This window comes from Heterodontus francisci, chromosome 3, assembly GCF_036365525.1.
Source record: "Heterodontus francisci isolate sHetFra1 chromosome 3, sHetFra1.hap1, whole genome shotgun sequence".
Lineage (NCBI taxonomy): Eukaryota > Metazoa > Chordata > Chondrichthyes > Heterodontiformes > Heterodontidae > Heterodontus > Heterodontus francisci.
In genome coordinates, this window is record NC_090373.1 from 96,573,054 (window position 1) to 96,717,232 (window position 144,179).

A 144,179-nucleotide genomic window follows, 5' to 3' on the forward strand; every position below is an offset into this window, starting at 1 on the left:
CAATCCTTCCAAAATCGTATCAGCTGATGGTGCGAGGTCAGCACCCAGATTTGATCCCGATGTCCCAGAAGGAAAATCCTCCCCTGTGCTTATATTAAAGGCCAGCCTTTGGATCACTAACAAGGTGTCCTCATGTACTTGTGAACTCTTTCCAATGCTCGTACTAGAGATCTGAAAGCTTGCCTTTAAAGCAAACATGGGATTTCAACAAGGGGAGATGTTGGCATAGTGGTAATGTCACTGAATTAGTAATCCAGAGGCCCATGCTAATGCCCTTGGGACACGGGTTCAAATCCCACCATGGCAGCTGGTGGAATTTAAATACAATTAATTAATAAAAATCTGGAATTGAAGACTAGTCTCAGTTTCATGGCACCATTACTATCATTGATTGTCGTAAAAACCCATCTGGTTCACTAATGTCCTTTAGGGAAGGAAATCTGCCGTCCTTACTTGGATGGCCTACATGTGACTCCAGACCCACAGCAATGTGGTTGACTCTTAACAGCCCTCTGAAATGGCCTAGCAAGCCACTCAGTTTTCAAGGGCAGTTAGGGATGGGCACCAAATGCTGGCCTGGCCAGCAATGCCCACATCTTATGAAAGAATTTAAAAAAAAATTACTTTGGCACCCTTGTCCCTCAATATCATGGATCATCATGCAAAGATACAAAAAAGACCAACTCGTTCATCTGGCCCAGCCCATTCCCATCCAGACATGGTACAGCCCATGGGTAGTACATTTCCAACTTCTCCTTCCTTTCTATGGTCCTTAAATGCATTACTGGCACCTAACTTTGGCGTTTCTCATCATTTCCTATTCAAGTCCTTCTAGTCAGGTTTCTGTTCTGCCAACAGCATCAAGTTTGCAGTGGTAACTCTCGCCAACATAATTCCATTGTATATGAATGCAGCAGTCTATCTTTCCTTGTCCTCACTTCTTTGCCATTGCCTTTCTTCTGTGATCCACCTCAGCAGAACTGTTTCTCTGCCACTACACTTGATTCCAAAGTTGTTACTGTGCTGTCCAATTTTTTGTGTGATATCCAATTCTAGATGAACCATGACCTGTTCTTGGGGCCTGTGGGGTAATCCTGGCAAATAATGACAGGTGGGGGAAAGAAATGGGGCTGGATTTTACATCAGGCAGACGGGAGCTGGTCACCGACTTAAATGTCAGTGGCGAACCCGCTTCGCCTAGCCCGGAGATCTGTCCAGTATTTTCTGGGTCCCCGGGCTTTAATTGATCTGAGGCAGGACTTCCACCCGCTTGAGGGAGGAAGTCCCACCTCTTTGAGCTGGGAGCAGTGGCCACTGCTAGGACTGCAGCCCAGCCGAGGACATGGAGCCAGGAGTGCAGGTATGTTTGGGTTGCCTCACCGGGGGTAATCGGTTGGGCCCCAGCGAGGCAAGGGTGGTCTTTGGGGGGAAGTGGGGCGGGCGTCTTGGGTTCTGGGGGGTGTTTGGGGAAGTGGGCCCCCACCACCCACCCCACCCCCCTACCCAGGGCTCTGAGAGGCCGTCAACTTTCACCAGGCAGCCTTTCCTGGCCCCAGGATGCCCACTTGCCATGGGTAAAATCCCCGCGGACGCGGGTGAATGCCCTTAAGTGGCCGTTAATTGGCAACCTAAGGGCCTTAATAGGCCTGGGGCGGGTGGCCCATTTTTCGCACCCCCCCCCCCCACCGCCCAACGTAAAGTGGGGTGGAGATGTGAGCGGGTCAGGAAGGCCTCCCAGAGCTTCCTACTCCATTTTACGCCACCCCCTAGCTCGCTGGGGTGGCATAAATGTCCGGCCATGGTGTTGGGCCAATAATGTTGGTTCCCTGCCCCGAGGGCCAGGTATTTGCTCTGCGGATGAGTGCCCCTGAAAGTCTGACTTTTGAAAAGGAGACAGGGCTGGCAGGCTGCCATCAGCAGTTGGAATTCCCATTGCTCCCATTTCCTCTGCTCGAAGTAAAGTCGATGCTAGCAAGATACTGGGTTCAGTACAGTGCAGCAGTACAACGGATGGGAATGCTCCAGGCCTTGAACACCCTAGAAAAGAAAATGCTGCCCTAGTTAAATCTGCTGTCTTTTAATTGTGCAGATTTCTACTTTAAACAGATGCTGCAATTAAACCTTCCAACTTCCTTGAACAGTAGTTGGTCCAAACACATAGCCCCCAGCAGCCACCCAAAATGGGTCTATACTGCCACAGGTATCTGAGAATATTTAAATTGCCTGACCTCAGAAACTCCAACAGGATCAGGATTGGAGTGTGCTAGTGGAACTCAATTTCCATGGCTATGGTCATAGAGTGGGATCGCTATATTCAACCCCAACATTTCCAAGGAAGCTAATAATAAAAAAAATGGAGAGATAAATTACACCGTTATTGTTATTGACTTAACATTGGTGAAATAGTTGAGCTGCAGCTCTTGATGGCAAACAATTTGCAGTTTTGAACAGTAGTTTGTTCCTCATATAAGATAGCCAACAGCAGAAGAGCACGTAATGCCCAAAGACACACACATCATTCAGGTAGAAATAAAATCAAAACATATAATAAAGCTGTCCCTGAATAGAAATAGAAACTGGCACATTGTACTTGAGGATGTGCATTTTTGTAATGCTTATTGCTGAGAAAAGAGACATGCTATTGAAACTTTTCATCTTGCACTCATCAGGATAGATGCAAGAATGCCAAATTTCAAAGGGAGCAACAATTTATACTGCATGAGAAAAGGGTGCTGATTTCTCATGCAGTATAAATTGCAACTCCTTTGACATTTGGCATTCTTGCGTCTGTCCTGATGAGTGCAAGACAAAACGCTTCAACAGCAAATCTCTTTTTTCAGCAATACTCAAGTTCCGTACTACCAAGCGACTATTTTGTACTGTTATCTTATTTTAGAATGTTTGTTTCAGTGCAATTATAGAAGTTCTCTTGGGATTAAATGCCTTCTGCCATAAAAGCAAGGTTCTATATTAACAACTACCTGCTTATCTGGGGCAGGTAAGTATAATTCCCTAATAAGTAAGCTTTGTCCTCAACTTAAAGCAAACTGGCATCTTTCCATTTGTTAAATCAAACATATACACCAGGAAAATCAGGATTGAAGTATAAAATAGTTACAAATTGATTCTGAATAAACTGCCATATTTTCCCCAAAGGACTCTTCCTTTGTCAATGAAGTTTATAAATAAAAGCATTGCATATTCTCTGACTCATTTTGGCATATGTTTTGAATCTTTGGGATAACACTGCAAAATCTTAAGCTATCTTAAACCAATAGGAGTGTGACTAATCAAATATTTAACTTTGATCATATACACTAGGGTGAATAATGTCAGAGTTTGGTTTCTACTTTTGGGGACCAATGTCAGATATAATTTCAGAATAGGTACAGAGTAATGTTCCCTCAACTCTGCTCCCACAAAACATCTCACTCCAAGCTCCAACTACCTCAAATAAAACCAAAATGACTTTTCCAAAAGTATATTCCTGTGAAGCCTTTTGGAAACAAATAGTTGTCTTTTTGCATAACCATTTTAAAAGACACAACCTTGTCCAATTAATCCTGAATAGTGTGGTCCTGTTCAAGTTGCATACAAATAGCATTGTGCGCATCTGTTTGCAAATTATGCCACATTTTCATTTCTTTCATCAAGTAAAAATTATTTTTAGACTAATGATTTCTCTATATGCAGCATAATTATGAAAATTAGTATAGAATACTGAAACAGCTAGCAAACTATAATCAAATCTTTGCATAACTGAAAAGATCATTTACCATCACAATCAGTTTTTGCTTGTCGTCTGTTGATCAGTAAAGATGGTGCTGAAAATCATTTTGTTCAGAGGACCTGTGGAGCTTTAAGTTGCTATGTTTACTTCTGAGCAGAAAAAATCTTCTTTGCTAAGGATAGGCAGTGATATTTTCATGTTTATAATGTGTGTCTTCACTGAACAGTTGAACAAATAAAGCTCATTAGGAAGATGGGAATAGTTTGAAAGACCTAGTCATCTACATTTAGACAGTTTAAAATGTCGCAATTTAACATACCGATTTGAACTACTTAAACGTAATTTGATTGTTTTGTGCTTTTTTTAAAAATGCGGACCATGGAAACACACTTTTACATTTTGGGCATCCAGTGTCAATCTCTTTGGCCTCCTTATCTCAAGAGACAATGGGTAAGCGCCTGGAGGTGGTCAGTGGTGTGTGGAGCAGCGCCTGGAGTGGCTATAAAGGCCAATTCTAGAGTGACAGGCTCTTCCACAGGTGCTGCAGAAAAATTTGATTGTCGGGGCTGTTACACAGTTGGCTCTTCCCTTGTGCCTCTGTCTTTTTTCCTGCCAACTGCTAAGTCTCTTCGAGTCGCCACACTTTAGCCCCGCCTTTATGGCTGTCCGCCAGCTCTGGCGAACGCTGGCAACTGACTCCCACGACTTGTGATCAATGTCACAGGATTTCATGTTGCGTTTGCAGACATCTTTAAAGCGGAGACATGGACAGCCGATGGGTCTGATACCAGTGGCGAGCTCGCTGTACAATGTGTCTTTGGGGATCCTGCCATCTTCCATGCGGCTCACATGGCCAAGCCATCTCAAGCGCCGCTGACTCAGTAGTGTGTATAAGCTGGGGATGTTGGCCGCCTCGAGGACTTCCGTGTTGGAGATACGGTCCTGCCACCTGATGCCAAGTATTCTCCGGAGGCAGCGAAGATGGAATGAATTGAGACGTCGCTCTTGGCTGACATACGTTGTCCAGGCCTCGCTGCCATAGAGCAAGGTACTGAGGACACAGGCTTGATACACTTGGACTTTTGTGTTCCGTGTCAGTGCGCCATTTTCCCACACTCTCTTGGCCAGTCTGGACATCGCAGTGGAAGCCTTTCCCATGCGCTTGTTGATTTCTGCATCTAGAGACAGGTTACTGGTGATAGTTGAGCCTAGGTCGGTGAAATCCAGTGTCAATCACGCACTGGCCAATGACAGTACTGTTAGGATTCATTTACACTGCATTGAGTGAGTTAAGAGCAAATCACCTCCGAGGTCACTTTGGATTTGGAAAGCCAGTTTACAGCAGCTCTACCAAAACGTACCTTTACTTCCTGGCTTTTAAAACTATTTTCATGTTCTGACATCATGATTTCATCATTAATTTTGTAATTAACTGTTGAAGTATAAGATATTATGTGGAACAGATAGAGAGTAGGAGAAAATATTTCCGTTAGTTGGGGAGTCTAGGACAAGGGGGCATAGTCTAAAAATTAAAGCCAGGCCTTTCAGCAGCGAAACTAGAAAACACTTCTTCACACAAAAGATGGCAGAAGTTTGGGACTCTCTTCCACAGCTGGTAATTGGTGCTAGATCAATTGTTAATTTTAAATCTGAGATTTATAGATTTTTAGCACAAACACAGAAAATGTTGAAATACTGAACAGGTCAGGCAGCATCTGTAGAGAGTTAATGTTTCTTGCCTGTGCCCTGCTCAGTATCTCCAGCATTTTCTGTTTTTGTTTCAGATTTCCAGGATCTGCTGTACTTTGCTTTTGTATTGATAGACTTTTGTTAGCCAAAGGTATTAAGGGTTATGGGGCAAAGGTGGGTACATGGAGTTAGGTTGCAGAACATGATCTCACTGAATGGCAGTGAGCTCAAAGGACTAAACAGCTTACTCCTGTTCCTATGTACAATAAAATGTTGTATTATGTAAAAAGAAGTTGCTAATTTGCCATTACTCAAATTGTTAAGTACTTGAGAGGCCATGCAGGGCCTCAGTTTAACGTCTCATTCAGAAGACTACACCTACAATGGTGCAGCACTGAATTGTCAGCCTAGATTATGTGCTAAAGTCTCTGGATTGTGGCTTGAACCTATGATGACCTTCTAACGCAGGTGAGTTTTCCCACTGAGCCAAACTAACAATGATTTACATGTACGATTCCACCAATTTTGGCCATGTTACCTTTGAGGAAATATTTTGAGGTTTAGGAAAATCATCAAGCTACGTCAAGCATGTTGGTGCAATTAAGTGTATTCAGGGAACTGTGTGCATTCTTATCCATCCAACCATCACTGCAGAATCATCTGCAACAGCTTCTCTTCCTGCTCCAGCACCAGTACCTCTGGTGAGTCTCAAGGAGCTATCCTTGACCCCTCCTCCTGTTTCTTATCTATATGCATCCTTGGTGACAACATCCAAAAATACAGTGTCACTTTCCACATGTACATTGAAGACATGCAACTGTGCCTCACCACCATCTCTCTTGACCACTCTATTGTCTCTAAAATTGTCTGACTGCTTGGCCGACATCTGGTACTGGATGAGCAGAAATTTCTTAAATATTGGGAGGACCGATGCCATTGTCTTCAGACCTCACCACAAGCTCCCTTCCCTTGCTACCAACTCCATTCCTTCTCCCTGGCAACTGTCTGAGGCTGAACCAGCCTGTTCGCAAAGTTAGTGTCATATTTGTCAATGAGATGAGCTACCAACCACACATCCACGCCATCACTAAGACCATCTATTTTTACCTCTAACATCGCATGACTCCACCCCTATCTCAGCTCAACTGTTCCTGAAACCCTCATTCATGTATTTGTTACCTCCAGTCTTGACTATTCCAATGCACACCTGCCCACCCCGCCCCATGTTCTAACTTCTGTAAACTTGAGGCCAGCCAAAACTCGGCTGCCCATATCCTAATTCACACTAAGTCCCTTTCACCCATCACCTGCACTGGCTCCCAGTAAAGCAACACCTCGACTTTAAAATTCTCATCCAGGTTTTCAAATCTCTCATGGCCTCACCCCTCCCTATCTCTCATCTCCTCCAGCCCCACGACCCTTCAAGAAACCTGTGGTGCTCCAATTCTGGCCTCCTGCACATCCTCAATGTTAATCACTCCACCACTGGCAGCATGCCTTCAGCTGCCAAGACCCTAAGCTCTGGAATTCTCTCCCGAAAGGTAGATAGAGACAGGGCGCAGAGTCTAAAAATTAAAGCCAGACTTTTCAGGAGTGAACTTAGGGACTGCTTCAACACACAAAGGATGGTAGAAGTTTGGAACAATCTTCTGCAAACAGCAATTGATGCTAGATCAATTGTTAATTTTAAGTATGAGATTAATAGTTTTTTTTTATCCAACCCCATTAAGGAATATGGGGCAAAGGTGGTTATATGGAGTTAGGTCACAGATCAATCATGATATCATTGAATGGCGGACCAGGCTTGAGGGACTGAATGGCCAACTCCTCTTCCTATGTTCCTAAACCTCTCTGCCTCTCGTTCCTTCTTTAAAACATTTCTTAAAACCTAACTCTTTAATCAAGTTTTTGGTCATCTGCCTTAATAGCTCCTTATGCGGCTCAGTGTCAAATTTTGTTTGATAATGTTCCTGTGAAGCACCTTGGAACATTTTGTTATGTCAAAGGTAGAAATAAATCCTTGATTGCTTGTGACTGTGTTCAGTATAAATTCATTCTTTTCTTCCTGGGAGCAGCTAGGTTGTGTGAACAGGAATGTCTGGCAGGTTCTGTATATATCCATTCTGACACATGTATGTCTCAAGCGTTTCATCCATACATTTATTGTGGGGAGGGTTGCAATTTATCATAACTTGCGGCTAGCAGTGACAGCTGCACTAGCTTGCATATTTCCAGTGACTCATTATCCAATGGTTGGTTCAAAGGTATAAGCTGGTGTCTACAGGTACATCATTGTAGTCGCAAGTTAAGAATGAATCAATACTGAACACAGTCACAAGCTATCAAGGATTTGTTTCTATTTGATCGATTGGGCCACTAAAACCCCAAAAACTCCACATGGAGTAATGACCCAGTCCTAAGAGCCCCTTCCCAAACTGCTGCCAGAATGGCTGAATGCAGGGACCCAGTCATAGCATGTGTAACAATGCACTTTTTGAAATGCAGCCCTCTCATCAGCCAGGAGGGGTAGAATTTGTAAAGATATTGTAGGGCATTACACTCCATGTACTAGCTTTAGCTGACCCTTTCACATACTGCAGTAGATGGTAGTTGAGAGGGGCTGCATTCATATCCCTATTTATTCTTCTGTTGCTATCTAGTGGCTTACCTCTCAATCCTCAGTTCTCATGTGCTATAACTTGATCTGGAAGCACACATTGAGCCCAAGGTAGCGATATGTTGCATACACTTCTGTAATCACAGAATTTTACAGTACAAGACCACCTGTCCATCTTGTTCCCACCAGTTCTCTGAATAAGGAATCGATTTGGTCCCATTTCCCGAACCTCTCTCCACTCTATTTTAATTCTCTTTGCGTTTGGGTAATTTTAAAAAACATTTACAACCACTCCTTGATACAGTTCCCCAATCAAAACCAATTCTCTTGATCTCTGCTCCTCCCTTATTCTACTCTCATTCTTAACCTACTCTAAATTCTCTAATTTCAACATACTCACTACATGCCTGCTTCTGTTAGAGAACAGAGATGCAACTTTTTTTGATATAAATCTTTTGTGATTTTTGTTTTGTAAATTTTATTCTCTTTGGCCTTGGCTCTGTCGATGACATCATCAGTTTAGGGACATGACTCCAGTCACCAGCAGGCCTCCTAGAACCAAATGGAATGCTTCATCTTTGAGCCCATATAATGAGGCTGAAAGTTTCATGTCTCACTCTGCCATCTTAAGTGCAGAAGTGCACCACTGACCTCTGCTTCTGACCCAATCAAAATACCTGGGGTCAGGGCAGGGTCGAAAAAAAAGACTTGCATTTATATAGCGCTTTTCACTACCACTGGATATCTCAAAGCATTTTACAGCCAATGAAGTACTTTTTGAAGTGCAGTCACTGTTGTAATGCAGGAAACACAGCAGCCAGTATGCACACAGCAAACTCCCATAAACTGCAATGTGATAACAACCAGATAATCTGTTTTTGTGATGTTGATTGAGGGATAAATATTGGCCAAGACACCAGGGATAACTCCCCTGCTCTTCTTCGGAATAGTGCTATGGGATCTTTTACATCTACCTAAGTAAGCAGATGGGACCTCGGTTTAACGTTTCATTTGAAAGACAGCACCCCTGACTGTGCAGTGCTCCCTCAGTACTGCATTGGAATGTCAGCCTCAATTTTTGTGCCGAAGCCCTGGAGTGGGACTTGAACCTGGGACCTTGTGACTCAGAGGCGAGATTTAAATATTGCCAGTGGGGGCCTCTGCCAGTAATGGGCCCAGCTTCAGTGTCATTTAGAGGGGTTGGGGGAGGAAGACGCAATGCTGAAAGGTCACACGGAGATGCTGCTGAATGGCCTCCACCAAAATCGCTGCTGTGCACTTAATTGGTCCCCTTTGTAAGAGACGGTGGATGGGAAAAAACTAAACACTGAATCTGGGGTTTTCCAGGCCACAGCCCCAGCCTAGAGATGCCAGTGGGCCCCACTTGCATTCAGTCCATGGGCTTCAATGCTGTGATCTTGCTAACGTCCAAATGGCTGAGAACACAAGAGGTATGGGATGTGAGGGAGCCAGACTGCCAGCCACCTCCTGAAGTCACATGCCTCGTTTGAGGTGGACTTAACTTTCACCCACATCTGACCCCCTCAGAAAATTTCCCATGGTAGCTTTTCTGGTGAGTGACCAGGAGTGCCCAGGTCCTGCTGGAAATTCTGTCCTCTCCACTGCACTCCCAGTCATTTTACATTGGGAATGAAGCTTGAAATTTGGAACTAATGAAATTTGGAGTCATTTGCTCATTGAAAAGCTTTGATGCCAAACTCAATCCTGCCCTCACTCAATGCCCATAAACATGCACTTTCCAGCAAGGGTAACTGGAAAGCTATCAATAGAAGGATTAAGTAGTAAAAGAAAAGAAAATTCTCTCACCTGTTTTAAACAATCCTCATAATGAATTTAATATATTCCATCCATTATATAATTGAGATCATTTACTCTTATTTATAAAATCTGTATTACATACAAGGGCAAATGAAAAGATAGGAATACAGATAAAATACAAAAAGATTGGTAAAATCTCGTGGAACTATACAACATTTTAGATGATTAGTTATAAACCAACACGCTGTTGGAAATACTGTAGTTACTGTACAAAAAAAAGACCCTGCCGATTGGGTTAAACCACTCATGCAAAGAGAGAGAGTGAGAGACGGAACTCAGTGATTTCTCCATAATTTGATTCCTCGATAACCGTTGCAGGGTCCCAGTGATGACAATCAGAAGGTGTTTCATTTTCTATCGGTTTTAAAGACTCACTTTTGAATACAAATCCAGACAACGAACAAGACTTCGCTGGGCCCGGGGAGGTGGTGCGGGGGGGGGGGGGGTTGGTGGCGGTGCAGAAACAAAAATTGCAACTTGTGCAATTTTAAAGCAGAAGCCGATCATTCCGAGTTTAGTACATTTCAGCAAAATCCTCCTGGGGATTTGAAGGATTCTAGTTCAGTGCCTGTTCTCCCCATTCAATCGAAATCCAGCGTTGTGTGGAAGACTCTAAAAATAGACATTCGGCGTCCTCCCCCATTCAGAACCACACACTTGGTTCCAGTAGGTCGATAAATTAGAGTACGCCTATAAAGCACTTCCAACAGTCCTGTACTGCTCCCGAATGCACACATGCATGGAGGGCGATGCGGTGAAAAGAATACAACTATTACCGCTCAATGGCGAAACGGGGGCTGGCCTTTAACAACAAGAAAAAAAAAGCTCTGAGTGATCAATAGTTGGCGGTCTGCTACGAATTGCTGCAGTGTTTCCAGAGTAATACCCAAAAGGGATTGGTTTGGATTAACATGTAAAAGGAGCAAAGCCAGATGTCAGATGAGCTTTACAGGAAGATCCAGGGCTGGGGGATCTGCAAGAGCTGGAGGAGGATGCTGCGACAAGTCGTGCACTCAGGGCTGAAGGGATGTTTCTACTGGTTGGGATTATTCGTGAGCAGGCATCCCGTCTTTTTCCTGACAATCCCCTCCATCCTGTCCATTCTGTTCGGGGCGACCTTCCTGAATAAATTTCAGCGGGAAACTGACCTGGAGCTGCTGGTGGCGCCCAAGCACAGCCTGGCCAAGATCGAGAGGACCCTGGTGAACAGCCTTTTCTCGATCAACCAGTCCAAGAACAACCTATACTCGGACCTGCATACCCCGGGCAGATACGGCAGGGTGGTACTTACCTCCCTTTCGGGGGCTGATATCCTGGAGAGAGCCGATCAGATTTTGCAGATGCACAAAGCCGTGCTGGAGATGCGAGTCAACGGTTCGGGATTCAGTTATTCTTTCTCTCATATCTGTATGTTGCGGAACAGCGACAAGAGGTGCGTGCTTGACGATATCATCGAAGTGTTGGAGGATCTTAGTCAAGCCGCACTGTCTAATAATACCGCACCGAGGAAGTCACTGCGCTACCCAAACACTAAATTAAAGGTGAAACCTAACGTTCATTGTTTTGAAGATTGTAGTTCCAAGCAGCGATTTAGTTAATACATTAACTTGCCACATTTCGATGGTGCTGCTTTATGTTGAACCCGGCTGGATTGGCCAGATTGTTTTGAACCCTGCACACAACCACACCGCGGGGCTTTTCACTTTGCTTCATTTGTAACCAGGGTTAGGGATGTCTGGGTTTACTTTTCAGTCTCTCATTAGCAAAAAAAAACTCTGTAATCGATTGCAAAACAATCCTCAAGTAATTCAGATCACAGTAAAATATGTTAATTATAAAACTGAACGAGAAGTTTGTGTACTTTTAAGAATCCAAGTCTCACAGGTACAATTTTGGACACCAAGCTAACCAACAGTACGTAAGAGGAAATTAGACCACTGAAGAAGCTGGTAGTTAGAGGTGCATCTTAGAACGCATCCTTGCAGCTTAATGATGTGTTGCAGAAACTAAATGGCCTTATCAGTCAGGATAAAACAATAGCAGATAATATTTTTTTAAATGACTAAGTTCAAACCCATGTTTATTGAACACCAAATTGGGAATGAAACTCTATAATCTAAGTATTATTTCCTTAAAATTCAGACGCTAGTGTTTATGTTGGGGAGTGCAAATAAATTATTTTCTTTCATTCGCTAGAACTCAAATAGCTCCGAACTTTATGTGCCAGACTTAAACAACTCCCCTTGTTCCTGGTAGAGTGGTACTGAGAACAGTACCCGACCAGCATGTTGGAAGGATGATCAGGGCAGCTATAAGGCTCTGATGCAGCTGAAATGCATGAAGTTTTAACCGAGCCTTTTAAAGTATTTGTGCTAATTGTTCGGACAACCTTCCTAATATGTTAATGTTGTATTTATCAGAACATGATCAAAAAAGGATTAATTTAAAATGTTTTTGCAGTGATTTATCTGCACTGTCATGTGAGGATAGTGATAAGAAACAGCTAATCAGAGACTCTGTCTACACGCAGGCCTTAGGTTGGATGAGTAGAATTTTAGTTTAGTAGTGCAATGAAATGGGCATCCTTCCGACTGTTGCCTTGTATTCGTGTAAAAGATGAAAGAATGAAAATCAGTTAGGAAAAGTGTGTGAAAAGTTTACAAGTTTAGTGATAGTGTTTAATGAAATAGAGAAACCTACACTTTGAGAGTTACACTGTTTACATGCCTTTAGTTATTCAATTATATTTCACATTCAGTATGGTTATGTGTGTGTTAAATAATTCCCTTATCCTATCAGATTGCAGGTTGTGTATTTAGTGGAGAAATTTGTTATCATTTTGTTGCATTAGGAAATAATGTTTGGAACTGCTGCTCATATGTTTAATCATATGCCGCACACAACAGTGAAATGACTTCATATCAACATTGCTCACATTGAGACAGCATCTCAAATTCTTGTAAGAAAGCTCCTCAGTGTGAGTTTTTCCACTCAGGATGTTAAAACTGTTCTTATGCTGTGAGTGTCCTGGGGAAATAAGCCTGCAAATCAATAGAAAATCAGAAGTGACAGCCATAATTTGTTTGAGCAAATGGTGCTTTGGACAACATAACACTAGGAACTAACTCACTAGAAATGTACATTAATTTCAACAATTGCAGTGCAAGCAGAAGTTGCGGGGAAAAAAACCCAAATTAAATGAAAGGGCTAGTGCCATCCTGCAATGCTTGAAGGGGCTATCAAGAGTTTCTTTGTGCTGCATGCATGAAATCATTATTGCACATGTTGGTGGTGGGTGAATGTATATTGGCAAGTTTTAGTGTTATGTGAGGTGCTATCAGAAACATTTTTTCAGTGCTTGAATTACCAGTTGGCAGTTTTGGGTTACATGCCCATGTACAGGATTGCTTGTCAATTTAAATATACTGCTACCTGAAACTAATAGGTAAAAGTGTTACTGTAATTCAGCTTGAAAGAGCTTAATTACCACTAATAGTGCGGGATGAGGGATTTACATATGTTGGAGTGAATCGAATTAATACAATTCCAGTAAGTTAAAGGCAACAACAACTTGTATTTATATAGCACCTTTAACTTAATAAAACATCCCAAGATGCTCCAGAGAACTATTATAAAACAAAATTTGACACCGAGCTACATAAAGAGATATTAAGTAGTTGGTCAAAGAGGTAAGTTTTAAAGAACATCTTAGAGAAGAATAGAGGAAAAGCGGTTTAGGAAGGGAATTTCAGGGTTTAAGGCCTTGGCAGTTGAAGACAGCACCAATGATGGGACGATTAAAATCAGGTTGGTGAAGAAGTTAGAATTGGCAGTGTACAAATACCTTGGAGGGTTGTGTGACTGGATGACTTACAGGAGGTAGGGAAGGGCGAGGACATGGAGAGACTTGAAAACAAGGGTGAGAATTTTTAAATTGTCTAACTGGCAGCTAGTGTAGGTGAGCAAGCACAGGGGTGATAGGTGAATGGGACTTGGTACGAGTTAGGATACGGGCAGTAAAGTTTTGGATAACGTCATGTTTACAGAGGATAGGTGTGGCAGGCCAGCCAGGAGTGCATTGGAATAGGCAAGTTGAGAGGTAACAAAGGCATGAATGAGGAAGTAAAATATTAGTATCATATATCATAATACCATATCAAAAAAATAAAGGCATTGTACTGTACGCAGGAAACATTGCCCGAGTTGTGCAAATCACCAAGGCTCCTGCAGCAGCACCTTGCAAACCCGCAACTTCTACTACTTAGAAGGGAACACCACCACCTGCAAGATCCCCTTCAAGTCACACACCATCTTGACATGGTCATTCCTTCACTGTTGCTGGGTCAAAATCCAGGAACGCCCTCCCTAACAGCACTGGGGGTGTACTGACATTAAATGGACTGCAACGGTTCAAGAAGGTGGCTCACCACCATCTTTTCAAGGGAAATTAGGAATGGGCAACAAATGCTGGCCTTGTCAGCAATGCTCACATCCCATGAAATGAACAAAAATTTCTTCTAGGCAGGGTGTGGAGGTGAAAAATTACACCAAGTAACAGAACAGCATACCTGGTTTGCAGAATCAGTGGTTTTATTCAAAAAGCAGATGAGTTGTATCTCAGGATCCTTTTCAATAGCAATAGTTTTAAACAGTGAATGAAAATGCTAATTAGCTACATATGACCACAAATAACTCATTACATTTTCTACCAAAAAACTGCATTTAAACAGTGATTGGGATGATCGCAATGATGCACTGGCTTATAGGGGATTCTGAGCCCATCGGCATGAGAGAGGTGAATTAATATGAGTGGAGATACAGATATATATCAAGAGCAATTCAGAAATCTTATCTTTCCAATTGAGTACTTTCAAACATTTTTTTCTCAGTACCTCCAAGCCAGCTAGCCTAACTATAGATATTAAACATCAGTGTTTAAACCAAGGGAACAAGAAAAATAGGAATGAACTGAAGAATATTAGGGATCCGACAGCATCGTCTTTGACCACTTTCAATATGGTCAACCATACCATCCTTTCTCTTGAGTTTTTCTCTGACTGCCCTCTTTCCTATCCAATCATAACCAAAGCAGTGGCTTTTTCTCCCTTCCCTGCACTGTCAGCTTCAAAATCTCCCAAGGATCCATCTTTAGCCTGCAACTCCTCTTCATCTAATTCTGTCGCCTAACAAAATTATCTATAGATATGGGGTTAGGTCCTACATGTATGCTGATGACACCCATCTCTACCTCTCCACCACCTCTCTCAACTCCTTCACAACTTTATGCTGCAAGACAGCTGGTCAGACATCCAGTCTTGGATAAGCTGCAATTTCCTTCAAGTTACACATTTGGAAGACAGAAGTAATTGCCTTTGGGCCCTACTATTAAGCTCCATGTAATCATAACCTGCATGAAACATATTTGTGATAGGTTTGCAACTCAGAACCTTCATCATGCAAGTGAACACTAGGTACATTATTATTCTAATACTAGTCAGTCAATCTCCCATGATCTTGCACACAGTAAGACAGAATACTGTCACTCTCTTGCTCCTCTCTGAAGTCTTCACTTTGCTGATTCTCTCTCCTCTTGTGTTTCTGTTTAATTTTTTCTTTCTCTTTGCTCATTTTTCCTTAACACTCATTTTGCTTCTCTATCCTTTTATTCTTTTACTCACCTTTCCTTTCAGAGGAGAGGTGGTGGATGGTGTAGTAGGGAAAGGAGACAGTAAAGGCTGCAGGCTGTATTTGGAGTGGAGTGGGGTGAATTCTGATTACCTTAAGAGGAATGTCAAAGAGTGTTTCAAATGTGCTTTCATTTGTACTTTATATTGCCTCTCAGATTCATGTGATCCTATTGAACTAATTGAAGGATGCTAATTATAGATGTCACTCTTTTGACTAACCATTTGAACAAATTAATTTTTATTTTTCACATATTTAAATCACTGCCAGGCAGGGAAAATATAGTTGCTTCCATGTCACAAAATTGGGAACATATGACTTCATTTCCATCCCCTTCCCCAATCATTTGTTCTTCTACCTCACCTCCTTGCTCCCATCATGTTGACTGCCCCTTCACCTTCCCAATACAAATCCTCTTTGTTTTTGCTTTCTCACTTTTATTACTACTCCACCTCTTCCTCTTTCAAGGACCCACTCAACCTTTGAAACCTCCCCACCCCACTCCTCTGCAGCCACTTCGCCATTAATCCTTTTCTGCACCCAGTTGCTTCTTCCAAGAAGCCAAAGGCCCTTATCCTAAACCTGTTTTGCTCCTTTTTTCCCCTCATATATTTCTCTCTACAAAATTTAGTCTACGCTTGAAATGCTGATTTTCTATTCATTGTGAACTGAAATCTTTTTCCAGCAAAACATCCTAAATGGCAATGCATATTCTCCTCTCCCAAGCCCAAAGGCAGAGGGGGTGTTGCCTGGATTGAGAATATACTAATTTAACAACTTCAAATTAACATTAGCACACCTTTTCTCATACATATGAGAATCAACATGTTGTGCATTTCAAATGTTTTCTATGTTAAATACCTTGCAAAATTCATCACATTGTTTAACTTAAAATACATGGATCTAGAACTAGATTTTTGGGGGTTCAGTCATCAGTCCCTCCCATAAGTGAACCCTACAGTCAGCAGTTTACCTTTACTGTTCATTGTCTAGTCACATGATGTTATTACCTTCTGAGTCGTACTAAGAATTTATCGATGGTTATGTGAAACAGATATTTTCCTCTCACATGCTTCCTCACATGCAACAAACAGAGAAACAGTAAATTTCAATAAAAGCAAAATACTGTAGCTGCTGGCAATCTGAAATAAATCTGATGAAAGGTCACAGACCTGAAACATTAACTCTGCTTCTTTCTCCACAGATGCTGCCAGACCAGCACAGTAAATTTCAACTTGCTTTGTAACAGTCCTCTTAACATAGAAAATAACAAATGGTGCCACATTAACCCTATCAGTGAGTTAATTCGACTTACAGACCAATGTTCTTCCTGAACCCATTGCAAGAACTTTCTTTCTCTAAGTATGAATTCTTTCCCAGCTCTCATAGTCTGTTCTTGAAGAGCACAATTTTTTTTCCTTAACTGAATACCAAGGCCAGTGCTTGACCTCTAATCTCCACCCACCGCCCCCCCCCCCCCCACCCCCAAACTCACTATATTCTCGGATTGGCCAGTTGAACTGCCAATCAAAGCAGCAGCCACCCTACTGGGAGTGGACACCCTACTGGGAGTCACCTGCTGAGCTCAGATGACTATAACTATTCAAACATACCATGTATGAATTATTATTGTAATTGATGGAATGTATTAATGACATACCCATTGTCTCAAAGTGATAACAATAACAATTTTGATGGCAGGCTCATTACAATTTGGAAGACATTATGACAGCTGGTCCCCTTTTGTTCCAGCAGCTCCAGCATTTAAATACTCTGCTAAAATCCAGTTTTACAAAGCTTTTTCATTTTCCTGAGGATTTTTCTCAGGCATGCCCAGCTGTTGTCTAATAAAAAAATTGCATTGCTGTAGCATTTTCACGACTTCAGCATGTCCCAAAGGACATCACAGCCAATTTTGAAGCGTGGTCACTGTTGTAATAGGGAAATACTCAACCAATTTGCACACAGCAAGGTCCGTTAAACAGCAAGTAATGAGATGAATGGTAACATAATGGGGTAGAAATTGGTGCTCATTGCATCTGTTTTACATGTGTAAAGCAAGTGCAAATAGGAGCAATTTTGTGTCGTAACATCCTAAGCTGCAAAAATGCCTGAAAAATGTCAGACCAAAAATTGGGTTTGGTAACTTTTCAGGCATCCGGATTGGCTTTTTAAAACTGGTGTTAGATAACTTGCATATACTTATAAGGGCCCTAATGCCTGTCAAAAGACCAGTACCAGAAACTGGACTGGCTCAAGGCCTGACTCACTCAGGTTTTCTGGACATGGCTGTGGCCTAGCCCACGGCTGCCACTGAAAAGTATGTAAATTTCTTTTTTTTTTATCTTACTGTGACTCCAGGGCAAATGCTCCTCCTGGCTCCACAGTTCTTCCATCAGTCTCCCTCCCTCTGGGATTTAGCCTTGGGCCATTGACGGCAAAGCCAAAATTGTATGTTTCTGTTGGACAAACTGCTTGTGGTGATGCAACAGGCACCTGCAGCTTGCCAAGCTATTCTTGGGCCTTCATCATTTGGCGCTTCTGTTTTTAGTGATTTTGGAGAAGTAGCAGAAGTCTGATGAGGGTAGAACAGTTGTATATATTGACTTTCGAAAGGCAATTGAGAAAGTACCACAAAATAGACTTATTAGCAAAATTAAAGCTCAGGATTAAACAGACAGCAAGCAGAGATTTGTGGCGAATCGTTGTTTTTCCAATCGGAAGGAAATATACAGTGGTGTTCCCCAGAGATCGATATTCGGACCATTGCTCTTTTTGATATTTATGACCTGGACTTGGGAATAGGACATAATCAAGGTTTTCAGCTGATGCAGAACTTGGAAATGTAGTAAGCAATGAGGTGGTTACCAACGAACCTCAGAAGGACATAAACTGGTGAAATGGGCAGACAATGGCGGATGCAATTTAATGCAGAAAAGTGATACATTTGATAGGAAGAATGAGAGGAGGCAATATGAACTAAATGGTACCATTTTAAAAATGCAGGAATGCAGAAACTTGGGGGTGTATGCACACAAATCTTTAGAGGTGGCAGAACAAATTGAGAAGGTTGTTCAAAAAGCATATGGGATCTTTGGTTTTATTAGTAGAAGAATATAGTATAAGAGCAAAGAAGTTATGCTAAATCTTCACAAAACACTGGTTAGGCCTCAGCTGGAGTATTGTGTTCAACTCTGGGGGAACCACACATCTGGAAGGATGTTAAGGCCTTGGAGAGGGTACTGAGGAGATTTACTGGAATGGTACTAAGGATGAGGGTCTTCAGTTATGTGGCGAGACTGGAGAAGATGGGTCATTCTCCTTAGAGCAGAGAAGGTTAAGAGGTGATTTGATAGAGGTGTTCAAAATCATGAACGGTTTTGGTAGAGTAAATGAAGAGAAACTTTTTCCAGTTGCGGTAGGGTCAAAAACCAGAGGACACAAATTTAAAGCGATTGGCAAAAGAACAAGAGCGAAACTGATGAAACATTTTTGTACAGTGAGTTATGATGATCTGGAATGCACAGCATGAAAGGGTGTTGGATACAGATTCAATAGTAACATTTAAAAGGGAATTGGACAAATAGTTGCAGGGCAAAAAATTACAGGGCTGTGAAGAAACAGCAGGAGAGTGTGATTAGTTGGATAGCTCTACCAAAGAACCAGCACAGCCAGGATGAGCCATCTGGGCTATTTCTGTGCAGTATCATTCTATGATTCAATAATTCTATGGATTAAAGTTGTCCAGGACATTGGGAGAAGTCTGTTCCTCTTCTATAAATAGTACCATGGGATCGTTTACATTCATGTAGAGGGAAAGCAGAGCCCTGGGTTAACACCTTATCTGAAAGATGGCACCTCAATCGTGCAACACTCACTCTGTTCTGCATGGAATCATTATCCTAGATTATATGCTCACATCTTTAGAGTGGGGCTTAAACCTTCTGACTGAGAGGAAAGAGTACGACACTGAGCCAAGGCTGACAGATATGACATTGCAATATCCTTTCTTGAGATGAGCAGGTGTTCCCTAGTGTTGGACATTTGGGAATTAATCATTGGAATATTAAATTTAACTTAATATCAAAACCATACTGTAGCTTAAACCAAAAATCTCTCCTAGCTAAATAGTTAAAAATCCTGAAACACAACAATGCCTCTATTAAAATAATGGGCAGGGGAATATAATATAAATGTGTTAAATGTTAACCACTATATTGCAACTTAAGCTTGCCAATTTGTTGATATTTCAATGTAAGCACCATTATTATCATAGAAAATTTCCAGCACCGAGAGAGGCCACTTGGCCCATCATTTCTGTGCTGGTCGAAAAACAATCCACCCATTCTAATCCCACCTTCCAGCATTTGGTCAGTAGCCCTGCAGATTACAGCACTTGAGGTGCATGTCCAGATTCCTTTTGAATGAGTTGAAGGTTTCTGCCTCAACTACCCTATCAGGCAGTGAGTTCCAGACCCCCACCACCCTCTGGGTGAAAAAATATTTCCTCATCTCCCCTCTAATTTGATTTGATTTAGAAATACAGCACTGAAACAGGCCCTTCGGCCCACCGAGTCTGTGCTGACCATTAACCACCCATTTATACTAATCCTACACTAATCCCATATTCCTACCACCTCCTCACCTGTCCCTATATTCCCCTACCTATACTAGGGGCAATTTATAATGGGCAATTTACCTATCAACCTGCAAGTCTTTTGGCTGTGGGAGGAAACTGGAGCACCTGGAGGAAACCCATGCAGACACAGGGAGAACTTGCAAACTCCACACAGGCAGTACCCAGAATTGAACCCGGGTCACTGGAGCTATGAGGCTGCGGTGCTAGCCACTGTGCCGCCTAATCTTTCTACCAATTATTTTAAATCTACACCCCCTAGTCACTGACCTCTCTGCAAAAGTAAATAGGCCCTTCATCTCCACTATATCCAGGCCCCTCAAAATTTTGCACATTTCAATCAGATCTCCCCTCAGCCTTCTCTGTTCCAAGGAGAACAACCCCAGGCTTTCCAATCTTTCCTCATAGCTGCATTTTTCCAGTCCTGGCAACATCCTTGTATATCTCCTCTGTATCCTCTCCAGGGCAATTACATCCTTTCTGTAATGAGGTGACCAATGGCCTAACCAATGAGTTATACAGTTCCAGCATAACCTCCCTGCTCTTATATTCTATACCTCGGCTAATAAAGGAAAGGATTTCATATGCCTTCTTAACCACCTTATCGATCTGTCCTGCTACCTTCAGGGATCTGTGGACATTCACTCCAAGATCTCGCACTTCCTCTACACTTCAGTATTTTCCCATTAATCATGTATTCCTTTGCCTTGTTTGACCTCCCCAAATGCATCATCTCACACACTTCTCCAGGTTGAATTCCATTTGCCACTTTTCTGCCTACCTGACCAGACCATCAATATCTTCTTACAGCCTACAGTTACCCTCCTCGCTATCTAACACACGGGCAATCTTTGTGTCATCTGCAAACTTCTTGATCATGCCCCCTACATTTATGTCCAAGTCGGTAATATATATACCACAAAAAGCAGGAGACCCAGTACTGAGCCCTGCAGAACGCCACTGGAAACAGCCTTCCAGTCACAAAAACACCAGTCAACAATTACCCTTTGTTTCCTGCCACTGAGCCAATTTTGTATCCACCTTGCTACATTGGGATTTTATATTTTAACCAGTCTGCCATGTGGGATCTTGTCAAAGGCCTTGCTAAAATCCATGTAGACCACATCAACTGCACTATCCTCATCTATCTTCCTTGTTACTTCAAAAAATTCAATCAAGCCTATCAGACAAGATCTTTCCTTAACAAATCCATGCTGACTATCCTTGATTATTTTGTTCCTTTCTAAGTGACAGTTTATCCTGTCTCTCAGAATTGATTCCAATATTTGCCCACTACTGAGATTAGACTGACTGGCCTGTAATTATTCGGTCTATTCCTCGCTCCCTTTTTAAACAGAGGTACAACGTTAGCAGTTCTCCAATCCTCCGGCACCACACCTGTATTCAGTGAGGACTGGAAAATTATGGTCAGACCTTCTGCTATTTCCTCTCTTGCTTATTTTAACAGCCTGGTGTATATTTCATCTGGCCTGGTGATTTATCAACTTTCAAAGGATGCTAATCCCATTGTTATTCCTCTCTCCCTCTGTTTATCACATCCAATACTTCACACCCCTCTTCCTTAACTACAATATCTGCATCATTCCCCTTTTGTGAAGACAGATGCAAAGTATTTATTAATACCAACCGCCCCTATACATAGGTTACCTTTTTGGTCTTTTATGGGCCCTTCTCTTTCCTTATTTATCCTTTTACTCTTAATGTATTGATAAAACATCTTTGAGTTCACCTTGATTTTACTTGCCAATATTCTTTCATGCCCTCTCTTAGCTTTCCTAATTTCTTTTTGATTTCATCCCTCCACTCTTTATACTGCTCTCGGCTTTATGTGGTATTGAGTTCTCTGTGTCAGACATAAGCTTTTCTTTTCTGCCTTATCTTATCTTATCCTGTAAGCTCCTTGTCATCCATGGGGCTCTAGATTTGGCTGTCCCACCCTTTTTCTTTGTGAGAACATGTTTACTTTGAACCCCTTGAATCTCCCCTTTGAATACCTCCAACTGCTCTGACACTGATTTATCTTCAAGTAGCTGTTTCCAGTCCACTTTCACTAAATCACTCTTCAGCTTAGTAAAATTGGCCTTGCTCCAATTGAGAACTCTAACTCCTGTTCTATCCTTGTCCTTTTCCATAATTATGTTAAAACTCATTGAATTATAATCACTACTACCAAAATGCTCTCCCACTGCCACTCCTTCCACCTGCCCATCTTCATTTCCTAAAACTAAATCTAGACTGTGACCTCTCGTTGCCAGTTATTTAAATCAAACAATCAGGATCGACTGCAACTAAAATGGTGGGTATGTTGAATTTAATCAGAGTTTAAGATGGCTATAACACCCCAGTTACACAGAAAAAATGTACAACCATAACAAGTAGCAAGTACTGGTCCAGATTTGAAGTGTGACTAGCATGTACATACAGCTCTTTTTCTCTGCTTTCTCCTTACTGCCTTGCTTCTTCTCAAAGTCTTGCGAACTCCCAAGAGTGTTAGAGCGAAGTCAGCATGGATCCACTATTGACAGCCCTCCTTTTCACTGCCTATGGAAATAGCTGCCTTCAACAATTTACCCTTTATCGGGGTGGACCTGAGTGTTACATTGATTGGGCATAATTGTCCTTTAAAAGCTCTCCTTTAATACAAGGTGCTCAATGGTATGTTGTGTTCTTTGTATAAACCATGAAGTAAAAGCCAACCCTTATGTTGTCTCCCATCTTTCATGAGCCTCTATAGCCCATGCCCTTATGCCATTTTCAGGACTGCTTTCCTTATCTCTTCCAGCATTGTTTCCATTGATCAATTTCACAGCTCCTTTGAATACCATCCTTGGACTTCAAGCTTACTTTCGGGGGCCTCATTATTCATATTTGCCTATTATTGTTTCTTTATGCTCAGAGCTGTTCATAATATCTGTTGATAAGCTGTTCATATGGGCTATCCAGTCTAACCATTCTAATTTCTTATTGACTATTGAACCATAGGGTGATTCACAAAAGTAAATTCTATTCTACCTCCACGCACTAGTTAATTTGCACATTTCAGCAAACATCTTAATTAGGCAAGGTTAAATGAAAAGCCTAACACAGCTTTGAAGTATGGTGACTGTATCGGTGCCGTTTCCTGCTCCCACCCCGAACTGGAAAACGTTATCAACTTTGCTTCTAATTTCCACCCTTTCCTCACCTTTACATGGTCCATCTCTGACACTTCCGTTCCCTTCCTCGACTTCTCTGTCTCCATCTCTGGGGATAGGCTGTCTACTAATATCCATTATAAACCCACCGACTCCCATAGCTACCTCGACTACACTTCTTCACACCCTGCCTCCTGTTAGGACTCCATTCCATTCTCCCAGTTTCTCCGTCTCCGACGCATCTGCTCTGATGATGCTACCTTCCATGACAGCGCTTCTGATATGTCTTCCTTTTTCCTCAACCGAGGATTCCCCCCCCGCAATGTGGTTGACAGGGCCCTCAACCGTGTACAACCCATTTCCCGCACCTCTACCCTCAGCCCTTCCCCTTCCTCCCAGAACCGTGACAGGGCTCCACTTGTCCTCACTTTCCACCCCATCAGCCTCCATATCCAAAGGATCATCCTCTGCCATTTCCACCACCTCCAGCGTGATGCCACTATCACACGCATCTTCCCCTCCCTTCCCCTGTCAGCATTCCGAAGGGATCATTCCCTCCCTGACACCGTGGTCCACTCCTCCATTACCCCCACCACCTCATGCCCTTCCCACGGCACCTTCCCCTGCAATCGCAGGAGGTGTAATACCTGCCCATTTACCTCCTCTCTCCTCACTATCCCAGGCCCCAAACACTCCTTTCAGGTGAAGCAGCGATTTACTTGTACTTCATTCGATGTAGTGTACTGTATTCGCTGCTCACAATGTGGTCTCTTCTACATTGGGGAGACCAGGCGCAGACTGGGTGACTGCTTTGCAGAACACCTCCACTCAGTCCAAAAGCAGGAACCCGAGCTTCCGGTTGCTTCCCATTTCAACACTCCCCCCTGCTCTCATGCTCACATCTCTGTCCTGGGATTGCTGCAGTGTTCCAGTGAACATCAACGCAAGCTCGAGGAACAGCATCTCATTTACCGATTAGGCACACTACAGCCTGCTGGACTGAACATTGAGTTCAATAATTTCAGAGCATGAAGGGCACCCCATTTTACTTTTATTTTTAGTTATTTTTTCTTTTTCCCCTTTTTAAATTTTTTTGTGTGTTTTATTTTATTTCAGTTCAGTTTGTTCAGTTTGCTTACCTTTTTTTTCATGTTTGTACTTGCGGCTGTTTAATTTTCAGTCCATTAGCACCCTTTCTGTACTAATGCCTTGTCTTTCAACACACCATTAACATATCTTTGCTCCATGACCTTCTGGTCAGCTATTCTGTGACCTTGTCCTATCTACACCTTCTCCTTTGTTATCTCTTGCCGCACTCCCAATTTACTTGCTTATAACTTTTTACATTTCTAATATTTGCCAGTTCTAAAGAAGGGTCACTGATCTGAAACGTTAACTCTGCTTCTCTCTCCACAGATGCTGCCAGATCTGCTGAGTGTTTCCAGCATTTCTTGTTTTTATTTGAAGTATGGTTATTTGTTTTCAGTATCTACCCAGTTGCTCTTCCACTTTTGCAGAGGTCTTATCTGACCGTGGCTCCTTTTCAGGATAGCTACATTTATCATTACCCAAGGACACTCATTCCACTAAAATAAAAGCAAGATGCTGGAAATCTGAAATAAAAACAGAAAGTACTGGAAAAACTCAGCAGGTCTGGCAGCATCTGTGGAGAGAGAAGCAGAGTTAATGTCTCAGGTTCTGAAGAAGGGTCACTGACCTGAAACGTTAACTCTGCTTCTCTCTCCACAGATGCTGACAGACCTGCCGAGTTTTTCCAGCACTTTCTGTTTTTATTTCACTCATTCCACTCGTTTATTTCCAGAGAAACAAAACTTGCAGCACTAACCTAATCCTCTACATATTCCAAGATAATTACACTAGGCATTTGTTTAATTTCTAACAACTATAATTGCTAACAGTAACTTCTAACCTATAATGCTTTCACAATTGTCAGAAAAGTTATATTTTTGCATTAAAAGTAACTATAATGTAATCATTAAAAACAAACTAAAGTTGACAAGCGCATGATTCCATGAATTTGCTCAGATGGATCTGACGGCATCCAATCTGAAGTTTGCAAGTTGCCATGCTGTTATTGATCATTAATTACATTTCCCAGTGGATGTTGACCACTGTAATATGGACTCTCCAGTATTGCACAACAACAAATTAAGCTCCACCACAAGCATGTAAACAAAGTGAGAACAGCTTTTAATGTTAGAAATTATAACCAGATGCCAACCACAAGTAGGTCAAAGGTTTGGATTACATATCATACCATTGTAACGGAAATTTGAAATATGGAAATATCAGTGTAGTTTTAAAAATCGCAGTAAACTCATTACCCCCAGACCTACTCCCTATTGTATTTCCAACCTTGGCAACTCCAGAGGTACAGTGACGAGAATGTTCAAATAAATCTAGTTAGTGCATTCACGGCAGGGAGCACCCCCATCTCTGAAATAAGTTGCACCTTAGACAAGAAGTAGGCCAAGAAAATGAAACATTTTAAAAATAGGATTTTAGTAGTTTACTTTTTATATATTTAATTTGTTAAACCTTAATCTTGAGTTTATATACAGCCAAGAATTTGGTGAAACTAATTCTTACCTTGGTTTTCCTTTTTTATTTACTGTAGAATTTATTTGTTTTTGACTACTGTGTATCAGGCTTCTCGTGTAGGTGACCCCTACCTCTCTATGTTTCAGGGAATGCTTTCACTTGCCCACATACTATGATCAACTGAGAACCTGCAAGCATTTATTTTAGTGTTTGGTTTTATCACATGTTGCTCTTTGACTTTGGAAAGCAGGAGAATATTCTATACTGACTTCTTCTTCGATGTTAACTGCCAAGAAATGAATCAAAAAGTAAAAGAACAAATGAACAGTAGCACAACCTGTATTTTGAGAGTAGTTATTAAGTTTCTTCAATAGTAGAAAATAATAAATAGTTCAAAACTAATGTGCTAAACCATGATATAAGCAGTTCTTATCTAACAGTTCCTTCCCTTTCTTTTTTCACCATCTAGTTTGAAGGTTGTTGACAATCTCTTTAATTTATATTCTTTGTCAATCAATCACATATCAGACACATGTTTGAACAATCCTTCAAGAGATTTGTATTTGAACTTAATATCTTGAGTCCTCCCATGGACATTAATTGCAACTACATTGACTAAAATCTGGAATTGTTGCATCAATTTAAACTGAAATGTTATTTCTTTGAGTAAAGCTGCTTTTTAACCCCTTATGTACCATGACAAATAAAAAGTGCTATCTTAGTCAAAAACATTTTTTCACTGCTACATCTGATTGATTGCATTCTAATAGCCTTCATCGTGTCCTTCAACTAATCTGATTTATTGATAATAACTAGGCCTAGTCAGAAAGTTGAATTTTCTTCTACAATGCAAACAAACTGATGTATGGGTTGAAACATTGACTGCCAAATTGCTCCATGTTGACACATATAATTGTATCTCAATTCCATCCTTTGGAAAGCATTGCCTCATGCTCCAGTGTGACATTGTTTCATTTCTCACAACTGCAATTCTGTGCTGTCTTCTAGTGAGATTGCTAACTAATGCTAGTCAGTGTCAGCATTAAGCTCTGAGCTCATGCTCCTTAAGAATTAACAGACAACATCTTTCCACTCATTTCTCTGGCAATGTTAATTTTTCTGAGCAGTATAATGAATGACTGACCGATTGGTAAATCTGACAACATCCTCTATAAAACAGTTTGGGGTGAGATTGTGAAAAAATCCCTTGAGAAGGTCACTGCAATATTTAAGTTAATTCTGTGCTTGTATGCTGCAGCACTTTTATTAACCTAATTATTTTTAAAATCTATAACTGAGGACACCCTTGTTAACCTTCAAAATGTGCTGTATTAGCACAACTACATATTAACTGCAACTCCCTGGGCATCTACAATTTTATTAGTAATATTTGTTACATCTGTGGTTTATATTTGTGGCAGTCAAAAATGATCATACTGAATTTCAGGTCAAATTACATATATTTCCAACATATACAGCATATTGCTTTCACTAAAACACTACAAGAAATTACTGATAGTGAAATATGCAGACAAATGATTGATTTGTTTGCATTATATTTATTTACTTGTTATTTTAATGGTGGCATTACCACACTTAAATGGAATTGTTTAACACCTACAGTTTAATAGTGGAGAGAGGAAAGACCTCTAATACCAACAATACTTTCTATGCTTGTAAGAAGGAATTCAGAAAACAAAAGTATGTATTAAAAGTGCATATAGAACAACAACTCGGATTGTAATAAAGTAATGTAATAATGTAATAAAGTGTCCCAACGCACTTCACAGGAGAATTACAAAACAAAATTTGAAACCAAGCCACAACAGGAGCAGTTAGGACAGATAGCAAAAGCTAGGTCAAAGAGGTAGATTTTAAGGAGCATCTTAAAGGAGGAAACAGAGGTAGAGAAGCAGAGACGTTGAGGGAGGAAATTCCTGAGATCAAGGCCCAGGCAACTGCAGGCAGAGCCGCCAGTGGTGGAGTGATTTACAGCAGGGATGCTCAAGAGGCCAGAATTAGAGAAGTGCAGATATCTTGGAGGCTTGTGAGGCTGGAGGAGATTGTAGAGATAGGGAGGGGTGAAGCCATGGAGAGATTTGAAAACAAGGATGAGAACTTTAAAATTGAAGCATTGCTTAACTGGGAACCAATGTAGGTCAGCAAGCACAGAGGTGAGAGGTGAATGGGACTTGCTATGAGTAAGGACATGGACAGCAGAGATTGGATGATCGCAAGTTTAAGGAGGGTAGAACCTGTGAGGCCATGCAAGAGTATGTTCGAATAGTCAAGTCTAGAGGGAACAAAGGCATGAATGAGGGTTACAGTAGCAGATAAGCTGAGGCAGAGCAGAGCCGGACGATGTTACAGTGATGGAAAATGGCGGTCTTATTGATGGCATGGATATGAGGGCAGAAACTTATCTTGGGGCCAAATATGACACCTATATATTTTTTCTCATAGAATTATGGAATCATAGTATGGTTATAGTACTGAACGAGGCCATTTGGCCTGTTATATCTGTGCTGGCTCTCTGCAAGAGCAATTCAGCTAGTCCCACTCTCTCTGTCCTTTCCCCATAGCCCTTCACTTTTTTGTCTTTTCAGGTGCATGACCAATTCCTTTTTGAAATCCACAACTGAATCTGCCTCCACCACACTCTCAGGCAGAGCATTCCAGATCCTATCCACTCGCTGCATATAAAGTTTTTTCTCTGCGCATAAGGTGAAAGACTCTGGAGGTCCAGCTTTGCTACTTTCGGAATTCTATATGCCCATCTGCCTTTCTCTTGAATTAAATTCCCGGGTCAAGACCATTTACATAATGGAAACAGATGCCCATGCCATTCGCACACTACCAGAAAGTCTGCCCCGTGGGATCATGAGGAATGTCAGTGTGACACCTTGTCACTCTATGATGGGGGGGTGGGGGGAGCAGTTTAAGTTCATCAGTCTGAGTTACCTTCTTAAGTCCCCTTTAGTCGCCTACCAATTCCCCAATGTCATTTAATCTGCCTAAGATGGATTTCAATTAGAACATGTCTCCGCAGGGCTCACTAATAGTCCTTGTACGCCTGGTTCATGCAGGCATGTTACTGTTGGCCGTACAGGGGCAGAACTGCTGAGATTTATGGGGCAGCTTGACATCACACCAGTCAAAGTAGCTTCATGAAAACGGAGTGCAGATTGCAAGCAGAGTGTGGAGATATGAGTTTAGTGAGTCGGGATTTTTATTGTCAGTATCTTTCTTAAAATCTGGTCTCCAGTTATCATTTAACCGGATTTACCCTCTAAATAAAGTAAAGTAAGTTTCTTCCAGTCTTAGGCAGGGATTAATATGCTGTACTGCAGAGTAGCTGATTAGTTAAGTAGGTAACCAGTCCAATCTGGTTGCTGCAGTTTCAGCTTCAAAAAATATAAATTCAGAGGTCTGGGTGCAGCCTGCAAATGGTGTGCAGATTGCAAGCTGAGTGTGGAGATACGAATTTGGTGAGTGGGGAGTTCTGTGCAGTGGGGGAGGAGGTGCACCTTTTTTTCTACTTTTTTTAACCCTCCAGTATTTGGTTCTTGCTTCGGTGCCGTGGAAGCACCTGGTCGGTGAGTACTTGGTATGCTATTCTACTTATAATAAATAGTCTGTAAAGTTAAGGTTTGGCAGGGCAGCTCGGCCTGTACAGTCTGTGGCATGTGGGAAGTCATGGGCACACCATGTGACCTAGACAGATGCATCTGCAGGAAGTGTCACTGGCTGCACAAGCTTAAGCTTTGGGTTTCGGAACTCGAGCGGTGGCTGGAGTCATTGTGGTGCATCCATGAGGCAGAGGGCTACATGGATAGCATGTTTATGGAGGTGGTCGCACCACAGTTTAGGAGTATGCAGGCAGATACGGAATGGGTAACTGTCAGGCAGTCTAAGAGAATCAGGCAGGTAGTGCAGGAGTCCCCTGAGATGATCTCACTCGCTAATAGGTTTTCCATTTTGGATACAGGTGAGGGTGATGGTTCCTCAGAGGAGTGCAGTCAGAGCCAAGTTTGTGCCACCACAGGTGGCTGAGCAGCACAGGAGGGGAGCAAGAAGAGTTGAAGAGCAGTAGTGATAGGGGATTCGTTAGTTAGGGGAACAGACAGGCGTTTCCTCGGCAGTAAACGTGACTCCAGGATGGTGTGTTGCCTCCCTGGTGCCAAGGTAAAGGATGTCACGGAGCGGCAACAGGATATTCTTCTGGGGGATGGTGAACAACCAGAGATCATGGTCCATGTTGGCACCAATGACATAGGTAGGTCGGAGGATGAGGTCCTGAAAGCAGACTTTAGGGAGCTAGGAAGGAGATTAAAAAGCAGGACCTCAAAAGCAGTAATCTCAGGATTACTCCCAGTCCCACGTGCAAGTGAGCATAGTTTCTTTAGTTTAGAGATACAGCACTGAAACAGGCCCTTTGGCCCACCGAGTCTGTGCCGACCATCAACCACCCACTTATACTAATCTTACACTAATCCCATATCCCTACCACATCCCCACCTGTCCCTATATTTCCCTACCACCTACCTATACTAGGGGCAATTTATAATGGCCAATTAACCTATCAACCTGCAAGTCTTTGGCATGTGGGAGGAAACCGGAGCACCCGGAGGAAACCCACGCAGACACAGGGAGAACTTGCAAACTCCACACAGGCAGTACCTAGAATTGAACCCGGGTCACTGGAGCTGTGAGGCTGCAGTGCTAACCACTGCGCCACTGTGCCGCCCATAGGAATAGGAGAATTGAACAATTGAATATGTGACTGGAGAACTGGTGTAGGCGGGAGGGTATCAGATTTCTGAGACACTGGGACCAGTTCTGGGGGAGATGGGACCTGTACAAGATGGACAAGTTGCTTCTTAGCAGGACTGGGATAATATCCTCGCAGGAGGATTTGCTAGTTCTGTTGGGTAGGTTTGCAAAGGGAAGGGAACTTGAAAGGGAGTTCAGATTGGAGGGAAGCAAAACTGGCAACTTGTCAGGGGTGTGGGAACCAGGAGCAAATATCAGAGAGGAGTATCAAGGTGCACAGAATACTGAGAGATAGATAGCACTAGACTAGGGAATAGTAAGTTATTAGGTGGGGTCAGAGTAAGGGTGAAAGCAATAAAGTCTAAAACAGGGTTACGGTGCATTTCTACTAATATCCATTATAAGCCCACCGACTCCCACAGCTACCTCAACTACACTTCTTCACACCCTACCTCCTGTAAGGACTCCATTCCATTCTCCCAGTTTCTCCGTCTCCGACGCATCTGCTCTGATGATGCTACCTTCCATGACGGTGCTTCTGGTATGACCTCCTTTTTCCTCAACCAAGGATTCCCCCCCCACTGTTGTTGACAGGGCCCTCAACCATGTCCGGCCCATTTCCCGTACCTCTGCCCTCAACCCTTCCCCTCCCTCCCAGAACCGTGACAGGGTTCCCCTTGTCCGCACTTTCCACCCCATCAGCCTCCATATCCAAAGGATCATCTTCCGCCATTTCCGCCACCTCCAGCGTGATGCCACTACCAAACGCATCTTTCCCTTCCTTCCCCTGTCAGCATTCTGAAGGGATCGTTACCTCCGTGACACCCTGGTCCACTCCTCCATTACCCCCACCACCTCGTCCCCGTCCCATGGCACCTTCCCCTGCAATCGCAGGAGGTGTAATACCTGCCCATTTACCTTCTCTCTCCTCACTATCCCAGGCCCCAAACACTCCTTTCAGGTGAAGCAGCAATTTACTTGTACTTCTTTCAATGTTGTATACTGTATTCGCTGCTCACAATGTAGGCTGCTCTACATTGGGGAGACCAGGCGCAGACTGGGTGACCGCTTTGCGGAACACCCCCGCTCAGTCCGCAAGCAGGACCCTGAGCTTCCGGTTGCTTGCCATTTCAACACTCCTTCCTGCTCTCATGCTCACATCTCTGTCCTGGGATTGCTGCAGTGTTCCAGTGAATATCAACGCAAGCTCGAGGAACAACATCTCATCTACCGATTAGGCACACGACAGCCTGCCGGACTGAACATTTTACAACCTTTTTTTGCATTTATTTCATTTCAGTTTGCTTACCCACTGTTTTTTTTTCATGTTTGCACTTGCTGCTGTTCAATATTCAGTCCGTTATCACCTTTTCTGTACTAATGCTTTGTCTTTCAACACACCATGAACGTATTGTTTGCCTTTGCTCCACGACCTTTTGGTCAGCTATGTGGCCTTGTCCAATCTACACCTTCTCCTTTGTTATCTCTTGCCCCACCCCCACCTCACTTGCTTATAACCTGTGACATTTTTAATATTTGTCAGTTCCGAAGAAGGGTCACTGACCCGAAACGTTAACACTGCTTCTCTTTCCACAGATGCTACCAGACCTGCTGAGTGGTTCCAGCATTTCTGTTTTTATTTCAGATTTCCAGCATCCGCAGTATTTTGCTTTTATATTAAGGTGCATGTATGTTTGGCAAGTTGGCCATGTGGAAGTATGATGTAATGGCTACAGCAGAGACCTGGCTCAAGGAAGGGCAGGACTGGGTGTGAAATATTCCTGGATACAAGGTGTTCAGGAAAGATAGGAAAGCAAAAAAAGGGGGAGGGGTGGTGGTATTGATTAAGGAGAGCACTGCAGTGCTGGAGAAAAGGGATGTCCCAGGGGGGTTGAGGACAGAATCAATTTGGCGAGAGCTAAAGAACAAAAAAAGGTGCAGTTACATTGCTCGGTTTTGTCAATAGGCCATCAGCTAGTGGGAGGGACATTGAGGAACAAATTTGCAAGGAAATTACAGAGCAGTGCAAAATTATAGGGTACTTATAATGGGGGACTTTGATAATCTAAACATAGACTGGGATAGTAGTAGTGTACAGGGCAGTGAGGGGCACGAGTTCCTACAGTGTGTTCAAGAAAACTTTCTACAACAGTATGTTGCTGGTCCAATGAAAAAGGAGACGCTGCTAGACCTGGTTCTTGGGAATGAGGTAGGCCAAGTGGATCAAGTATAAGTAGGAGAGCATTTACGTGACAGTGATGATTGTATCATAAGGTTTAGGCTGACTATGGAAAAGGACAAAGAATATTCCAGAGTAAGAATAATTAACTGGCGAAAGCCAACTTAAATGGGGTAAGAATGGAGCTGGCGAAAATAAATTGGAGTCAAAGGTTGGCGGGAAAATCAGTAGCTGTACAATGAGCTACCTTCAAAGGAGAGATAGTTTGGGCACAGTCAAGGTATGTTCCCTTGAAGGGAAAAGGTAGAGCAAACAAATCCAGAGCTCCCTGGATGACAAAGAAGAAAAAGTGTGCTTATGACAGATGCCAGGTAGAAAATACTATTGAGAACACAACTGAATATAGAAAGTCCAGAGAGGCAGTTTAAAAGCAAATAAGAGAAGCAAAGAAAGCGCATGAAAAGAAACTGGCAGCTCGCATTAAAGGGAATCCCAAAGTTTTCTATCGACATTCTTCTTTGGCCTCCTTATCTCGAGAGACAATGGGTAAGCGCCTGGATGTGGTCAGTGGTGTGTGGAGCAGTGCCTGGAGTGGCTATAAAGGCCAATTCTAGAGTGACAGGCTCTTCCACAGGTGCTGCAGAAAAATTTGTTTGTCGGGGCTGTTACACAGTTGGCTCTCCCCTTGCGCTTCTGTCTTTTTTCCTGCCAACTGCTAAGTCTCTTCTACCTCGCCACACTTTAGCCCCGCCTTTATGGCTGCCCGCCAGCTCTGGCGAACGCTGGCAACTGACTCCCACGACTTGTGATCAATGTCACAGGATTTCATGTCGCGTTTGCAGACGTCTTTAAAGCGGAGACGTGGACGGCCGGTGGGTCTGATACCAGTGGCGAGCTCGCTGTACAATGTGTCTTTGGGGATCCTGCCATCTTCCATGCGGCTCACATGGCCAAGCCATCTCAAGCGTGCTGACTCAGTAGTGTGCATAAGCTGGGGATGTTGGCCGCCTCAAGGACTTCTGTGTTGGAGATACGGTCCTGCCACCTGATGCCAAGTATTCTCCGGAGGCAGCGAAGATGGAATGAATTGAGACGTCGCTCTTGGCTAACATACGTTGCCCAGGCCTCGCTGCCATAGAGCAAGGTATTGAGGACACAGGCTTGATACACTCGGACTTTTGTGTTCCGTGTCAGTGCGCCATTTTCCCACACTCTCTTGGCCAGTCTGGACATCGCAGTGGAAGCCTTTCCAATGCGCTTGTTGATTTCTGCATCTAGAGACAGGTTACTGGTGATAGTTGAGCCTAGGTAGGTGAACTCTTGAACCACTTCCAGAGCGTGGTCGCCAATATTGATGGATGGAGCATTTCTGACGTCCTGTCCCATCATGTTCGTTTTCTTGAGGCTGATGGTTAGGCCACATTCGGTGCAGGCAGCCGCAAACCTGTCGATGAGACTCTGCAGACACTCTTCAGTGTGAGATGTTAAAGCAGCATCGTCAGCAAAGAGGAGTTCCCTGATGAGGACTTTCCGTACTTTGGACTTCTATCTTAGACAGGCAAGGTTGAACAACCTGCCCCCAGATCTTGTGTGGAGGAAAATTCCTTCATATAAATAGTAAAAGGGTGGTAAAAGGACGAATGGGGCCGATTAGGGACCAGAAAGGGGATTTACACATGGAGGCAGAGGGCATAGCTGAGGTATTAAATGAATACTTTGCATCTGTCTTTACCAAGGAAGAAGATGCAACCCAGAAAATGGTGAAAGAGGAGGTAATTCAGACAACAGAAGGGTTTAAAATTGATAAAGAGGATGTATTAGATAGGCTGTCTGTACTTAAAGTGGATAAAGCACCAGGACCGGATGTGATGCATCCAAGGATACTGAGGGAGGTGAGGGTGGAAATCGTTGAGGCACTGATCATCATTTTTCATAATTCAACTCTATTTCAACAGTCTTGTTCAAAAAAGATGTAAAGAAAAGCCCAGCAACTACAGGCCAGTCAGTTTAACTTCGGTAGTGGGGAAACGTATAGAAAAAATAATTCAGGACAAAATTTAGAGTCACTTGGACAAATGCAGGTTAATTAAGGAAAGCCAGCATGGATTTCTTAAGGGAAATCATGCTTAACTAACTTACTGGAGTTTTTTGAGGAGGTAACAGAGTATTGATGAGGACAATGCTGTTGATGTGGTGTACATGGACTTTCAAAAGGCATTTGATGCAACGCCACACAACAGACTTGTAAGCAAGGTTATAGTTCATGGAATAAAAGGGACGGTAGCAATATGGCTATGGAATTGGCTGAGTGACAGGAAACAAAGAGTAGTGGTTAATGGACGGAGGAAGGTTTGTAGTGGAAGTCCCCAGGGATCAGTGTTGGACCCTTGCTTTTCTTGATATATATGAATGACCTAGACCATGGTGTACAGGGCACAATTTCAAAGTTTGCAGATGATACAAAACTTGGAAGCATTGTGAATTGTGAGGAGGATAGTGTAGAACTCCAAGAGGGCATAGACAAGTTGGTAGAATGGGCAGATATGTGGCAGATGAAGTTCAATGCAGAGAAATGTGAAGTGATTCATTTTGGTAGGAAGAACATGGAGAGATAATATAAAATAAAGGGTACAATTTTAAAGGGGGTGTAGGAGCAGAGGACCTGGGTGAATATATGCATAAATCATTGAAGGTGGCAGGACAGGTTGAGAGAGCAGTTAATAAAGCATACAGTATCCTGGACTTTATTATTAGGAGTATAGAGTACAAGAGCAAGGAAGTTATGTTGAACTTGTATAAAACACTATATCGGCCTCAACTGGAGTATTGCGTCCAGTTCTGGGTGCCCCACTTTAGGAAAGACATGAGAGCATTGGAAAGAGTACAGAAAAGATTCACGAGAATGGTTCCAGGGATGAGGAATTTCAGTTATGAAGATAGATTGGAGAAGTTAGGATTGTTTTCCTTGGAGAAGAGAAGGCTGAGAGGTGATTTGATAGAGGTATTAAAAATCATGAGGGGTCTGGACAGGGTAGATAGAGAGAAACTGTTCCCACAAATGACCGAGAATGAGCGGGCACAGATTTAAAGTATTTTGTAAGAGAAGCAAAAGTGAGAGGAGGAAAAACTTTTTGACGCAGTGAGTGGTTAAGGTCTGGAATGCACTGCCTGAGAGTGTGGTGGAGGCAGGTTCAATTGAAGCATTCAGAAGGGAATTAGACTGTTATATGAAAAGGAAGAATGTGCAAGGTTACAGGGGAAAAGGCTGGGCAATAGAACTGAGTGAATTGCTCTTTCAGAGAGCTGGTGCGAACACTGTGGGCCGAATGGCCTCCTTCTGCATTGTAACAATTCTGTGATTCTGTGATGGTGGTCGAGTCTTTCCTCTTCCTGTCAGAATTTATCAATGAGGCCTGAAAGGGGAAGAAGAGCACAGGAAGTGGGTTCCTCCCTAAATTCCTCACTCACTCAGATTATACTAATTCATGCCGATACAATGCATAAATTCTAGGTTCACTGACCTGCTATTACAGCCCATAGTAAAAACTGATCATCTTTCTAAGGGTCAGGAATTATTATGATTAATTTTATTTCAGCAATAAAACTTTAAATGTTTATATAATATTTGTCAATTCTGATGAAGGGTCACTAACCTGAAATGTTAATTCTGTTTCTCTCTCCACAGATGCTGCCAGACATGCTGAGTATTTCTAGCATTTCTTGTTTTTATTTCAGATTTCCAGCATCTGCAGTATTTTGCTTTTATTAACTGTAAATGCTTATCAGTTTTTATTAGTATTATAATACTGCATGATATAGCTCTGAAAAAATTAATGAAAACTGTACAAACTTTTTTGTGAACTGTAAGTTAATATGAACATATTCATTTTATCATTAAAGGACGGTAGGGTGACTTTTATCGGACATCAGCTTGGAGGAGTGATCTTCATCCCCAACAGTAGAGAACACCAGGTTAAATCAGCCAGTGCAGTGCAGATCACTTACTACTTGCAAAGCTACGGGTCTGCCTTACAAGATGTTGCAGAGAAATGGGAAGCTGAATTCTGCCAGCTCATGTTCAAATTTCAACAGGAGCACAGTGATCTGCAGCTGTACACCCTGACATCTTCTGGTTTGTGGAAGGACTTCTATAAGACTAATACTGTGGCCAGGACTGAGGTGGTGGTGAGCCTAGTGTTGGTTCTGATTGCCGCCACCCTCACCAGCGCAATGAGGGACTGCCTCCGCAGCAAACCCTTCCTAGGACTGCTAGGAGTTATCACAATCTGCCTTTCCACTGTCACTGCAACAGGGATATTCATCAGCACTGATGGCAAATACAACTCCACTCTACTGGGAATCCCTTTCTTTGCCATGGGTAATTATTGCTCCAAAACCTCTCTCTTTAATAAACCATAGATTTAGTGTATGCATTTTCAAGAATACATTTGTGAAGCTTATATCTCCTTTATAATTGATATGATGCAAACTTTACAAACGTGTTAAATGTACAACTTTTTTTAAATGTTGGCTATTTCTATGACTGTTTGAATGTGTGCATTGTACAGAAAATCTTAACTTTTCTGTTACTTGACTAGATACATACTAACATTTAGATAGATAGCACACTGCCAAAGAAAGATTACGTAATGGGAAAGTTTAATATTTGTTCTATACAGATCATAATGGATTTTTTCCAAAATGGATGATGATGTAAAACCAACTCAATTAAAAATCTTGTCTGGAAGGTTCACCATGCAATTGTCAAAGTAATAGTTTATCAAACCAATTCAACTAATGAGACCAACTGTCTCAAAGCTCCTTTTTAATTTTTTTTCTTCCTGTGTGATTATAAAACATAATCACTGTTAAAGTAATAAGGATTTTGGAGAATTGTGTGAAGTTTGGAGAAAAAGTCACAATTGATTCTGATTATGTAGACTTCTGCATTCAGAAAGGTCAGATTAAGGAGACAGCACAGAACGTATGCAGATACCAATTGATAAGGATTCCACTTTAAGGATCACAGAGTACCTTGGGGTAGAATTTGTCTTGGGCGATAGTAAATTGGCAACCTGTGGTACACTTGTATGAATTTTATCTCATGGGCTGCCGAATCACGATCGCCTGTTTTGTGCTACTGCCCAAGACAACTTACCTCTCCCACCTGTAGGAAAAAGTGCATAAAAATTAAGCGTAGGATATTTATTGAAAGAAAATCCCACTTCGATTGTAATAGCTTCACTGGTGATTTATAACTGAATTCCATCGAGATTTAAAATTTGTGGGAACAAATTTTCTCCCTGTGGCCATAAGGAATACTGCTCTTAAATTATCTCAATTGACTATCACGAGGCAAAAACATTCAGCAACTTTTGCTGCCAGCAGTAATTTGATTTCCTACCTATCAATAGAAGTAAAATGTTTACCACATTCATACCCACTTGCCAGGTGGTATATTTATAAGATTTATCTCTGAATTATGGAGCTTCTCACATTTTGGGCTGGATTTTACCAGCCCTCTGACGTCAGGGGTCTTGGCAGGGGGGCGCCTGGAAAATTCCCCCAGGAGAAGCCCACCATGGGCCTCAACGCCAGGAAGGCCCCGCCCCATATTACCATTGATGTATTGGCGGCGAGACCTTGTGGTCTCCATTTGCAGATCCAAGGCGGAACACTGGTGGGAGGGGGGGGGGGGGGTGTGGTGGAGTTAAGTTTTCAGGGTGAGGGGGGTGGGAAATGGCAAAACCTGACACGATTGTTGGAGGGGATGGTGGGAAGGGGTTGAAGTTTAAAGTGAAGAAAGTTTGGGGGGAAATGTCAGGATTGAGAGTTTAATTTTTTGGGGGGAGAGAGGGCACTTTATAAATTGATTAATCATTGGGGGGGTTGGGAGAGGGGATTGAAAATGTTAATAAAGTTTTTAATTTATTTTCTACAGACCTGCACCTTTAAACATGTTAATGGACCTGATGGGCTTGAAGCCTTTTAAAAATGGCACCAGATGTCATTGCTGGGGTCAGACGTCTGCCCCCTCTATGTCATCGGGGATGGGCGTTCCGCCCCCTCCACGTAACTGAGCCGCCAAGCTAAATATCGCAGCGGCTCGGCGGTGCACATCTCATGCGCACGCTGCGCCTTTTTTGTATCTCGCTGCCAAGATCGGCAGTGAGCTGGAAAAATTCAGCCCATTATGTATCTGCGGTAGGGTTTGCATACTGCTTTGCAGTATGTTTGTGTGTTTCACAGAGGTATAGGGAGGAGGCTACCACTCAGCCACAAGGATTTTTGCATCACTGAAGCAGTTGCACAAACACATTAGAGAAACAAATTATTTCAGTTATTTTTGACCTTACCTTGAAGATGTACAAATTCCCCATGGATACCCTTAAAGCAATGCATACAAAATCAGGCTTATCATGTTTTATTGCAGAACATCTTATTTTATAGGATTTGTTAAGTCTTATTAGTTCAGACAAGCAATTTAGTTTAGTCAATAAAAGCAAACATCACCAATAACTTATGAACAGTTGGAAGATCACTGTTTTTTTTTATTAATTCATGGGATGTGGGCGACGCTGGCTAGGCCAGCATTTATTGCCCATCCCTAATGGCCCTTGAGAAGGTGGTGGTGAGCTGCCTTCTTGAACTGCTGCAGTCCATTTGGGGTAGGTAAACCCACAGTGCTATTAGGAAGGGAGTTCCAGGATTTTGACCCAGCGATAGTGAAGGAACGGCGATATAGATCCAAGTCAGGATGGTGTGTGACTTGGAGGGGAACTTGCAGGTGGTGGTGTTCCCATGTATTTGTTACAGTTTCACTCAATTTATTGAATTCTACAGGAATAGGACCCCACTATTTTAACAGCCAGTACCTTGGAACAAAGAATACTACACAGAATATGCTTGGCCTAGTGAATCTGAGCCAGCAATGCTGCTGGAGAATTAGATTGGAGAGTTGGGCAGAAAAATGGCAGATGGAGTTCAATCAGGGCAAATGTGAGGTGATGCATTTTGGAAGATCCAATTCAAGAGTGAATTATACAGTAAATGGAAGAGTCCTGGGGAAAATTGATGTACAGAGAGATTTGGGTGTTCAGGTCCATTGTTCCCTGAAGGTGGCAACGCAGGTCCATAGAGTGGTCAAGAAGGCATACGGCATGCTTTCCTTCATCGGACGGGGTATTGAGTACAAGGGTTGGCAGGTCATGTTACAGTTGTATAAGACTTTGGTTAGGCCACATTTGGAATACTGCGTGCAGTTCTGGTCGCCACGTTACCAAAAGGATGTAGATGCTTTGGAGAGGGTGCAGAGGAGGTTCACCAGGATGTTGCCTGGTATGGAGGGCGCTAGCTATGAAGAGAGGTTGAGCAGATTAGGATTATTTTCATTAGAAAGACGGAGGTTGAGGGGGGACCTGATTGAGGTGTACAAAATCATGAGAGGTATAGACAGGGTGGATAGCAAGAAGCTTTTTCCCAGAGTGGGGGATTCAATTACTCGGGGTCACGAGTTCAAAGTGAGAGGGGAGAAGTTTAGGGGGGATATGCGTGGAAAGTTCTTTACGCAGAGGGTGGTGGGTGCCTGGAACGCGTTGCCAGCGGAGGTGGTAGATGCGAACACGACAGCGTCTTTTAAGATGTATCTAGACAGATACATAAATGGGCAGGAAGCAAAGAGATACAGACCCTTAGAAAATAGGCAACATGTTTAGGTAGAGGATCTGGATCGGCGCAGGCTTGGAGGGCCGAAGGGCCTGTTCCTGTGCTGTAATTTTCTTTGTTCTTTGTTGCCAGATCACAAAGTCCTGATGTGTGAACATCATGGCATCACACTCTACATAAACGTGTATTTTCTTCATCTGCTTGACAGAATGGGCATTTTTTTAAAAATCAATTTAGAGCATTTGGAAATATAGTTGTGCGCATTTTCTACACAATTATTCATTTCAGCTATCAACAATGATCCTTCAATCTGTGACATTATTCTGAGAAATATCTTTAATGTTGATCTGGAATCATCCCAAAGTTCTGAAGAGTGTCCTCCTGCCTTCCACCACTATAGTAGTTTTCCCCTTGTAGTGAATTGGTTCCATTATTAATATCAAATTATGTGGAAAAATTCCCTGAATCATTTTTATGTACAAAAAAATTCAAATGTTTACTATTTGGATTTGAGTTTTTAAAAATTCATAAAATAATTACACAATAACTAGAAAAAAATACAGCATTAATTCCTAGAAAAGTGTTGTAGAATCTCATCTAGATTGTATTCAATCTGTGGCAGTTTGTTACTCAGATTATCACCTCTTTGGCATCATTGTGAAGGTTGATTATGGCAATGGGGGTTCGGGGATCATGAGTATTTCATAGTTTTTAATCACAATGTACCCAGTGGGTAGTAAGTACCTAATGGACAGTAAATGAAAAAAATATACTTTAGGCCATGGCTGCATTTCATTAGATGTGTTCATACTGATAGTTCTGTGCAAAAATTGTAGAAATTGAAACACACACAATTGATTCTATAGGCAAAATCTTACCACCTTTGAAAATTTTCTTCAATTGGGAACAAACACGGGTCCCATCCCTGATGGTCTGTGAGTCCTGCCTACCTGTGAGATATTCCCGGAGGCTGCCAATTAAGAGGCAGTCTCCAGGAGCGCTGTCCAATTAAGGACGGTGGGGAGGGGGGTTCCTGAGTCTGAAGGCCCAATCTTGTCTACTAAATTTGATTCTCCGATGCCTTTTTACTGCAGCAGCCTGCTTTGCCCAGTTTTTAAAAGCAAAACACTGTGGGTGCTGGAAATTTGAAATAAAAACAGAAAATACTGGAAATACTCAGCGGGTCTGACCGCTGAATGCAAATCTGGGCTATTAACTCTTGTCGCATGGACTCATCTTCAGTCCAGGGCACTCCAGATGCTATGGAAATACATATCCATTGGTGGTAGGATGAGCATTGACATTTTATTTTGCAGGACTGGTTTCAAATCCTGTGAAATTGATCTAATCGCAAACTGCAACTCCAGTCACCAATACAAAGTGAGTGAGTTTCAGAGGGTATCGTCCAACAGGCATCTTTCTGGCTTGCAACGTATTTACTGTCCTAATCTGAATTTGTGGAAAGGTGGCACTCCTGCTGCAAATTGATCTGAATTGACCCACTTGATCCAGTGATCACCATAATCTGCTGGTTTATTATTTGGTTTAAGTAATAATATATTACAGTTGCACAGTTTAATTCAAGTATTGCAATTCAAGTTATTTGATAAACTTCTAGAGCAATTGTCAGTTAATAAAATATCAGTTCTTAGAGTTAACCAGGTAACCACTAGAACTCAAGGTTTGCTTGTGCATTTTTTTTTCATGGGATGTGGGCGTTTCTGGCTAGGACCGCTTTTATTGTCCATCCCTAATTGCCCTTGAGAAGGTGGTGGTGAGCCACCTTCTTGAAACGTTGCAGTCTTTGGGGTGTAGGTACACCAACCGTGCTGTTAAAAAGGGAGTTCCAGGATTTTGACCCAGCGACAGTGAAGGAACGACGATATAGTTCTATGCCAGGATGATATGTGGTTTGGACACGTATTTGCAGCTGGTGGTGTTCCCATGCATCTGCTGCCCTTGCCAGGTGGTAGGTGTTGCGTGTTTGGAAGGTGCTGTCGAAGGAACCTTGGTGCACTGCTACAGTGCATTTTATAGATGGTACACACTTCTGCCACTGTGCGTCAGTGGTGGAGGGTGTGAATGTTGCAGGTGGTGGATGGGGTGCCAGTCAGTGGGCTGCTTTGTCCTGGATGGTGTCAAGTCTCTTGAGTGTTGTTGGAGCTGCACCCATCCAGGCACGTGGAGAGTATTCCATCACACTCCTGACCTGTGCCTTGTAGATGGTGGACAGGCTTTGGGGAGTCAGGAAGTGAGTTACTCGCCGCAGGATTCCTAGCTTCCGACCTGCCTTTGTAGCCATGGTATTTTTATGGCTACTCCAGTTCAGTTTCTGGTCAGTGATAACCCCCAGGATGTTGACAGTGAATAGTGAATCATATGCTGGCTCTTTTCTTGGGGGATTCTCTTGTTCTGCCACAATAACTTTAATAGAACCAGAGCAGCTAATTTGCAGACAGCAAGGCTCTGCAAGCAGCAATGTGTTAAATGACCAGGTACAATGTATTTCTTTTTAGTGGTGGTGGATTTTGCAGCTTCTTCAAGCATTTCTGGGTGACAGCTGGGTTACGTTGCATTCTCCCTGAGATCATGCTTTGGTTGAGTCATGATCCACCCAAGGGTTTATGTTCTGCTGAAGAGCAGGGCGAGCATGAGTCAAATTGAGTTTTGCCTGAAAACAATTCAGGTTGGTCGGATATCTGCCTGGTAGAATGTAAGGTAGGCAACATATTTTTTACACACAGTTGAATAAGATGTGAGACTCAAATTTGTTTGCTCATCCATTGAATGGCGCCCACCATACTGATTCATGACAACTTTTAGCACCCAAACTGTAGCATAAGTTTCTCATTTTATACGTAGGTGTGTACTGTAAAAAAAAAACAACTGTATCTCTTCTCCTTGCAGAAAAATGCAAATACATAATGATAAACCTCTGCTGCACATTAACAGTGGCTCTGCCAATGTCTGCTTTCGTACCCACACTGCAGGATTAGCCCAGATCATTACATTCTCCTAGTATTAGCATTTTGGCAATTCTTCACAATCATCTAATCTTTTCATAGACAACATCCCAAAAGTGGTAGGAGAAACATTTTGTCAGTGTACTGTACATAGTCCAAAACCATTTACAGCAGATAAAATTTTATGATGGCTTCAGAAAGTTAAAAATAAATCCTTCAACATTTTCAGTTATCTCCTGTCCTAAGTTTCACCAGTTCCTGCATTTGTTGCCAGTTTGGGGTTTATGAAAGGCTATATCAAGCCATATAGGATACTTAGTAAGGAATAGAACTATAGTGATTATTACGATTTTACTCCCAATTGGGATAATGTAAATATGCCACTCTCCTGCTGTGAATTGCTTTCATGATTACAATTTCATTTTGGGTATTATGATGACATTTGGAATTTATAGCTTTATCAGAACTTCCAGATGAGATAATTATTCTGAAATGCTCCCATGTATCTCATCCTTAGACTTACTCACTTTGTTGGGTTTCTTGATGGAAGTTGGCGACCAGGACACTCGAATGAACTGATTCATAACACAGTTTGCACTGAAGGGTTTATAACTTCAGTGTAATTATTGTGCATGCCCTAAACAAAGCATGAGGAAGTGAGCCCTGGATCAGGGATTCCTTGCATTGAGAATTCCTTTATTTCCAGCTCTCAGGGGCTTGGCATATGGTTGACAGGTGTCCAATACCAATCAACAGCATAAGCGGAGTCCACCTGGGGCTCCACGCTGGTATAATGGGCCTGAACCAAAGGATTACCATGTGGGGCATTTGAATTTGTAAGATTACTGCTTTATGGCTGAACCTTTCCCCAGGGTGGTTTCACCACTGGAGGAGGAAGAGACAAAACTGATTGGGACAAGACTTCCTCCCACTATCCTGACCCAGCCATGATTCTAACCCATGAGAACATGCATTCCAAGAGTAGCAAATGTGAGGAGGCACAGGAGCAGGCAGCTATCACTGGTGTCAACAGTAGTTCTGTTGCTTCGCATAGCCCCACAGAGGTGATTGCAGATGCTGTCCTTGAAAAGTTGTCTCCATACATTCAAACAAAGGAGACTCCTTTCACTTAAGAAGGTATCTCAGAATTTGTCACAGATTCAGGTGGTAGGCATAATTTCAGCATTGTTGTATCTGTTTTACAGGCATAAAACAGGTGCCGCATTAACCAATTTAGCAGGGCAGAGGGCTGCGCCGGATCTGCATGGGCGATTAGGCCACTGCTAAATTGGTGGCGGCCATTCTTTTAGATGACTCTGAAGTGAGCACTGATCCCATTTATAATCCTGATCCTCAGCTTGGTTAAAGCAGTCAAAGCTTGGACTGTGTAAACTACAACTAATATTTCTGGATCTTGAGTGGCCTAGCCAACAGTCCCTGAGGGGCTGCTCACAAAAGAGATGTAAAACTTTGAAATATTTTGTGTCATTGGAAAGAGCAGGAGTGCTCTGCCTGACAGCACTAAAGAACTGCAGGCCACTGCCAAACCATGCTTGCCTCATTTCTATCACCTGCATCCCCCCCTCCCCCAACCAAATATACCTGTGGGCCTCAATAGCAACTAAAATTAATTAGAACTGTGTGGCATGCTGTGCCGGAGCACTAGATTGATGTCCATAGCTTGCTGGAATTATGATGATGAGGCTTGAGTTCCAGTTCCTGGAGGTCTCATTTTCTCAATCCAGTTTACCAGGATGGTGCTTGAGCCTTTCCATTCTAGTGCTCGGAATTGCACCCAATTTCAGGCACTGTCCAATTTCTACCTCTGTGTGCTGGAACTGAAGCAATATAGGGAATACAGGGAGTGATTAATATAGCACTATGGTCATGTCAATCCCTTGCTGCAACACAATGGCCAATTTAACTAGAGAGGGTCTGACTCAGTCAAAGTGCAGATACCATGCAGATCAGTGCTCGTTCCCCAGATAGCACCTTTGTTGCTTTCTTTTTGCCTCAATCATCTGTATGAAAGCTGCTGTTGTGTGTTTCATCACTTTTCTACACAAAGAGTGTACCCATAGAAGAGGAGGGCAATCCAGAATCAAGATTAAAGCAGGAGGCAGGCATTGACCATGAGTTTATTGGTTCTGAAACCCACTGCAACCAGGAAGACTGGTGTGACAGCTGCCCCTTTAATAAACCCTTCTGTCCAAATGTAACCAAATCACCTTCTGCTGCAATGTCCTCTGCACTCCCTGAGCTAATTCACCTTGGCTGTGAAGCGACATTATTCCACGCAATCTGAAACAATCTGGACAAAGTTCAAATAGAGTGCAACCAATTTATGATCCTACTTTGAGGTTATCTGTCAATGATTTTAGGATCTTTTCACAGTGTGCTTTCTCTTGATGTTGGTGTCTTGTGTGCACCGCTAACCCCAACCCATGACTTCTCGCTCACCTCTCCCAATTATTTCCCTTTCATTAGGTCCCTCCATAATGTCCACTTACTCATGAACAAGGCACATGACCTAATTATGGATGATTGTATCGGCACTGACAGAAACATGACTCATGGATGGCAACTCCTTCCTACTTCCCTGCCATATAACATGAGAAAGATAATTGTTTTATAATGACAAACTTTTATTGCTCATTAACATTCCACGAGGAACATCCAGATCAAATGTGGGGAAAATTAGTTTAATACATCCAGACAGCAGCAGAGGGTTTTGGACAATGTCCTATTGTTGCAAAAGTGCAAGTTCAGTATGCATTTGCAAGGATAGAGCCTGTAATAATGTGTGTTTGTGCTTTGATGTCATTCCAATAGCTGTAGTCCAATGCAATGATAAAGTGGTAATTATCTGGAAAGCTTGACTGAGGGGACTGGCTTAATAGGCTATATGCCACTCGGGATCAGAAGGCAAATCTCATCTCTTAGTAATCCAATTACTACTGTTCTCATTGTCTAGAATTACCCTAAAAGGGTCCTTATAGTGATGTTCAAGCACTTTCAGTCAGCTATAATTCACTAGGCTCCGGTTTTCAATTATTTAATTAATGGGAAGCAGAGTTTTATTATTTTTAAAGTAACTGTTTCAGATCATCAATAATTTGGGTTTCCAAAATATTACTGTCAGCACTATTTCTGGCCAAATGTTCAATGTTTTTGTATGGCATTATTCTGATATGGTATTATTTTAATCAAAACAGTAACTTTTTTATTTTAATTAAGCTTCCACTAAAATAGCAGATAGAGGAATGTAATGCAAAATTACAGAGCGAATGTTTGTTAATGTTGCCAGCAACAATTTCTAAACTGTAAGCCTGGAATTTCCTCAGAGTCACTCCTGTTCCACTACCATATCTTTGCTCGAAGAGTATGGAAATCCTGTTCATACACAGCAACTCATTAGCATTACCTTTATCATCACCTTTAACATTGTAACAAGTGTTACCATCACCATTACTTTCTTCTACCAACATGGCATTGTTCCCATTCCCCTTAGCACTGTGTTGAATTTTTATGCTACTAGCTCATTTCAAGCTATTACTGATGAGGTTTGCCAGATTACAATACTTTGATGTATTGGACAGATCACTGCAGCTTTCTTTTCCGAAGGAAACACATTTGTTACTTTCCCAATGGAAAAGAGGGAACAACTGGAGAGAGCCTGTACTTCTATCAAGTGGATGGGTTGTCAAAGCACCATTGAGCTCATCTGTGTTGCCATCAAAGCTTTAAGACCAGGTGAGAAAGGTGACTAGAGATCCCTCTCAGACTTCACCTGGTCTTACCGTAACAGGGTTTAATTTTTAAACACACTGGGCTGAATTTTATTCGGGCGCCACGTTGTGTGGCAGCACCCTTTCAACTCAGAGCGGCACCTGCATTTAGCAGCCGCTGCAGAGCCCCCGTGATATTATGCGCAGGGGCTCATCACTGCGCCAAGCCTCCCCCCCGGATATTACGTGGGGAGAGGCGGGACATTTGGTGCAGTGAGGAACCCTTTGACAGTTGTGCAGCAGGTGCCAGGGCCCTATTTTAAGCGCCCCAGCACCTGCTTCCTGACAGCTGTCAAAGAATACTTACCTGACTGCTGAAGAGTGGGGCTGCTGTCAATCTGGCAGCAAAGCAGTAAGTCCTGCAGAAATCCAACAGGTCAGGCAGCATCTGTGGAGTGAGAAGTAGAGTTAACTTGTCCAAGTTGACAGACCTGAAAGTTAACTCTGCTTCTTTCTCCACAGATGCTGCCTGACCTGCTGAGTGACCCCAGCACTTTCCGCTTTGCCGCCACATACTTGCCCTGCTGTGTCCCAGTGTCCTGTGAAGTTGAGATCCTCTTCTCCCACTCAAGTGTAACATTCCTTCCAGTAGGCATGCTGCACCTGGGTGAATAATCTTAAATTTGCACATTCCAGGACGTGAGATGTAGATAGACCATAAAAGGTATTACAGAGGTTTACAGAGAACACACTGACACAAATAGGAATGCACGGTTGTCACAGAAATGTAAATATGTCTTTCACTAAATGTTCCTCACCAACATGTGTGTCCTTTTCTCTGTGCGAATGATGTGTGCCAGCATGTAGCGCCAATATCACATCCCTTTGCATCGTTGGCCTTTCAGGAGAGCCAAAGTAAGCAATAACATCATTGCCATACCACCATTACTCATGAGCGTCTCCACGGATACAGTGACATGGACATTGGCTCAGTCAGCTGCTGCCTCTAATGGTTTACACAGGGATGCTGCAGATGTGGACTGGTACACAGCAGGTGAGTGAGGGTGATGTGTGGCTTGCAGAGCTCATGTCGGTTCCTATGGAGCAGACAGCCTTTGTCTGATAAGACACTTCCGTACGTCCCTACCTCACTGCTAGCCCTGCGTGCAGAGCCTGGATGCCATCTGCCCTCCCATGCATCTTTCATGTTGTAGGTCCTCAGCGTCCTCATAGTCTGAGGAGGAATCCTGTTGATGTTTCTCCTCATCATGCCAGACCTGGCCCCTATTGGGTGCATAGTTGTGCAGAGCAACAAAGAAAGGAGCTGGCCTTTTCGGTCCGTAGTACAGGGTATCGCCCTATCCCTAAGGGCATTGGAGGCGTTCTTTTAGCATGCTGACCTCCTGCTCAATGGTGGCTCATGTAGCTCAATGGCTGGCGCTGCATCTCTCTCCTCTGCAGCAGTGGTGGAGTCTCTCACCGGTGTCGGGAGCCATGTCTGCAAAGGATAGCCCTTATCTCCAAGAAACCACCCCTCCATCTGAGCCAGTTCAGCGAACAGCGGTGGCAGCCGGGACTGGCGCAAGACTCAGGTGTTGTGGCAGCTGCCTGAGAAGCGGTCACACAGCCACGGTGTTCGCATACCAGTTTCACCTAGATTGAGAGGCTCCCTTTAATGGTGACATTTGCAGGTGGTAGCCTGGCAGTAGGCCTGATGGCCACATGAGTGCAGTCTATGAACATTATAACCTATGGTTCTTCGGCAATGGTGCCAGAACCAATGGCCTTCTGGCCCTGGCTGTGAGAGTCCGTCCTGAAGACAACATCCTCACTGGCCCTCCGGTGCAGGGCATTGGTGACTCCCTGATGCATCGGTGCACTGCTGACTGTGTGACCCCACCATCTGCCCTGTTAGGCCCCTAAAAGGATGCAAAGGTGTCAGGCTTGAGAACCGCTGCCACTATGAGGAACAAAGGCATGGGATGGCCACTGGAGCCCAAGGGCTACAGGTCAACCTTGAGCAGGGCACAGAGACATGTCACCACAATCTCTATATGCGCAATCTCCTCTGACACTGGTGCTCTGACATCTGATGGCATGTCATGTGGGGCCTGTAGATGCACGGCAACCATAATGGCAAACTTCCCTTGGGGGCTGCTGCTCACGACCAGCAGCCTCTACATGGACCACACCTGCCTGTTGGCATTGCCTCTGGCGCATACAGATCATCACCTGCAGAGGATCACACAGTGTAGGATGAGCCATATCTATTTCCATGTGATAAATAAAGTTGAACCCTGCATGTATTCGAAAAGTTCCTAACAGGGCATGGATTGATGTTGACGGGTACATCAGCTGCTTTCCTGGATCAACTATGTGCCGTGCCATGGCATTGCCCATCTTGGACAATAGTCAGAGTGGCACAGCATGACCACATCAAGATCCTACCAGCTGAATCGATTGCCCCCATCATCCTTCTGGCACCTTCCCCACACACAGGGTGTGTAGTGTGCCATTGCCCCATCACAAACACAGACCATACACTGTTAACGGAGGGCTGGTACACGGTACCTCCCTTCATTCCAGCACAACTTTTCCTACAGTAATCCCTGACCCCCTCCCTATCAGAATGCAGAGTTAGACCCCTTCATATCCCCATCCCGTCTCCCTTCCAGAATGCAGAGTTAGACCCCTGTGTATCCCCCCTCCCTCCTCCCTTCCGTAATGCAGAGTGAGGACCCGCCGACTTTTCAGATCGTGAACAGGAAGGCACATGACGGCCACCCGTTCAACGAAAAATCCAGCAGTGCCGGTGGAGAGGCGGCGGGCTGCATAATCAGTATAGGTATTGTCACTGGACTAGTAACCCAGAGACCCAGGTATTGCTCTGGGGACATGGGTTCGAATCCCACCACAGCAGAAGGTGGAATTTGAATTCAAGTAATAAAATCTGGAATTTAAAGCTAGTCTAATGATGACCATGAAACCATTGTCGATTGTTGTAAAAACCCATCTGGTTCACTAATGTCCTTTAGGGAAGGAAATCTGCTGTCCTTACCTGGTCTGGCCTACATGTGACTCCAGATCCACAGCAATGTGGTTGACTCTTACATGCCCTCAAAATGGCCGAGCAAGCCACTCAATTCAAGGGCAATTGGGGATGGGCAATAAATGCTGGCCTGGCCTGCGACACCCACATCCCATGAATGAATAAAAAAAAAATCATTACCATATGTTGATTCTGACGCCGCCGGAGAGTGGCAGGGGTGGTGGTGGGGGAGCCACACCGAGGTCCTGCTGGCACCGGTAATATGCAGTGGGCCCTTCTTGAGGTCGCGGGTTGAGGCGGGCCTGTCCCCGCAACATTTTACCGGCCCCTGCCCCGTGACCCGCGGCATCGAGGGGCCAGTAAAATTCAGCCCACTGTTTTTAGCTCCCTCTTGGTGAATCCCTGTTTGCCATATCCCAATTATAAGGCAAAGAAACCAGCACAAACAGGTTTTCTTTGGTTCAAAGAAGAAAAGTTGAAATGTATTAAACTTGACCTTAAACTAATTCAGCTGACACTTTTGAATACACGATGCACCCATGCTCGCATGTATATGCGATACACACATGCAAATAGAGACAGAAAAGAGCAGAAGAAATCTACAGTGGAAAAGTTTGAGGCAATATCTGAAGAGTTTTTGTTATGGTTCTTTGCGCTCACTGTAAAGTCCTTGATTGTCGGTCGATATTGTTTTTCATCGGGGCCCAGTATTCTTCTTAAACCTTGTTCGCTGTAGGAGACTTTTCTCTCTTGGAGTTCATGTATCTTCAATGGATTCAGAGGCTTGTGAGAAAGAGAGATGGGAGCAGACAGGAGAGATCTTCTCAGTCCATGAGCAAACTCAGCCTTTTAGGTCAAACTGTATAATTTAGAAAAACCCAGCTTGCCAAGCAAATTAGTCATGTGACTAACTGGTCTGATCACGTCTTGGATTGTATCACCTTAGCAGTCTCGGGAATGCTCCTCTTACACACAATACCTGGTGAGGAAGGTCCATTGTGGGCGGAATATGTCAGGAGATGGTTCTTTGCCCTTCCAAGCACTGTCTGTTAATATGCAAATATCTTTTCCAGCTATGGCTGATCTGTTCAATAAGTCCTTTCTTCACTCCAGTCACAGTTTAAAATCAATGTTCATGACAAAACTAATGTGGCTTATTCTTGGCGGGTGGGGGCCTAGCACGACAAAGCATTAAAAATAACACTTGGCATATATGAATGAAAAAGGATTTAATCTGATGAATATGCCTGTGACCTTGCACCACTACATACAAATAATGCTGGTCTCTGCCAAATACCCTGGCAGTAGCCACAATGCTTTCATTTTGCATTATTCAAGTATTTGAGGGTGTGGGCCAGGTGAACCGTTAGAGGACCAAGGATATGTTAATGAAAACACACTGTGGAAACTGGCAGTGTGGGACTTCCACTCAATCAGTATGCCTGGGAGTTGATGCCACCAGAGAATTGAAAGTATGTTCACCCATCACCCTGTGCTCACTGATCCACATTGCTTCTTCGTAGAGCAAAGCCCCGATTTAAAAATTATAATCCTTCTGTTCAAATCTATTTCCCCTGTAACTACCTCCAGTCTTACAATCCTCTGAAATCTCTGTGTTCCTCCAATTTTGATCTCCTGTGCACCCCAATTTTCGTTGCCTCTTTACTTCTGAACTTCACTCCCTATAATTCTCTGCCTCTTTACCTCTCTCCTCCTTTAAGTTCCTCCTCAAAACCTACATCTTTGATCAAGTTTTTTGTCACCTATCCTAATATCTTTTCTGGCTCGGTGTCAAATTTTGTTTGATAATTGCTCCTGAAAAGGCCCTGGGACATTTTACTATATATAAAAGTACTACATAATTGAAAATTGTTGTTGTTATTTATGTTTCAATATTATGCTGCATTATTATGTATTGCTGATCTTTTATATGGAAGGTGGATTATGACAACTATTGTAAGTTTATTTCACTAACAGTTCTAGAACTCAATTAACATCTCGAGTTAAGTAAAAGTGATTCAATCCAACAAGCCCATCCTTCTACGACAAAACTCTTCCATTTTAGTATCTAACTACATTTTGAACATCCCCAACGTTTTGTCTCTATTACCTTCCTTGGTAGACTATTGCTATCAGTCTTTGAAAATTCAGTAAGCTTGGGATGTGGATGAAACACTATCCAGTAGGCCAGGTCAGGATTCGAAATGGAATTCGGCTATGTTGAGCCTTGAGATTTGATTAATCGAACGATCTGTTCTTGTTGCTAAAATTTCTTGAGATTGATTTTCCTCTACATTGTATGACTTGTGTACTTATTCCTCAGTACAACACAGGAAAAAGGGGAAGCGACCAGTCATGCCAGGTTTTTGTCTCTTTGCATTTCATATGCACTACTAGTTGCTTTTTGTTATTCGTTCATGGTATATGGGTGTGGCTGCCAAGACCATAATTTATTGCCCATCCCTAATTGCCCTTGAGAAGGTGGGGCTGAGCCACCTTCTTGAACAGCTGCAGAACGTTGATGTAGGTATTCCCACAGTGCTGCTCGATAGAAAGTCCTAGGATTTTGACCCAGCGATGATGAAATAAAAGCAATATATTTCCAAGTCAGGGTGGTGTGTGACTTGGAGGGGAACTTGCAAGTGCCGATGTTCCCATGCGCCTGTGTGGCATGAATGTTACTTGTCACTTATCAGTCCAAGCCTCAATGTCTTGCTGCATGCAGGCATGGACTACTTCATTATCTGAAGAGTTATGAATAGAACTGAGCACTTTACAATCTTCAGTGAACATCCCTACTTCTGACCTTATGATTGAGGGAAGGTCATTAATGAAGGTCCTGAAGATGCTTAGTCAAGGGCACAAACCTGAGGAACTCCTGCAGTGATGTCCTGGGGCTGAGATAATTGGCCTCCAACAACCAAAACCATCTTCCTTTGTACGAGGTATGATTCCAGTCAGAGGAAAGTTTTCATCCAATTTCCATTGACTTTAATTTTACTATGGCTCCTTGATACCACATTTGGTCAAATGCTGCCTTGATGACAAAGGCAGTCACTATCACCTCCCCTCTGGAAATCAGCTCATTTGTCCATGTTTGGATCAAGGCTGTAATGAGGTCTGGAATCATGTAGTCCTGATGGAGCCCAAACTGTGCATCAGTGAACAAGTTATTGGTGAGTAAGTGCCGCTTGATGGCACTGTTGATGACACCTTCCATCACTTTGCTGATGATTGAGAGTAGTAATTGGTCAGATTGGATTTGTCCTCCTTTTTGTGGACAGGACATACCTGGGCAATATTTCACATTGTTGGGTAGATGCCAGTGCTGTAGCTGTACTGGAACAGCTTGGTAAAGGTTAGTTCTGGAGCACAGGTGTTCAGCTCTACAACCAGCATGCCCATAGCCTTTGCTGTATCTGGTGCACTCAGCCATTTCTTGATATCATGTGGAGTGAATTGAACTGGCTGAAGACTGGCATCTGTGATGGTGGGGACTTCAGGACGAGAGGCTGAGATGAATTTTCCATTTGGCACTTCTTGCTGAACATGGTCACAAATGTTTCAGCCTTGTCTTTTACACTCATATTCTGGGATCTGTCATCATTGACGAGGTAGATGAAGCCTCCTGCTCCTCCTGATAGAACATTACAGCGCAGTACAGGCCCTTCAGCCCTCGATGTTGCGCCGACCTGTGAAACCATCTGACCTACACTATTCCATTTTCATCCATATGTCTATCCAATGACCACTTAAATGCCCTTAAAGTTGGCGAGTCTACTACTGTTGCAGGCAGGGCGTTCCACGCCCCTACTACTCTCTGAGTAAAGAAACTACCTCTGACATCTATCCTATATCTATCACGCCTCAACTTAAAGCTATGTCCCCTCGTGTTTGCCATCACCATCCGAGGAAAAAGGCTCTCACTATCCACCCTGTCCAACCCTCTGATTATCTTATATGTCTCTATTAAGTCACCTCTTCTTCTCCTTCTCTCTAACGAAAACAACCTCAAGTCCCTCAGCCTTTCCTCGTAAGACCTTCCCTCCATACCAGGCAACATCCTAGTAAATCTCCTCTGCACCTTTTCCAAAGCTTCCACATCCTTCCTATAATGCGGTGACCAGAACTGCACGCAATACTCCAGGTGCGGCCGCACCAGAGTTCTGTACAGCTGCAGCATGACCTCGTGGCTCCTAAACTCGATCCCCCTACTAATAAAAGCTAACACACCATATGCCTTCTTAACAGCTCTATTAACCTGGGTGGCAACTTTCAGGGATTTATGTACCTGGACACCAAGATCTCTCTGCTCATCTACACTACCAAGAATCTTCCCATTAGCCCAGTATTCTGCAATCCTGTTACTCCTTCCGAAGTGAATCACCTCACACTTTTCCGCATTAAACTCCATTTGCCATCTCTCAGCCCAGCTCTGCAGCCTATCTATGTCCCTCTGTAACCTACAACATCCTTCGGCACTATCCACAACTCCACCGACCTTCGTGTCATCCGCAAATTTACTAACCCACCCTTCTACACCCTCATCCAGGTCATTTATAAAAATGACAAACAGCAGTGGCCCCAAAACAGATCCTTGCGGTACACCACTAGAAACTATACTCCAGGATGAACATTTACCATCAACCACCACCCTCTGTCTTCTTTCAGCTAGCCAATTTCTGATCCAAAGCACTAATTCACCTTCAATCCCATACTTCTGTATTTTCAGCAATAGCCTACCGTGGGGAACTTTATCAAACGCCTTACTGAAATCCATATAGACCACATCCACGGCTTTACCCTCATCCACCTGTTTGGTCACCTTGTCAAAAAACTCAATAAGGTTTGTGAGGCACGACCTATCCTTCACAAAACCGTGCTGACTATCTCTAATGAACTTATTCTTTTCAAGATGATTATAAATCCTATCTCTTATAACCCTTTCCAACATTTTACCCACAACCGAAGTAAGGCTTACAGGTCTATAATTACCAGGGCTGTCTCTACTCCCCTTCTTGAACAAGGGGACAACATTTGCTATCCTCCAGTCTTCCGGCACTATTCCTGTCGACAATGACGACATAAAAATCAAGGACAAAGGCTCTGCAATCTCCTCCCTGGCTTCCCAGAGAATCCTAGGATAAATCCCATCTGGCTCAGGGGACTTATCTATTTTCACACTTTCCAAAATTGCTAACACCTCCTCCTTGTGAACCTCAATCCCATCTAGCCTAGTCGTCTGTATCTCAGTATTCTCCTCGACAACATTTTCTTTCTCCACTGTAAATACTGACGAAAAATATTCATTTAACACTTCCCCTATCTCCTCCGATTCCACACACAACTTCCCACTACTATCCTTGATTGGCCCTAACCTATCTCTAGTCATTCTTTTATTCCTGATATACCTATAGAAAGCCTTAGGGTTTTCTTTGATCCTATCCGCCAATGACTTCTCGTGTCCTCTCCTTGCTCTTCTTATCTCTCCCTTTAGATCCTTACTGGCTAGCTTGTAACTCTCAAGCGCCCTAACTGAGCCTTCACGTCTCATCCTAACATAAGCCTTCTTCTTCCTCTTGACAAGCTCTTCAACTTCTTTAGTAAACCACGGCTCCCTCGCTCGACAACTTCCTCCCTGCCTGACAGATACATACTTATCAAGGACACGCAGTAGCTGCTCCTTGAATAAGCTCCACATTTCGATTGTGCCCATCCCCTGCAGTTTCCTTCCCCATCCTACGGATCCTAAATCTTGCCTAATCGCATCATAATTTCCTTTCCCCCAGCTATAATTCTTGCCCTGCTGTATATACCTGTCCCTGCCCATCGCTAAGGTAAACCTAACCGAATCGTGATCACTATCACCAAAGTGCTCACCAACTTCTAAATCTAACACCTGGCCGGGTTCATCACCCAGTACCAAATCCAATGTGGCATCGCCCCTGGTTGGCCTGTCTACATACTGTGTCAGAAAACCCTCCTGCACACACTGGACAAAAACAGACCCATCTAAAGTACTCGAACTATGGTATTTCCAGTCAATATTTGGAAAGTTAAAGTCCCCCATAACCACTACCCTGTTACTCTCGCTCCTGTCAAGAATCATCTTTGCTATCCTTTCCTCTACATCTCTGGAACTATTTGGAGGTCTATAGAAAACTCCCAACAGGGAGACCTCTCCTCTCCTGTTTCTAACCTCGGCCCAGACTACCTCAGTAGACGAGTCCTCAAACGTCCTTTCTGCCGCTGTAATACTTTCCTTGATTAACAATGCCACACCCGCCCCCCCCCCTCTTTTTTTGATAGTTGATTAATTGTCCACCATCACCATTCATGACTTGATGTGGCAGGACTGCAGAGCTTTGAAATGATCCTTTGGTTGTGGAATCGCTTAGCTCTGTCTATGTTGCTTCCACTGCTTAGCATACATGTGGTCCTGTGTTGTAGCTTCAATGGGTTAGCACCTCATTGTTATGTATGCCTAATGTTGCTTGTGTCATTCTATCCTACATTCCTCATTGAACCAGAGTTGATCCCAGGCTTGATGGTAATGTTAGAGTGAGGGATATGCCAAGCCATGAGGTTACAGATGGTGGTTGAATTCAATTCTGCCGTTGATGGACCACAGCTCATCATGGATGTCCAGTTTTGAGTTGCTTGGTTTGTTCTGAATCAATGCCATTTTGCATGGTGGTAGTGCCAAGCAACACGATGGAGGGTGGCCTAAGTGTAAAGACGGGACGTCAATTCCACAAGGACTCTGCAGTGGTTACTCCTGCCAATACAGTCACGAGCAGATTCATCTGTGATAGGTAGATTGGTGAGGACGAGACCATGTAGATTTTCCCCTTGTATTGATTCTCTCACTATCTGCTGCTACTCAAGTTTGGCAGATATGTTCTTCAAGACTTAGCCAGCTCAGTCAGTAGTGGATCTACCAAGGAACTTTTGCTGGTAAACAATGAAGGCCCCACAACCAGAGTACATTCTGTGCCCTTGTTACCCTCAGGGCTTCTTCTAAGTGGAGTTCAACATGGTGGAGGACTGATTTATCAGTTGAGGGAGAGCAGTAGGTGGTAATCAGCAGGAGGTTTGCTTGTCCGTGTTTGACCTGATGCTATGAGACTTCATGGGTTTCGGAGTCAATGTTGAGGATTCCCCGGGGCCACTCCCTCTTGACTGTATACCACTGTGCCACCACCTCTGCCGGATCTGTCCCGCTGGTAGGACAGGACATACCCAGGGATGGTGATGGAGAAGTCTGGGACATTGGCTGTAAGGTATGATTCTGTGAGTATGAATATGTCAGCTGTTGCTTCACTTCTCTATGGGACTGCTGTCCCAATTTTGGCACAAGTGCCCAGATGTTAGGTGAGGATCGACTGGGCCTTTGTCATGACCAGTGCCGAGGTCGATATGGGGTGGTCCATCCTGTTGTATTCTCATTAGAACTTTCACAGCAGTTTGATACAACTGAGTGGCTTGCTAGGACTCTTCAGATGGCAGTTAAAAATCAACCACATTGCTGTGGATCTGGAGTCACATATAGGCCAGATGGGGTCAGGACGTCAGAATTCCTTCGTTAAAGAACCTTAGTGAACTAGATTGATTTTTATGACAATCCTGTAGTTTCATGGTCACCATTACTGACACTAGCTTTTATTGCCTGAATTAACCAAATTAAATTCTCCAGGTACCATGGGATTTGAAGGCATGCCTAGAGATCATTAGTCGAGGCGTCTGTATTACTAGTCTAGTAACATAACCACTATTCCGTACCGTCTAGCCAGATGTCACCTGCAATAGGAATTTCTACTTAAATCACAGTTAAAAACAGTAAAAGTTGTCAATGTGTCTCCCGCCCCAGTTTTCTTCAGTTCTAGTGCTTGCTGATTATGTGCATGCCTGTTTCATGGATGACTATGGATGACCTGGGCTTTCAGTTTATTAATGCTATATTGCAAATATGAAAAACTTTAAATTGATAAGTAACAATTAGAATGGAAAGTGTCAAATTGATTTCTGTCCACTAAAGTGTGAAAATTTAGTTCAGTTTGTTGTTATAGTAAAGCTGCATTGTGGCCAGGAGCTTTCACTATTTTCTGCACCCTCTGTGCTTCCACTATCTTCCTTAATACAATGGGGTCCTATTTGCTATGCCTTTGTATGCATATCATTTGGAGGAGGAGGAGCAAGAAGAAACATATTTGAATGCTCAGTAAGTGTGGCCATATCCTCGGTGGAGAGCACATACTCAGTGTTACCCTCTCCCCAAAAATGTTGGACCTCCATTAGTGTTCTTGGTTATCACAGGAGAGGAATGGCTTCAAATCATCAGGATGGCAGTGGGAGAACTGAGCAATATACTGCAGGAGGACATGTAACCAAACTTCTGGACAGCCTGCCAAAGGCAGTCAAAGTGATAACTATCTTTTTATTTGTTCATGGGATGTTGGAGTCGCTGGCTAAGCCAGCATTTGTTGCCCATCCCTAATTGCCCTTGAGAAGGTGTAGGTGAGCTACATTTTTGAACTGCTGCCATCCTTGGGGTGTAGGTACACCCACAGTGCTGTTAGGAAGGCAGTTCCAGGATTTTGACCCAGCAACAGTGAAGGAACGGCGATATAGTTCCAAGTCGGGATGGTGTGTGGCTTGGAGGGGAACTTGCAGGTGGTGGTGTTCCCATGCATCTGTTACCCTTGTCCTTCTAGGTGGTAGAGGCTGTGGGTTTGGAGGGTGCTGTCGAAGGAGTCTTGGTGAGTTGCTGCAGTGCATCTTGTAGATGGTACACGCTGCTGCCACTATGTGTCGGTGGTGAAGGGATTGAATGTTGAAGGGGGGGGATGGAGGTGCCAATCAAGCTGGCTGCTTTAACCTGGATGGTGTTGAGCTTCTTGCGTGCTGTTGGAGCTGCACCAATCCAGGCAAGTGGACAGTATTCCATTACACTCCTGACTTGTGCCTTGTAGATGGTGGGCAGGCATGGGGGAGTCAGGAGGTGAGTTACTCGCCGCAGAGTTCCCAGCCTCTGACCTGTTGTTGTAGCCACAGCATTTATGTGGCTGGTCCAGTTCAGTTTCTGGTCAATAGTAATCCCCAGGATGTTGATAGTGAGGGATTCAGCAAAGATAATTGATCATCAATGGCAGATGGTTAGATTCTCTCTTGTTTAAGATGGTCATTGTCTGGCACTTTTGTGGCACAAACGTTATTTGCCACTTATCAGCCCAAGCCTGGAGGTTGTCCAGGTCTTGCTGCATCTGGACACAGGCTGACTCATTATCTGAGGAGTTACAAATGGTGCTGAACATTGTGCAATCATCAGTGAACATCCCCATTTGTGACCTTATGATTGAAGGAAGGTCATTGATGAAGCAGCTGAAGATGGTTGGGCCTAGGACACTACCCTGAGGAACTCCTGCAGCAATGTCCTGCTGCCAACAACCACAACCATCTTCCTTTGTGCTGGATATGACTGTAACCAGCAGAGAGCTTTCCCCCTGATTCCATTGACTCCAGTTTTGCTAGCGCCCCTTGCTGCCATACTCAGTCAAATGCTACCTTGATGTCAAGGGCAGTCACTCTCACCTCACCTCTGGATTTCAGCTCTTTTGTCCATGTTTGAACCAAGGCTGTAATGAGGTCAAGAGCTGAGTGGCCCTGGCGGAACCCAAACCCAGCATTAGCGAGCAGGTTATTGCTAAGCAAGTGCCGCTTGATAGCACTGTCCCGACCCCCACCATCACTTTGCTGATGGTTGAGTGTTTCCTGATTGGGTGGTAATTGGCCGGCTTGGATTTATCCTGCTTTTTGTGTACAGGGCATACATGAGCAATTTTCCACATTGCTGGGTGGATGCCAGTATTGTAGCTGTACTGGAGCAGCTTGGCTAGGGGTGCAGCTCGTTCTGGAGCACAAGTCTCCAGTACTATTGCCGGAATGTTGTCAGGGCCCATAGCCTTTGCAGTATCCAGTGCCTTCAGCCGTTTCTTGATCTCATGTGAAGTGATTTGAATTGGCTGAAGACTGGCATCTGTAATGCTGGGGACCTCAGGAGGAGGCTGAGAGGGATCATCCACTCAACACTTCTGGCTGAAGATGGATGCAAATGCTTCAGCCTTGTCTTTTGCACTTATGTGCTGATGTGCTATGTTCCCCCATCATTGAGATAGGGATATTTGTGAAGTCTCCTCCTCCTGTTCGTTGTTTAATTGTCCACTACCATTTACGACTGGATGTGGAATGACATAGAGCTTAGATCTGATCCGTTAGTTGTGGGATCGCTTAGCCCTCTCTATCACATGCTACTTCCGCTGTTTGGCATGCAAGTAGTCCTGTGTTGTAGCTTTACCAGGCTGACACCTCAGTTTTAGCTATGCCTGGTGCTGCTCCTGGCGTGCCCTCCTTCACTCTTCATTGAACCAGGGTTGGTTCCCGGTCTGATGGTAATGATAGAGTGGATATGCCAGGCCATGAGGTTACAAATTGTGGTTGAATTTTGCTGCTGATGGCCCATTGCACCTCATGGATGCCCAGATTTGAGTTTCTAGATCTGTTCAAAATCTATCCTATTTAGCATGGTGGTAGTGCCACAAACATGATGTTGGGTATCTTCAATGAGAAAAAGGGACTTTGTCTCTACAAGGACTGTGCAGTGGTCGCTCCTACCAATAATGTCATGGACCGATACATCTGTGACAGGTAGATTGGTGCGGATGAGGTCAAGTAGATTTTTCCCTCTTGTTGGCTTCCTCACCACCTGCTGCAGACCCAGTCTAGCAGCTATGTCCTTTAGGACTTGGTCAGCTCAATCAGTAGTGATGCCACCAAGCCACTCTTGGTGATGGACATTGAAGTCCCCCATCCAGAGTGCATTCTGTGCCTTTGCTCCCCTCAGTGCTTCTTCCAATTGGTGTTCAACATGGAGAAGCACTGATTCATCAGATGAGGGGGTGGTGGTGGGGGGGTGGGGTGCGGCGGTGGTAGGTGATAATCAGCAGGAGGTTTCCTTGCCTATGTTTGACCTGATGTCAGGGATGGTGATGGAGGTGTCAGGGACATTGTCTGTAAGGTATGATTCTGTTAGTATGACTATGTCAGGCTGTTGCTTGACCAGTCTGTGGGACAGCTCTCCCACTTTTGGCACAAGCCCCCAGATGATAGTAAGGAGGACTGGGTTTTCTGTTGTCGTTTCCAGTACCTAGGTCAATGACGGGTGGTCCATCCGGTCTCATTCCTCTTCGTACACTTTGTAGCAGTTAAATACAACTGAGTAGTTTGCTAGGCCATTTCAAAGTGCATTTAAGAGTCAGCTACATTGCTGTGAGTCTGGAGTCACATGTAGACCAGACCAGGTAAGGACAGCAGATTTCCTTTCCTAAAGGACATTGGTGAACCTGATGGGTTTTTACAACAATCAACAATGGTTTCATGGTCACCATTAGTCTAGCTTTTTAATTCCAAATTTATTAATTGAATTCAAATTTCACCATCTGCCATGGTGGGATTCGTACCCATGTCCCTGGAGCATTAGGTATCTAGATTCTGGAGGTCACTGCCTCCCCTGATCTTCTTTGTCTTGGGCTCTCTTCAGGCGTCAGTGTTAACATCAATAACCTCAGTCCATCTACAGCACATCGCTGCATAAAGTAGGTGACAAATGCATTGTTTGTCCGAGCAAGCATTTTTGTCTGATAGAAGGATTTTTGGATGTTCAGAGTATCATTAATGATGCTTATTTAGCCCTCTGTGTTCCTAAAGACAGAGTGCCCCAAAATGAACCTCGAAGGCTTGTGTTTAGCTTGTGTGCAACCATGCGCACCAACTACAGCAGGTATCCTCAGACACCTCAGAAATCCTCTCCCTGGATTTTGAAGTGCCATTTCAGAGGATGCAGTGTGGCTAGAACACGCCCAGTGGTCCTCCTTTTTAACTTTTGATGTGCTGTCATCTTGGGTCTTGGGCTCCAATGTGAAGAAGCTCTTCTGCTTCAGCTGAGTTGTGGATCAGGCAGCGAGCCATGAAACAAGGCTTTACTGATCCCATTCGTGCTATCAGGTCTGCTATTATCCCAATCAATTTGCAACAACACAGCATGGCGACTATAGGTATGAATGATGTTGCTGTTTCTCAGGATGACATTCAACCTGCTCCAATGACTGTTGATGCGACAGGAAGTGACTACAGTAGGCAAGCCCCACTGCTGTGGAAGTGGTGAAGCCAGTGGCTGGATTGTGTCAGGGCCTTGCTCATGGATTTGGAAGATCAATTCAAATGCAGAAATATAGGTGGAAACCCTTAACTCAGTGCTCCACAGCATCCATGCTGCCCAGAAAGTTCCTGATTTGATCCATTTAGCCCCTGCAGCACTATGCCGGTGGGAAGTTTTGCCATGCAAATTAAGTGAAATCATTGGTCAAGAAATTTGTCTGTGCTCATGAGGTCCAAAGCCAAATTTGTCTTGGGCCTCAGGCTGGCACAGATTGCAGCATGGAGTAGTTGCTCCATCAACTTTGTGCTTGTTTTGGGTACAACTCAAATCTCCCTCAACTCTTGTACACTCTGATTTTCATATTGTACATATGACAGACTATTTTCCCTGGTTTGCCAAAAACACTTGCAACAACAACAGTCCTTTGTACCCACTTTTGCTGGTGAAGAGCTACCTATGTATACAAACTCTCACTACTTTACTGAAAATCTCCACCTTGTTCAATTTTCCTTCATTCTTTTATGCCTCAGCTCATTTAACAGGCATAATCATGGGTCCTAAAGTGTTGAATAAAGCAAATCTTCCCTGCCTCTGCTATGTTTGCTTATTTTCAGAGCCATATCTTTCAGGATAGGATTCTGAACTCACACTTCTTTCCTTCAAAATCTAACCTCCTGATATCACACCAGTGGCAAGCACAGATCTACCGAGAAAGGCACATTTATATATATATATATTTTAGTTGGCTGTATTCCCTCAGCTTTTCCTGCTGCACTCCTGTAACTTCAGTGGTAGTTTGGCAGGAGCTCCATTGATGCAGGTACATCGAGCTTTCATCGGTGTTACCCTGGCTTTGAGGGATTTCACCCCACAGGTCTTTACCAGATCTTGGCCCATTGTTAAAGCTCTGGGTTCACTGCCCAAAGGATAATCAAGCTCAATGGTCTTTTGTGTCTGGCCCAAAAATTCAACTTCTGACAATATGCTGCTAGCAGGGAGCCTTGCCCACCATCAGCAGAAATTCAGAAAGAAAAGAAATTGCATTTATACAGCATCATTCATGGCCTCAAGGCCTTCCATAATGCTTTACAGTCAATTAAGTACTTTTGAAGTGGAGTCACTCCTGTAATTTAGGAAATGCAGCAACCAATTTGTGCACAGCAAGGTGCCTCAAACATCATGTGATAATGACAGGATTATCTGCTTCAAGTGTTGGTTAAGGGGAAAATATCAGCCAGGAAGCCAGGGAGAACTCCCCTGAAGTGGATTGAAAGTGATTTTCTGACAATTTAAATGAATGCTGAGTAAATGCGCACAGCAGGCTGGTAAACTTGGACATGCACTGCCGGCAGATAAAGTTAACTGCTGGCTGCACAACATCAGTAAGTTTCCTCTCTATTGTGACTATCAATACTGAATGTTGGTGGATTGTTTGGCTGTGGAGACCATAGCAGCCAAGCTCAGTCTGAAGCACACCCAACCTCCATACATTCATTTTTCCAGCAAGCATTCTTAGACATTGAAGAGCAACAGGAATGTTGGCTAGTGTGGGGAGGAAAAAAAAGTAATTTACTTCATCTACTGTATCCTGGAAGGGAATAGTTGATTCAGCCCAAGTCAGAGATCACACCCAGAATCGAAGCAGTGTGACTTAGTACGATAGTGTAAGGTATATTGAATCATCAAAAGGACTTCACTGGATTTCTGTTGTCAGATGTAATGATGAATTTCACTGTAAATCGTTAATATTTAGTGGTTATTTGAAATCTCAGTTTGATTAGCTGTATCTTTAATTCAAAAGCCATTAGCGATTGCAGTAGTAGTTATAGTTCAGATTGTGTATGAAGTCCAAATCTGTTAGTGAGAAATAGTTGCATGTTTATTGGATAAGACTTAGGCCTATAAGGAATAGATAGCTACTGGCTTTCTACTTAATAATCTTCGAATAGTAAGAAGCGCATTTAGAAGTTTCTCTTTGTGATCTATGGAGTTGTGAGTACACTACATGAATACTGACTTCATTAATCAGCTCGTACTATATCTGAGGGAATCTGGTACCATGGCTATTGAGAAATAGTCCCATCTGACAGGTTATTTCACAAAATCTTTGTCTCACAGAAAAGCTGCATGATTGAAGTGATTGTTTCTTCAGACTTTAATCATAAACATGCCTCACAAGTTTTATTGAATTCTTTGAAGATGTGACAAAACACATTGATGAAGGAAGAGTAGTGGATATGGTGTATATGGATTTTAGCAAGGCATTTGATAAGGTTCCCCATGGTAGGCTCATTCAGAAAGTAAGGAGGCATGGTATACAGGGAAAGTTGGCTGTATGGAGACAGAATTGGCTGGCCCATAGAAGACAGAGGGTGGTAGTAGATGGAAAGTATTCAGCCTGGAGCTCGGTGACCAGTGGTGTTCTGCAGGGATCTGTTCTGGGACCTCTGCTCTTTGCGATTTTTATAAATGACTTAGATGAGGAAGTGGAAGGCTGGGTTAGCAAGTTTGCCGATGACACGAAGGTTGCTGGAGTTGTGGATAGTGTGGAAGGTTGTTGTAGGTTGCAACAGGACATTGACAGGATGCAGAGCTGGGCTGAGAAGTGACAGATGGAGTTCAACCTGGAAAAGTGTGAAGTGATTCATTTTGGAAGGTCAAATTTGAATGCAGAATACAGGCTTAAAGACAGGATTCTTGGTAGTGTGGAGGAACAGAGGGATCTTGGGGTCCATGTCCATAGATCACTCAAAGTTGCTACCCAAGTTGATAGGGTTGTTAAGAAAGCGTATGGTGTGTTGGCTTTCATTAACAGGGGAATTGAGTTTAAGAGCCGCGAGGTTATGCTGCAGCTCTATAAGGCCCTGGTTTGACCACACTTGGAATATTGTGTTCAGTTCTGGTCGCCTCATTATAGGAAGGATGTGGAAGCTTTAGAGAGGCTGCAGAGGAGATTTACCAGGATGCTGCCTGGACTGGAGGGCATGTCTTATGAAGAAAGGTTGAGGGAGCTAAGGCTTTTCTCATTGGAGCAAAGAAAGATGAGAGGTGACTTGATAGAGGTGTACAAGATGATGAGAGGCATAGATAGAGTGGATAGCCAGAGACTTTTTCCCAGGGTGGAAAGGGCTATCACCAGGGGGCATAATTTTAAGATGATTGGAGGAAGGTTTCGGGGAGATGTCAGAGGTAGGTTCTTTACACAGAGAGTGGTGGGTGCGTGGAATGCGCTGCCAGCAGTGGTAGTAGAAGCAGATACATTAGGGACATTTAAGCGACTCTTGGATAGGTACATGGATGATGGTAGAAAGAAGGGTATGTAGGTAGTTTTATCTGAGAGTAGGTTAAAGGGTTGGCACAACATCCTGGGCCGAAGGGCCTGTACTGCGCTGTACTGTTCTATGTTCTATGTTCTATAAACAATAGAAGCCAAAGGTGTATTCAAAACAACATACAGTCCTTGGAATAAAAAAATTATACTGTGAATGTTTTCCCTATAAGAGATTCTATGATTAAGGTTGGCTATTATTTGATCAAAATAAAAAATATGCAATGGAATCAAGTCCCTTAACATTTCGATAACTCCTCCCCAACACTAAACCCACCTTCCCCTCCACCCCCCGCCCACCCCCACCAGTTTTCTCCAAAAGCAATAAAAAGCTCAGCACACTGCAACACTGATGCAAAAGGGACATTGGGTTTAGCTGAGAGCAGCCTACACCATTACAAATTGGGCTCATGGGAAGAAAACATAAAAACGATAAAAACTAAGGCTACCCTCTTCCGACTCAAGTAATCAGTTACAGAGTGACATCAGCAGAAAGTGAGCAACCAATCATCTGCCCACCCTCTCAGTTGGGATATGATGCCCAGTGAAGGGAGATCTAAAGAGGAGAGAAAATCATTCTGAAATTAACTTGAAAAATTAAAGCAATAATAGGTCTCCCACCATGTTTCTAATGGTGATCTAGATTACATTATTGCAAGGAGTTGCTTGGCTATAGAAGAGGGAGAGGGCGTATACCTCCAGTTCCAGTGAGAACATTTGGAAAGAAGCTTGTTTGAGATCTATTAGATACTGAAGTATGTGTTTCTGGCTAATTCCTAAAAAATAAACAATATTTTTCTGACTTAATATAGGTGGATAACACAGTACCACAAATATTTAAATACATTTCTGACTGCTATATGGAAGAGCTGCTCCCCAATTTCCTTCTGTTTAGATTTTATAGGGAAAGCTAAGAAATATATAAGATTTTGATATATCTTTATTTGCATTTTTCATTCTTTACCAAATATCTCCACAACAATGCTTTGCTTCTTTAAGCAGAACCCCACAGGTTTTTTTATTAAATTCAGAATTCAATCCAAACTTGAACAATGGCACAGACATTTCACAAGGTGCCACCTGATTTGTTTATGTGAACCATCATTGTTTTCACTGTGTAAAAAAAGAAAGGCAGCTCTTACAACACATCAATAGGTAAATTCAACAATTCTTCACTCACTTGCTATATAAAATGACTTGGATCTGATTATACAGAGTAGTATTTCAAAATTTGTCGATGATACCAAACTTGGAGAAGTGGAAACAGTGAGGATAATACCACATGACATTGATAGGCTGGCAGAATGGACAAACAAGTGGCAGATGGAATTTAATACTGACAAGTGTGAGGTGATGCATTTTGGCAGAAGGGATTGGGTATGGCAATATAGACATAATGGCACAGTTCTAAAGCGTGTGCAGGAACAGAGGGACCTGGGGGTGCATGTGCATCAATCTTTGAAGGTGGCAGGACATATTGAGAGAGTGGTTAGTAAAGCATATGGGATCTTGGGCTTTATAAATAGAGGCATTGAGTACAAAAGCAGGGAAATTATGCTGAACCTTTATAAAGCTCAAGTTAGACCTTAACTAGAGTATTGCGTCCAATTCTGGTCACCACACTTTAGGAAGGATGTGAGGGTCCTTGAGAGGGTGCAGAGGAGATTTAGGAACATAGGAGCAGGAGTAGGGATCTTGGCCCTTTGAGCCTGCTCCACCATTCAATATTATCATGGCTGATCTAGTTGTGGTCTCAATTTTCCTGTCTGCCTCCTATAACCCTTGACTCCCTTGAATAAATATAATGACCCAGCCGTCACTGCTTTCTGGGGCAAGTGAATTCCACAAACTAGTGACCCTTGAAGAGAAAAAAATTCTCCTCATCTCCATCTTAAAAGGGAGACCTCATATTCTTAAACTGTGTCACCTAATTCTAGACTCCCCCACAAAAGAAAACATCCTCCGGTGTCCACTCTATCAAGTCCTTTCAGGATCTTATATGTTTCTATAAGATCACCTCTCATTCTTCTGAACTCCAGCGGGTACAGGCCTTACCTGTTCAACTTTTCTTCATAAGATAAGCCATTCATCCGCGGAATGAGTCGAGTGAACCTTCTCTGAACTGCCTCTAATGCAACGATATCCTTTACCAAATAAGGAGACCAAAACTGTGCACAGTATTCCAGATATGGTCTCACCAAGGCCCTGTACAGCTGCAGCGAAACTTCCCTACTTGTATACTGAATTCCCCTTGCAATAAAAAACAACATTCCATTTGCCTTCCTAATCACTTGTTGTACCTGCATATTAACGTCTAGTGATTCATGTACCAGGACACTCAGATCCCTCTGTACCTTTGAGTTCTACAATCTCTCTCCATTTAAATAGTATACTTTTCTATTCTTCCTGCCAAAGTGGACAAATTCACATTTTCCCACATTATATTTTATCTGCCAAATTTTTGCCCACTTACTTAACCTATCTATATCCCTTTATAGACTCTTTACCTCCTTGACAACTTACTTTCCTTCCTATCTTGTCATCAGCAAATTTAGCTACCATATATTTGGTCCCTTCATTCAAGTCATTGATATAGATTGTAAATAGTTGAGGCCCCAGTACTGATCCCTGTGGCACTCCACTAATATTTATTATTTAGCAAATGCAGATCCCCAGAGCCAAGTGATAGCCTCCTCATTTACTGAATTTAAGGTGATTAGTCCGTTGCTTAGTCTGTGGAGGGGACACTCCTCGGTAGTGTGCAGCATTGTTTATGTCTCTCCACAAATGCATAAGAGGCCCCAACGGTGGAGGTTGGCTGTGCAGGGGCCCTGGCTTATCCTGAATCTCAACATTGATCAAACCTCTGGCTTTATGGCCATAGGGTAAGCACTCTGAATTTTGCAACTTAATGTTGATGGCCTATTGGCTATCAAGCAAAACTCCACTAGTTACAGCTTACAATCCCAAAAATGACCCATTTATCCCTACTCACTGCTTTCTGTTGTTGGCTATCCAATCCTCTATCCATGCTAATATGTTACCCCCTACACCATGTGCTTATCTTATCTTGCGTAGTAACCTTTGATGTAGCACCTTATCAAATGCCCTTTGGAAATCCAAGTATGCCACATCTACAGTTCCCCTTTATCCACCTTGCTTGTTACTTCCTCAAAGAACTCTAATAAATTAGTTAAACATAATTTCCCTTTCAAAAACCATGTTGACTCTGTCCGATACCATTATGATAGTCTAAGTATCCTGCTATAACCTCCCTAATAATAGATTCTAGCATTTTCCCTATGACAGATGTTAGGCTAACTGGCCTATAGGTTCCTGTTTTTTGTCCCTCCTGTCTTAAATAAAGACGTTATATTTGCCATTTTTCAATCCAATTCCAATCAAAGAAATTTTGGAAGATTATAACCAATGCCTGTATTATCTCTGCAGCCACTTCTTTTAAGGCCCTAGGATGCAGGCCATCTGCTCCTGGGGACATGTCAGCCTTTGGGTCTCATATTTTCCCAGCACCTTTTCCCTGGTGATATCTTAGCAAAGTTTTCTAAGTCTTCTACAGAGTCTTCTACAGTGAAGACAGACACAACTGTTCAATGCCTCCGCCATTTCCTTATTTTCCATTATCAATTCCCCAAACTCACTGTCTAGAGGACCAACACCACCTTTAGTTACTCTTTTCCTTTTTAAATACTTGCAGAAACTCTTACTGTCTGTTTTTATATTGTACTATTTATCATACTAGCTAGCTTTCTCTCATACTCTAATTTCTCCCTTTTTTTTAGTCATTCTTTGCTGGTTCTTAAAATCTGTCCAATCTTCTAAACTACCACTAATCTTTGCAGATTTGTACAGTGTTTCTTTCAATTTGATACTATCCTCAACTTTCTCATTTAGCGACGGATGATACATCAAAGAGTCTTTCTTTGTCATTGGGATGAAACTTTGCTGAGCGTTATTAAATATCTCCTTAAAAGGCTGCCACTGAATCTCTACTGTCCTACCTTTTAACCTATTGCCCAATTCACCTCTGCCTCATACCCTTATAATTACCTTTATTTAGGTTTAGAGCACTCGTCTTAGACCCACACTTTTCCCCTTCAAACTAACATGAAATCCATGATGTTATGATTGCTGTTGCCTAGAGGCTGCTTTACCATGAGGATATTGATTTAATCCTGTCTCAATCACACTCCCAGATCTAAAATACCCTGCTCCCTTGTTGACTCTAAAATGTGCTGCTCTAAGAAATTGTCCTAAATACACTCTATGAACTCATCTCCAGGCTACCTTTGCCAGTCTGATTCGCCCAATCTGCATGTCGATTAAATTCACACATGATTATTGTAGTACCTTTCTTACACGCCCCATTTATTTCTTCCTGTATACTCTGTCCTACAGTGTAACAACCAGAACGGTTCCAGGAATATGCGATTTTAGTTACAAGGTTAGGTTGGAAAAGCCAATCATAATAAAAATAGGAACAAAAACAAGAAATGCTGGATTCACTCAGCAGGTCTGGCAGCATCTGTGGAAAGAGAAGCAGAGTTAACGTTTCGGGTCAGTGACCCTTCTTCCGAAGAAGGGTCACTGACCCGAAACGTTAACTCTGCTTCTCTTTCCACAGTTGCTGCCAGACCTGCTGAGTGAATCCAGCATTTCTTGTTTTTGTTTCAGATTTCCAGCATCCGCAGTATTTTGCTTTTATAATAAAAATAGGCATGGGTATTTTCATGCCAGAAGCAGTAGCCCACTGGCTTGTGTCTCCACATCTAAAAGTGATTTGCCTGGGGACCTGCATGATCTCAAGACTTAGGCTTCTCACATAAGCACAGATTTCTGATTGAGAACACTGTTACAGGCATTTCAAATATAGATAATTGCATAGTATATTCATTTCCTCATAAACTTGATAAATGTTTTATATGATTGAAGCTCTCGGGTCGCAGGACGGCAAAATGTGTTTATCTCCTCAATTTGGAATGGAACCTGAATAAACTGGACTAAAAATTGGTTGCCCACTTCTCAGGCACACAGATCATGGTTCACAACTTGCCCACACCAAATCCATCAGAGGATTTTGTACTGCCACCTCACTTAAATGATTGTACGCTAGGGCCGAGCATCTGCTGTGCCACTTGTTGCCTGTGCGCTCTGCATAGGGCCAAACAGTGTTGTGCTGATGGCATGTGGTGCAACCAGCCTTTCGTTCTTAAAGGCAGTCTGTCTCTCTTAAAGGCAAGCTGCACTGAATTATAGGAGGCTGCTGCTGAATACTGTTACTGCAATTCTAAACAAAGAAAAAGAACACCAGGGCAGAGAGAGGGCTACAGCATCTTAGATGCAGTGCTGGAGGCCATAGAGGTGGAGATGGACTGGAGGAGAGATGGTATAGGTCTGCAGTGGGCCTGGAGGCTCTCAAGGACAACCCTCAGAAGGGATTGAGAGCAGATGGCGAGAGAGGTCAATTTCTGTCATCCAGACCCAAGGGCTTAGCAGCAGTGCCACAAGAAGTCACATGAGCGGCACAGTGGCGCAGTGGTTAGCACCGCAGCCTCACAGCTCCAGTGACCCGGGTTCAATTCTGGGTACTGCCTGTGTAGAGTTTGCAAGTTCTCCCTGTGTCTGCGTGGGTTTCCTCCGGGTGCTCCGGTTTCCTCCCACCACCAAAGACTTGCAGGTTGATAGGTAAATTGGCCATTATAAATTGCCCCTAGTATAGGTAGGTAGTAGGGAAATATAGGGACAGGTGAGGATGTGGTAGGAATATGGAATTAGTGTAGGATTAGTATAAATGGGTGGTTGATGGTCAGCACAGACTCGGTGGGCCGAAGGGCCTGTTTCAGTGCTGTATCTCTAAATAAATAAATAAATAAAAGTCCAATGGCCTCACAGGAGTGGTCAAGGGCAGTGAATGCATCTTCACATAACATCTACCCACTGTTCCACCAGCCTCTTATCCTGCTCAATACTCCTCACCCCCATCACTCACACAGCAGCACTACCTGGCACTCAGGACTCATACTTAAAATCCACATACTCCATCTCACCCTGACACACCTTCCAATTCTGCCATCCTCACACCCGTCTCTCACTGTCTCCACATACCTCTAGCTAATCAGCTATGTCAGGCACATCATCCAAATACAGTACAACACAATCAGTGACATTCTTCCCTCTCTCTTTCAGGACAAGGTCGCACACAATAGAAGGGAGTAGAGCAGAATCTTTGGGAGTCAAGGATGCCTGCATCTCCTGAGCCATACGGAGGTGATGGTTCTCAGCATCATGCTGCTGGATGCAACAGAGCCCATGCCGTCTGGGGTCACTGAGAACTTTGAGGATGACCAAATGTCCCTGCCTTATGCCCCTTCTTAACTCCCAGCTCATTCTCATCTTGTTAACTGGCATGATGAGCAAGCTGCTGATGGTGTGATCATGGACTTCTTGCTTCCCTTCCCAGTAGCCTTCCCTCACCCCAGCTTTCCCTTTCTGATTTTTTTCTTTCAGAAACCCAAGAACTGCCACCTGCCCAGTCCCAGGAGGAAGAGAGAGAGCAACTGCGCAACACTAATGAAGTGTCCCCGTCACTTGATCTGACACTCACATCCACCGCCTCAGACATTGGCTCTGCATGTACCTTGGAGGCAAATATAGAGGGGAATTTTATCCTAGCGGCAGGGGTCTCGATGTCCAGAGAAACTGACGCCAAGATCCCCGTATCACCTCTTCTCCGGAAGGCCTGCCATATTTAGCGCCAATCAGGCTTTTACGTAGACAACGGCGGGCCTTCCACAGGAACAAGGACACCATTGCCGGAAGTCCCGCCCTTTTAGAGGTGCCGACCAATAAGGGGCCAGCAGCTGCAGTGCCACCGGAGAGGTGGTGGCTTCTGCTGCAGATGCACCTACCGGAGGTTGAGGACCATCGCTGGAACCAGGCCTCAGGTAAGTGAGGGCGGGAGGGGTCTCACAGAGTGGTGGTTGTGGGGGAGTGGGAGGAGGGGGTTCAGCAGCAAGGGCGGGGGTTAGCCCCCAGTGGGCCACCCCCTCCCACCTTCCTGATGCCAGATCCTCGTTCAGGCAATAAGTGCCTTTGAATGAGGGACCCTCCCCCGCTACAACGCCTTGCCAGGAAGCAGCTCTCATGGTTTTTCATGCCATGCGGCAACAGCGCCACCTGCCACATGACTAATTGCGACTGTGGCAGGAAGAGGCCCTTAATTGGGGATTCATTGCCCAGTTAAGGGCCTCAGTTGTGGCAGGGTGGCAATGCCATTCATAGGCCTTCCCACCCTGGACTATTTTGGTGGCAGTGGGATGGTGGCAGGAACTCCCAACGCCACCATCCCAACTGATTATACGTTCTGCCCAGCTCCAATCCCACCGCAGGGAAGAGCATAAATTCCACCCATAGTGTTGGGATCAACATGTGATGAGTCCATGGGCATGAGTGGGCTCCAGACAGGCCAGGGTAAAGGATGGTCCATTTACCAGATCCCCAGAGGGTGAGGCTACAGAAAAGCTCTGCTACTGGGGACTCAGATATAGAACTCCAGGCGGCAGCATTCAGAAGAACACTGATGCTGGGTCCATTGGCTGGTCTGCCCTACAGCCTCTAGTTTCTGTCAAGGAGCATGGAGGAGTCCGCATTGCGTAGAGCTTGTCCTCTCTGCAGCCTCTGCTCCATTTCCCTGTCGTTGTGCAGGGGCACTGCAACTGCAGCCCCTATACCTGTTGCAGCCTTTGTGCAGACAGGTCACCTACTCAAAAGCCCTCCTTGTGAGGATTCAGCAACACTCCCTGTCAAATAAAGTAACTCACCACAATCCCTCCAGAAACACTCTACAGTACTTCCAGGCACTTCGCAATAGCAGAAGATCTTCAAAACCACTTTACCTGCAAGTGGGGTTCCTGGCCCTGTAAATAGTACTGGTGCAGGGGCCATCTTGCAGTTTAACGCTTGATTTTTGTAGAGTGACTCACAAATGCATTCAGTAGTCCAAATTCAGAAGTCCGGCGTCTCATCAGCCGCTGGGGTTCTGTGATATCGGGACAGGACAGTTACTTCCGGTGCCCATAGGAGATGCCCATGCAGGCACCCTTCTTAAGAGGCCAGTCTGTAAGCACCTGACAGTGCAATGCACACTTCCAGGAGGGGACATGGCTTATGTTGCACCAGCTCTAATTGCACGATGCCTATGAATATTGTGCCCACTGTCTTTTCATTCCACGTAACTTGTGCTACAAACTGTATATCCAGGAGGAAAGAAAGACTGATTTTGCAGTTTCGCCTAGTTAAATATTGAGAGTGAGCTGTCATCTAAGTATGAATTTCCCAGGAGGAATTTACTGACAGTAGATGTTTTGACATTGCAAGCAGCATCAGCTTTTAAGGAGCTGTGACTGCTGGTTAAAGGGTTGTATTTCTTTACAGGCAATGACATCATTGGCTAGGACATCTTAGTGAACAGATGACTGGAAAACATTGCAGAACACTTCCTTTTCCAAATGCTGCATTGCAGATGCTTCTACAGGAAGTGCAGCTCTGCCTTAGATATTTTGTTGGGTACAGTCAGATTGATCAGTTCAGTGAGCAGTCAAACACATTGCATTCAGGAATGTGCCTGCACTGCCCAGATTGCCCTGCTTTCTCCTGCCATGTCCATACTGAAGAAGTGAGTATGCAGTTTGGGAAGATGTTAAAACTATGACCATCGTCAAATCATCTGCAGCTTTATGGATTAGAGCTATTTGTGGTTCATGAAGGGCCATGGGACTGTCTGCACAGCAGGTATGACCACATGGTTATCATTAAATACACTCTATTCACGTAACATTCGTGCCACACAAGTGCCAGGCAATGACTATCTCAAACAAGAGAGATTCTAACCATCTCCCCTTGATATTCAGCGGCATTATGATTGCTGAATCCCCCATGATCAACATCCTGGGGGCGACCATTGACCAGAAACTGAACTGGAGTAGCCATATAAATACCGTGGCTACCAGAGCAGATCAGAGACTAGGAATCCTGCGGCGCGTAACTCACCTCCTGACTCCAAAAAGCCTGTCCACCATCTACAAAGCACAGGTCAGGAGTGTGATGAAATACTCTCCACTTTCCTGGACGGGTGCAGCTCCAACAACACTCAAGAAGCTCGACACCATCAAGGACGAAGCAGCCCATTTGATTGGCACCCCATCTACCACCCTCAACATTCATTCCCTCTACCACCGATGCCCAGTGACAGCAGTTTGTACCATCTACAAGCTGCACTGCAGCAATGCACCAAGGCTCCTTAGACAGCACCTTCCAAACCCGTGACCTCTACAATCTAGAAGGACAAGGGCAGCAGATGCATGGGACCATCACCTGCAAGTTCCCCTCCAAGCCACACACTATCCTGACTTGGAACTATATCGCTGTTCCTTCACTGTCACTGGGTGAAAATCCTAGATAGCCCTTCCTCACAGCACTGTAGGTGTACCTACACCACATGGACTACAGCGATTCAATAAGGCAGCTTACCACCATCTTCTCAAAGGCAATCAAGGATGGGCAATAAATGCTGTCCCAGCCAGCGATGCCCACATCCCATGAACCAATAAAAAAAACTCTTATTACCTTAGGGAATGCTGTGATGCAGAAAAAATGCAGGCCCCTGTCATTCTGTTCCTCGTTTTCTGGGTGGAAAATATTGAAGCTGTTTGCCCTGGTGGAATGTGGTGCTGAGGAAAACCTTTAACCTGTGAGATCAGTGAGAACTTGAATGACCTGTCCAGACCACAAAGAAATTGGATGTCACAGAGGCATGCCCTCTCTTAAATAGTACTAGATAAATGAACCATATAGATTAATACTCCTAAACTACCATGAAAGTGATGATATGAATGAAACAAATGCAGAAAAGGTTTCCAGATATATGATAAATTTCCCACCCAATCTAAATGGTTCCACCGGCAAAGTTCAGGCCTATAGCAACAAGACATTGTGTTGTCAATCACTGCCCATTCCCCAATTGAAAGTCTGCAATATATTTTTTTCCATTTGGGGCTGTATGCACCTATTGTGCAGAATGTTGTGAGACCAGCAGGAGTGGGAATGGAGGCATGGGGGGGCCGAAGAATAGGGACGGACATGCTCACCTGGAAACCCAACGTCGTGACATCAATTCCAGATTTTGTCAGTGGTGGGAAAGCTCCAAGGCGGTGTTACTACCCCGACATGGTGGGACTGCAACTTAAATTTATGAACAGGTCATTTCTATACATTTACATGGAAGCAATCGCAAATCAGTGGGGGTTTGGAATTTAGTCAACAACGGGCAGGGTTCTCATGCCTTCTGATCCCAGGCCATTGAAAGATGGAGGCATTGAGGCAAGGCCTCAGTGCCGCTGTGGGAAGGCAGTCATGGGGAGCAGTTGATAGAGGAAGAATGAGGAGTAGAGACCATGGTCGGGTTGCAGTGCTGGGTACTCTGCATGGGTCCCCTCATTCTTGGGTGACAGGGTAGGTGTGCGCAATATCGGTTGACAGGGCCGAATGTGCATAATATCGGGAGACAGGGTCGAGTGTGAGTAGTATCAGGTGACAGGGCCAGGTGTGCGCAGTATCAGGTAACAGGGCCGGGTGGGCACAGTCTTGGGTGACAGGTCCAGGTGGGCACAGTATCAGGTGACAGGGGCACGCGAACATTGTCTCGGGTGACAGGGCCAGGTGGGCACAGTATCAGGTGCTGAGCTCTCTGCAAGGGTGGGCATTAGCATGTATTCCAAGGGGAACAGCAAAGGGAAAGATGCCAAGGCAAGTTCGTCTCTGCAAGACAGTGCTCTGGAGGGCTAATGATCAGCTGGCATGGTCTCATACACCCCTTCTTTGTGGACCCCCATGCTGCACAGCAGCAGCTCAGAGAGAGGGAGGGCCAGGATGCAGCTGTGCCTATCCTTTGAAGCTCCAAAAGGAGAGCTGCAGCAGCTGGCCAGGACAAGAAGGGCCCACCTGCGCCAGATAGCGTACCAGACTTGTGCAGCTACTTCCAAATGTCCGAGCAGCAGTGTCAGCGAACACTGCTGTTCTCCAGGGATGCCGTCACCGACTCATGTGCTATGCTGCAGGATGAGTTGCGACCTATGGGAACCCTGCCACCGGTCTGGGAGGGAGGGGAAGCGGTGAGGGTAGAGATGCGGGAAATGGGTCGGACACAGTCGAGGGTCCTGTCAACCACAGTGGGGGGGAATCCTTGGTTGAAGAAAAAGGAAGACATATCAGAAGCACTGTAGTAGAAGGTTGCATCATCAAAAAAGATACGACCGAGATGGAGAAACTGGGAGAAAGGAATGAAGTTCTTACAGGGACAGGGTGTGAAGAAGTGTAGTTGAGGTAGCTGTGGGAGTATGTGGGCTTATAATGAATATTAGTAGACAGCCTATCCCCAGAGATGGAGACAGAGAAGTGGAGGAAGGGAAGAAAAGCATCAGGCTTGGACCATGTGAAGGTGAGAGAAGGGTGGAAATTGGAAGCAAAGTTGGTGAAGTTTTCCAGTTCCAGACAAGAGCAGGAAATGGTACTGATACAGTCATTGACAGCCCTAGCCCAACCACCACCCCCCTCACCCCTCGCCAAAACCTGCCACACTGACTCCAGTGACCCGGCCACACTTAGCTGGGTTCCAGGGCTCCAGCGATGGGCTAGGCACCAGGCTTGGTGTAGTACTGGCAGTGGCCACTGCTCCCAGTGGCACTGCTGATACTACTGAGCTGCTGGCCCTCATCCTTAAAGGGATGGGGACCATGGTACTGCGCAGTTAATTGCCCAAGCACCATTAAATTGCACCAAGGGGTGCTCCAATGTGCCGAGGCAGGGTTCTCCTTGCAGTTTCAGACCGGCATCAGGACTCCTGCTGGTTCCACTAAATTCAGCCTGTTGTTTGCTCACACAGAATGTTCCGAAGTTTGGGAGCAAATTCTCCACAATGTTAGTTCTAAAAACTTTTAAAAATCAGTGATATTGGATGGATTTATCTGTGAATAGGCAAGCACTACAATCATTGGGGTAAATTTTTGACTTCAGCCCCTGAGCAGTAATCTGGTGGAAGGCATCACCAGCCCATTGTAAAGCCCACTCAATTATCATTCCATTTCATTCAATTTTGTGAAGGACTTGGCAGAAATCTTCGAAGATGAGGGACTTTGGCTCCAATATTTTCTGGGGGGGATTTCCAAGTTCAGGAAGGAGCTCTGGCCTGGAAACCCAGAAGACTGGGTTTTGACTCCACAACATGCAGTTTTTTTTTTAAAGATAGGATGTCTGCTTGATTGACAGGTTTGGCTTCCTATCAGGCAGGGAATGCTGCAGCAGAGGCTGCAGCTCAGGAGCAAGTAAGGTTGTACTGCTCGGGTAGAGACAGCAAAGCAGAGCGAGTGGGTTGGATGCAGAGTGGCTTGCAATGTCAGGGGGATGTTGATCATGGGAGGTTGGAATCAGACTTGGAGCAGAGATTGGGGTGACAGTGAGATGTCTGTGATCACGGTTGGAGGGGTTCAATCATTGAAGCAGTGTTTGCTGATCGCGGTGAGGGGCCGGGGGGAGAAGAGTTTGATGATGGGATGGATTGGTAATATCATGAGGGAGATTCCGAAGCAGGTTAGTTTGGGGGCTAGGAGGAATAAATCCTCCTGACCCATAAATATTGCAGGGAAAGCAATTACTTCTGTTACACAATAGTCCTCACCTCCCTTTAGCTGCAAGTTTCCTGAGGCCTGGGAAACCCAGCAAGCCAGGGTTAAATTTAAAATGAAGACAAAATCTGAGGCACGTAATCTCATTAAAATATTTAAATGAACTGCAACCGTCCCAGGAGCAGGTTGGTTGCCCATCCCAGATCCCATCTCCATTAAAATGGAAAATGAGCTGGTTTGAGGTGGGTTGGATCTGGATTTGAAATTTAAAACATTTTTATGTCCCATCTGGTCCAGGCCCACCTGTTTTTTTTGGGGGGGAGGGGGGGAAGGGGGGGTCAAAATACCCCTATTTTTTAGAGACTGAAGGGGGTGAACATACAATAGGGAAGTGGCTTTATTTGGTAAATCATTCTTTGTTTATTGAAAATTCATTTGTGCTCTTCTAGCTCTGGCAGCAGGCTGCTGGCTCTCCTACTCCTCATGTTGTGGGTATGCCTAAGACTTCCTTTGGTTATAAACCCTGTTGAATGAGTGTGAACGTGCAGGGAACAGATACCTCATCTGATGTCCATCTTTAAGATCCTCCATGTGTTCACTTACCTCCTTTTCATAATATCAAAATAAATGTATTGCAAAGTCCTGATTCAATTCCCAAAGTACTGAAAGATCACCGTGCAAGCAATGAAACCCCTTCAGTAACAGCATGCAAAATGGGCTTTTCATTTTAGTATCCACATCACGAATACCTTACAGTATTTCTTACCACCGTTGATAAAGCAGTACTAATTATTTAGGGTGAATTTGGGATGGAAATAGAGGCGCATTTGACGCTATTTAAATGTGGCAGGCCTTAAAGGAAGTTTTTTGTGAGGGGAACTCAGGTGCTGCACTTTTGTGGCAGCCTTTAAGAACACATTCTCTTTTACCCTAAATTATCCTAAAACAGCCAGTACCTCAGGGAAGAATTCAGTCCATGACATGTAAAGTGGCTCACATAAGGTCAACATTCATTTCACTCAAACTGCGCCAAGGCATCTAACTAGAGACTGCAGAATCCTGCATGAGAGGGAGGCAAGGGAATCACACTGCTGCATGTAGACCTGGATTGTCCTCCAAATTATCACCTCTTTTGGGATGGTTTTCAGGTGCTAAATGGAGTAACATATGTTATTAGAGGCTCTTGCACCTGAATTATCCTCTGAAAAATAAGCTCCAGTGCCATTTCAGAAAAATGAAAATAAAGACTTGTATTTAGATAGCATCTTTCATAAACCCAGGATGTTCCCAAAGTGCTTTACAGCCAATGAACTACTTTTTGAAGTATAGTCACTGTTGTAATGTTGGAAGGGTAGCAACTAATTCGCACACACCACGCTCCCACAACAGCAATGTGATAATAACCAGATAATCTGTTTTTGTGATGTTGATTGAGGGATAAATATTGGCCAAATCACCAGGGATAACTCCACTGCCCTTCTTTGAAATATTATCATGGGATCTTTTGTGCCCACCTGAGAGGGAAGATGGGGCCTTGGTTCAACATCTCATGTAAAAGATGTCACCTCCAAAAGTGCAGCTCTCTCTCAGTACTACACTGGAGTGTCAGCCGAGAGTTTTGTGTTCAAGTCTTGGTGTGAACCACTGGGAATGCAATCCACCTCATATAAATGAAGTAAAGAGGGTATGACTAACCCCACCAACCCATTTCCTTCAATCTCTGCCCCAAACCTACTTCAGACAATCCCTGCTACTGTATAAGTGCTGGTAGGAGCTGCAGGAAAGCATGCCTGAGGCAGATATCACATTGATGAGGCCATTTTATGTGTTTTTACTGAAGGTTGCTGTTACTTTGGCAGCATATTGATCTCATTAGTACTTTGGAGGTTTAATTAGGATTTTATTGCACGGGAAAGAGAGAGCAGCCAGCAACAAGCAACCAGAGAAAAGAGGGTGTACCTGATAGCCCAGTGCTTTCAATAATTTTAACTCCTGGGTTTCATTTCCCAGGAATGATCTGCAGAGTGAACCCAGCCAGAATCACTACCTGGCTGGTGGGTGGGAGAAGGATTTTGGGCAGCTCAAGGCTTCCTCTGGGCACCGGGGAACACTCCCTGACTATCAGATATGTAGGTGGATGTTAGGGGTTGGCAATTGGAGGCAATTACAGATGGAGGAAAAGCGGGAAGCCCAGGGTACGGGAGGCCCAAGGTTTCCATGAGGAGCCTGGAGGAGCACTCCTGGCCCACAAAGAACCTTAAAACCTTAATTTATATAATTACTTGGGCTTCCTGTGGTCAGGAACCTTGCTGTTGTGGTGCAGATGTCACCATTTTGTTGTCGAGTGACATTAAGCCTGCAATCTGAAAGCACTGAGCCTAGTGGCCAGTACTGCTCCTGATGCCAACTCTAACTCCCAGTGCAAGGCCCTGCCAGAGTGTGAGCTTGCATCCAGGCTATGCTAATGGTCCAACTCTTCAAAATTGGGTACAGAGATGCAATAATAGATCCATGAGAGAGAAAGGAAAATCAGCTTAATGCTATCCATTAGCTCATTAAACCCAGTTTGACATTCAGAATTTTACACATAACATTTTTAATTCAAGCAAAATTTTTAGCTGTTATGATGCATCAGTGTGGTAAATTTTCAGTTTGAGTCTGTCAAAGAACTGTTAATTCATCAACGTGTGTGTGTTGAGTTGTTATGTCAGTTTGAGTATTTTTATTCAGCTTTCCCAGAGAAGACTTGTTTAACATTATGTCAAGTAACTAAGATGTAATTGACAATTAATTTCTCATCTGACCATTAATGTTTAGGACATCATCAAAGGCTGGTTTAAATCATCTCTGTCCACAGGAATGAGGCCGACCAGGGAAAGGGTGGTAGAGTGGCTGTTGGACAATTCCTACGCTGTTCCCAATGTGTTCGTGTCTACCGCCATTTTAATCATGCCAACTTTTTACTGCAGAGATGTGTTCACTGCAGGCAGGTGGAGGCCTCATTAATATGTATAAGTCACACTCTGATGACATAATCCAGATCCTAACATGATTTTAACTATCACAAAAGTTCTGCCCAGTCCCAGACCCATAGGATTAGTTTGTGAGAGATATTGAAGTTGTATAAAAAGGAGCACTCAGCTGCAGTTCACCAGATCACTGGAACTTTTTGCTGTCTGGTTTGTAAGAAAGGTTCCAGCTGGTGGTCGGCTTCTTTTATAGGCTTATTGCCTTTTTCAGTAAGCTTTATCTGCTTATTATGGGTGTGATTATTGCTACTTCATTTGGATGGAGGAATAGTCGGAGGAAGAGGAGCTACAGCAGGAGCAGTAGGCCAATTTGAAGACAACAGGTGAGGTATGTCATGATTGTATATGTGGGCTTGAGTATTAGAGACGATATGGTACTTGGAAGAGAAACTGAAAGTAACTTTGTGCTTTGGGGAAAAAACCTGACTTGGGGGTTGTTGTAAGGTCAGATTGGCATTTGCAGCAACAATGAACAGAACTCTTTACTAAAGCTTGCTAAATCTTTGTTAAAGCTAAATCTGTGATTTCAAGTGTGATTCTTTGAGCCTGAGATGTGACATTGGCAACGAGGATATAAAGAGAAGCACTACAGAGGTAAATTTGGAGATATTTAGGATTGTGTCATGGCATTTGCTGGCGCTGATATGTCTGCAGTCCGGGGAATTGAGTAGTTTTATCCGATGGGTGATGCCAGTTCCATCAGTGTGAAATGGAAAGCGTGGCTGAAGGAGTTTGAAACATATGCTGACAGTTGCGGTTTGTTTTTGGGCAGGGTGACAGAGGTGCGGAAAGCACAGCAATGGGCCTTATTACTGTTAAGTGTGGGTGTTTTGGTAAAGGAGACTTTCAAGTCATTGCCTGACACAGGAGAAAAGGCCGATTATGAACATGCAGTGAAAGCTTTGACGGACCATTATGTGGTGAGGCCAAATGCCACATTCCAAAATCATGTTTTCCGTCAAATGAGACAGAAAGACGGGGAAACAGTAGCCCAATTTGTGACTCATTTGAGGCAGGCGATGGATGGATAAGATTATGTTGCAACGGATCTGAATAACCAACATTGCAAGTCGGATACGTTGAGCCACAGGCTGCTGGAAAGAGGAGGTGATTTAACATTGGAAGACACTTCAAAAATAGCGGCTGCATTGGAAGCAGTGGATGGACAAGTTCACAGCATGAAACTTGGTCCCACTTCTGCCATTGGCACGACAAAATCTGAGGTTAATTGAGTGACACGATGGAATCAAGTACGCGTAAATGTAAACAGCAAAAATCTAAGAGAGAGGGTTTCAGATGTGGCAACTTGGGGCACTATGGAAAAGATGATTGCTGCCCTGCCAAGGACAAGATATGCATAAAATGTAGGGGCAGAGACCATTTTGGTAAGAATTGCCGAAGCAAAGCTGAACGGAGTGGCAAGCCTGGCAAACCATGTAAAGGAAAGAGAGATGAAAGTAGTACAACTGTGAGATGAGTTGAAGAAAGGCAGTGAGTGAGGACGCGAATGGTAATCGTGGATATGTTTTCTGTCAATGGAAGAAACCATGAGAAAGTTTGAGCGATTGTTGGGGGTGTTGAAGTGCGCATCCTTGTAGATTCAGGCAGTGACAGAAATGTCACCAGCACAGCACTGTGGGAGCAACTGAAGACAAAGAGAATCAAGTGCACATCTTGAAAATGTGTCAAAACGCTTTATCCTTACACATTTAAAACCCCACTTCAAACTGATGGATGCTTCACAACGAGTGTAAGAGCCGGAGATCAGATTGTGGAGGCAGAATATGTAGTGATTGAGGAGGATGGTGAGCCACTACTGAGTAGAAAAACTGGCCAAGCCTTGGGGGTGATACACATTGGATTGAAAGTGAATTCTGTGAAATCCTATGTGGATCTTCGAGAGGAGTTTGGACCAGTGTTTCAAGGAATTGGGAAGTTGCACAACCGCCAAGTAAGATTAACAATTGACAAGAACATGAAGCCTGTAGCTTAGCCTGTACATAGAACACCTTTTGGTCTGAGAGGGAAGTTGAGGCAAAGATCAAGGAACTGGTTGATCAAGACATCATAGAGCCAAGTGAAGGACAAACACACAGATCTTATCTAGAGAAGGAAGCTGAATCGTTTGTGCGGTTTGTGGCATTCATGCTGCACCTAGGGCAATGACAACTAGAGAAATTGAAAGGGAGTCAAAGATCCAGAATTGAATGACATCAGACAGAAATTCAAGCTGGAGATTGAGAGAAATGCCCATTCAGAGATGAACTGTGCACAATTGGGAAGTGTATTCTCAGAGGTAACAAACTTGTAGTGTCACAAAAGCTTGGGTCTAGATTGGTGATGCTAGCTCATCAGGGTCACTTGGGAGTGGTTGGTACTGAGCAAAATCTACGAACCAAAGTATGATGGCCAGGGATGGAGAAAGATGCGGAACAGTTTGTCAAAACATGTATGGATGTCAACTTGTCAATAGATCCAATCCACGAGAACCAGTATGCAGCACACTGTTACCGGCTGGACCATGGGAGGATGTCGCAGTTGACTGCTTAGGCCCACTTCCATCAGGAGAGTCCATACGAGTGGTGATTGACTATTACAGCCATTATTATGAGTATGTGGTAATGAAGTTCCGAATGACAGAAAAAACAGTGTTTGCATGGACTGAAATATTTGCAAGGTATTGTCTACCAGTCACTTTGTATTCAGACAATGGACCACAATTCATTTCACAAATCTTTGCAGATTACATGCAAGTCATAGGTATTCACCATCACTGAGTAACCCCTAAATGGCCACAGGTGAATGAGGAAGTGGAAAGACAAAACCAATCCTTAAAGAAACGGATGAGGATTGCTCAGGCAAAGGGTATAGACTGGAAGAAGGTCTTGTTGTCATATGTGGCCACGTATAGAGCAACTACACACACAATGACAAAAAAGAGCCCAGCTGAGTTGTTATTTGGATGCAAAGTATGCACCAAGATACCAGAGATGAGGGACATTAGAGTTGATCAAGAGGTTCGAGATCATGACGCTGAGAAAAAGGGTGCTGCAAAGTTTTATTTAGAAGGAGAGCTAGATTGGTGATGAAGTATTGCTGAGATGGGAGAGTCCAAGTAAGATGGATACTCCATATTATCCCAAGCCGTACATACTTATTGAAAAGAAGGGAAACAATGTGACTGTGCAGTCATCAGAAGGAGTACTGTATGACAGAAATTTTTCATGCATCAAAAAATATCATGATGCCAAAGACACAACAGCAGATCAACCAGATATAGGAGCAGAGGCGAAGCTGATATTCAGCATTTCAGATTACCAAGCCAGCTGTTGGTAGGCAGACAGCTTGCTATCCAGAGGGAGAAACATTGGTTCCAGAGGGGCTGACAACATTTCCTAATCCTGACATGGTGACCAGAGTTCCTGAGACAACAGGAAGACCATGGCATGAGAGACCACCAAAACGATATGAAGATTATGTGTTGTGATTATGCTCAAAACAAAAATGGTGTACACTGAACGCTGCCCTTGAAAGCAAATGTAATTGAAGAAATTCATTTACTCAGTGAGTTAGGAAAATATGATTTGTTAAGTTTGGTTACAAAATTTATTACAGTATGTTCGGTAAGAGATGGAATTTAAGTTACATACGCCAAGCAGAAATCATGGACATGTTTGATAAGGGAGGAATGTCATGATTGTATGTGTGGACTTGAGTATTAGAGACTCTATGGTATTCAAAAGAGAAACTGAAAGTAATTTTGTGCTTTGGGGTAAAAAACTTGACCTGGGGGTTGTTGTAAGGTCAGATAGGCATATGCGGCAGCAGTGAACAGAACTCTTTATTAAAGCTTGTTAATTCTTTGTTAAAGTTAAATATGTGACTTCAAGTGTGATTCTTTGAGCCTGAGATATGACAAGGTATAATTCCAAAGGACAGGATAAATCTTCATTTGGAAAGACACGGATTAATCAAAGATAGTCAGCACTAATTTGTTAAGGGAAGGTCATGTCTGACTAATATGATTGTATTTTTCGAGGAGGTAACAAGGAGGGTCGATGTATTCTATATGGATTTTAGTATGCTTTTGATAAGGTCCCACATGGCAGGCTGGTCATGAAAGTAGAAGCCCATGGGATCCAAGGGAAAGTGGCAAGTTGGATCCAACATTGGCTCAAAGGCAGGAAGCAAAGAGTAATGGTCGATAGGTGTTATTGTGACTGGAAGACTGTTTCCAGTGAGGTTCTGCAAGGCTCATGGTTTCTTGTTTATTTTTGTTATATTGTTATGGTCAAGTGAGGAGGGGTTGAAGGGCTTCCCTCTTTTACCTCTCATTGTTTGACCACAACAGGTTTAATTCTTTCTCAAAGTGGATGTACTGTTCAGTTCAGTCAGTGTTTGATTACTTACGTGCTATGATCATAACAAGAACCAATCGGACAAGTTTTCTTGAGTTCACAAAGAAAGAGGTTAACCAAACTAATAAAATAATAAACAACGCGGAAACTTACACTCTCACACACACAGTAGAGGTTTACATGTGCACAAATAGATTACAGAGTGTGGAAAGGTAGACTGGTTGAGTTACAGTCCATAAAAGAGGTATACAGTCTGTGGAGTGTGGTGATTCAGCTGGCTTCTAGCTTACTTCAGTGGTTCTGAGGCTTTTAGTTTGAAGAGGTAGATGACTGGTTCAGTGGGTTTCTTGGAGACAACGATGTGGATGATTTCCTCCAACGGGGTTTCTGATTGTAGCCGGAGTATGCAAAAGTGGTCAGTCAACAGGCAGGATTTGAAAGCTTTCAAGCTGGAATGGAGAGAGAGAGAAAGAGAGAGGGGGGACCCCCACTTAGGTTCTGCTCATGTCAGAGTCCAGTTGCTTCTCCTTTGCTGAAGAGAAAACGCCAGCTTAAAACTACAGATGGGAAGGGGCTTGTCACATGACAGTCACTCAATAATACAAACATAGCAGTTAGCAGTATTTCTCTGCTTGCCAAAAGAACAGGTAATTCCTTTAAACTTCCTGGGTCTTGGTTCTTGCTGGGGACTGAGCATACATTTTGTCTCTCTTTCACAGTCCTTTGCAATGTAGGATACAGTGTTGCAAACTAGGTGATCATCTTAAGCTGAAATTATGACTTTGCTGGCAGCTTGTCTTTTAAAAATTATATATTCAGCTCTCTAGTCAGTGGATTAAAGGAAATTATCATTCAACGAAACACATTGACATAACAATATCAATGATTTGGACATGAATGTAGGAGGTATGATTAAGAAGTTTGCAGATAATAGAAAAATTGGTCATGTGGTTTATAATGAAGTAGAAAGCTGTAGACTGCAGGAAGATATTAATGGACTAGTCAGGTCAGCGGAGAGTGTCAAATGGAGTTCAATCCAGAGAAATGTGAGGTAATGCATTTATGGAAGGCAAACAAGGCAAGGGAATACACAGTAAATGACAGGATTCTGAGAAGTGGAGAGGAACAGAGGGACCTTGGAGTGCATGTCCACAGATCACTGAAGGTGGCTGGACAGGTAGATAAGGTGGTGAAGAAGGCGTACGGGATAATTGTCTTTATAAGCTGAGGCACAGAATATAAGAGTTGGGAGGTTATGCTAGAACTGTGTAAAACACTAGTTTGGCCACAGCTAGAATATATAAGGACAAGTACAAAAGCTAAATACTGCAGATGCTGAAGATCACAGAATCATAGAATCACAGAGTAGTTACAGCACAGAAAGAAGCCATTCAGCCCGTCATGTCTGCGCCAGCTCTCCAAAAGATCAATTTACCTAGCGCTACTCCCCGTAACCCTGCACATTCTTCCTGAAACAAAAACAGAAAATGTTGGAAATACACAGCAGGTCGGGCAGTTAAGGTTTCAGGTCTGTGTGACCTTTCATCAAAACTGGAAAAAGTTAGAAATGGCATAGGTTTTGAGCAAGTGAAAAGGGGAGAGGGGTAGAAGAACCAAAGGGAAGGTTTGTGATAGGGTGGAAACATAGAAACATAGAAAATAGGAGCAGGAGTAGGCCGTCCGGCACTTCGAGCCTGCTCCACCATTCATTATGATCACGGCTGATCATCCGACTCAGTAACCTGTTCCCGCTTTCCCCCCCATATCCTTTGATCCCTTTAGACCCAAGAGCTATATCTAACTCCTTCTTGAAAACATACAATGTTTTGGCCTCAACTGCTTTCTGTGGTAGCGAATTCCACAGGCTCACCACTCTCTGGGTGAAGAAATTTCTCCTCATCTCAGTCCTGAAAGGTTTACCCCATATCCTTAGACTATGACCCCTGGTTCTGGACTCCCCCACCATCGGGAACATCCTTCCTGCAACTACCCTGTCAAGTCTTGTTAGAATTTTATAGGTTTCTATGAGATCCCCCCTCACTCTTCTGAACTCCAGCGAATATAATCCTAACTGACTCAATCTCTCCTCATACGTCAGTCCCACCATCCCAGGAATCAGTCTGGCAAACCTTCGCTGCACTCCCTCTATAGCAAGAACATCCTTCCTCAGATAAGGAGACCAAAACTGCACACAATATTCCAGGTGTGGCCTCACCAAGGCCCTGTATAATTGTAGCAACACATCCCTGCTTCTGTACTTGAATCCTCTTGCTATGAAGGCCAACATGCAATTTGCCTTTTTTAACGCCTGTTGGACCTGCATGCTTACCTTCAGCGACTGGTGTACGAGAACACCCAGGTCGCGCTGCATATTCCCCTCTCTCAGTTTATAGCCGTTCAGATAATAATCTGCCTTCCTGTTTTTGCTACAAAAGTGGATAACCTCACATTTATCCACATTATACTGCATCTGCCATGCATTTGCCCACTCACTCAACTTGTCCAAATCACCCTGAAGCCTCTCTGCATCCTCCTCACAACTTACCCTCCCACCCAGTTTTGTGTCATCTACAAATTTGGAGATATTACATCTAGTTCCCTCATCTAAATCATTAATATATATTGTGAATAGCTGGGGTCCTAGCATCGGCAGAGATTAAATGCCAAAAGGTTTCATTGTACAAAGCCAAGGGGAGTCATAATGGAACAAGTAAAGAAAAAAAAGATGCGTCTGGATGAGGTGTGAATCACAGGTTAGCAGCTGCTCAAACACAAAGCAAAGGGATTAAGAAAGAAACAAGAGGGGTTGGGGATTGGGAAGAAATGAACCAGCAAAAAAACCCCAGAAAATGGGGTAGAGGTTATAATCTAAAATTATTGAACTTAATGTTGAGTCCAGAAGGCTGTAAAGTGCCCAGTCGAAAGATGAGGTTCTGTTTCTCAAGCTTGTGCTGCGCTTCATTGGAACATTGTAGCAAGCCAAGCACAAAAAGGTCAGTGTGGAACAAGGTGGAACATTGAAATGAAAAGCAACAGGAAGCTGCCACTCAAACTCCAGCTAAGGGCCTTACCCTGAGAACTTGCACAAAGCTCCACTACTTGCTGCATTCTTCACCACTCTCTTCTTCCTCTCTGCAGTGTTAAAGAGTTTGAAAACCATTCAGCCAATTTCTAAACCAATGGCATTCTGACAATGCTGACTCAGAAGCTGCTTTCAAAACACATTGCAAACCAGAATGCTAAATGAGATGAGGTGATTAATTAAGGATGAGTGTAATGATTAATTTCTCATCTAAGTACTTTTCTTTAAAACATGTACTAACTCTTCTACTCCTATGAGATACTCCCCTAGTGGCCTCAAGTCAGTTGGAAAAAGACTTCTTTTCGTGTCTGTGTTTATGAAGGCCTCATTCACTGGTGAGCTGTCTCCCAGGCTGTTCCTGCCACCAATATTTAGTGCTATAAGTTCCTCACATTAGGAGCTTTGAGATGTTCACGGCCAGTGAGTTCTGGGTGCTTGATCCTGTGAAGACCCAGTACTACTATTGGTTGAGGGATGCCCAAGGATCAGACATACTGATATCCTGAGAGAGAGTAAAGCATCATCATATCACTACCACTGCCATGGGGCTGGAGTTCATCACTCCTCCCAATCTGTGGGAGAGCAGATTGCAGCAGATGTGTGACTCCTTGAAAACCCCCATGTATTCAGTTCTCTAGTCTGTCCAAGGTAGACACCTGTATGTCCAAGCTGGAGCCCACAGCCTACATGAAAACCATTTGAGCTTTCACCAAAGCTGCAAAGCATGCTCATACTGTGTTACCAGGGCCAGACTGCCATATCCTTGGAGGTGATCACATCCTCCAGGATAGACTGCAGATTGTTGATACCATGAAAAATTACACCATAAAGGCTAGAAGCACACTTCTCCACACTCTCGGTCATAGCACTCAAACGACTTGGCATATCTTCCAATATCTGTTATAATTACTTGCGAAGCCAGCAGTTTTCTCTTCCTGCCTTGGTCCATGAAGTGCTTATCTCTGTCCTTCTCAGCAGAGCTGGGAGAGGGTCTCACTCACCAGTAAACTGTCTACCGGGCTGTTGCTGCCACAAGTAACTGCTGCTGTTCACTCATGCTGAGTGTTTCACCAAGTGAAGAGTCCTGAGGCTCACCACCTAACCCGTATAGAGCCATTGTCTGAGCTTGTACCTGGGAGACTTAGAGCAAGTGACAATGCTTACACAGGAGGACGTTTTTTGCCATTGAGAAGGATCTAGAAGAAAGAGAAAAGGGGCAAGGGTTAGAATGGCAGCTGGAAGCAGGGCATTTGCCAGTGATAGACTTGAGAATAGAGATTTAAGTTAAACAAATATATTTTTATGATGGCAGCAGCTCAGTCACAATTTACCACCTCCTCACACTACATTGCCAAGATCAAGAGAGCATGGAATTCAACTTGCATCCTTGTGCTTCAGGGAACTATGTATCAATTTAATTTCTCTCCACTCCCGCAAACCATTGGCATCTGATGAGGTGGAGAGAGGAGGGGGTGCAAGGGTCAGTGGGGAAGGGGGGGGGGCTACCTGCATCTAGGCACCTGCCAGAATCATCACAGCTGAGTGTGTTTCTACACACATGAAGAAGACTTTCCAGTAGAGATCACTCGATAATAAAAAAAAATATTTGGCCTACTGAACCGTCTCCATCCACAGACCATTTATTATGTCCAATACAAGCCAAGAAAAGATGTGCCCCATATATTCAGCTGCTTGCTACACACTTTCAGGTGCAAAATGGGCAGCCATCAGTTGAATTTCTCCCCTGCTGTTCCTGTTTGATGGAGTAGCAGGTAAAAGGAAATGAAAAATGTGCAGAAGAATGGAATAGATAAAAGCTATTTGGTCTATCAAATTAGTTTTTTCCATGAGGTTCATTTAAGCTTCTAACTTGTTTTTCACAGTCCTTTTCCATGCTTCTGACTCACAGGCCAGAATTTTACGCCACCCCAGCGAGCCGGGTGGTTGCGGGGGGGTGGCGTAAAATTGAGCGGGAGGCTCCGGGAGGCTTTCCCAACCCCACACCCACCTCCGCCCCACTTTGTGGGGGGTGGGGTGAGAGACGGGACATCCGCCCTAGGCCAATCAAGGCCCTTAAGGGGCCACTTAACGGCCTTCGCCCGCCTCCACGGGTATTTTATCCATGGCAAGCGGGCGTCTGGGAGACGTGAAAGGTCGCCCAGTGATACTTGGCGGTTTCTCAGCGCACCGTGGGGGGGTGGGGGGGGTGGGGTGTGGTGCTGACAATCGAGCACAGGGTGCCCAATCTTCACTTCCCCAACCACCCCCAGGACCCAAGATGCCCCCCTTCCCCCTCCCCAAATGACCACCCATGCCTTGCCGGGGCGCGGCTGATTTCCCCGGTGAGGCAACCCTTACTTACCTGAAGTCCTGGCTCCTTGTCCTCGGCTGGGCTGCAGTCCCAGCAGTGGCCACTGCTCCCGGTGGCACAGCTGGGACTAAGAGCTGCCGGTCCGATGATTGGCTGGCAGCTCAGTGAGGCAGGACTTCCTCCCTCAAGCAGGTGGAAGGCCCGCCTCGGAACAATTAAAGCCCGGGGCCCTGTAAAATTCAGGTCGGATCCCCGGGCTAGGCGGAAGCGGGTCTGCCACCGACTTTTACATCGGTGGCCAGCTCCTGTCCGACTGGCGTAAAATCCAGCCCACACTTTTTCAATCCTTCTCTGATTCTTAGAGCTCTAGTTTTTTGTTCATCTTCCTTTTTCCTCTATCGCCTTTTATTGGCTCATTATATAACAGAGCTCTAACTTGTAGCATCTGCATACATTTGTTGAGAGAATTCAGTGTCAGATTTATATTATGGGAGAAGAGCATCTTTAATATGAAAATGTGTATGTGCAGTCAAACTCAACACTGCTTACTTGTCACAACACTGATCTTGAAAGTGCAATTATGCTATCAAAATCAGTGTTGTGACAAGCTGAGAAAAAATGGAGACCCAACCGATCTCATCTAGTCTTGGCTCAAGGGATTAATTTAAATGAAATGCTAGCACGTAGCCACCAATGGCTGCTAGAGTTAAAACACTATAGCTACTAATATTAGTAGTCTGTTAGGCTGCTCTTAAAATATTTGAGATAATTTTCACTGAACCTCATTTGCTGATTAACAATAATGTAAGATGTATGTGGTTGCATTCTGGCAAGAAAATAGTGGCAGTAGAAGCACAATTTCTTATGGGTTAAACATAATTGGGAATTCACTCAGTCTTGATCAGAATGAACTGTCACACAAGGACTGCTCAGGTATCCTCCTGCATTGCAGTACTTGAATTGGTGCCAGAACTAAGCATGACTAAAAGGCTGATGTGTTTCACATTCTTCAGTAGTTTCATGAATATGGCTAATATATAGGATATTTTGTCACATAACAACCTTTAATTTCGCAAGGCCAGTGTAAGACAATAAATGAGATTTACTATTCATTTCCCTAAATTAAAACAAAGGCTTTTTAAGTTATGGCAGCAATTTTCTACAGGCAAAATATTTAACTTTTCATATTATCTATTGATCAAGTCTCATATTATTTGAGTTGTAGCAGGCAATAACAGTAGTTTATTTGTAATATATCAAGCAAATGTACAGAGCAACACATGTTGTACAGAATTAGTCTAGAGGTATTTCCATGATTTTCTTTTGCTGTGCAAACATGAACTGATATTCAAGAAGTATATTACTATCATGAGGGAGTGGTTAGTGTTACGACCAGGTGCAAAAGGTGTCTAGAGGTCTGTTACTATCTTCACCTGGTCTTATTGTAACAGGGTTTAATTTTAAACACACTGTCTTTCGAGCTCCCCCTTTGTGAATCCTTGTTCACAACTTTCCAATTATAAGGCCAAGAAATGAGCGGAAACAGGCTTTCTTCAGTTTAAAGAAGATGAAATTTATTAAACCTTAAACTTACACTCTAATACGGTTAACGCCTACGGATACACGACGCGCCCATGCTAGCATGCACACGTGATACACACATGCAAATAGGGACAGAAAAGAGAAGAAAAGATAAGTAGAACAGTTTAAGGCAATCTCTTGATACTGTGCTTCGCTGTAGTCCTTGTTTGAAGATATGGTCTTGCATTTCATTGGGGCCCAGTATTCCTTTTGAACCTTGTTCACATAGGAGACTTTTTCTCTCTTTGAGTTTACGTTTCTTTCGTAGTTTCTGAAGCTGGTGAAAGAAAGATGAGAGCAGACAGGAGAGAGGTCTTATCAAACCAAGAGCCAGGAGCTTTCTGATCTGAAGTACTGTTTTCTCCAATTTAAAACTCTCAGTTCAATCCTCTGCAACAGCCAGTTAGTCATATGACTAAAACTGGTCTGACCACTTCTGTGTATTGGGGAATAATGGGGTCCCCATTATTTCAACACCGTCTGTTACTGTGGGGCGGCACAGTGGCGCAGTGGTTAGCACCGCAGCCTCACAGCTCCAGGTACCTGGGTTCAATTCTGGGTATTGCCTGTGTGGAGTTTGCAAGTTCTCCCTGTGACCGCGTGGGTTTTCGCTGGGTGCTCCGGTTTCCTCCCACAGCCAAAGACTTGCAGGTTGATAGGTAAATTGGCCATTGTAAATTACCCCTAGTGTAGGTAGGTGGTAGGGAATATGGGATTACTGTAGGGTTAGTATAAATGGGTGGTTGTTGGTCGGCACAGACTTGGTGGGCCGAAGGGCCTGTTTCAGTGCTGTATTGCTAAAAAAAAATCTTTCCAGTCCGGGGCTTGCAATTTTTTAAGTTTTAATGTTCATGTAACAAAAATCATGTGTGCCTCAGTCTTGGCAAGTGGGGGGTTTGCCTGACGTTAGGTAGGACAAAGCTAAAGGGCGGCACAGTGGCGCAGTGGTTAGCACCGCAGCCTCACAGCTCCAGGGACCCGGGTTCGATTCTGGGTACTGCCTGTGTGGAGTTTGCAAGTTCTCCCTGTGTCTGCGTGGGTTTTCTCCGGGTGCTCCGGTTTCCTCCCACAAACCAAAAGACTTGCAGGTTAATAGGTAAATTGGCCATTATAAATTGTCACTAGTATAGGTAGGTGGTAGGGAAATATAGGGATAGGTGGGGATGTTTGTTGGGAATATGGGATTAGTGTAGGATTAGTATAAAAAATGGGTGGTTGATGTTCGGCACAGACTCGGTGGGCCGAAGGGCCTGTTTCAGTGCTGTATCTCTAATCTAAAAGACCCCTAAGTATGCAGGACTTTTCTGATGCCTGTTACATTACTGTATGTTCCGCAAAGCTGAGGAGAGCTAGGAATTCATTATAAAACATTCAGGATACAAATTTGGATTCCATAGTGTTGGTCATTTTGGTGCTATGGATGCTGTTTTTGTACCAAAATGGCATCTGCACCACTTCTGCTCACTTCGGGAACAGCCCACACCAAACAGCATCTTGATGAGGGCATTATCCTAGGCATTATGAATGTATACTAGAAGTGTGCAGTAGACAGCTTGTGACATCAGTCAGCATCTAATGCTGATTTGGCATCAGCACTGTGTTATGCCCAGGTGGGCGATGGCATGGCTTGTTCCCACTGATCACTTCCTAACTGACCACAGCAAGTGTTTTTCTTACCAGGGATTTAACCCTTTGTGTTTTATTTGTCAAATAAACAGACAGTGACAGGTTTTATTAAAGGTTTGAAACAGAAGATTAACTATTTATTGAGCAATATTCATTCCCGCAATGCTCACAATAGCACCCGCACACATATTCACACACACACACACACACGTAAGATAGATAGAGAGGAAAGAAGGTAAGGGGTTTGAAGTGAGGTAGGTTTCTGGGGGTCACAGTAACTAGTTGAATATTCTCAGCGGTCAATTTATACTTTAAAGTTGCAGGCCTGGTTTTGTAGATTTCTTTGGCAGCTGGATCTTTAATCTAGAGATGGGTGATCACTTTCAGATCTCTGCTGCACAAGTTGAATTGTAGAACTCACAACAGGGCACCTTCTTTGGCTTGCTGGATTTTCTCCCGGCTCTCAGCTGGACAGGTGTTCATAATGTTTTTCCTGGGTCTCTCTCTCTTTCTCTCTCCAGAGAGCTACTTTTAAGATCAAAATGATCTCAATCTAGCCTCTGTTGGGAGACATAGATCTTCCTCCCTGTGGTGACCGACTATGGCCCAGGATGTGGTTACTTCACATCTTCTTGGTTTCAGAAGAACCCATTCAATTCAAAAATGTCTTTTGATGGCTTCAGGATGGGTGTAGTTTATACCTCCTAGCCTAGAATGTATACTTTTGTCCTTAACAGAAAGTCAGACAGTTTGAATACACAGCTGACCTTGTTGGAAATTTTGCAACCTATTGTCCACTTTTAAAAGGACAAGTCAACTTTTTAATAATGCTTCAGTTTGGTTCTGTATTTTCATCGCTGCAGTTCTGATGAGCATAACACCTCCCCCAAAAGGGAAATTCCTTAGATTTCATTTTTATGTTGCTTGGTTTTTTGGTTTAGAAAGATGGAGGTTATAGGGTCACGCCACTACACACATTCTGCAGTCATGACACCCATACCTCAATCTTACAACTGCTACAGCTGGCATTGTCTGCAACAGCCATTTCTTGTTCAAGTTTGAATTTTTCAAAGAACAAAGAACAAAGAAAATTACAACACAGGAACAGGCCCTTCGGCGCTCCAAGCCTGCGCCGATCCAGATCCTCTATCTAAACATGTCGCCTATTTGCTAAGGGTCTGTATCTCTTTGCTTCCTGCCCATTCATGTATCTGTCTAGATACATCTTAAAAGACGCTATCGTGCCCGCGTCTACCACCTCCGCTGGCAACGCGTTCCAGGCACCCACCACCCTCTACGTAAAGAACTTTCCTCGCATATCCCCCCTAAACTTTTCCCCTTTCACTTTGAACTCGTGACCCCTAGTAATTGAATCCCCCACTCTGGGAAAAAGCTTCTTGCTATCCACCCTGTCTATACCTCTCATGATTTTGTACACCTCAATCAGGTCCCCCCTCAACCTCCGTCTTTCCAATGAAAATAATCCTAATCTGCTCAACCTCTCTTCATAGCTAGCGCCCTCCATACCAGGCAACATCCTGGTGAACCTCCTCTGCACCCTCTCCAAAGCATCTAAATCCTTTTGGTAATGTGGCGACCAGAACTGCACGCAGTATTCCAAATGTGGCCGAACCAAAGTCTTATACAACTGTAACATGACCTGCCAACCCTTGTACTCATTACCCCGTCCGATGAAGGAAAGCATTCCGTATGCCTTCTTGACCATTCTATTGACCTGCGTTGCCACCTTCAGGGAACAATGGACCTGAACACCCAAATCTCTCTGTACATCAATTTTCCCCAGGACTTTTCCATTTACTGTATAATTCACTCTTGAATTGGATCCTCCAAAATGCATCACCTCGCATTTGCCCTGATTGAACTCTATCTGCCATTTCTCTGCCCAACTCTCCAATCTATTTATATTCTGCTGTATTCTCTGACAGTCCCCTTCACTATCTGCTACTCCACCAATCTTAGTGTTGTCTGCAAACTTGCTAATCAGACCACCTATACTTTCCTCCAAATCATTTATGTATATCACAAACAACACTGGTCCCAGCACGGATCCCTGTGGAACACCACTGGTCACACGTTTCCATTTTGAGGAACTCCCTTCCACTGCTACTCTCTGTCTCCTGTTGCCCAGCCAGTTCTTTATCCATCTAGCTAGTACACCTTGGACCCCATGCGACTTCACTTTCTCCATCAGCCTACCATGGGGAACCTTATCAAACGCCTTACTGAAGTCCATGTATATGACATCTACAGCCCTTCCCTCATCAATCAACTTTGTCACTTCCTCAAAGAATTCTATTCAGTTGGTATGACATGACCTTCCCTGCACAAAACCCTGTTGCCTATCACTGATAAGCCCATTTTCTTCCAAATGGGAATAGATCCTATCCCTCAGTATCTTCTCCAGCAGCTTCCCTACTACTGACGTCAGGCTCACCGGTCTATAATTACCTGGATTTTCCCTGCTAGCCTTCTTAAACAAGGGGACAACATTAGCAATTCTCCAGTCCTCCAGGACCTCACCCGTGTTTAAGGATGCTGCAAAGATATCTGTTAAGGCCCCAGCTATTTCCTCTCTCGCTTCCCTCAGTAACCTGGGATAGATCCCATCCGGACCTGGGGACTTGTCCACCTTAATGCCTTTTAGAATACCCAACACTTCCTCCCTCCTGATGCCGACTTGACCTAGAGTAATCAAACATCTGTCCCTAACCTCAACATCCGTCATGTCCCTCTCCTCGGTGAATACCGATGCAAAGTACTCGTTTAGAATCTCACCCATTTTCTCTGACTCCACGCATAACTTTCCTCCTTTGTCCTTGAGTGGGCCAATCTTTTCTCTAGTTACCCTCTTGCTCCTTATATATGAATAAAAGGCTTTGGGATTTTCCTTAACCCTGTTTGCTAAAGCTATTTCATGACCCCTTTTAGCCCTTTTAATTCCTCGTTTCAGATTGGTCCTACATTCCCGATATTCTTTCAAAGCTTCGTCTTTCTTCAGCCTCCTAGACCTTATGTATGCTTCCTTTTTCCTCTTAGCTAGTCTCACAATTTCACCTGTCATCCATGGTTCCCTAATCTTGCCATTTCTATACCTCATTTTCACAGGAACATGTCTCTCCTGCATGCTAATCAACCTCTCTTTAAAAGCCTCCCACATATCAAATGTGGATTTACCTTCAAACAGCTGCTCCCAATCTACATTCCCCAGCTCCTGCCGAATTTTGGTAGAGTTGGCCTTCCCCCAATTTAGCACTCTTCCTTTTCATCATCCTTTCTTTGGATGAAGCACAATTATAATTGAATTTCCCTTTTGGATGTTGAGGTTTTGCCCCAGGAAAGCTTCTGTTTTCAAAATTTGTTGTTTTCTATCCGTTTCCCACTTTTAAATCCCGGTTATGTGGTGTCGAATGGGGTTGGATTTCTCCAGCATCTGTTTGCAGTACTTTGGGAGGCTGCTGGAGAGACATCTTTTCTGTCCCAAGGTTTGTAATATACAAATTTCTGTTACTGTATTATTCCTGGCTGTTGGCCATTCGGCTGTTGGCAAATTTCACTGCCTGTACTGGCCATAACCCCTCAACTGCTGCTTCCACAGCGCATGGCTTCAATAGTATAAGTTCTGGTGCATTGATAATTCTTATCTCGGGTGGCAGTAGGTGATAAATTATTTTTTAGCACATGGTAAGTGTCTGGGTTCTCCTCCTGCACTTATTGGGTTCTGAAACTAATCTGCTGGGTTTGGTTAGCTTTGGATTTCAAACCTAACCGTTTGATTCTTCAGTGGGCAAATCCACACAGACTCCACTTTTATTTTTCTTGTGGCTTTTACAAGTGTTGTTTACCGAAGGGCATTTTACCTCCACTTTTCCCTTTACTTCATGAATGGTTTTCTCCCCAATCTGCCCATGTCTCCTCGGATACTACTGCTCACAGGTGGCTGTCCAACTTCGCTGCACTTCCCCCAAGACACTTCAGCTAGGTGAGGCATCTCCTTTATGCTTGGCTTGCCTGTTTGTGAACTTTTCTTTTCCCTAATTAAATCTTTAAAGAAGGCTTCTGCTAATTACACCTCTGGTGTTTTCCCTTCAACCTCTGCTGCTTTTATCTCAGCTCCTTTGTTTTCCTCTGATTGTGTCTCAGCCTCTTTAAATTCTACTGGCTCCATCTTGAACTCTTTAAATTCTACTGGCTCCATCTTGGACTCTTTAAATTCTACTGGCTTTCCTTCAGCCTCTTTAATCTTTACTGACCCTATTGCCCCCTGTGGGATTTTTGGGACTTCCTCATCCCTCTGCAGCTGTGCAGAATTTTGCTTGTCACTGGACTAGTAACCCAGACACCCAGGGTATTGCTCTGTGGACATGTGTTCAAATCCCACCACAACAGAAGGTAGAATTTGAATTCAATTAATAAATCTGGAATTAAAAAGCTAGTCTAATGATGGCCATGAAACAATTGTTGATTGTTGTAAAAACCCATCGCATTCACTAATGTCCTTGAGGGAAGGAAATCTGCTGTCCTTACCTGGTCTGGCCTACATGTGACTCCAGACCCACAGAAATGTGCTTAACTCTTACATGCCCTTTGAAATGGCCTAGCAAGCCACTCAGTTATATCTAACCGCTACAAAGTCAATAAAAAGGAATGAAACCAGACAGACCTAGGCACCGGAAACGACAACGGCAAACCCAGCCCTGTCGACCCTGCAAAGTCCTCCTTACTAACATCTGGGGGCTAGTGCTAATGTTGGGAGAGCTCTCCCACAGACTGGTCAAGCAACAGCCTGACATAGTCATACTCACGGAATCATACCTGACAGACAATGTCCCAGACACTGCCATCACCATCCCCGGGTATGTCCTGTCCCACCGGCAGGACAGACCCAGCAGAGGTGGCAGCACAGTGGAATACAGTCGGGAGGGAGTTGCCCTGGGAGTCCTCAACATCGACTCCGGACCCCATGAAGTCTCATGGCATCAGGTCAAACATGGACAAGGAAACCTCCTGCTGATTGCCACCTACCGCCCTCCCTCAGCTGATGACTCAGTACTCCTCCATGTTGAACACCACTTGGAGGAAGCACTGAGGGTGGCAAGGGCACAAAATGTACTCTGGGTGGGGGACTTCAGTGTCCATCACCAAGAGTGGCTCCGTAGCAGCAGAGCTGGCCGAGTCCGAAAGGACATATCTGCTAGACTGGGTATGCAGCAGGTGGTGGGGGAACCAACACGAGGGGAAAATATACTTGACCTTGTCCTCACCCATCTGTCTGCTGCAGATGCATCTGTCCATGACAGTAGTGACCACCGCATAGTCCTTGTGTAGACGAAGTCCCGCTTTCACATTGAGGATACCCTCCTTCGTGTAGTGTGGCACTACCACCGTGCGAAATGGGATAGATTTCGATCAGATCTAGCAATGCAAAACTGGGCATCCATGAGGTGCTGTGGGCCATCAGCAGAAGCAGAATTGTGCTCAACCACAATCTGTAACCTCATGGCCCAGCATATCCCCCACTCTACCATTACCATCAAGCCAGGAGACCAACCCTGGTTCAATGAAGAGTGCAGGAGGGCATGCCAGGAGCAGCACCAGGCGTACCTCAAAATGAGGTGTCAACCTGGTGAAGCACGCTCTGCATGCCAAACTGCGAAAGCAGCATGCGATAGACAAAGCTAAGCGATCCCATAACCAAAGGATCAGATCTAAGCTCTGCAGTTCTGTCACATCCAGCCGTGAATGGTGGTGGACAATTAAACAACTAACTGGAGGAGGTGGCTCCACAAATATCCCCATCCTCAATGATGGGGGAGCCCAGCACATCAGTGCGAAAGATAAGGCTGAAGCATTTGCAACAATCTTCAGCCAGAAGTACCAAGTTGATGATCCATCTCGGCCTCCTCCTGAAGTCCCTAGCATCACAGATGCCAGACATCAGCCAATTCGATTCACTCCACGTGATATCAATAAACGACTGAAGGCACTGGATACTGCAAAAGCTATGGGAACTGACAATATTCCAGCAATAGTACTGAAGACCTGTGCTCCAGAACTTGCCGCACCCCTAGCCAAGCTGTTCCAGTACAGCTACAACATTGGCATCTACCCTGCAATGTGGAAAATTGCCCAGGTGTGTCCTGTACACAAAAAGCAGGACAAGTCCAACCCGGCCAATTACCACCCCATCAGTCTACTCTCAATAATCAGTAAAGTGATGGAAGGTGTTGTCAACAGTGCTATCAAGTGGCACTTGCTTAGCAATAACCTGCTCAGTGACGCTCAGTTTGGGTTCCACCAGGGCCACTCAGCACCTGACCTCATTACAGCCTTGGTTCAAACATGGGCAAAAGAGCTGAACTCAAGAGGTGAGGTGAGAGTGACTGCCCTTGACATCAAGGTAGCATTTGACCGAGTATGGCATCAAGGAGCCCTAGCAAAACTGAGGTCAATGGGAATCAGGGGGAAAACCCTCCACTGGTTGGAGTCATACCTAGCACAAAGGAAGGTGGTTGTGGTTGTTGGAGGTCAATCATCAGAGCTCCAGGACCTCACTGCAGGAGTTCCTCAGGGTAGTGTCCTAGGCCCAATCATCTTCAGCTGCTTTATCAATGACCTTCCTTCAATCATAAGGTCAGAAGTGGGGATGTTCGCTGATGATTGCACAATGTTCAGCACCATTCGTGACTCCTCAGATACTGAAGCAGTCCGTGTAGAAATGCAGCAAGATCTGGACAATATCCAGGCTTGGGCTGATAAGTGGCAAGTAACATTCGCACCACACAAGTGCCAGGCAATGACCATCTCCAACAAGAGAGAATCTAACCATCTCCCCTTGACATTCAATGGCATTACAATCATTGAATCCCCCACTATCAACATCCGAGGGGCTACCATTGACCAGAAACTGAACTGGAGTAGCCATATAAATACCATGACTACAAGAGTAGGTCAGAGGCTAGGATCCTGCAGCAAGTAACTCACCTCCTGACTCCCCAAAGCCTGTCCACCATCGACATGGCACAAGTCAGGAGTGTGATGGAATACTCTCCACTTGGCTGGTTGGGTGCAGCTCCAACAACACTCAAGAAGCTCGACACCATCCAGGACAAAGCAGCCCGCTTGATTGGTACCCCATATGCAAACATTCACTCCCTCCACCACCGACACACAGTGGCAGCAGTGTGTACCATCTACAAGATGGCTACAGCTCCAGCGACCCGGGTTGGATTCTGGGTACTGCCTGTGCAGAGTTTGCAAGTACTCCCTGAGACCGCGTGGGTTTCCTCCAGGTGCTCCAGTTTCCTCCCACATGCCAAAGACTTGCGGGTTGATAGGTAAATTGGCCATTGTAAAAAATTGCCCCTAGTGTAGGTAGGTGGTAGGAGGAGTGAGGAATGGTGGGGATGTGAGAGGGAAAAATGAGATCAATATAGGATTAGTATAAAATGGGTAGTTGATGGTCGGCACGGACTCGGTGGGCCGAAGGGCCTGTTTCGATGCTGTATTGCTCTATGACTCTGAGATGCACTGCAGCAACGCACTAAGGCTCCTTAGACAGCACCTTCCAAACCCACAACCTCTACCAACTGGAAGGTCAAAGGCAGCAAATGCTTGGAAACACCACCACCTGCAAGTTCCCCTCCAAGTCACACACCATCCTGACTTGGAACTGTATCGCTGTTCCTTCACTGTCGCTGGGTCAAAATCCTGGAACTCCCTTCCTAACAGCACTGTGGGTGTACCTACCCCACATGGACTGCAGCGGTTCAAGAAGGCAGCTCACCACCACCTTCTCAAGGTAAAAGTCTCTCACATTAGCCTCTGTTACGAAACACATGGTCTCCTCCCTGTTGTGACCACACAATAGGCTAGGATATGGCTACTTCACACCTTCTTTGTTTCAGAAGAACCCATTCAATTCAGGAATGTCTCTTGATGGTTTCAGGATGGGTATAATTGACAACTCCTAGCCTGGAGTGTATCCTTTTGTCCTTAACAGACAATGAGTCAGTTCGAATATGCAGGCCAAGTCAACTGACCTTTGGTGGCCATTTTGCAGCACATTGTCCATTTTTTAAAGCTCTTCAGTTTGATTCTATATTTTCATCGCTGCACTTCTCGTAAATGTGATAGCTGCCATTTTGGACCTTCCTGTTCTATTTAATGCCTTCTCTTAAACACACACAGCTGAACATGCATTCAGCAGCATGAAGACTTCCTCACCCACACTATTTAAAGGGACTTGCAGGTCAGTTGCTGATTACATTCTGTGGGCTCTGTTTAAGTTTGTGAAGGTGCTGGGTGTTTTGAGGAGTTGCCTACAGTTAGTTAAGTCTGTAGGGACTGGTGCTGCATGTGGGGAAGACATTGTCTGTGACTGCAAGGGCTCTTAGCACCCCACTTGCTGCTGGAAATGGGGACTATAGTAGCAGTCCCCTTTGGGCTGCTGCATGAGAAGGAGATGGTGCAGAGGTACCAAGTAAGAGGACAAGCTGCTCACAGAGGAAGGAGGAGGAGAAGGAGAAGCAGTCTCAGCAGGATGCCTTATCAATCTAGCGTCTTCCGGGAGTACTTCTACATACATCCATGCCAGGTGTTCAACATTTTTGCTTTACAAAGAAGGTGCTCACAGCACTCTGCCACCTTGGAACCAGTCCTGCAGCCTCAGAGCTGGACAAGGACAGCAATACTATTGGCTCTGAAGGTGATCATGGCTCTGAATTTCTTCATATTGGGATCCTTCCAGGCTGGAACAGGTGAAATCTCCCAGTTCATCATCCATCTCTGCATTAGCAAGGTGACAGAGGCTCTTTATGCCAAGATAGGGAACTTCATTGTCTTCTCTCTGATGCCCTTGCCTTGCCCTCCACAACCCGACTTCATATGGCCAGGATTCATATAGATATTTCCATGCTACCACAAAAAACATCAATAAGCAGACAATTGTAATGCTGAAGCAATGGTTTTGCTGTCTTGACTGTGCTGGAGGAGCCCTCCAATACTCACTGTCTGTCCCAATTCATGGAAGTTTGCTGCATCCTCCACAATCTGGCCATCATGAGGGCACACCCATTGCCACCAGGGTTTTGGTGACCACCTCAGAGGGAAGGGAGGAAGAAAGGAGGAGGCAGCTGTATGTCTGCATTCTGTTAGTGCATCAGTTAACTCCAGTTCCCGTGAATACAATATCAGAATTCCATTGGACGACAGTCCCACACCGTACCATCACTCAGTTATGGACCAACACAGCGTCCTCTTGGCCACAGTTCTGAAATAAAAGCCATCACAAAACAACCATTCCAAACCAACTATATCCAACAAAACATCCAATGTACAATACTCGACTAATCACCCTTGTGCATTCCCTTAGTGTCTGTCTGCAGATGCCTTTGCCTAGCCTACTGCTCATACACAATGCCACCCCACTGGATGCATGGCTGGCGGAAGGCAGCTGACTTTAGGTGCAGGAGACTGCAGATGGCCTTTCAGAATGACTTTAAGCAAATCTGGGCCTTAAGGGCCCGGCTTGAGACTGCACCACCTGCATGGGTGGCAGTAGTCTGGGCTGTCTGGCTGAGAGGCAGCAGCATGGGCACTGATGGAGTGGCAGTGGTGGGAGGATGATTGATGTCATCCTGAGACAAGACAGCAGGTTCATGCTCCACAGAGCAATTGTCACTCCCCCGGGCTGGCACCTCAGCAATTCTACGAGTTTACATGACAACAAGCTAAGATTCCATGACTTCCACTGTGGCACCAGGACGTTGGGTGGCTTCTGCTTGTGCTGCAATGGAAGTTGATACATCCACCGTCAGGCGCTGCATCATGGTCGGATACACAAATGTTCTTCTGGAGTTGGCCTCCACTTCCACTCTGGAAAGGATGGGCTTCAAGCTCTGCACAAAGCCCTGCGCCATGTTGAAGGCCGACTCCTCTATTCTCCTTTGACAGTGACTGCAGGTCTTCTGAGGCCTATCAATCCACCAAGCATTTCTGTGTGCATGCCCATCAGCCTTTTTCTATACCCTGACCTATCAAAGTCTTCATCTGGGTTCTCTGCAGCAGAGCTTGTGCGTAACCTCAACCTCGGGGGAGCTGACACCCAGGCTATCCTGTCTCCCAGCCCCATGGAGACGAGCTTGGCAGGTGGGGGCGGGGCGGCGGGGGGGTGGGTGATGGGCAGCTGGGAAAATATTAGGGAGCTGCGTAGGGATGGCTCCCCATTGTATTCTCGCTGCTGAGGAACTTTTCCCACGGGCGGGCTGGTAACAGGATCAGCTGCCCACTCCATGGAGGTGGGCAGCCAATGTGGATAAGGCCCCAATTAGGAACGATTTTGCATCGTCGCTCGAATTGTCCCAGGAGCAGAGCGGCCTCCCGCTGAGTGTAGAGACCACACCAGCTCATTGGGGTCAGCCTCCCTGCAGCAGGCCAGGGGGCCCTGGAAGCTGGATGCTCCATGCCGCAAAGACAGAGCCACATTGATAAAAGGCCACAATCATGGCCATGTCCAATCCTGCAGAGGGATTACCCCTTCATCCTGATTTCCCTACTAACTTTGGGAGTCTTCAGTGCAGCCCTTCTGTGTTGGCCAGCAAGGGCACCTCCATGTTGAGGCACCCTCGTAGTCCCTGACTTGCCTCAGCAGCGCCCACCTCTTCCGGTGGGGCTGTTGAGGCTGCAGAGCTCCCAACCCTCTGATTGAACCTCCGGTCTCAGGGGGCCACCCACGGAGGCGGAGGCAGCCAATTAGAAGGCTTCCTTTCAGAAGATTGCAACCCTGGAATCGCTGTCAGCAAGTGTGGCTTGGGACCCCCACTTGGTCCTGACGTCGAGGTCCTGAAACCCTCGGGAAAACCCAGCCCACCATGTGCCGATCACATCTCCAAACAACCCTCTAAAGATCGTGCAGTGCCAGTATCTGAGTTGGTGGCTGTGAGCGTGACATTGAGTGATGGAGTTTCTTCTTCATCAGTCCCTTGTTCCACAAGGACTTCATCCTCCTGCACCACTGCCTTGTCAAATGGCAGTTCTTGGATACCTGAAAACATAAAGGGAGAAGGGTATGTTTGGAGTGAGGGAATGTGGGAAAAGCAAGAGGTGCATGCTTGCACAATCTGCAGCTTGTAAATCACAAGGGATTGAGGATGAGGAGTGGGATGTGAGAAGGTGGATTAGGTAGGAATATATCATCATTCTCAATATTTTCAGCTCCACAACTGGCTACGGCCTCAATCATGTCCACAGCAATGATTTCCAGTATCATCTTCTCCATCAGGATGAAAACATGCAGCCGTGCCTGTCCCTGCTGGTTAGCTCCTGCTGCCTCCGATTATTGGCCATCTTTTCCTGCAAGAGAGAGGGAACTGAAGGTGGTGTAGTGTTTGGGTGATATGCCTGCCACAGCTGAATAGCTGGCTGTGTGTGCACGTTGTGAAATGAGAGTGTGCCACTTGCAGCAGTGCTAAGTCTGCGAGGGTGCGGTAGTATCTGCCTAGAGGGCCTCTTGACCCCCTGAGGGAAGAGTATCTTTCTCCCCCTGCACCAAGGCTCCAGCACTACACTGGAATTGGGAATGCGCTGGCCTGCTGTGCCATTTCTCAAGGTTATTCCTAGTCTTTAACTTCTCTTTCACCAATTCCAGCCCCTGCTGCAGCCAGAGTGCACCTTATCTTTAAGAGGTGTTTGCTGACTTTAATTAGTGCAGGTTCTACTTAAGTGGTGCTAGCCTCACACAAACTGGGTCGCCCTGCTGAGGCATACAGCCACTCAACTGCGCATTCAGCACTGGACTACTTGTGACAATCATTATAATTAGCAGGCAGCACGAAGTTTCATGCTGCCTGTAGTATAAGGACCTGAAAGGATGCTAGCTAGAGAGGCAAGTGGAGAGTGTAGATAGAAATGTGTAAATAAAAGAGTTCTTAGTTGACCTTATCCAGACTCTGAGACTTTGTCAATAGTTCTCTAGCTATGCCCTAGTAGCTACCACTACAACAACAACACACAACATTGCCTGTAATACTTTGGATGCATTGCCAGACTTCAGGGGCTATCCAAGTTTGCCACCATAAATCCTATTCTGCCGAATTATTAGAATATAAAGAAAAATAAATCAAGTAACTATCAGCACTGGGTTTCAGAATGATAGAAAGCATTGCTCTAAATACAACATGACCCACAAACACCGAATGATAAGTTGCATCAATGAAAAATGAGTTATAGTCACTGATGGTCTAGAAAGGAATTGCATAAGAATTTCCTGGGTTCTTTCATTTGCCTATCTATTAGAATAGAAATTCGCAAAGAAACTCATGTAAAACACAGTTATGCACTGTGATACATGGATATTAGAATGGAGCTTTAAAAAGCCAGTTTTGACTGACAATTGCAGCAGCAGGCTGGGGAAGCAGTAGGTAAGAAAGGAACTGTGAAATAAAAGCAGAGATTGCTGGAAATACTCAACAGGTCTGGCAGCATCTGTGGAGAGTGAAATAGATTTAGTGTTTCAGGTCAGTGACCCTTTGTCAGAACTTATCACCGCTATGTCACCCACAAGCCATCCATTGACATAATTTTCTTCCCCAAAGAAATCAGTGAATATATTATGACAACTCCCAGTGTATCTGTTACTGATGGGAGATGCCCCACACATTGTCACAGATAATCTGTACATTCAGGGAGTGGAAAGCCTATCCATTGAAAGTAAATACGAATATAAGAATTAGGAGTAGGAGTAGATTATATGGCCCCCTGAGCCTGCTCCACCATGCAATACGATCATGGCTGATCTTCTGCCTTAACTCCACTTTCCCGCCTGCTCCCTATTTCCCTTGATTCCCTGAAAGACCAAATATCTGTCTATCTCATCCTTAAATATATTCAACGTTGGAGCACCCACAACCCTCTGGGGTACAGAATTCCAAAGATTTACAACCCTCTGAGTGAAGAAATTTCTCCTCATCTCAGTCCTAAATGATTGGCCCCTTATCCTGAGTCTGTGTCCCCATGTTCAAGATTACTCACCCAGGGAAACCATGGCCCTTCAGAATCTTGTATGTTTCAATGAGATCACCTCTCATTCTTCTAAACTCCAAAGATAAACCTCTCATCCCAGGAACCAATCTAGTGAACCTTCACTGGACCATCCTTCCTTAGGCATGGAAACCAAAACTACGCACAGTATTTGAGATGTGGTCTCACCAAAGCCCTGTACAATTGTAACAAACGTCCTTATTCTTGTACTCCAAATCCCCTTGCAATAAAGGCTAACATGCCATTTGCCTTCCTAATTGCTTGCTGTACCTGCATGCTAACTTGCTGTGTTCCTTGTACAAGCACACCCAAGTCACTCTGAACATCAACATTTAGATGTTTCACACTATTAAAACAAATTCTGCTTTTCTATTCCTATGACCAAAATGAACAACCTCACACTTCTCCACATTTTGCTCCATCTACCACCTTGTTGTTCACTCACTTAACCTATTAATATCCCTTTGCAGCCTCCTTGTGTCCTCCTCACAGCTTGCATTCTACCTGGCTTTGGATTGTCAGAAAACTTAGATATGTTACTCTTAGTCTCTTTGTCTAAGTCTTTAATATAGATTGTAAATAGCTGAGGCCCCAGCACTGATCCTTGTGGTACTCCACTAGTTACAGCCTGCCAACTTGAAAGCGTCCTGTTTAACCCTACTCGTCTTCCTACCCAATAACCAATCCTCTAGGTTGCTAATATATTACCCCCAACTCGATGAGCATATTAGACCTCTAATATCGAGTTTATCGAATGCCTTTCGCAAATCTATGTATACTACATCTGCTGGTTCTACTTTATCTACCCTGCTAGTTGCATCTTCAAAAAAACTCAAATAAATTTGTCAAATAGGATTCCCTTTTCGCAAAATCATGTTGAATTTTTCTGATCATACTATTATTTTCTAAGTGCATTGTTAAAGCTTCCTTAATAATAGATTCCAGCACTTCCCGATGACTGATGTCAGGTTAATTGGCCTGTAGTTCCTGGTTTTCTCTCTCCTTCCTTTCTTGAATAGTGGTGTTACATTTGCTAACTTCCAATCCATTGGGACAGGTCTAGAATCTATGGAATTTTGGAAAATCATAAACAGTGCATCCACTATCTCTGCAACTATCTCTTTTAGAATCCGAGGATGTAGACTATCAGGTCCTGGGGAATTGTCAGCCTTTAGTCCCTTAAGTTTCTCCAATACTTTTTCTCTGCTGATATTAATAACCTTAAGTTCCTCACTCTTATTAGCCTCTTGGTTGCCCTCTATTTCTGGTATATAATTTATGTCTTCTACTATGAAGATGAACATAAAATATTTCCTCATTCCCCATGATAATTTCTCCTGTCTCTGCTTCTAAGGACCAACATTTATTTTACATACTCTCCTTTTTATAGAAGCTCTTACAAACTGTTTTCATATTCCTGGCTAGTTTACTTGCATATTTTTTTTTGTGTTTTATCAACATTTTAGTGGCTCTTTACTGGTTTCTAAAACACTCCCAATCCTCAAGTTTACTTCTATTCTTTGCAGCATTATAAGCCTCTTCTTTTAATTTAATACTGTCCTTAACATCCCTAGTAAGCCTCAGATGGATCTTTCTTGTTGATTTTTTGTTTTTTAATGGAATGTTTTTTTGGTGAACATTTTGAATTTTCTTTAAAATGTTTCCTACTGCTTATTTACTGCCATACTTCTTAGTCTATTTACCTAAGCAACCTTAGCCAACTGTCCCCTCATATCTATGTGATTGGCTTTGTTTAAGTTTAAGATTCTTGTTTGGGACTGAAGTATGTCGCTTTTAAACATAATATGAAATTCAATTGCATTATGATCACTTTTTCCCAGTGGATCTTTTACTATGAGATTACTAATTATCCCTGCCCCACTGCACAATACTAGATCTAAAATAGCCCTATCTCTAGTTGGTTCCACAACATATTCTTCCTGGAAACTGTCAAGAAAGCATTCTGCAAACTCATGTTTCAGACTGCCTTTGCCAATTTGATTGGTCCAGCCTATATGAAGATTAAAGTCCCCCACAATTATTATATCGCCTTTGTTACAAGTTCCAGTCATATCTTGCTTAATTCTCTGTCCAACGGTTGGGGGCCTATAAACTACTCCCACCAACATTTTCTGACCCTTGCTCTTCCTAATCTCCACCTATACTGATTCTCCTTCCTGATCTTTTGAGCCAAGATCTTTTCTCACTAATGTCCTGATGTCATCCTTTACTATCAGGGCTACTCCTTTTCCTTTTCCATTCTGTGTTATTGAAATGTTGTGCATCCTGGAATATTTATTTCCCAACCTTGGTCACCTTGCAACCCAGTCTCTGTATTGGTGCTTGGATCTAAACCATTTATCTCTATTTGTACCACTAGTTCATCCACTTTATTGCAAATGCTTCGAACATTCAAATGCGTTTAATTTTATTTTGTTACTACTATTCTTTACATAGACCTTACTCGTTGATACATTTTACCCTTCCTGTCCCACTCTGCTTTTCTTTATGCAGATCGCTACACTGTTCTATTGCCTCGACTTTTCTCTTTAGATTTCTAAATCTCCATTCACATGACTGCTCCCTTCCCTTTTTTAGTTTCAAGCCCTATCCACAGCCTTAGTTATATGATTTGCCAGGACACTGAGCCCATCCCAACGGAATAGGTCCCTCTTTCCAAAGTGCTGGTGCCAGTGTCCCTTGAATCGAAACCTTTTCATCCCACATCACTCCTTGAGCCACGCGTTTAATTCTCTAATCTGCTTGATCCTATGCCAATTGGCACATGGCTCAGGTAACAATCCAGAGATTACCGTATTTGAGGTTCTATATTTTAGTTTGGACCCTAACTCCTCAAACTCTCTCAGCAGAACATCATTCCTAGTTCTGCCTATATTGTTATTTCCTATGTGGACCACGACAATTCAATCCTCCCCCTCCCGTTCCAAATTTGTCTCCAGCCATGAGGAGATGTCCTTAACCCTGGCACTGGGCAGGCAACACAACATTCGGAACTCCTGGTCATAGCTACAGAGAACAGTATCTATATCCCTCACTATATTGTCCCCTATCACCACCACATTCCTTTTCACTCCCCCCATTTGAATGGCACCCTGCACCATGGTGCTAAGGTCAGTTTACTCATCCACCTGCAGTCGTTGTTCTCATCCCCACAGGTGGAAAGTACTTAGTACCTGTTGGCCAAAGTCAAGGGCCAAGGCTCCTCCATCTCTACGTCCTGGATTCCCATACCTGCCTGACTCACAGTTCATACCCTCCTGTTCCTAACCATTGGCTAACTCTCAAGTTCTTCTTAACCGAAGGGGTGTGACTGCCTCCTGGAACAAAGTGTCCAGGTAACCTTTCCCCTCCGTGATGCCCCACAATGTCTAACAACTCAGACTTCAGCTGCAGCCACTTACCTCAAATATGTTTGTCTGGGACAGCAATACATTCCACAAACTCCCACACCAGCTGCCCTACCATGTCTGTCTAACCTTATAAATGTTTTTTATTAGTTAACTAGTTACTAATTTATTAAAGTAAAGTAATAGCAAGTTAAAGTCTCCTAGCTTGAAGACAAACGAAGAACACTCACCAGCTACTGGAGGTAAACCAAAAAAAATAAAATGCAGCACCTCCTTCCCCCTCTACACTGAATTCCCACTTGTACCAAATTCACGACTTAGCACTTGGTTTATGAAACATTCTGTTCCCGGATCACTCTGTGTTCCACACTATCTTTTGAAAAAGTTGAGGGGATTTCTGTATGAGCTCAGAAAACAATGTCAGCACCATCGATCGTACCCTGAACCTTGGGACAACCAGCAAGATAATTAAATGAGCTCACTCAGAACCTGGCAGGCACATCGCTGGAAAGACCAAAATGAGCATTCAGGTGGATTGATTATGAGGCAGACAACCCATGTAAGCTGTCATCCATCCCATTTTGCTGCCACAAAATGATGAAATTACACTGTTATGACCAGGTGAGAAAGGCGTCTAGGAGTCTTTTACTGTCTTCACCTGGTCTTATTGTAACAGGGTTTAATTTTAAACACACTGTGTTTTGAGCTCCCTCTTTGTGAATCCTTGTTCACAGCTTTCCAATTATAAGGCAAAGAAATGAACACAAACAGGCCTTGTTAGGTTTAAAAAAGAAAAGTGGAATTTATTAAACCTTAAACTCTAATATGGTTAATGCCTACGGATATACAAAGCACCCACGCTAGCATGCATACGCGATACACACATGCAAATAGGGACAGAAAAGAACAGAAGAAAAATAAAATGGAGAGGTTTGAGGCAGTCTCTAAAGGGGGTTTCTTGTTACTGTTTCTGTGGTCCAGCTCACTGTCGAGTGTTTGATTGTAGACAGCTCTTACTTTTTTTGGTGCTCAGTATTCTTCTTAAACCTTGTTCACTGTAGGAGACTTTTCTCTCTTGATGTTCATATGTTTTCAATGGTTTCCAAAGCTGGTGAGGGCTAGATGAGAGCAGACAGAAGAGGGATGTTCTCAGTCCAGGAGCAAACAGCCTTCTGATTTCAAACACTCTGTGGCAAGTTCAAAATTCAAACAACTCCAACAGTCAGCCAGCCATGTGATCAAACCTGTCCGCCCTCATCTGTTTGTGTGTTCGGCCATCTTAGCAGTTAACCTGGAATGCTAGCCTTTCCACCTTCAACGTCTGGCAATCAAAAGTCCATTGTGGATTAAATGGGAGCAGGGAATAGCTCCTGTGTTCTTTGAAGTACCATCTGTGGATATTCTAGTGTCTCTCTCCAGCCAAAGTTTCCAATTGTTTTTTAAAGCAAGTTCTTTCTTCACCATCAGCAGTTTAAAATCAATGTTCATGTGGCTAAATTAATTTTCCTCATTCTTGGCAGGTGGGGGTTTGCCTGACAACACCAAAACCATTGTTGAACGTTTAGGCCACAACACTATACATACCGTAATTTTTAGCTCTTGGGACACAGCAATTGTCATTGTTTTAGTAAGGGTTTTGCTGGAGGAGTAATTAGTCATGTCATACAAGTTTTGCCTAATAGTATTGCTGTACAAACAGTTTATTAAACACTTGGCGAAGCACTTATTAAAATTATGCCATGTGACAAGCTTTGGATTGTCAGTAGGGAAAAGTACATGAGCAATATCTTTAAAAGTGCCTTAATTAGACCCTTATATCTCTATAATGCATTAGAATTCTTACTAATAGAATTGCACACTCTCGAAAAATGCTATGAAACATTTCTAACGGGAATTTCCATTTGTTCACATTTAGTTGTTACACTGGTAAGTTATAGCTTTCCTGTCATGCCAGTAAGAGACATTCAATCGAAATATCTAGGCTAATTTTAAGATTCATCTGTAATATCCCTCTGTAATAACATTATGGAACCTGCAGATCCCAGAATATGTGCAGCTATATCTGCTGTTGTGTGAATTTTTTTTAATTTCACATTTTAAAAACTCCTTTTCTGCATCTCCCAACCCAACCTTTCCCATTGATGTTTGATGCTTTGCTCTGTTCCCTTCCAACTGTCCCACACCCCCACCACACCATTGGCCCAACTCTGTATTTTACGATAAAATTGAGCCTTGCTCTTGGTCTTTTTGCCTCTTCTATCTTAAACTCTTATATCTTAAACATTGTTGGGTCTACTCCCAGTCTTTCTGCCTCAACCTCAAATAATCTGGGGAGGGGGAACCAATGGTAGGGGCGAGGTGGATGAGAAAGAGGAGAAGGCAGGAGATAGGAAATGGAAAAAGGAAAACATTGGGAGAGGACAGGGAGGTGAGAAAGAAAAGTGTGGAAAAGGGGGAGGTGCGAAAAGGAAGGAATGATTAAAGCAGTAGGAATATATCTTTTAAAATGTTTTGTGGCCATTTCTTCAGCGGCCTCTAACTTGCTCAGCAGGAGGCAGGAAGTTACTCAATGGGGTGAGTTGGTTGTCAGAAATTTGCTTAGCAGAGAGTAAACTTTCTGGGGAGGGAGGGCGGGGAGCAGAGGCCTAAAACATGCTCAGTGGCAGGGACAGGAAGCCAAAATTGGGGAATCAGTGGGGAATAAGAGGAAATTTGCTCAGCGGGGGGATTCTTTGGATTTCAAAAACTGGTATCAGTTGCTTTCCTATCTGATATAAACAGGCATCTACTGACATTTACGACCTGTCCTTCCACTTCCTCTGCTGAGCTTGAGGATTCATTTGAGGTATAATTTGGATTGCCACTGATAATTGGTACCCTATTGTTTCATAAAGTTAAATTGACAGCATTATCTAGAGGTACAGTATATTGGGGATTCTGTCCCCTCTCACCATTATTAATGTATTATAAACAGAGAGAGTTTGTAACATAAACATAAGTTTTATGAATCTGCACCCCTGCATACTGGGATTGCAAATCAGGAGTTTTGGCAGGCATATCAATGGGCCTCACAGGGCATCCAGCCAGTAGATCTCCTCCCTTTAAGTTCTCACAATTCACACCTGACATGTGTAGTCTGTATTAGAAGCTCAAGTTCCTAAAAATCTTCTCTATAATGTTGTAGAGATAAAGATGTGATGTACTATTATGTGTTACCTTGTGTATGAGCAGCTTTCCTTCACAAAAACCCAGGGTGAGACAACTTTATTTAAGTTTCATCCCTGTTCAGCTGAAGAGGAATTTGCACATTTCATTGTGTCACATGAAAACAAATCTGTTTCACACCATATTTTTCTACATTTTACTACAAAATAAGCAATTCACTTTTGCTAAACTAAAATGATATGGAAGAATTAGATTTTGTTGTGTCATTTAGTTCTTCCTGACCAAGCCTTGATAAGGCACATACTGACAGGAAACATTGTTAAGCAGGTGACACTAATGTTTATGATGCCCCTTGGAATGCTTGTACACACTGAATTGTCACATGATAACACTTTTGTTATTCTACTTTCTGTAAGGCCATGGAACTAAAGGAGTATTTGAGCTACTAGCTGGATGGCGGAGAACAAAAGAAGATCAGCCATTTAAGGAAAGAATAGCAGCTGCATATTCTGATGTGATGGTGTCCTACACAATGACGAGCTCTCTCTATATCATTACCTTCGGTATGGGTGCAAGCCCATTCACAAATGTTGAATCCGTTAAAATCTTTTGTCAAAACATGTGTGTCACTGTTCTAGTGAACTACTTCTATGTTGTTTCCTTTTATGGTTCATGCTTGGTCTTTGCTGGGCAACTGGAACAGAATCGCTATCACAGTATATTTTGCTGTCGTATTCCTTCACCTGAATACCTAGCTTCCAGGCCTGTCTGGTTTAAAACTATGATGAATGATGGATTTCAACAGTCTGGTTCTCATGAATGTGATCCATATCAAAAACATTTCATTCAGCGTTTTTTGAGGGAGCACTACACTGAATGGATCATTAATACATACGTCAAGCCTTTTGTTGTGTTGCTGTACCTGATTTATGTCTCATTTTCCTTTATGGGATGTTTACAAATTAGTAATGGATCAAATCTCATTAATTTGCTTGCAAGTGACTCACAAAGTGTTTCCTTTACAATAACCCAGCAAAAATACTTCAGCAACTACAGCCCAGTCATAGGTTTTTATATTTATGAGCCAATAGAATACTGGAATCTCACAATACAAGAAGACTTGCAAGTAATCAGCAGGGGTTTCATCAGAATATCATGGATTGAGCATTACTTACAGTATTTGAAAAAATTGAATGTTACAGTACTGACCAAAAGTGATTTCATCAATATTCTAGCTAACTCATTTCTAAAGCAACCAGAATTTCAAAACTACATGGATGATATCATTTTTTCAAAGACATCAGAGGAAGTAGACATCATTGCCTCCCGTGTCTACATGGTGGCTAGAACTGCAGAGAATATGAATGAAGAAATGATTGACTTACTGGAAACATTACGGAAACACTCCCTCATTTCTAGGATAAAGTATATAGTGTTCAATCCAACCTTTGTATTCATGGATCGATATAGCTCCTCTATCACTTCGCCAATCCTGAACTCCAGTGTTTGCGTCTTGATCATTCTAGTGCTGACTGTTTTTTTGGTTATCAATGCATTGGGTAATGTCTGGGTTATACTTAGCGTAACATCAATGGAGCTTGGTGTGGTTGGACTGATGACACTATGGAAAGTAGATATGGACAGCATCTCAATCTTGTGCCTTATCTACTCTTTGAACTATGCCATAGACCACTGTGCACCTCTGCTTTTTACATTTGTATTAGAAAAAGAGCGCACCAGAACTGAATGTATCAAAAACTCTTTAGAATGGAATGGAGCAGCCATCTTGCAGAGTAATATTTGTTTTCTTTTAGGGTTAATGCCTCTGGTTTTTGTGCCTTCAAATTTGACCTTCACACTGTTTAAGTGCTTACTTCTCGCAGTCACCTGTACACTGCTACATTGTTTTGTTATATTACCTGTCTTTCTAACATTTTTTCCTCCATCCAAGAAAAGACACAAGAAAAAGAAACGTACGGAAAGGAAAGAGGAAATTGAATGTGTGGAGATACGAGATAATTCAGGAATGGTTGATCACGTCACCACAGTTTGAACAGCTGAGCAAAATATCACTGGAAAAATCTGCATCAGAGCAGACCCACAGAACCACAGAACAAGTGGTTTGGCTCCTTGGTAAGGTCTGAGCTTACTTCAATCCTGACAGATTGTGCTGGCCAGTAGGTCAGATCTAAGGAAGCATGGGTGATTTGAAATGTTCTGTCATTAAACAGGAAATCAAGATAAGATTTCAAAAGAGCAAACTTGTTCCAAGGGTGCAATGAAAGCGAAATACTGAAATTAATTAGTAAATTGTCAATCATGATTTGAAGGCTTAAGAAAAAAATGACCATGTACTATTTCTTACCACCTTCTTTCTTTGGTAATTTCTTTCTTTGAACTGGAATGGAGAAATAATGGACAAATTGGGAAGAGTTGAATAGGAAAGGGGATATCTTTGCATGAACAAATGGACCATCACAGAGAATTGCTAATGACAAAAAGGCTAGTTATCAGAAAACATTCACAATATAAAGCCTTATGCACAGATATTTTTTTCCATATAGGTGTCAGAAGGTTTACCGTGTATTCTATAGAATTGGAATTAAATAGTAATTTTGGCCAAATACAGTTAACAATAGTAGGTAACAAAAAGCACTCTCTTCCCTCTTTTAAACAAGCCAAAGGGAGGTTAAGAATTGTAAGTGCACTTGATACACAATGTCTGTGAGAGAAAATCAGCCATTATTTTAGTACAGATTTTTAAAAACTGAAACCATAGATTTCTAACAGTGTATTCATTGTTGTGCAGTAACGGTACTATAAATTTCATCAAATGCATACATCTTGTTGCAGAAGTGATCTCCATAAACAGCTTTTACAGTGTGGTTTACTTATTAATTAATGAGTCTGGCAAAATAAGATGAAAATCTTATTTTATTGCTTGATATTCCATTGAAAATAATAATCTAAAAAGCTATTCCAAATTTTGAAGAAACTTTAAAGAAATAGTAACAATTGCTAAAAGCAAAAAGCTGCAGCTGTTGGAAATTTGAAGTAAAAGCAGAAAATTTTGGCAATACTCATCAGCTCACACAGGATATGTGAAGGGAATAGATGAACTTTTTTAATTCATTGACAAGATGTGGCAAGGCCAGCATTTATTTCCATCCCTATACAGCTGAGTAGCATGTTAGGTCATAGGAACACTAGAACGTAAAAAACAGGAGCAGGAGTAGACCATAGAGCCTGTTGAGCCCGCTGTGCCATGCAATAAGATCATGGCTGATCTTGGGCTACAACTCCACTTTTCTGCCCACTCTCCACATCCCTTGATTCCTGACAGACCATAAATCTGTTTATCTCAGTCTTAAATATATTCAATGATGGTGTATCCACAACCCTCTGGGGTAGAGAATTCCAAAACTTTACAACCTTTTAGTGAAGAAATTTCTCCTCATTTCATTCTTAAATGATTGGCCGGTTATCCTGAAATTGTGCCCCCTTGTTTTGGATTTCCCAGCCAGGAAAAACAATGGGCTGAACTTTTACAGCTCGTCGCCGATCTCAATACAGCGCGACGCACGTGTGAAATGTGTGAGATATTTAGCGCAGCGGCTCATTTACATGGAGGGGGCAGAGCACCCACCCCTGATGGCGTAGAGGGGGCAGGCGCTCCGTCCCCGGCAACGCGTCCGGCGCCACTACATGGGCGCTGGCGCCATTTTTAAAGGGCTTAAGGCCCTACCATATCATTTAAATTTTTAAAGCCACAGTTTTTAAAAAAATAAAATCAAACATTTATTCACAGTTCCAGTCCCCTCTCCCACCCCGCCAATGACTAATCAGTTTATGTTTTGCACTCTCGACCCCAAAAAAGTAAACTCTCGATTCCAATCTTTTGCCCCCTGAAATTTCTTTACTTTAACCTTCAACCCCTTCCCTACATCCCTTCCATTAATTGCATTAGTTTTTGCCATTTTCCACCTCCCCCTACATCCCCAAGAACTTCATTCCTCCCCCCTCCCCACCAGTGTGCCGCCTCGGGTCTCTGAATGGAGATCCAAAGGCGCAGGAGTTCCAGCAGTCGGCCGGAATATCAGAGCAGGACGGTTGTCACTGCAAGTAGGTCATTATTCATGTAATTTAAATTAATTAACATATTTTAATGCGGTCCCTGTTGCCAAGCGGTTGGGGGGGGGGGGGCGCCGCCACGAGGCCTCGCTACCGCTGGTAATATGGGGCTGGGCCTTCCGGGCGTCGCGGCCCGTGGCGGACCTCTCCCGGAGATATTTCCCAGGCCCCCCCGCCACGGCCCCCGACATAGGGGGGGTTGGTAAAATCCAGCCCAATTGGTGGAATGTTATGCACACCCCCATGGCAGGTTTGGAGGTGGAGAGAGCATAAAATCGGGTGGGATGGTGGCAGGGAGGAACCTCGCCACCATCCCACCTCCGCCAAAATTGAGGCCCTTAACTGAGTAATTAACCACCAATTAAGGGCTTCGTCCCACTGCAGCCGCAATTACCCATGTGGTGGGTGGCCCTACCTCCTTACGGGAAGCATGGCATGAAAAACCTTGTGGGCTGTTTCCCAGCTCCGGGGTGGGTTGGGTCCCTAGTTCAAAGGCCCTTAATTCCTGAATGAGGGACCCGGCATCGGGAAGGGGGGTGGGCTACTGAGGGCTACCCTCCTGCCCTTGCTGCTAATCTCCCTCCCCCGCCCCCCCCATGACCCCACCCCGTGAGACACCTCCCGCCCCAATCTACCTTAAACCTGGTTCAATCACTACTGCTCTGTGGCTGGTTACTGCAGCTACAGCAGCAGCCACTGCGTCTGTGGTGACGCTGAAGCTGCCGGCCTCTGATGGGCTGGCAGCTCTGCAAGGCCGGGACTTCCAGCGATGGGGGTCCTAAATTCTATGGAAGGCCCGTTACTAGCCGCTGTCCAGTTAATTGCCTGATTCGCACTAAATTTGATGGGCCTTCCATAAAAGAGGGAGTGTGGGGATCTTGGGGTCTCCTCCGACATCGAGTCCCCCGTTGCGAGCATGATTCCTCCCAATGTCTCAGTATCTACCCTGTCAAACACTTCATAATCTTGAATATTTCAATGAGATCACCTTGCATTCTTCTACACTCCAGAGACTATAGACCCAATTTACTCAGCATCTCATCATAAGACAACCCTCTCCTCTCAGGGACCAATCTAGTTAACCTTCACTGTACTGCCTCCAATGCACGTATGTCTTTCCTTAAATATGAAGACCAAGAGTGAACACTGTGTTCCAGGTGTGGTATCACCAAAGCCCTGTACAATTGTAGCAAAACTTCTTTATTCTTGTAATCAAATCCCCTTGCAATAAAGTCCAACATGCCATTTGCCTTCCTAATTGCTTGCTGTACCTGCATGCTAACTTTCTGTGTTCCTTGTACAGGTACACTGAAATCTCTCGGAACAATAGTTACAAGTATCCCGCCTTTTAAAAAATATTCTGCATATATATTCCGACAGCCAAAGTGAATAACCTTACCCTTCCCCACCTTACCAGCTTGTTGCCCACTCACTTAACTTGTCTATATCTCTTTGCAGCCTCTTTGTGTCCTCCTCACAGCTTGCATTCCCACCTCGCTTTGTATCATCAGTAAACTTAGATACATTACTCTCAGTCTCTTCATCTAAGTCATTAATATAGATTGTAAATAGCTGAGGTCCCAGCACTGATCCTTGCAGCACTCCACTAGTCACAGCCTGCCAACTTAAAAGTGCCCCATTTATCCCTACTCTCTGCTTCCTGTTTGTTAACCAATCCTCTACCTATGCTAATGTATTACTCCCACCCCCCCCCAAGTCCATGAGATGTTATCTTGTATATTAACCTTTTGTGTGGCACCTTACTGAATGCCTTTTGGAAATCTAAGAATATTACATCTACTGTTTCCCCTTTATCTACCCTACTAGTTACATCCTCAAAAAAAGCTCTAATAAATTTTCAAACAGGCTTTCCCTTTCATAAAAACATGTTGCCTTGTTCTAATCATACTATGCTTTTCTAAGTACATTGTTAATGCTTCCTTAGTAATAGATTCCAGCACACTCCCGACGACTGATGTCAGGCTAACAGGTCTGTAGTTCCCTGTTTCCCTCTCCCTCCTTCCTTGAATAGCATTGTTACATTTGCTGACTTCCAATCTGCTGGGATCGTTCCAGAATCTAGGGAATTTTGGAATATCCTAGCCAGCGCTTTTCTGCATCTACCTCTTTCAGAACCTTAGGATGTAGGCCATCAAGTCCAGGGGATTTGTCAGATTTTAGTCCCTTGAGTTTCTACAGTACTTTTTCTCTGCTGATATTAATTACCTTAATTTCCTCACTCTTATTAGCCCCTAGGTTACTGTCTATTTCTGGTATGTAATTTGTGTCTTCTGCTGTGAAGGCATGTGCACGCATTCAGATAAAGCAACTTCAATTTTTTTTACTACTATTCTTTGAATGGACCTTACATTATGCATTTATTACCATTAAACTCTCTATCCCTTCCTGTCCCAGTCAGCCTGTCTTTAACCGGATCGCTGTACTTTTCTATTGCATCAACTTTTATCTTTGGATTTCTAAATCTCCCTTCATCTGAACCCTCCTTCCCCCTGTTAGTTTAAAGCCATTTTTCCCTAATCTGACCATATTTGCTGGTGCACCCTTTGTTTGTATGCTCTATCCCTTTCTGTCACACTCTAGTTACCATTACTTGTATCGCTACCCTGCACTATTGTCTTGTCCTTTCTCTTTAACCTCTTTAACTTTCCAAATCACCCTCCTCCCCCACAATTTAGTTCAAAGCCCTCTCCACAACCCCAGTTATATGACTCGCCAGGACACTGGTCCCAGCACACTTCAGGTGAAGAGTGGCCCAATGGTGCAGCTCCCTCTTTCCCCATTTCAGAGGGCAGTTGAGAATCAACCACATCGCTGTAGGTATGGAGCCACATATAGGCCAGACTGGGTAAGGCCAAGAGATTTCCTTCCTGAAAAACATTAGTAAACCAGATGAGCTTTCATGACAACCTGATTGTTTCATCAACACCATCACTCACTTTTTTAGAAGTTATTCCAGATTTATTTAATTAACTGCATTTAAATTCCCAAGCTGCTATATTGGGATTTAAACTTACATCTGTGGATCATTCGGTCAAATTTCTGGGTTGCTAGACCAGCAACATAACCACTATGCTACCGTACCCCTAATGGATAAGGTAATTTTTCAAGAACTTTCATCAAAGGGTCCATTCGTTATGACTTTGTTTTTGGTGAAGGACCCATGCCAGCTATATTAACTCATGGGTTCTTTCTTTGTTTGGGATGAAGGATCCATGTTACTTCATCTGTTCGCTCCTGCTGAGTATTTGTAGCATTTCCACTTGTTCAAAACAATTGCGTTAAGAAATGCAAGCAAATAACTAAGTTATCTTGCAATAGATAATATTACTGTAAAGAATAAGACAGTGATAATCATCTCATACTCCTCTCTGATATGATGAAGTTTCACCTATACACCATCACAAACTGCTTACCTTGCGATTTATTAACATGTAGTTAAATTATTACTAATATATAATGAAAATGGGACCTCTGATTTTTCATTATTTAATCCGTGAGAAGCAAGGTTATGTGCTTCACTGGAAATCAATGCCTGTTACAATGTGCTTAATTGCTGTCTATGCTTTAGTTGAATTTTGCAGCTACATTTTTTTTAAAGTGTCCATTTCAGTTCCATTATAGAAAATAATCTCAGCACTGAAAATTTTTTGGCAAGTAGACAATAGATTATTTCAAGGCACATATTTCTTTCTCTTTTTAGTCATAAACTATGCATCTTTGCTAAACCAGTCAGTTCCTTAAAAAGTGAAGCCTGATAGTGAAATTTTGCTCTCCAATGTTATTGAACAAATTGTTTTCTCCCAGACCCATGCCCATCTCTCCTGAAATTTCCTGTTTGAATATCTCCAATCAAATTTCCATCCATCCCATAACATTGAAACATCCTTAATTAAAGTCACAAATTATATTCTCCATGATTGTGACCATAGTACATTATCTGTCCTTATTCTCCTTTACCTCTCTTCAGCCTTTGATACAGCCAACCAAACCATTCTTCTGCATTGCCTCTCCTCTGTTTTATAGCTCGGTAGGACTGCACTCATTTGGTTCCACTCATACCTATCCAATCATAGCCATAGCCCTGCAGTGTCACCTTGGAAAAACATAGAACATAAGCCATAGCAGCAGTCATAGACCATACGGCCCGTCAAGCCTGCTCCACCATTCAATATGATCATAACTGATCTTGGGTTTCAACTCCACTTTCTCATTCACTCCCCATATCCCTTGATTCCCTGAGACACCAAAAATCTGTCTATTCTAGCCTTAAATATATTCAATGATGGAGCAGCCACAACCCTCTGGGGTAGAGAATTTTTAAAATTCACAACTCTTTGAGTGAAGCAATTTCTCTCATCTCAGTCCTAAATGATCAGCCCCTTATCCTGAGACTGTGTGCCCGAGACTCCCAAGGATCAATCTTTAGTCTCTCCCTCTTCATCATATACTTACTGCCCGGGGCAATATCATCCACAGGCATGAAATTAGGCTCCACATGACACCTACCTCTACCACACCATCACCTCTCTCAACTTTTCCAAGGCCCATGTGATGTCGGACTGCTTGTCTGACAACCATTGTTGGATGAGCTGCAATTTACACCAGCTAAACTTTGGGAAAATCAAAACCATCATTTTAGACCTCCATGCCCCTGTCATTGACTTCATACGATGCACCAGTTATTGTTTTAGGCTGAACCAGACTGTTCACACCCTCAACATCCTATTCAATCGCAAGTTGAGTTTATGACCCCATATCCTCTTTATTATTAAGACCAACCATTCCCACTTCCATAACATACCCTTTATAAAGATTTGTGGAAGTTTATAGCACAGAAATAGGCAACTTGGCTCATCATGTATGTACCAGCTCTTTGCTAAAAAAAAACTAATCCTAACTAATCCTATTGCTCTGCTGTCCCCTTACCACTGTATCTTTCTCTGCTTTAAATGTTTATTTACTTTTCCTTTAAATAGATACAATGGTCACTCCCTCAACCACATTCTATGTACTAAGAATTCTTGTAACTTCTATCTTCACTTTTGAGGTGACAAATTTAAATTGATGAGTAGATAGAGCACATGTGCAACAAGTGCAGAGTTAGTTACAATGCAGAAGATACAAATGTACCGGAAGACACATCAAACATATAGCGGAGGGAGGCTAGCCCTGATAATAAAGGATTGAATAAAGAAAGTAGAGAGAAAATATTTTAGCTCAGAAAATCAAGATGTAGAATCAGTTTGGATGGAGCCAAGAAATAACAAGGGGCAGGAAACATTGGTGGAAGTAGTGTATAAGCTCCCTAACAGTAGTTGCTGAAATCAGGAAGTTAGAGGTGCATGTTACAAGAGTAGTACAGGAATCATGAGTGACTTTAATCATTGTATATACTGGGACAAACCAAATTTGCAGTAATAGTGTGGAGGGTGAGTTCATGGAATGCATTGAAGGTAGTTTTCTAGATCAGCATGTCAAGGAACCAACTAGGGAACAGGCTATTTTAAATCTAGTATTGTGCAATTAGCTATGGCTATAAGGTTAATTTACCATGTAGTAGAGGGACCTCTGAGGAAGAGTGATCATAATATCGTAGAATTTTACATTGAGTTTGAGAATGATTTAGTCATGTACGCAATGGGAGTCCTAAATCCGAACAAAGCAAACTACGTAGGTTATGAGTTGAGTTGGCCAAGGTCTTTTGGGAAACTAGATTCAAAGATCTAATGGTAGATAAGCAATGGGCAACATTTACAGAAGTAATTCATACTTCACAATGAATATACATTCCCTTATGTAATAAAACCCAATGGGAAAAGTGGTTCAATTGTGGCTCACAAGAGAAGTTAAAGATAATATTAGATTAAAGGAAGAGGCTTATAATGTTGCCAAAAAGAACAGTATGCCTGAGGATTAGGAGGCCTTTAGAATTTAGCATTAAAACCCCAGAAATTGATAAAGACAGGGGAAATAAAATGAGTGTAAACTAGCAAGAGACATTAAAACAGATTATAAAAGCTTCTATATGTATGCAAAAGGAGAAAAGATGAGCAAAAGTAAACATGGGTCCCTTAGAGGCAGAGACAAGAGAAATTTTAATGGGGAATAAGGGAATTACAGAGATATTAAACAATTACTTTGTATCTGTCTTCACAGTAGAAGACACAAAAAAGATAGTGGAGAATCAAGGGTTTAGTGAGAATGAGGAATTTAAAGAAATTAGTATTCGTAAAGAAATAGTACTGGAGACATTAATGGGGCTAAAAGCCAACAAATCCCCAGGACCCAATGGCCTGTATCCTAGAGTTTTAATAGATGTGGCAACAGAGATAGTAGATGCATTGATTTTGATCTTGCATAATTCCCTAGATTTTAGAATGGTCCCCGTGAATTGGCAAGTAACAAATGCAATCACGCTATTCAAGAAAGAGGGAAAGATAAAATAGGGAGCTACAGGTCAATTAGCTTAACATTAGTAGTAGGGAAAATGCGAGAATCTATTATTAGGAGTGTGGTGACAGGGCACTTCGAAAATCAACACAAATTTATGAAAGGAAAATCATGTTTGATGAACCTGTTAAGTGTTATTTGAGGTTGTAACAAGCAAGATAGATAAGGTGAACCAGTGGATATAGCATACTTAGATTTTTAAAATGCATTCAATAAAGTGCCATAGAAGAGGTTATTGCACAAAATTAGGACTCATGAGACTGGGATAATACAATAGCATGGATTGAGGATTGATTAATGGACAGAAAATAGAGTAGGCTATAATTAATAGGGTACTGCAAGGGTCAATGCTTGGGCCTCAGCTATTTACAATCCATATTAATTACTTAGATGAGGGGATGGAATGGAATGTATTCAAGATTGCTGATGATACAAAGCTAGGTGGGAAATTAAGCTGTGAAAAGGATACAAAGGGATAGGTACAGGTTAAGTGAATAGGCAAGAATGTGGCAGATGGAATATAAAGTATATATATATGAAGTTATCCATTTGGGTAAGGAAAATAGAAAGCAGAATATTTTTTATAAGATGAGAGACTGGGAAATGTTGGTATTTAGAGGGACCATGGTGTCCTTATGCTCGAGTCACAGAAAGTTAACATGTAGGAACAGCAAACAATTAGGAAAGCAAATGATTCATTAGCCTTTATTACAAAGGAGAAGGAGCATAAGAGTAAAGAAGTCTTACTCCAATTAGAGAGTGCCTTGGTGTCATCTGGAGGACTGTGTACATTTTTGGTCTGCTTATCTAAGGAAATGTATACTTGGCTTAGAGGGAGTGTATCAAAGGTTCACGAGATTGTTTCCTGGGATAAGGGGATTGTCCAAAAAGGAGAGATAGTGTAGACCAGACCTGTATTCCCTAAATTTAGAAGAATTAGAGGTGATCTCATTGAAACATAAAATTATTAAGGTCTTGACAGGTAAGACGCTGGAAGAATATTTCCCTGCCTGGGGAGTCCAGAACTAGGTGCTCACAGTCTCAGAATAAAGGGTTTGCCTTTGAAGACTGAGATGAGGAGAAAATTCTTCACTCAAAGGATTCTGAATCTTTGGAATTCTCCACCCCAGAGCGCCGTGGATACTCAGTCGTTGAGTTGCTGGGACATTGAGTAAATTTAAGGAGGAGATAGACAGATTTTTAATTAGTAATAGGTCGAAGGGTTATGGAGAACAGACAGGAAAGTGGAGTTGAGGCTGAGATGAGATCAGCTATGATCGTATTGAAAGGCGGAGCAGGCTCGAGGGACTGACTTGCTCCTAGTTCTTATGTTGAGTGTATTCAACACAGAGATCGATGGACTTTTTAATACTAAAGGAATCAAAGGATATGGGTGGGAAAGTGAAGGTGAGGTAGAAGATCGACCATGATCTTCTTGATAGATGGAGCAGGAATGAAGGGCTGAATGGCCTACACCTGCTCCTATTTATTATGATCTTATGTTCTTAACATGCATAGTACCACTGCACCATTCCAGAAAATTTATGTATCTATGATATCTTGAAGTTGTATAAGAGAGAAAGCATCAGTTGCCAGAAAGTTAAACAAAGTGGCTTACTCTTAAGATGTCCGATGTGGGTAACAGGAAGTTCACTTATCAGCCAACGTTGTCAAGTTATATTCACCTTTCCTCAGCTCATCTGCTGCTGAAACCCTCCCAAATACCTTCTTCATCTCCAGACTTGACTATTCCAACACTGACCTGGCTGACCTCACGTCCTCTCTTAGATAACTTCAGTATGTTGCTCATATCCTATTCCTTACCAGTTTCCACTTACCTATTACTTATGTCCTCAATGATCTACATTACATGCCATCACATCAACTTTTCACATTTAAAGTTATTATCCTCCAGTTTAAATCCTTTCATGGTTTATTCCTCCATGTCTCTATCCTCCAACACTGCAACCCCCTCCCCCAAACTCTTTGGGCTGTCTTTAGTCAACATGGTTGGGATCCCACCAACAGACCTGAAAGTGGGGTTGGGTGGTGACCCCACCTCGGCAACCTGTGGAACCTGGGGCCACATCTTGCCATTGGCGTCTGGGAGTGGTGGTCACTGCTGGGACTGAACCTGGAAGAAGAAGACGCAATGGATGGATGGCACCCTCACAACCAGGTAAGTGGAGTCTGGGTTCCGGGGCCAGTCAGGCAGGTCCTGCTGAGAGAGGGGTGGGGTTGCTGAGGGCAGGCGGTGTTGTTGCCGCGGGCGCGGCATTGCTGCAGGGGAGCTCCTGTGAGCCAAAGAGTCCATGAATAGGAGGCATCCTACCACAAAGCCCGCTGGCTGTCTCCCCACGCAATGGGAAGAGGCTCTTAATTGGTCACTTAAGTGGCTCAATTGGTCTCTGGGTGAAAGGGCCATCTGCCACCATCCCACACCATTTTAAAGGCCCCCCCAACAGCCCCCACTCCCAGCCCGTCCCCAGAGAGCTGGTAAAATCCACCCCTTTGTTTCTATGGGTTGGATTTTGTGGAGGAGTTAGGGCTCCCGGCGCCAGGCTGAAAAGGCGGGGAGAACCCCACCTCGGCCTTTTTGCACCCACCTCCCCAGCGCGAACCTCCGTTGTTCCGGAGGTGAAGTTTCTGGTGCTGGGATCTCCGTCCCTTTAAAGACGGGGATCCCACCTCAAAGGGCTGCCGGCCAATCAGAGGGCTAGCAGCTCAGCAGTATTGCCAGCACCACGAGGAGCGGTGGCCACTGCCAGCACTGCAGAGGTCTTGGACCCAGGTCCAGCACTGGAATCCTGGACTTCAGGTAAGTGAGACAGGGTCACTGGGGCCAAGCATGAAGGCCCTGGTGAGGGGTATAGGGATGTGGTCACAAAGTCCAGGTAGTGGGGGGTTCTGGGAGGTGCATTGTTTCCTGGCCGGATCCCTCTGTGGGCCACAGAATGCCCATGAAGGAGGGACCTTCCTCCCAAGCCCGAAGGTGCCCTTCCTGTGTGGCGCAGGCTCTCTCGCTGATGGTTAAATCCCAGCAGCAGGTGGAAGAGGCCTTTAAGTGGCCTTTAATAGGTCACTTAAGGGCCTCAATGGCCTCTGGGCAGGAAGGTCGTCCTTGGCCTATCCCGTCGCAGGAAAACCACTTTGTGGCCGGCCCTCTGTGCCCCCTCCTCACCCTGATTCTATGGATCCCGTCGCCTCCAACCCTGCCTCAAGGGGACCCATAAAATGCAGTGCCCTGACTCCAGCCTTTTGTGCATTCTCTCCTCCCATTCTTCCACCATTGGCAGCCGCCTAGGTCCCACACCCTCCTATTCTTCATCTCCCTCTCACCCTTTAGGACCCTCCTTAAAAGCTACTTTGGTGATCTTTTTATCTCCTGATTTGGCTGTGTATCCATTTGTTTCCTTACATTTTTGTGAATTGTGTAGGGACTTTTTTATGTTAAAGCTTCTATGTAAATACTAATTGCTGTTAATGTTGATCTGTTTGAAAGCACTTTAATCTAAGAAGGCTTTGTTCCCTGTTTTTTCATGGAATGATGCAGCTCTAGACAACTTTCAATGAGGGATGATTGTCCCACTCTCACTTTATAAATATATCAATTTTAACTGTTGATCTTTCTCCTGATTCTATATATATCTTGTGAGCTAATTCTAGAAAGTCTCCTCTCTGCCAAAACTCTGTTCTAGTATCATTATTGACTGAATTATGTTGATCACATGTCTTTTGTTTAAATGTTCCCCTCTTAATATGAGCTTTCAGATACTATAATCTTAAACATTAAGTGACTTCATTGGTAGCAATTACACTGCTGAAATTAGAAAGCTGTGGTTTCCCCAGTCTAGGACTTGGACACATAATCTAGGCTGACAATGCAGTGCTGATGTGTGCTGCATTGCTGGAGCTGTAAGCCACAACATTTGGCTCCTTAGCACCCAGTTATGTTGACACCAGGAGTTCCATTTTGGCTCCAAATTTGCGTGCACACTTCTGGTGTGAACTATGGCAAATGTCAATTTGGTGAGGGCATTAGCAAGTGTGTAGGGACCGTCCAATGGAATTATAGCAGATTGTGACTTCAATCAGCATGTAGTGTTGATTTGATGCCAGCACGACTGCTTTGGAGTTCAATGCTCCATCTAATGATGTCTCTTAAACAAGCACAGCTGAACATGCATTCAGCAGCAGAAAGGACTCCTCATCAGTGCTAGTTAAAGGAATCATCTACTACTTACAGATTAGTTCCTGGTTGATTACTCCTGGCTCTTGCTTACAATTGTAAAAGTATATGTGGTTTCTAGAGTTCTTTAAAATTTCTAAGGTCTACAGGGAGTAAAAATGGCACCTGCTGAAGGACTTTGCCCTGACTTCAAAGAATCTGCACAAGCCAGTTGCTCCCAGACATGAGTGCAGTAGTATGAAGTATAACATGACAATGAGAATGAGCAGAGACGATGCAGAGCAGTTCAGGTTGCTGAAGAGGGAGGAGGAGGAGGAGAAGGGCTCTCAGCAGGAGGCAATATCTGTCCAGGGTGTTCAGGGAACAATTCCTGCACCTGAACCTCAGCAAGTAACAGTGTGTCAGATGTCTCCACTTCACTAAGGACGTCCTTGCTGATATCTGCCACAGCTACAACCTCAGAGCATTGCCAGTGGTGGTGGAGGTGACCATGACCACGAACCTGTTTGCATCAGCCTCCTTCCAGGCTGGAACAGGTTATGTTTACAACGTATCCCAGTTTGACGGCCAGTGTTGCATAAGGGAGGTCACTGACGTTCTGTATTCTAAAGACAGAAGCAAGGAGAGCAAGCAGGCTGCTTTTCCAGGATTGCAGAATTCCCCATAGGGCAAGGTGCCATTGACTGCACACAGGGCACTTGGCAGGCATTGCATGCCAACTCTGAGATGTAGCACAACTGATAGAGATTAAACTCTATCAACGTCTAGCTGGTATGCAACCATACACAGCAGACCATGCAGGTTAATGCCCATGTAGGTCAATCCTAGCAGCAGTCATGAAGCCTTAATCCTGCAGAGTCCACTGTACCTTCTGCATCTGAGCCACCATGACAAACCAGAGGGTGACTACTGGGTGACAAAGGCTATCTTTTGATGACATGTCTCATGACTCTGGTGTGCAATCCACGCACACGTGCACAGCATGCATACAACAAAAGCCATGCTGACACACCAAATTTGATACAGCAGACTATTGGGTGCTGAAACAATGCTTCCACTGCCTAGACCTCTCTGGAGGACCCTGCAGTACTCAGCAGAGTGTACGGCAAGACTTGTGGTGGTCTGATGCATGCTGCACAACTTCACCATCATGAGGACACTGCCCATGTCATCAGTATACAGTGACCATTGAGGAGGAGGAAGAACAGATGAGGCAACCAACACAGCCTGTTTCTGACTGGGCTATCCATGATTGACTCATCCGACTGGAATATCAGTAAGCGCAACCCTAATTCCACACTTACCAACAGTCCCACACCCTTCCTTTGTTACTGACCATTACAGTATTCGCTTGTCCACAATGCTAAAATAAAATCCAACACAAAATAAACATTACAAACCAAATTTCTAAATCAAATCATGCCAAATGGTATTCAACCAATCATACTTGTACATCCCCTTATTGCCCATCTTGCTTATGCCTTTACCTGTACTAGAGCTCCTATGCAGTGCTACCCCAGTGGCAGCAGCATAACTAGTGGAAAGCTGCTGACTGTCAGTTGGGGAGACTGCAGATGACCTTGGAAGATGGCCTGGAGCAACTCTGGCCCTACACAGCCTGATTGCAGACTACATCATCACAGCATAGGCTGCAGCTGTCTGGACTGGCTGGCTGATAGGCAACAGCAAGGGCACTGGCGGAGTGGAAGTGGTGGTAGGACGAATGCTGTCATCTTGAAAGATGAACGCAGGTTCGTGCTCAGGGTGGTGCCTCAGCAAACCAATAACTTGTTGGAACACAGATTGCTGGATAGCTGTGAGACGCTACAAGCCCTTTTGAACACGTATCTACAGCCAAGATGACAGCAGTCTGAACTAGCGTGGCAACAAGCCGAGCTGTGTGTTCTCCTGGTAGGCTGGCCAACATTCCTCCCTCAACCACAAAAGTAGATTAACTGATCATTTATTTCATTTGATAGTTATTTGACCTTGCTGTGCACAAATTGGCTGCTGCATTTGACTCCAAAACAATGGTGACTGCAGTTTAAGTGATTTATTGGCTGTGAAGTATTTTGGGACAACCTGAGGAAGAATGCAAATTCTTTCTTCCTTCCTTGGCATTTCAGTTGAGAAACAAAGATTTTTGTCTGTGCCTTTGGTTGCAATGTGCAATTGTGATTATTAGCACTGGGGTTGATTGGTCGGAACTAGGAACCCTTCCTTTCTGGCTACTGATAGATAAGCTGTTAAGCTTCCAAAAATTCTACTCCAAACTGAAAGTACAGTTACAAACACAAATACAATTGCTCTCTGGTGTATCTACCATTCTATCTGGTTTTGAATGACAGTAGGCACGAGCTGTAGCAACCAAAATGAGGAGGTACTCTGTTAACATATGATTAATTACATTTTGCATAGTACTTTTGAAATATTCTTTGAGGTAATTAATGTAAGCATTATTCATTTTTGAAACATAAAACTTTCAGACTGGTACAGTAAAGAGAATAATGAAAGCCAGCTAGTTATGATTGATTTTGATAAACCTTACCACAGACTATGATAATCCTTAAAATAAATGTGTTTAAATTTCACATTTTACAGATCTAGAAGTGTGTTAAGTAGCTTTATATCATACAGCATATAAAAAGAAAGCTATTTTAAAAGTAATTTAAACAAATGCATGAACTTAATGATTATTTAATGAGCACTGCAGCCATGGTTAATGTAGGCATTTATGATATTCTAATCTATAAATCCAAAGCTGCTTTCATAGATAGCTCACTTTTACATAATTATATAAGTTAATTAGGGCAAATACAGCAATACGTTACTGCTTTACAGTTACCTTTTATTCAACAGTGATAACACTCAAGTGTACTTCTTTGGCTGTAAAACGCTTTGAGACATCCAGTGGTCATGAAAAGCATGATAAAATGCAAGTCTTCCTTCCTAAAATGCACATGTGATTAACAATGAATTCATACCTTGTATATGTACATTGTAATTTGTACTCTTTTCCCAGCAATATGTCTTCTCCAGAGGTGTATGCATTTAAATGGGGATTTCAGTCATACAGCAGCATTACTTATCCTGACCACTGGATGTCTGAAAGCGTTTTACAGCCAAAGAAGTACACTTGAGTGTTATCACTGTTGAATAAAAGGTAACTGTAAAGAAGTAACGTATTGCTGCATTTGCCCTAATTAACTTAGTGATATGAACTTTCCCTTCACAAGTCATCCTGCCACTCTGTGGCACTGCATGTGATAACAATTATTTACTGAAACCTTGTCCAGAAACATTGGCCAGAATTTAAAAGGCGTGGCGGAGACTCCGACAATGGACCCAAAAGCCAAGGGTCAACTCCGCAACTGAGGTTTGTGGGACCCCCGGCCATGTTTTCTGGCCGTCCGGCAACTAATTAGTTTCTAATTAATTAATAACTAGGTCTAATTCCTTTAAAGGACGGGCATCTGCCCAGGAGCTGTCGACCAATCGGAGGGCCTGCAGCTCAGAAGAGTCACTGGGAGCTGCGGCCACTGCTGGGACTGCACCTGGAAGAGACAACCTTATGAAAGCAAACCACCCTCCCAACCAGGCGGAAAGCCCTGGCATGTGGGGTGAGGAGGGAGTGGTTGGTGAGGGCAGGGGGGGTGTTTTGTGATGGGTGGTAGCCACAGAATGCCCAAACAGGAGGATCCCCCCTTCAAGCCCACGGGTTATCATAGATTATAGTTTCATTTAAGGTACAGAAGGACGTTATTCATCCCATTGAGGCCATGCCGGTTCTCTGTGGAGATATCCAGTCAGTCCCACTCTCCTGCTCAAACCCCATAGCCCTGCAAGTTCATTTCCTTCAAGTGCCCATCCAATTTCCTTTAGAAATTGATTGTTTCCACTTCCGTGTGGGCAGCGAGTTCCAGGTCATTACCACTTCCTGCATAAAAAGTTCTTCCTGTCATTCCCCCTGCATCTCTTGCCTAAAACCTTTAATTTGTTCCCCTAGTCCTTGAACCATCAGTGATGGGAACAATTTTTTTTTGGCTACCTTATCTCAACCTGTCATAATCTTGTTACGACCAACCGCTCCAGTCAAAGTCCCCAATCAATATATATGATTCTGATTGTGGCGGGGGACACGCACTGTTAATTCAATCCCGTCCCTCCACAGATCGCCTAACATATCATTTTAAACTTTCCAAATTAAAGAAAGACCCAGTCAAATTTTACCGTCCATAAATCCCCATTTGAGGCTAACCAAACCAGGTGTCTTTAAATCAACAAATTAACTGTTAAATTAGAAAAACTAAATTCTTAAACACCCCGAAGTTATTAACAACATTTAAAAATAGAAGAGATTCGAGTCCTCAATTTAAATGTCTGAGAGTTCTTCTTTCAGGTGCTAACACACAGCTGTCTGTCTGTGTCCTCTCTTAGAACAGTCTGTTTGCATTATAAGCCAGTTCAAAATTAAATTGTAACAAATGTATCTCTCGATGCTCAGTCCAAGTGGCTGTATCCAAGGTAGCGAGAATGCACCCTTTGAATCGCAGTCTCCTAATGGCTGTATCCAAGGCAATGAGAATGCATTCTTTGACTTAGTATTTAGAGCTTGCTGCCATAAAGAAGTGCAGCTCTTTTCCCAGCCTTATAGGCACACTGCATTCTTCCCGGAAAAAAAAACTACAGGATCATAACAATCTCTATCAAATCTCCCCTCAATCTCTTTTGCTGCAGGGTGAACAAACCCAGCTTTTCCAACCTAACCTTGTAACTAAAATCCCCCATCCCTGGAACCATTCTGGTAAATCTCCTCTGCATCCTCTCAGGGACCCTCACATTCTTGCTAAAGTGTTGTGACCAGCACTGGATGCAATACTCTAGTTGGGGCCTAACCAGAGCTTTATAAAGGTTCAGCATAACTTCCCTGTTTTTCTACTCCTGCCTCTATTTATCAACCCCAAGATCGCATATGCTATACTAACCATTCTCTCAATATGTCTTACCACCTTCAAAAAAGAATGCACATGCACACTCAGGTCCCTCTGTTCCTGAACCCTCTTTAGAATGTGCCATTATGTCTATATTGCCTCACCCTATGCCTACTGCCAAAAGGCATCACCTCACACTTGTCTGTATTAAATTCTATCTGCCACTTGTCTGCCCATTCTGCTACCCTATCTGTGTCCTGTTGCAGGTAATTCATATCATCCTCACTGTTTGCCATTCCTCCAAGTTTGATATCATCGGCAAATTCTACTCTGTATTCCAAGATCCATGTCATTTATATATGGCAAAAAAGCAGTGGTCCTAGCACTGACCCTTGAGGAGCACCAGTGTCTATCATCCTCCAGTCTGAAAAACAACTATTTACAATGGATCACTGTTTGCTGGCCTTAAGCCAATTTTTTTATCCAATTGAACATTGACTGTCCTATTCCATGAGCCTCAATTTTGTTAACCAGCCTTTTATGAGGTACTTTGACACTTTCTTAACATCTATATAGACAACATCCACCACATTCCCTTCGTCAACCTTCTCTGTTACTTCATCAAATAATTCAATTAGATTAGTCAAGCATGATCCACCTTTTACAAATCCATGCTGGCCATCCTTAATTAACTCAAATCTCTCCAAGTGCGTGTTGATTTTTTTCCCTGATTATTGTTTCTAAAACTTTACCCACCGCCGATGTTAAACTAACTGGCTTGTAGTTGCTAGGACTGTCTTTACACCCTTTCTTCATTATGTCTATATTGCCTCACCTTACTCTCCAATCCTCTGGCACCTCCCCCATGTCCAGGGAGGATTGGAGGATTGGAAGATTGTGACAAACCTTTCCACTAACCCCACCCCTACTTCCTTTAGCAATCTGGGATGCAAGTCATCTGGACCAGGTGACATATCTACCCTAAGCAGCCTTTTCAGTACCTCCTTCCTCTCAATTTTTACTCTATCCATTGCTTCTACTCTCTCCGCTTCGACCAATACTTTGTCAGAATCCTCTTCCTTAATAAACTCTGATACAAAGAAAGTACTTTTTAAGTATATTAGCCTTGCCCTGCATTACCCTCTTTGTCCTTCATAGGCCCCACCCCATTACTTACTACCCATTTACTATTTAAATACCAGTAGAAGATTTTTGAGTTCCCTTTCTATTGCCCTGCCATTCTATTCTCATTCTTTCTTTGTCAGTCTTATTTTCCTCTTCACCTCCCCTCTCAACTTATTGTATTTGGCCTGGTTCTCACTTGGAGAATTCACCTGACATGTATCATACACCGTCTTTTTTGTTCCATCATTATCTCTATCTCCCTCATCATCCAAGGAGCCTTGTTTTTGGTTCCCCTACCTTTTGCCCTTGTTGAAGTGTACATAGACTTTGCCTGAAGCATTTCTTCCTTAAAGATAACCCATTGTTGTGTTCCAGTTTTTCTTGTCAGTCTTTGGTTCCATTTTCCCTAGCCATGTCTCTTCTCATAGCATTGAAAATAGCCCTCTTCCAATCTAAACATTCTACCTTTTGTTGTACCTTGCCTTTCCGCATTACTAGTGTAAACCTTATGATACAATGGACATTCTTACCCAAGTGCTTCCCCACAGACACTTGGTCCACTTGGCCCACCTCATTTTCCAGCACCATGTCCAGCAATGTCTCTTTTCTAGTTGGGCCGGGAACATACTGATCAAGGAAGTTCTCCTTATCACATTTCAGAAATTCCTCCCCCTCCTTTCCCTTTACCAGGCAGTCTTCCCATGTGGCAGAGGTCCCACCCACCGCTGATAAAATGCCTGCAAAGATCTGGTGTCCTCTGAGACTTCGATTTCCCCTACTACAACATCAATTTCATTCTGGCACCAGCTATAGGGAACCTCTGATGTCCAGGAACAGTGAAATAATCGAGCAGACTGATCAGCCGCTTAGATTTAAGAATCCTCACAGACAGAAAACTAAAAACTAAAAAGCACTGATTATCATTCACTATTTAATCATTTTACAGAGAGCAAAATAAAGATGGGAATAATGTAAAAGCTGAAGCAGCATAAACAAAGATTTTCAAATATCAAATAAAAATTAATTTTTATTATTTTAAAAATCTTTGGAATGGAGGCAATGACAATCCCTCAGACTTCTAAAATTAGATTTTCAGGGTCAAAGAGGTTGCTCAACAGTACTTATGGCTTGGTGCACCGTTAAAAACTCAGTTACACCTCATTCAACAAAACATACAGTTTTAATGGTTTTTATAGTACGAATAGGGTGCAAAAAGTTGAAATTCATATCAAATCACTGATTTCTGTGCTGATTGCATCTGTAAAGATTGCAGCAGCTCACCCTGCGCAGGAGCAGGGTACCCCTGACAGCAACTTCTGGATTTCTGTCTTTAGCTGTACATGTGCAGATGCCAGAATTTGCTGTCAGTTTCACAGAGTAACAACGCAAATGCTGACAGTTTCATTGTCATTACAACCACAAAATCTGGACCATGATTTTTTTAGATTACATCCTGTCTGAATCTCAGTATTGTTTTCTGCACCTGTGCTAAGACTGACAGCAGTATTACCTTTCACATATGCATGTTAGTATATTTGTAGAGTTCTATCAGCTTGTTTAATAATATTTTTCTAAACTTTTATGAAACTGTAAATCTTTTCATATGTAAAGCAATGTCTGTCAATGTAATTATTATTTCCTAGCAATACCAACCTGCAATATAAGTATTATTGAAAATTTTAGCATGACAGGGATATATCTATCAAAAGAAATATATTATTAATGATTACATTGTTCTATAATCTGAATAATAACACCAGCAATTTCATTATTTAATCATTTATCAATACTGGACTAACGTTAGACTCTAATGATATTAGCTACTTAAACTGTTTGGAATCAATCAGCCATCTGAAACTATAGTAATACCTCATTATCAGTAGACATCATTCTCAACATAAAACAATAAATATAAAGATATCCTGTCAATAAGATTAGTAAATTAAAGGTGGGCACTGGCCCATATTTCCATCTGGGTATAAAGTTGAAAGAAATGTTCGATATTGGTGAAAATAGTGGGGGATGAGGGAGATGGTGGTGTAGTGGTAATGTCACTGGATTAGTAATCCAGAGGCCCAGGCTGATGCATTGGGGCAAGGGTTCAAATCCCACCATGGCAGTTGGTGGAATTTAAATTAATTAAGTTATCAAATGCAAATTTATTAATAAAAATCTGGAATTGAAAGCTAGTCTCAGTAATGGTGCCATAAAGCCATCATCGATTGCTGTAAGAACCCATCTGGTTCACTAATATCCTTTATGGAAGGAAATCTGTCATCCTTACCTGGTCTGGCCTCCATGTGATTCAGACCCACAGCAATGTGAATGACTTTTAACTGCCCTCTGAAATGGCCTAGCAAGCCAGGTGTCAAGGGCAATTAAGGATGGGTGACAAATGCTGGCCTTGCCAGCAATGCCCACATCCCATGAAAGAATTTTTTAAAATGCTTAAAAATGTCATCCTTAATTGTAAATGAAACCAAAACTCGATATCTAGTACTATTCATAAACAACTTTTGAGGAAAATATGATTGATTCCACTGTTTATTATGTTAAAGCACTTTTTGGTGAGTAATTATAATTATACCTGATATTAACATTTGAAATGAAAGAGAAATAGCCACAAGAATTCTGTCAGAGACCATTATTGGTGCAATGTGGTGGTGAGGGAAGATACCATTGCTCTTGCAATCCAACCTAGTTTTCAGACGAGGCCTGGCCACCCTGTAAAACTCATTCTGTCATGCCAACCTGATTGCCACTGAAGTAAAGGATGCAATTATCACACTGGCCCAAGTGTTCCAACCTCACCATTGGAAAGTTCACAACTTTCAAAATGCTGTATTGAGAGTTCACACTGATGAGGGAGAAATTCCTCATTTGCGCTTGGACATTAAAGGATCAAAATGGATGGAAAAATCAGGTGAACTCCAACTGGTTGTCTAATGTTTCCATCCAATTTTCCTCTCAACCCAGGCAATTATTTAATGCTCATGCTTAACAGTGACAATCTGTTCCCAAAAATTAGTGTTAATATAATAATGTTATTTGCTTCAAAATATACTTAAAATGCATAAAAAGCAGCTGTTACAGTAGATTAATTCATTTTACTCTGTAATTCATAATTTGAAATTGTTGACATGTAAACATTTCGGCCTGTTTTGTCAGCATACGCATATTTGGCAGATGAAATTTTCAATTTCTTAAACTTATGAATTAAGTGAATAAAATGGCTCCCGGCAGATGAATGAACAAGGCCACAGTTCAGGCAGATATAGTAGATACTTTAGAAGATTAATTAACTCATCATAACATTTCATTTTTCTACTTTATTAATTTAGAGATACAGCACTGAAACAGGCCCTTCGGCACACCAAGTCCGTGCCGACCATCAACCACCCATTTATACTAATCCTACATTCCTACCACATCCCCACCTGTCCCTATATTCCCCTACCACCTACCTATACTAGGGGAAATTTATAATGGCCAATTTACCTATCACCTGCAAGTCTTTGGCAGTGGGAGGAAACCAGAGCACCCGGCGAAAACCCACACGGTCACAGGGAGAACTTGCAAACTCCACACGGGCAGTAGCCAGAATTGAACCCAGGTTGCTGGAGCTCTGAGGCTGCGGTGCTAACCACTGTGCCACCCCTTATATCTTTGAAGCGAGTGACCACAGTCTTTACTACAACTTTTACATGCAGTGTTGGCAGTTACGACAGTGCTTTGAAAATAATGAGCTTTCCAGTGCTGAGTGTATACAATTGATCTCCTACAATAAAACCTGCACGTACTGGTGTATGAAATTGGTGTATGTCTAAAATGTCGGAATGGTTGTCATCCTCTTCTCTACCTGATGCCCGCAATTTCAGTGGCAATTGGATTTGGCAGCCAGGCAAGGATGAGTTGTTAATTCCAAGGGGTGGGAATATGTCAGAATATGTCTGATGGGTTTGCAACCACAGTGGTAGTAAGGGACCCATTCACAAGTATTTTGCCCAAATATGCAGAAGGTTGCAGGCTATGAAAATTTGACTTCTAGCTACTAAATTAAATGCATTTTTCTAACTTCAACTTGTTCACTAACTTCTTGAACTGCTTGGAAAGCATGAAACCAGCATGCTGATAGGTGCTAAACAGATTTACAGCACATTAACTAGAATAAGGAAAGCCATAGATCTGTGATATTTTCATTTATGGCTGCACAAATGCATTTGGGACAAAGTAGAGGAATATTGTTTTCATCAATTTTCTTGTTTAACTGTTTAAATTCAAACAAGATAATGACATGACATTTTTCCCCTTTTTAACTTCATTTCTGCCTTTCAACATATACTCTGTGATTTATTTCTCTCTTTTCATACATCCACCAATAAAATGATACATCAACCACTCAATCTCTGTTCTTTGGAGTCAAAATTATTCTATTCTACATTACATATTTTTTTAAATTGACATTGTAGAACCATGGTGAAGAACCCACAATCCAGGGCATAATCAAGGTTGACTAAAAGTGAAGACAGGGAAATAAATAAGTAGAGATGAACGCCAAGCTTTTTGCCTATAGGAAAGTTTGAGGGAGGTAAGAATTCCACAGTTCTATGGCTCTGCTGCATAATGTGGTACAGGAGGAGACTACAGCATCAATTTTAACCTAACCCACCTCTTGGGGACAGGGTGGGTTTGAGTCGGACATCTCTAGTATGCCCTGTCTGATTCACAGGAACAAATAATTAGCCAGCATGTAAAATGGATGTCCACCTCATTTCTGCTAGGTGGGTTAGGTTAAAGTCAGAGATATATAATTCATCTTGATTTCAACACAGTGGTGATACAGGGTCCAGAAAAAGCACCTTAGGACTATATATTAAAAGCTTAGGATGGAACAAGAAAAGAAAATTCAGGGTGTGCTGACCTTAGTCGTATCAATAAATATCAAAACGTTTATGACCAAGGCAAAGGATGGTAACTAGAGACCCAATTTTAACTCGGCTGCTAAGTACAGGAGCTGGTTTAAGCAGGAGTCTCCAGTGGTATGTCAACGTAAAGCAGAACATAGCTCTCAGGCCTCGTTTGCAAACTGAAGCTGAGACTCCTACAGCAGGCGGCAGTAGGCCACTACCACGAAACAGTCCTCAGCACTAAGATATGGCTATGATGGATTTGGAAATGTTACTTAAAAGGATGGTGGTGGATAGGCAATGGCAAACGTTCAAAGAGCGCATGGATGAACTGCAACAGTTATTTATTCCTGTCTGGCGCAAAAGTAAAACGGGAAAGTAAAGCCATGGCATACAAGGGAAATTAGAGATAGCATTCGATCCAAGGAAGAGGCATATAAATTCGCCAGAAAAAACAACAGACCTGAGGATTGGAAGCTGTTTAGAATTCAGCAAAGGAGGACCAAGGGACTGATTAAGAAGGGAAAAATAGAATACGAGAGCAAGCTTGCGGGGAACATAAAAACTGACTGTAAAAGTTTCTATAGGTATGCGAAGAGAAAAAGATTAGCAAAGACAAATGTAGGTCCCTTACAGTCAGAAACAGGGGAATTTATTATGGGGAACAAAGAAATGGTTGACCAACTAAATGCATATTTTGGTTCTGTCTTCACAAAGGAGGACACAAATATCATACCTGAAATGTTGGGGAACACAGGGCTTAGTGAGAGAGAGAGGAATTGAAGGAAATCAGTATGAGTAGAGAAATGGTGTTGGGGAAATTGATGGGATTGAAGGCTGATAAATCCCCAGGGCCTGATAATCGACATCCCAGAGTACTTACGGAAGTGGCCCTAGAAATAGTGGATGCATTGGTGGTCATCTTCTAAGATTCTATAGACTCTGGAACAGTTCCTACAGATTGGAGGGTAGCTAATGTAACCCCACTATTTAAAAAGGGAGGAAGCAAGAAAGCAGGGAATTATAGACCAGTCAGCCTGATGTCGGTAGTGGGGAAAATTCCAGAGTCCATTATCAAAGATTTTATAGCAGAGCACTTAGAGAACAGTGGTAGAATTGGACAGAGTCAGCATGGATTTACGAAAGGGAAATCATGCTTGTCAAATCTAGAATTCTTCAAGGATGTAACTAGTAGAGTTGATGAGGGGGAGCCAGTGGATGTGGTTTATTTGGACTTTCAGAAGGCTTTCGACAAAGTCCCTTGTAAGAGATTAGCCTGTAAAATTAAAGCGCATGGGATTGGGGGTGGTGTATTGCGATGGATAGAAAATTGGTTGGCAGACGGAAACAAAGAGTAGGGATAAATGGGTCTTTTTCTGAATGGCAGGCAGTGACTAGTGGGGTACCGCAGGGATCGGTGCTAGGACCTCAGCTATTCACAATATATATTAATGATTTAGATGAGGGAACTAAATGTAATATCTCCAGATTTGCAGATGACACAAAACTGGGTGGGAAGATGAGTTGTGAGGAGGATGCAGAGAGGCTTCAGGGTGATTTGGACAAGTTGAGTGAGTGGGCAAATGCATGGCAGATGCAGTACAATGTGGATAAATGTGAAGTTATCCACTTTGGTAGCAAAAACAGGAAGGCAGATTATTATTTGAATGGCTATAAACTGAGAGAGAGGAATATGCAACGAGACCTGGGTGCTCTCGTACACCAGTCGCTGAAGGTAAGCATGCAGGGGCAACAGGCGGTAAAAAGGCAAATGGTATGTTGGCTTTCATAGCGAGAGGATTCAAGTACAGGAGCAGGGATGTCTTGCTGCAATTATACAGGGCCTTGGTGAGGCCACACCTGGAATATTGTGTGCAGTTTTGGTCTCCTTATCTGAGGAAGGATGTTCTTGCTATGGAGGGAGTGCAGCGAAGGTTTACCAGACTGATTCCTGGGATGGTGGGACTGACGTATGAGGAGAGATTGAGTCGGTTAGGATTATATTCGCTGGAGTTCAGAAGAGTGAGGGGGGATCTCATAGAAACCTATAAAATTCTAACAGGACTTGACAGGGTAGATGCAGGAAGGATGTTCCCAATGGTGGGGGAGTCCAGAACCAGGGGTCATAGTCTAAGGATACGGAGCAAACCTTTCAGGACTGAGATGAGGAGAAATGTCTTCACCCAGAGAGTGGTGAGCCTGTGGAATTCGCTACCACAGAAAGCAGTTGAAGCCAAAACATTGTATGTTTTCAAGAAGGAGTTAGATATAGCTCTTGGGTTTAAAGGGATCAAAGGATATGGGGGGAAAGCAGGAACAGGTTACTGAGTTGGATGATCAGCTTGAAGGGCTGAATGGCCTACTCCTGCTCTTATTTTCTATGTTTCTAAGGCATCTGGTGATGTCTGATGGGAATCGCAGCAGAGGAAGGGTGGGGCTGTGGGAGGGACTAACAGTGGGACAGGAAGGCCCAACATTTGCTTGTGGAGCACTCTTGCTCCAGCAGTCCCAAAAGAAACCTATGTAAATTCTCAAACTTACCTGCACCTCTTCTGGCTACGATCCTGCTTTCCTCTAGATTTCAGTGTGAGCTCCAGCAGTGAGCATCATAGCTACAAACCAGAGTAAAATTTCAATTGGGGTCCAATGACATTTAAATATTGATGAGGCCACTTTCTGCTTGTATAACCAAAAAAATCCAGCAGGGAAATAAGGAGACATTTATTTACGCAGCATGTTGTTACAACCTGGAAAGCACCATCTGAAAGGGTGGTGAAAGCAAATTCTATTTCAATTTTCAAAAAGGAATTGGATAAATACTTGAAAAGGAGAAAATTGCAGGGCTAAAGGGAAAGATCAGGGAGTGGGACAAATTGGACAGCTCCTTCAAAGAACCGGCATAGACATGATGGGCCAAATGGTCTCCTTCTGTGCTGTCTGATTCTATGTTTCACATGGAGACAACTTCAGCAAAAAAAATTATATAATGACTGCCAGAGGGGTCAAGGAAGGCAACAGTTGATGTGTAATTCAACAGAGTTGTGTTTAGGAGTGCTAATGGTAGATTTATAGAAATGGTGAACAGAGCCAAAGCTGGCTCAGGATGTGTCAGACCTGTCAAGATAATAGGTATGGTAGTCAGAATCTTTATAAAAGATTGCTCTAGGAAAGGGCAAACCAAGGCATGATAAGGGTAGATTTTAAAATGTTGCCTGGGCATAAAACTGAGGTTGTTGATCAGCCGTCCACTTTGGAACCAATCCAATTTTCAATTCCATTATTTTCATCAAGAATGAAAATCGGGTGTTTTCTGTAACGGGTGACCGAGCTGCAAGGTCAAGTTTTATACCTGGGTAGCAAGTCAAAAAAATTACCATGTTGCATCGAATGGTCTCCTTCTGTCCTGTGCACTTATATGGTACATTTCTATGGTTCTGTATTTGAATCAAGATGCAATATCACACCTAACGGAAGAGTAAGGTATGACAACTTCTATATCAAAAGCAGTATCAGTTACTTCACCAGCATAAGTACCAACGAAAGTCAGTAAAGAATACCATTTGAATTGGCAGACATTTAGCGCCAAGGAAATGGGGCTAGTTTGCAGAATACCATTTGTTGCTGGGAATTTTACATAGAACTCTATTAAAAAGAGATAATTCAACCCAATAAGTCTGTTGGTGTTTGCCCGCCACACAACCAGTACTCCTAAACCCATGTGCCCACACTTTTCTCAATGAAGCTGAACCAGAAATGAACAGGAGAGGTAATCCCAGAGGGACCTATGTGGATGGAGATTTTTGAGGGGCAATGCCACAATCATTTTAAATGCATTACAGGCATGGAGACACAAAGCATAAAAGACAATGGGAGTGCATTGCTAAAGTCGAGATTCACTTCATTGCTGTAGGTTCCAAAATTTTGAACTTCTTGTAGTTATAGGAACACATAGAATTGGTATGAAAATTTAAAATGGTGTAATACTCATAGATCTATATCAGCATAGCTGCTTAATTATAAGAGATACCCTCTTTACCCATGAAGGCATTCACCAACTATTCTTGACATCACTAAGTAACAACATAAAGGCCTGAATTTTATTTGGGTGTCCGCTGTACGGCGGCGCCCTTTGAACTCAGCGGCGTGCCCGCACTCAGCAGCCGCCAGGGAGACCCAGTGATATTACACGCAGGGGCTCATTTAAATAGAGGGCGCGGAGCGGCCGCCCCCAATGACATGTAGGGGGCGGCCGCCGTGTCCCTGGGAACAGTGTCCGGCACCACCGCACAGGCGCAGGTGCCATTTTTAAAGGGCTTTAAGCCCTTAGAATTAATTTGAAGTT

The 144,179-nt window shown here is 43.5% G+C and overlaps 1 protein-coding gene across 1 annotated transcript; it reads left to right on the forward strand.

Annotated features, from left to right (window-relative positions):
- The first annotated feature begins 10,807 nt into the window (after positions 1-10,807).
- Positions 10,808-116,136, forward strand: ptchd4 (patched domain containing 4). The gene is made up of 3 exons (XM_068018016.1): positions 10,808-11,416; positions 36,766-37,243; positions 114,500-116,136. The coding sequence occupies exons 1-3, from the start codon at positions 10,808-10,810 to the stop codon at positions 116,134-116,136; spliced, it is 2,724 nt and encodes a 907-aa protein (XP_067874117.1).
- Positions 116,137-144,179: the final 28,043 nt, after the last annotated feature.

Bases quoted from the DNA above. Each gene is read 5' to 3' on its own strand.
- ptchd4 (XM_068018016.1), top strand. From the start codon at position 10,808: ATGTCAGATGAGCTTTACAGGAAGATCCAGGGCTGGGGGATCTGCAAG. The intron at 11,417-36,765 runs GTGAAACCTAAC...TTATCATTAAAG, and splicing joins ACCCAAACACTAAATTAAAG to GACGGTAGGGTGACTTTTAT. The intron at 37,244-114,499 runs GTAATTATTGCT...ACTTTCTGTAAG, and splicing joins AATCCCTTTCTTTGCCATGG to GCCATGGAACTAAAGGAGTA.